Source organism: Streptopelia decaocto, assembly GCF_964273445.1.
Source record: "Streptopelia decaocto genome assembly, chromosome: 2".
NCBI lineage: Eukaryota > Metazoa > Chordata > Aves > Columbiformes > Columbidae > Streptopelia > Streptopelia decaocto.
Genome location: NC_138655.1, coordinates 93,439,376 through 93,579,189, shown reverse-complemented (window position 1 = coordinate 93,579,189; position 139,814 = coordinate 93,439,376). Strand labels below are relative to the sequence as shown.

At 42.3% G+C, this 139,814-nt stretch overlaps 2 protein-coding genes across 3 annotated transcripts; both read left to right on the top strand.

Annotated features, from left to right (window-relative positions):
- Nucleotides 1-30,550: 30,550 nt before the first annotated feature.
- Nucleotides 30,551-106,455, top strand: GFOD1 (Gfo/Idh/MocA-like oxidoreductase domain containing 1). Its single transcript, XM_082044568.1, has 2 exons — nucleotides 30,551-31,176; nucleotides 98,839-106,455. The coding sequence occupies exons 1-2, from the start codon at nucleotides 30,924-30,926 to the stop codon at nucleotides 99,756-99,758; spliced, it is 1,173 nt and encodes a 390-aa protein (XP_081900694.1). The 5' UTR covers nucleotides 30,551-30,923; the 3' UTR covers nucleotides 99,759-106,455.
- A 10,935-nt stretch (nucleotides 106,456-117,390) lies between these two features.
- On the top strand, nucleotides 117,391-137,987 carry TBC1D7 (TBC1 domain family member 7). Of its 2 annotated transcripts, none has more exons than XM_082044978.1 (9): nucleotides 117,391-117,461; nucleotides 119,179-119,353; nucleotides 119,791-119,911; nucleotides 121,259-121,339; nucleotides 124,558-124,745; nucleotides 127,037-127,174; nucleotides 128,859-129,004; nucleotides 136,745-136,874; nucleotides 137,705-137,987. In XM_082044978.1, exons 3-9 carry the CDS (start codon nucleotides 119,800-119,802, stop codon nucleotides 137,789-137,791), a joined length of 882 nt encoding a protein of 293 aa, XP_081901104.1. In that variant the 5' UTR covers nucleotides 117,391-117,461; nucleotides 119,179-119,353; nucleotides 119,791-119,799; the 3' UTR covers nucleotides 137,792-137,987. The 2 variants fall into 2 exon arrangements, with proteins under 2 accessions (XP_081901104.1, XP_081901103.1); XM_082044977.1 differs by having other exon boundaries at nucleotides 119,788-119,911.
- Nucleotides 137,988-139,814: the final 1,827 nt, after the last annotated feature.

Sequence of the window (139,814 nt, the reverse complement as noted above, 5' to 3'; positions counted from 1 at the left end):
GTGGTACCTGAGGACTGAAGTGTGGAAGAGGCATAAGTGACATCTGGTGTCTTTGACACGCCAATCTTGATCGCTTCTCCTGTAATAGACTCTCCCAGCTCTGTTAGTGCAGGCACAGCTAACCTGGGCTTAGCACCATGATGGAAGGAAAAGGCAAGAAATGTGTGAAAGAAAATCCTTTCTCAACTTATTCTTAATTCTATATGTTTATTGGTATACTAGTGTTCTTACAGTGTGTAACTTGTATTTTAAAGTGATATTTTATGTATGACTATTTAAGACTTTACTCTGGGACCTCTCTACCATTGATTATATCAAAACTTTGTCAACTGCATAACGTAATGACAGCAAAGCAGGTTTAAATTAACTTACATATTAGGCACACTACTTCCCATTTTGTAGTGCTTAAAGAAATTTGTAACAATTTTCTGAAACTGCCTAAAGCAAATACTAAACTACGTAATTGCTCCATTTTATTGGTCACTTCAAAGCTTGTATTTCCTGTTCTGAAGATGGCATTTAACAAGATTGAGCCAGAGTGACATTTCCATTGTCATGAACCAATGGAAACCCATATCGTAGTAGATTGAAAGTTGTTATGGTAGAAAGTAATAATTACAAGCATATCTATAGATGTTGGGCCAGTTGTGCTGTGTGTTACTAGTTCTCTTAGCAAAAGTTATAAAATTCCAGGTTTTTGAACATAATTCTTATTGTAACCTCTATTATTTCCAGGAACTAAATCCGTAAGTAACCTGATCTGTACAGGATGGATCTGTAGGGAGCAACACTGAAAATATGTAAAAGCATTTTTGAAATTCTAGTATTGGTTAGATCATAGTCTCTTTTGACCATGCTGTAGGCAAAATCCAACAGAAGTTTTGTATTTACCTTTACATATTTTAAATCACCCTATGTAATTTAATAGAATATTTCATCCCTGCTATAAAATTTTCTAGAGCCATTCAAGAATTAAAGACATTAATGTCCTTTCTGCAGACTGGCTGTGCTTGTAGGCTGCTTTTTAGATAATCCTGAAAGTTTTCTTTCCTATTTTTATTATGTAGGTTTTGGTGATTTGTTTTGTGTTTTCGCTGAGGGTGGTCTCTATGTAAGTTGAGATTATTGCTTTTGCATTGAACTCACTGTGGCCATGCTGTGGCTTCAGTGAAGCTTCATGCTGTGAGTCAGCTTTTGTATGGATGAAATGTTTGGAAAGAGTGATTTAGTTATTTTTAGGAAATGAACTATTAAAGTAATTCTTAAATTAAGGCTGTTCAAAGCACACTTTGAAAATAAAAATGTTAGTTTAATATTACTTATAGTATCAGCTGTCAGCATGAGCTGAAATGAGTACTGATTTTTTTTTTTTAATGAGGCACAGAAAACTAGTTTTACAATATGCAGACTGGGTCGCCGAAATTCAACAACCTGGAGTTCAATCTTGCCTCCAGAACTCAAATACGATATAGTAATGACAGAAGAAGAGAGTTTGGGTTATCAAAGCCCCATTTCCCAGAGTGAAGACCCAGGGCCTGTATTCTGTGTGTTGCTGTCACATCTGCAGTGCCTGGTGGGTGGCAATAGGAAATGTCCAGTATTTCAGCCTTCTCTTGAGAGGCTCACTCAAGACTAGAGGAAGGAATTTCCTATTTACTTAGGGAGATAAATGATCTCTTGAAAGTAGAAGCTTCCAAGTAGACTTTCTAAGGGGGATCTATGAGCATACCTGTCTTTGTAAGAGTGGTTGGTTACCCTAAGTCCTGAAAGTGAGAGATGTTGGGCTCCCTTCAGGTCCCACTCTGGTCTGGTTCAAGCTCTCTTCCCAGGAGATGGCTCTGTGCCTCAGGCCGTGGGATATCTCACAGCTGGGGGGTATTGCCTGTGGAAGCCACACTGCAGCAAAGAGAGTGCAAAGTTCCTGTGACCTGTGGGAACTGGAACAACTGGTTTGTTTTGGTCACCTTTTAAAGCTAAATAGTAACTGGCAAAAATACAGCAATGGTCCTGAAGCTGAGAAATAAAACTCGGGTTGTCTTCTGCCCAGGTGGAAAACCCATGGGACAACCTAAATTTCCCCTATGCTATATGTTTACTTCAGGCTAACCCTAGATTCTTTCCCATTCAGGATCTTGTGGCCTCCCAGTTGCTCGCACTGGGGCACCACCAGGCACATACAGGCTGGGAATGTTACAAACCACCCAGTAAGTGGAGGTGTGAGTGAAGATCTGCGGGGCTCAAAATCTTGTACAGTTGAGTGCCTGGTTGTGTGTTACGTCTTTACAGGTGCAACACTGAGACCTCTAATACAGCAATAATGGGCTGCAATTCAATTGCAGCGCTGAGTTGAGGGGAGGAAGAGCAGTCTTTTCCCTCACTCATGACAGATGTCACACCCGAAGCTGTTCTTTCAATCAACGTGATATTGGCAGGTAGCAAAGTCTCTTTAATTGAGTACAAATCTGTAGTACAGTGTAAAAATAGAAGTAACGCTACACTAGTTGTACAGACAACTGTCTTTTACAGACTAGAAAAGGAGAATAAGAAGAGGATGGAAAACGTTTCAAGTGAAATGGTTTAGAAGGTAACTTAGTCGTGTGCTGTCCTACTTTATCCCTTGTTCTAAGAATATAGTATGTGACTGGTTTTAATGCAAAGTTTTAACCCAAGCTCTTTTTCTGCAGCAGGCTTCAAAAGTGCAATTTGCCATGTCCCAGTTCTGTCAGTCATTGTGCTTGGAGCTGTTGGCGCTTTGTCATCCCTGGGTGAGGGTCAGTCTGTGCTGAAACTAATATGGCCTGAACTCTTACACAATTATCCTTCCGTGCTGTTAAATTGCTGGCTTCTTGGCGTTATAGTCATGCTTTCTGGCTGCACAGTTTAATCACCTGGAAAAAGGGGAGGGAAGAAAAGGGTCAGAAGCACCTCCAGGCAGTTATGACAGAAGGAGGCAAGTCTTTGTTCCTCCAGAATCCCTACAAGTGTCAAAATGTTGCATCAATAGTGGCACAGGGACATCTGGACACATCTCCTCTCTTGTGTCCTTGAAATACTGTGCTGGGGCAGGTCAAAATTCGTGTGGTTTTGTGCCATGTCCCCAGCTCAGTCCAATACACAAGGGATTTCAGATGTTTTTTTAGTCTTCTTGTGCCTCTCTTCTGAACCTGTGAAACTGAAATAATGTTTTCTGTATCTTTTCCTTGTCTGTCTTCTACGTTGCTGTCTTGTATAGTGCGTGGCATAACATGTTCCTCACCCCAGAAGCAAGAATTTTTAGGTCTGACACTGTTTTATTGCTGGTAGTCAATACAGTCTGACCTTGTTTTAATTTAATACTCTTTTAAAAAAATACCCAATGAGAAAAATTATGGTAGGACAAACATCTATTTCCCTCCTTTCATTTCATTAGATGTTAGCATTTGCATAGTATTTTGAGATCCTGTCCTGCAAGTACTACAACCAAGTTGAATTGAGTTTTAGTAGTAATACTTGGGATCAATATCCTGAGTTGGAAGGGACCCATGACGATCACCAAGTCCGATGCCTAACTCCACACAGGGCAACCTAAAAGTGAAACCATGTATCTAAGAGCATTGTATTATACAAATGCTTATTGAACGCTGACAAGCTTAGGGCCATGACCACATCCCTGGGAGCTTGTTCCAGTGCTTGACCACCCCCTCAATGAAGAACACTCTCTCTCTTTTCCTTTTTTTTTTTTTTTAATTTTTCTTTTCTTTATTATCTTTTTTCATTTTTCCTTCTTTTTTTCCCTCTTTTTTCTTCTCATTTTCCTCCTTTCTTTCCCTTTTCCTCCTTTCTTTCCCTTTTCCCCTTTCCTTTTTTCCTTTCTTTCCCTTTTTTCCTTTTTTCCTTTTTTTCATTTTTTCCTTTTTTCTTTTTGCCTTCTTTTGGCCTTTTTTCCTCTTTTCCCTTTTCCTTTTTTTTTTCTTTCCTCCCCCCCCTCCCTTTTTTTTAATTTTCTTTTTTTTTTTAATATTGTCCTTTTTTGTTTCGAGGTGTGAAAAATGCAGTTGTGATTCGTGCTAAGATGTTTAATGTTTACAGGTATAACCAAATGAGGCACGGACTCTGAACTTGGAAAAGGGAAAGGTGGTTAAGTTCTATGTAAAAAGTTATGAAACTTGTTTAGGAAGTTATATTGATAGAGGGAACTAACATTTTAAGGGTTAAGCAACTATATAATAAGGGCCTACTAACAAGCTAACATTTTAAACCACATAATTAATATCTAGTTTAGAGCTGTATGTAACTAATTGTGCTAAAAAAAGCAGGACTTCATTAAATGCCGAGATAAGAAGTTTTACAGCACCAGCTGCAACCTTGAGGAGACAAGATAGCCAAGATTTACAGCAAAAAGGGGGGCGCCAGTCTGGTTTCAGTCGGTTTGGTAGCTTGGGTTCCAGCCAGTTCCTCCTAATGAGCCAAAGGTAAAAAGTCCACTGTGACAAAGCTGAAGGAGCCGTCATCCAAAGACCCCTGAAAACCCTTCCTCAAATTCACCAAGTGACATTGCGCAGGCGCAACAGGGGAGGGTCAAGGGAGAGAATATGTAAATAGTTATCTGAGACTCATTTTAATAAAAAGCGGGAAAGGTCATGAATATGTATAGGCGTTTCTGGGGTCATTATGAATATGTAATACCATACTGTATTTAAGCACACTTCTTATTGTTAAAAGTGTGCGTGTTGGGCGGAGTGAATCCCCCACGCACCCAGCGCTGTTTTGCTTATGCTCTAATGAACACGTGTTTAAGGAACACAAGGAATTGGATTAAATGTTATTTATCCATAGAAAAAACGTAAGTTATTTATTTCAGAGGGTTGGTTTGTTTTCCTCCCTTCCTTCCTCCCTTCCGTCCTTGTTTGTTTGTTAGTTAGTTCGTGGCCGCATGCGCTGGGGACGGGCAGGGTTGGTCGGGGCTCGGCAGCGCGCAGAGCCGGGAGGGGGCGGCAGCGCTGCTCGGATGCAGCTGCCGCTCCGCCCGGCAACCTGCCAGCTGGGGGAGAGACACCCCACCCCGAGAGATGGAGACAAGGATAAAGAACAATTCAACAGGACTTACCTGCTTCTAATTTGGGGTTACCCACTAGTAGCTGTCTGACCTGGAACACCAAACACGTTCCTTTGCTCACTCAGCCGAATATGAGTGCCTGCTTCTTTATTACCTTTACACTGACCTGAGGAATGAGAAATGATAGCGAGGCAAAAGGCTTCTCTCACCAAGCATGCTATATAATCCCAAACTAGTGCTGCTAAGAAGCTGATTATAATCGCCCGAAGAATGAAAATAAAAACCTCCTGCCACTCTTCCTGCACCCCCTGAAGGAAATCGCTTCCTATCTGTACTGGAAGATCAGCCCAGCCTTTCTCATGTGCATGTTAACAGCAAGAAACAAAATCTGCAGGTTCAGTCATGAGCAGAGAAGATTTAGCAGGACAGGCCTCCTTCTCTAAGCACTTCTAAGAAACAACAAACATTACAATTTTGTAAACTGTTGCAGTATATATAGTCAGGGAGAAGATGTTGGATACATTTGCTTGGAAGTTGTGCTCTTCAAGCAGTGGTATAACAGTAGGAAATGGCCGAAATCAAATAACTGCTGTTACCTGTAGGCATCCAATTATTAGGAGAGTTATTTGATACACTGAAATTCCTTCTCACTTCTCTGTTCCCCAATAAACCTGCACTCAACTTCCTCTGGGGATGGGCCAAGTATTGCTCGATTAGTATGCAGCACCACAGCCAGCAGGGTGGAAAAATACACACCAGGAGGAGAGAAAATAGATGACAAGCAGCAGGAACAAAGTAAACGCTTTTTAATTCTGGACTGAAATTTCTTTCCACTGAGATTTGTGCTGGTCTATGGGATCATGACAAGACCTGAAATATTCTGAGGTAAGAATGAGATGGGTCCACTTACCCAAGTCCTGTTTTCAAAACAAAATTGAAGCCTAAACTGAGAGGCAGGAGAATTTTTTTTGTGATGTGGGTAAGGACCCACAAACCATGACAATGGTCACAGAGCGACAAACCTAAAATCTTATTGCACGCATCCCAATCTGTAAAATTGTTGTGAAAATTATCTTTCTGGTTCTCTGGGTAGTTCCATATCCCTGGTGTTCAGCGGTGTGATAGATGCTCCACTTTGCATTGCTTTTTTTCTATACTCAGCAACACCTTCAGTTCCCAGATGCTACCTCACCTGGCATCCATGCAGCATTTACATCAGCTGAGGGACTGCTACCAGATTTTCTATTCTGTATGCAACTACTGGCTTGTCCCTGCCAAATATTAATGACTCTCTGTTCAACTTCTATAAGTATCATCTATAATAATTTATTTTTATATAATTCATTTATTTAGGTGAAGCCCAGATAGTTTAGCAGCTGGCTTCTCAGGCAGCACAGAGACTCCCCAACCAACTCAAACTCAGCTTTAACTACATCCTTCCCGCAGCCAGGTGTGCACAGCAACAGACAGTACCACAAATGCACAGGTGTTTTATTTACAGGCTTTTTAAGCATTTTGTTTGTTTATGTATGTTTTTGGTATTTATCAGTCAATACAACGTTTATTTATCTATATCACATTCCCACACTGTCAAGCAAGCAAATATTTGTGATAGTCAATGGTAAAAGGCTACAGACTTTCTGAGACAGAGGTGGCAGCAGCCTGCAATTATTCCTGTTCCTCTTAGCTGTCAACTGTCAGAGTACCAGCTTCTCTAGGGAATGGTGTGTTGCATGGAGACAGAAAATAGTTGTATATTTTGTTAGACATATTTGGTTTACAGAATATATCCCACAGGATGCCCTTTAGGATCAGGACTTTTCCTCAAGAGTATTCCTTACATGTGGGCATTATATCGGATCGTGTCACCTATGGCTTGCTTTAGACAGCTTCTCTGCAAGGGCAGAGCAAAAGATGTGCTAAAAGAGGATGTTAAAAGCATTCAAATCCCTCCCTATCAACCATAAATAGGGTGTGGTGTGTATGTTAAAAATGCAGTAGGAAAGAGAGGAGCTAACTATTTAAACCACCCTGTTAAGTAACACCCAATTAGTGCTAATCTCCATTTTTCTTTTTTGACCCAGGAGCAGTAAGTGTACACAGAAGAGGAGGTTGGAGGAAGAAGGGTAAGAGAGGTCAGCCTTCTATTAATTGCATCTTGTTTAGCTGGGTCACTGCAGTTGACCTCATTCAAATCTTTAATTGACATCTTGGTTTGAAATCCAAGATGGCAACACCTGGCAAGATTTGTGCTTGCTCAGAGTCGTGCTGTCCTAATTAGTCTCCCATTCTTTATCAAACATGTGTTTCTTATGCATCTGACAATTTTAATTCAGCTGTGGCATTGCCCAGAGGTAGAGTGACTCTTGTATTGCCATGCCCTGCTTAGTGCTGGGTGCTGTGCTTCCCCTTCATCCAGAAACTGTGAAGATGGGGTATGCCCCTGTTTCTGCTGAATCTAAGCAGAAATAGGATTGTGCGGCATCCTTGGGAGCAAGGGAAAAATTAAAATACAGGTTGTTAACTAACAAAAGGAAGAGTGAAACAGCTGTGAAGATGTTGCCCTGGACAAGGGTTTCGTAGAAGATTATCCTGACGTGTCGCAGAGCTAAGCATTGCTGACTCGAGGTCTGCTGTGCCAGCTGACCCGTCTGAGTTTCTGTCCTTCCTTCTTCAGTTTTTCATTTTCCAACAGAAAGATCTGACTGTGATCAGTGGTAAATCTATTGGCAGACCTTGCCAAAAAAACCCTCTCAGAAATTGAAGTATTTCCCTACAGAGGAGAATGTAAGGAGAAGGCATTTCTTGTGTTAATTTCTCCTGAGGTTGCTCTGAAATTTATGGAAGAGGAGAAAACTGAAGCAATAAGCTTTTCTTTAGGTGCCTCTGGAGGCAATACTGTTCAGGCTTAGTTTAATCACCATGCCTGGGAAAACTAATACTCACTGATCCACTCAAAATTGTCTTTTAAAGGAGATGCACTTACAGGATCTTCTCCCTGCAGGCAAGGCTGTCTGAGGCACCCTCCACCCAGCCACCCTGAGTGCAGCCGTGCAAACTGGAGCAGGCTGGCATCTCGAGATCTTACAGACCAAGTTCCTTTTCCTTTCCATCAGGAAAGCTTCCTAATCCCCCAGAGTCCCCTTTGCATGGGAAATGAGGCTCTGCATGGCTTTGGCTTATGAGCAAGGCTGACGGGATAAACCGTTGGTAATTTTAGGCTGAAGTTCCCAACTGCACTCAGTTATTTGCAGCCACGGCAGAGCCCTCTGTGTGACGCCCAGCCAGGCGAAGGGCAGTGCGGCTGTTTGCCCCCACATAGTTAAAGACATTGCAGAGCTTTAAGGCACGTTGGGTACTCACAGCTTGCTGGCCTTGGGGTGGCAGATGGGAATGACACAAGTGCCATCACACCTTGGTTACACCTCTTCCAGACCCTCATACCTTTTAGGTACCAGCTGTGGTCTTCACTATGCTAGAGGACCTTTCCTTTCCCTTTGTACAGCCTATCTCCTATAGAGGGATTGGACCAAATTTTTTAAAATGTCTTTTTCTTGGAGGAGTATTCTCTTAGGCTCTTTTGGAAAGTCAGTATTTTTTATTATCTGTTTTTCCCAAAGAACAGAGGTTCATTTAGACATGCCATGTCCATTCCCCTTTCTACCAAAAGTTTTGGACTTTCTGCCACCTTCATCTGAATTACTCAGAGGGGTAAAGGTTTCAGCAGCTTCATTTCTTTAAGATTTTTGAAAATCATTAGCTGAATAGAGGACTAGAAGGAAAATTGATCAGAGTTTGTTTGCCATTTGCCAGCCTCTCCAAGCACCATTCACATGGCCCTTGACCAGTCACACCATGGTCAGAGGGTGGAGATAAAGAGCAGAACATTTTGGTGGGAACTGGCTGGGGACATGAGGGCACAGGAAGGTATTGCACAAGAGGGCATGTGTAATGCAAGGAACCAGGTTTTGTTAGTCTTCCTGCTGATGGAAGAGTTATAAAAAAGACTGTACATAGGCTTGGAGGATTATCAACACATTTATATCAAGAAGAGTGATTTTACAGTGCTAGGTTATAATCTTCTGTTGCTCTAGTGTTACTATTATCAAACCATAGCTGGGCCTACAGCTCCTAGCAGAGATGGAAGTGCTTGGTGATATATGGATCCTTGCCCAGAGGTCTGTCACCCTGCAGACTTTATTGCTACAGGCTGCATTAGACAATGAAAACTTCATCACTGTAGCCCAAAGAGCTCTTCCCTGTTTTATTGGTGTCACCTCCAGAGTATATTATCCCTTTCCCTCTCCCCTATTTTTTATCCTTTGGTCTCTCTGCCCTGTTAGGTTAAATGATAAAAGGCTCATCACCACACACAAAGGTGGGGGAACCCAAAAAACTCCCTGCCCTGGCTGCTCCCTGGACTGTCTTCAAGACGCCTCTCAGACTGAGGGGTCCCTGCCCCAGGGTAGGGGGCTCATCGTGGGATGCAGGGGATAAGCATTTCGGGAACACACAAGTCTTTTATGGGAGGTTCTGAGGAGGAACCAAAAGTGAGAACAGGGAGAGATTGAGGTAGTCTGGGGAGGATCGATTATTGAAAAATAGAAGGATAATGGGATAAAAGGGACAGGTCACAGTTAAGCAGAGGCTGGCAAGAATGCTCCTGACCAGCGCAGTCTGTCATGTCTCCTTGTTAAACTCCTGTTTTCCTGGGTGAGGGGCTCCCTGTCAGTGTGTGCCTGTGTGTAGGGGTGCGAGTGCCAGCTGCTGGCGTGAGTCCAGGGGTCATAGGTACCTGAGCATCCATGGTGTCAGCAACTGGAGCCAGTCTGGGTGCATATCTTGCTGTGTGATGAGAATGAAATATTGAGCTGGACTAGCTGTTTGGAAGGCTAAGTGGTCAGGCAACAGGGCCATAAGTCTGGGCTGGACATGCTTGTGTCCTGCACATTGGGAAGCTGGAGGTGCTGGGATCCTGGCCAGCTGGGGTCTACTGGGAGACCTCTGTGTGTATCTGCACAGGAGGCAACTGGAGGTGAGAGCATCCAGTGCCAGCTGCTGGTCAGGCTGAGTGTCTATGGGCAGCTACTGGAGGGATCCACATTGTGTTAATACGTACATATACTTTTTTTTTCCCCTAATAGGTGTTCAACCTGATCAGGCTGCGAAGGGAAGAGGACAAGGCTGTTGGTGCTGCATGTGTTTGCATGAATGCTGAGTGTTGCTACACTGTGTGGTCTGTGTGGCTGGCCGTGTGCATCTATATATGTATGTGATGTATACGTACTTATGTTTGTATGTGTACCTACTGGGAACATATTCTCAGCTACGCTACGGTTGGGACCTGGGGAAGTGGAGCTGTGGTGGCCTCTCCTCCCTCAGGCTGCCGAATCTGAGACCCCCTAACCAAACCCCATTGACCCTGCTGGAGGGAATCTGTGGCCCCTTGCCTTTGGACTTGGGCCAAAATAGCTGTGTCTTGGTTATGTGGCAGGCAGACTCCAAAAAAAAGCCCATGTCCCTTGCTCACTCAGAGAAGTGGGCACAGAGAAAATATTCCCTTTGTTGTTCCATTTGACCGAATCCTTCATCTGTTTCCCTACGCACTGATCTGTGTTCTCAGAATGCATGTGAGCAGAATAGATATCTATGATGAGTGTTTTCCTTTACATTTCTGAAATACAAGAATTACAAATTGTATCAATAAACAAAAACAATCTACTTTTTGGGTGGAGTGACTTTTTATAAATTATAACATACTCTAGAAATGTCGCTCCGGGTAGAAATCTTGACCCCTCGTTGTTCCTCTTCTCAAAAGCCTTTCTCATACAAACCTACAACAAAACGTAGAAGCACCAACAACCTGTCTCTGGCAATAAATGAAATTCAGGAGACAAAATCAAATACAATTTCTTTCTTCAGAATTGTAAGATGATATGATGGGTGCAGCATGGTGGAGTCCCTGTAATGTGCTATAAACTTAAACAAAATGTGATGTGAGGAAAAAAGTAAAGGTGGCTTTGTTCAGGTCATGCACTTAACGAAAAATAAATACCAATAAGCTTGCTTTCACCAGGTCTGATCATATTTTTTATTTCCAGCTGAATTGCTATATATACATTGTTACCACGGCTGACCCCAAACATCAACCCAAGGTAGATGAAGTGGAATCTGGCTGTGGGACAAAATGGGCTGAATTTGGAAATGGAAATTGTTACTCACCTCTCCCCTTTTGTGCCCCCTCACACCCACTTTAATTATTACCTTTATTTATGTAGACAAACCTCTTTCCTGGAGAAGCAGCAAAGTGATAGCTTGCAGAAAAATCAGTCTTGTGCTCTTTGAACATTTATGCTTTTCTGGTGACTTTGACTGGCCAGATGTGTAAAGCAAGACTACAGGTGCATGTAAGGTTCTGCATAGCTGGAGCCCTGCCAAGTAAATAGCCAGGCAAAGTGCCCCCTCTTACCGAAATGAAGCCCCTTGGAATGGTGCAAGGCACTGAGTGATGGGGAGGAGGGGTTGTAGAGGCAGAGCTCTCTCCCCAAATGCAAGTCTCATGGGCCATGGATTGGCTCCTGCGTGCTGTGGCTCCAAACCCTCAGGTAGGGGCAATTGCTTCCCTAGACGAAGTGTCAGCCTTAAAACCTTCCCAGGGCAGTGATATGTGGGGTCTGGGTGGCTTGGTACCCCCAGATGGCTGTGCTGTGCTGCTGCCTGGGGTGCACCAGTGTCCTGGGCATCACCCTGGTCACCTCGGCCACCTCTGCTCAGGACAATCGATTTTTATGGGTCCTATTCAGAACAAACCCAGTGATTCAGCCCCTCACAGGGAGGAGGTACAGCTGGCAGCAGGCTGCTCTCACCAGAGCAATTAACTGAAATAATTACATTAATACAGAACAATTAGTGTTCCCACCTTCCTGAAGCCTGATATTGCATGACCTGTCTGTGGCTGGTATGTCCCCCACTTCCTTTGGGAAAAAAGTGCCTGAGACTGACCCTGCCAAAGAGACCTGAAATGATGTCCTTGTTAAGGGAGCTGTGGGGAAAGGTAGCTATCTAGAGCAGGCTCTGGTAGGATGTGTAAAGATCCTACAACATCCAGTCATGAAGCAACGTGAATTTTTTGCTGTGCTTCTGGCAGTGAACAGGTTGCTAAATGCTCCCAGCCATTATTCTTTGCTCTTTTTGCTGTCATTGTGAATACCTGTTTAATTCAAGGTAGCCACGCTTTCCTCCTCCAAAGTGCTCTGTTACTGAAGATGGATTGAGAGCAGACCTGTGGAGAAGGACTTCGGGATATTATTGGATGAAAAATTTGACATGATTTGGCAATGTGCACTTGCAGCCCAGAAAGTCAACCACACTCTGGGCTGCATCAAAAGGAGCATGGCCAGCAGGTCAAAGGAGGCGATTCTGCCCCTCTGCTCTGGTGAGACCCCACCTGGAGCACTGTGTCCAGCTCTGGTGTCCTCGTCACAAGAAAGACATGGACCTGTTGGAGAGGGTACAGAGGAGGGACATTAAAATGGTCAGAAGGCTGGAGCACCTGTCCTATGAGGAAGAGCTGAGAGATTTTGGGCTGTTCAGCCTGGAAAAGAAAGTCTTCAGGGAGACCTTATTGTGGCCTTTCAATGTATTAAAGGGGGCTTATAGGAAAGATGGAGAAAGACTTTACAAGGGACTGTACTGACAAGACAAGGGACAATGGTTTTAAACTGAAAGAGGGTAGATTTAGGTTGGACATGAAGAAGTTTTTTACAGTGAGGGTGATGAGACACTGGTATGGGTTGCCTGTAGAAGTTGTGGATGTTCCGTCATTGGAAGTGTTCAAGATCAGGTTGCACTGGGGCTTTGAGCAGCTTGACGTAGTGAAAGATGTCCCTGCCCACGGCAAGAGGGTTGGATTCGATGACCCTTAAAGGTCCCTTCCAACCCAACCATTCCATGATTCTGTGATTGTAAGATGGTAGATAAAAAACACGACTATGCAAAATGTATCCCCTCAGCAGCCCCGTGAGGTGGGAGGTGTGAGGGGGGTGTTGCAGAGGTAGGAAGGGGCTGATGTTTTGCTCAAGTCTTGGGCCAGCTGTGTCACACCCTCCAGGCTGGTGGGTTTGACTGCAGAGCAAGACTCTCCCTGTGATGAAATGGCAAGTGGACCTCAGTGACCACAAGTACATGGCACCTGTTTGTGGTGCAGCTGGGCTTCCTGCCCTGCTTGTGCACCGGTCGCTGTCGTCACTTCTTGTTATTTTGAAGTGTTTCTCCAGTGTTCCCCATGGGGAGTAAAAATGCAAATGATTTAATAAAAAAGGGAGGAAGGGTGGTAAAGGAGCAAGGGATAAAATTCACCCTTGGCTGGCCGGTTCAGCCCTGCAGTGGAGACCTGCCCCATAAAAGGAACGAGGTAACATAACCAGCTAAACACAACCAGCTGTGGTCATGAAGTTATATGTTCAGGCTGAAACTTCGCTTTTAAAATGTTTTCCAGGGTGCTTAGGGGGAAGGGGAACGAAGAAAGATATTGGAGCCACAGCTACCTGGCTCTCAGAGGAAGACACTGATCTAAGCGTTTTCTGTCTTCAAGGCAGTTTGTTTGTATTTTCCTTACCATGACAGTATTATATATATAAGGATATACACTGTATTTTAAGAAAATGTATCTCTGAGGAGAATGAAAAAAGTATTTTCTTAACAAATCATGTCTGTTTCTCAAGTAAATCTCTGATGTAAGGCAAGGAACCATATATATTTAAACTTGGAAGTTGTTTTTCTATGTATGATTAACACAGATTTCTTATGTGTATGGTGTTGCTTCTCCTGCTAGATGCAACCTGCATCATAACTTATAAGGGAAATTTCAGTACTGTCTATTGAATTGTGACAGAGACAAAAGAAATTTTAGAGGACAAATGAAGGATGCTCTTGAAAACCCAGGATGTTAATTGGTACTCTGCTCTGTATTGATCTCAATCTTCTGCTTCTGAATCTGACTGAGGTTCTGCAACCCCAACCCAGACAGACTGCTATTAAAGAGGTTTTTGTCTGCATTAACCCAGCAGTATTAAACTCCCTGTGGTTCTGATATCCACCTTCTGAAAGGCCTTTCCTTTTCCTTTTTCCACCAGAGATGCCAATCTAGCAGACTTTCTGTTTTCCCATAGCTAGCCCTAAAATAATGGGAATTTGCCCATCCAACTGGTCTATTAAAGACTGTCCAGCAGTCCCTGAAAAAAAACACCCATATGGCTTGCAAAGCATCGCTTAGTCTTTTTGCGCTTTTATGTCTCATTCTGTGGAGCTGCTGATAGTGTTGTAGCTTCAAGTTTCTCCACATTAATTGCAATGATATTTTTCAGTCTTTTCCTGCCAACCAAGCTGCTGGCTTTCGATCAGAAATCACATGTGTGCTAGAAAGAAGAAGCGGATTGCTGTTAGCTGGTTCCCATCTGTTTTGCCGTGGAGGGAAGAGTGAGGTGCATAATATGAGGCTTCTGCAACTGGGAAAAGGTGTAACATACACAAGGTATATGAAAGTGAGGGGTAAACAGAGGCTTACAAGCTCAATAACCAAACCCGGGGATCCCTGTTTATACAATATTGGACTTGAAACGAGTAGACATTGTTTCTGTCCCTGGACCCACTGCTGAGCTGACATTGGCTGTAGATTGCCCATCTACTTGCACCTCAATGTCCCTGTATGCGAATTGGAGATAAAGATGCCAGACCTTTATAAAGTGCTTTGGGACCTGCTGATAAAAAGCAGTCAGCATTATGTGAACATGAAATGCCTTGTTTTTTGTGATGTGGCATCTTACACCATCAGCCCTATGGGCACATTTAAAGTTATTTCTGCAGGATGAGAAGGCACTAATATGTATGTAATGAATAGGTGAAGAAGCAGTCAGTGATAAGTAAAGATCAACACAGCTCCCACTAGCTTGGCTGAAAAGAGGCATCACAAGCAGCCTGTTGGAGCACAGCCTGCACACCGGATGAATTATGGATACAGGGACGTGCAGAGAGGCCATTCAACAGGGCCAGCCAAGCCTTTCTGTAGATGGAAGAAGACGCACGCTAAGGGCTGTCATGTTTCTCCCTAGAAGATTTTGGGTACAAAGATGTCCATGTGTGTGATGTAGTGTCTCCTCAGCAGCACCCAGGTTTCTGGAAAGCCGTGAGCATGTTGTACATGTGTTGTACAGATGAGGTTTGTGTGCTGAGTACTCACAGTGCTGCCAGCAAGAGTTGGACCTATGGTATGGCCACGCAGTGATGCTGTGCCCACCTACAGGGAAGACTGTGCCTATTGAGCATCCAACAGGCATCTGGTCAGCTTCTGTTCCCCAAAATATCAGAAAGAAAAGCTCGAAATTTCCAGACATAACTCTCTTGCAGAAACACCAACTGCTCTGCTGGGTAACCTGGCAAGACAATCCTGGATAAAAGTAAAAACCGCCCTCAAATGCTGATTTGGCACAGTGTCCACTCAAAGGCAGCAGGAGACATCCAGGCACCTTATCTGTGCCCTAGCCATGACTCTTCTTGTCCTCCTGCACTTATTTGGTTGTTGGTATGCTCTGGGCTCACTTCTCTCCAGGAGAGGGTTGGTTATGTGTTTGTGAGCTGCCCACCTGGAAGACGCACTTTTTTTTTCTTCATGGCCAAGGGAAGGGCTGACAGGGTTTTGCTGCAGGGCTAATACATCTGCTAGGGGGTTGGAAGACCTCTGGTCTTCATGAGCTTTTCCTCAGTCAGGAGGGCTAAAAGGCTGCCACAATGGGTCAGGGCCACGGCTGCAGGGGCTCATGGTTACCCGCAGGGAGACGATGGAGAAGAGAAGGCTGAGAGGGGATTTTATTTATGCTTATAAATATCTCAAGGGTGCGTGTCAAGAGCTTGACAGAGGACTGTAACAGGTTGCCCAGAGAGGTTGTGGAGTTCCCTTCTCTGAAGACGTTCAAAAGCCACCTGGACATGTTCCTGTGCGATCTGCTCTAGGTGAACCTGCTTCAGCAGGTGGGTTGGACTAGATTATCTCCAGAGGTCCCTTCCATTCCATTCTGTGTGATTCTGTGACGCAGGCCTTGCTGCCAGCAGGCTGTCGCCACTGCACAACCTGTTAATGAAGGACTATGAACCTTGGTCACCTCTTTGCCTCTCAGGAGCCTCTGCTGTTGCCAAGAGCTGGGTTTTGATTTCGGTGGGAAGGGAGGAGAGTGGCTACCAGGTGCCAGGTTATCTCCAGCTCCTGTGCTCTTCCTCACACGCTCGTGTTGAGGCGAGCTGGTTGCAGATCAAATGAAGAGGAATACTTCAGGGAGTGGAGGTCACCAAAATGCTCCAAGGGAACAAACATTGAACTTGTCTCTTTCCTAAGGGAACTGCAAGGAACCCAGCTTTGTTTGGAAGGGAGGTTTGACAGGACTTGTGTGATGGATAGTGTGAAAAGTTTCCAGTGAGCAATTAAAAAGAGTCAGAGGGCAAGGGGGAAAGGACTCTTTTAGCATTTTTCCATGACTGTTTGGGTTACTGGAAGAGCTACTTGTGAAACTCTGAATCAACAGCAAATTCCCGGAGAGAGGCAAGATGCCCCAAACACTGTGTTTCTGACAAAAAACGTTCTGAGTTTTGCTCCTTGCAAACATTAAGTGAGCAAATGCTAGACCAGTCACCCAAGTAACTCTACACTTCAGTGCTTGTTTTATGTTGTCTCTTTTGGGGATCTCTTGTAAACAGAGGTGGGTTTTTTTTGTTTTGTTTTGTTTTCAAGTTCCCTACTTTTCTTGTCCTACTTAGCATTTCTTTTGAACATCTTCATTGTCCTTTTCTAAAGCAACAAAATCTGCTTCTCTCATCTCTCTTCTCTCTCCCCTTCCCTTGCATCTTCTGTGAAAGCACAGGAATTTCCTCCACATATTGATCAGGTGTTCCTGCCTGGGTAATTTCTGTTTTGTTTCAGGCAATCCAGTGGACTTGGGTGGTTAAAAGGTAATGATTGTACGTGGTATATATCTCTTCTCCTACTAAGAAGATTGTTCTGTACCACTGTATTGGGCATGGCAAAGCTCTACCAACCTTGAAGATGAACTGAATGTAAAAAGATTTACTCATTTGAACTGGGCTCTCAGAATTCAGTTGAAGAAGCACTGAACAGTTACAGACACAGAAACTGGCCAGATCACATTTTGCCATGCAAGCTGCCATTTGATTAATGTGGCAGTTTTTTGATGGGAAATTAGGAGAGAGTTCTGAGAATCATGAGAGGAAATAAGGCCATCTTATGCTTTGAAAACTCTTTAAAACTCAGTGGTTCTCCTCCTTCCCTGGAGGTTTATGAGCATGCAGACAACTTCTGTATTTAATCAAGAAAGTAACCACGGCACAAAGGCTGAAAATGTTTTCCAGGGGCAGCAGGACAGACCAGAAATCTTGGTTTCTGGAAATCTTGACCTCAGCATCTTGGTTTGCATAGTCCAGATCCTCGGTTGTGTATCTTCCTTTATCCAGTGCTGAGGTCTAATTTAGAAGCACTCCACAGCATCAAACACTGAACTGGCCTGACTGACACCTCTGGAAGTCTCCTTGACCTCAGAGGGATCTCTCAGTAGGTTGGACCGTCTGTCCAGAAGGAATCTTGGTTCTCTCCAGCAGAGGGAAGTAGCCAATGTGTCTGAACTATGTGGAAAAAAAGGTCCCATGTTATGAATCATCTACTTCCCCTCAGGGAAACAGGGTGGTTCTAATCAATGTGTTACAAAAAAAAAGAGAAACCACCTTCCTGCAAATGATCAACTTAAGCTGGCTGTGCAACAAGTCTAATTCAAGAGGAGTAAACTTGGAATCAGTCAGCAGTGTTGAGGATGCCTTGGAAGCTTCTTGGTGTTAATGAAGGTTTCACTGGGATTTTTAAGACTTTAAAACTGTGCTTTTCTACCAGATATGGGAAGGCAAAATAAATGCAGATGCAACAACCGTAGCCCAGTGGAGAGGTTTTGGGCTGGAACTCAGAAGATCTGGTTTCTGTTCTGGGATGTGCTGATTGTGACATGGGAAAATACTCTGTGCTAGATTTAGGAGAGTGAGATGGCTGCTCGAGTTTAATATTTTTGGCACTCACAGAATCGAATTTTAACCTTCTGTGCTCCCTACCTTTCCATGCACTAAACTTTCCAATGGTTGAGTCCCCAGTGCCAAAGCTTTTTAACCTCCAGTCTGGAAGCTACTAATAGTCTGTAAGATATCAGAAGGTGATCTGTGAAAGCACCACAATTTAAAAACAAAATGAAATTGTCACACATAACAACATGAACAGACAGAACAGGGAAAATACCAAACATCCATAATTGTATTAGATGGCAAATAAAAGCTACTGTGGTGACAGCACAAATTAACCTTTTGATTTGTTTCCCTAAAGAATTTTCTCTGGATTTGAGAAACATCCCTCTTATTGCATGGCTTTTTGCTGCTGTTCATGCGGCCAAACACACCCATCTCTGATGAGGCTGCGCTGCATGTCTTGTGCCTAAGTGTCAGCAGGATGCCCAGACTGGTGCTTCCCAACCTGTTCTGCATCTGGAGGCTTCATAAAGTTAATCTCACCGCCCCTCCCAGAAATTCTGGAGGTGGTTGGTATTTTCCCCTCTTATGCACAAAGTTAAGGCAACTGCAGTTGCAGAAGAATCAAATTAAACCCCTCCATCTTCCCTGAGAGAATGTGAAATCTCATCTCTTACCTTTTGAGAGCTTGTTCCTGCATTCGGGCTCCCAGCAGCTCTCAGCTTCTCCCTCCCAGTGGAGCAGTCCCGCTCCCTATGGAATATTTACATCCTGAGCCAACTACGGCCTTACAGCTCACGAGAGACAGCGATTGCTTGTGAAGAGAAGGGGAGCCTGAGGTCTGGTCCTTCCTCAAATTAAAAGATTGGTGGTTTAGTAATACATTTGCTAGCAAGATTTTAAAGAAAGGCAGAGCACTGAAATGGGGAGCCAAGGCAGTAAGTAAACTCCTGGAACAAGTGCTTATTGAAGCGAAGAACAAACTTTTTTTTCACTTGGAACCTTTACTGCAAGTGAGGAAAGTGTATTTCCTTTATTTCAGTTTCTTCATTTTAGCTTGGTCAATGACTTTTTCATTAGAAATGGGAAATTAATTACAGGTTAAAAAAGCTGGAAATTTGTTCTTCCTATCCTCCAGTCTGTGAATATACTGAGACACAAGGGCTGAGATCTAGTGATTCTAGGCTGTTTAAGCACCGGTTAACAGCTATTTCATTAACATCAGTTTTCTTTGCTTAATAATTCAGTTACCTTTTAATGCAAAATGTGTTTTGACACCTTCACCACCTTCTTCTTTCACATCCAAATAGTTTAATGTGACTTTATTTGATAATGAAAACCAATGCCACCTTTTTGCGTGTTATTATAGCTTAATTTCTATCCAAAGGCAATTTAACATCTCCTAAGAAAAAAAATTAATTACCTAGTAAATACAAAATATAAGCTGCCATTTTGTAATATAATAAAAGGTAAACATTAAGCATTTGAACAAAAATTTCAGCTGTTTAAGTATTTGAACTTGTACATATCATATTGTAAGTTAGCAAAACATGAAAGTATGAAATTTAGCAGAAGGATTTGGATACCGTGGAAGAAATCCCAGTGGTTACCAGCCACTAGCCATCAACTGTTCTTTGGAAAAATTATTAAATACAGGAATAAAACCTGATAACTTTAACCAAGGTCACTTGCTTTCTCCTTTAAGTGTCAATTCAAATAGATTGTTTAAATCCCATTCATATGATTGCTCCACCCAGCTAATTTTCCACAACAGGAGGTAGCAAGTTTTTGTGCCTCTGTAATCAAGAAAGAGAGGAGGAAGGAGACACGTCGCTAACCCTGTTGCTGCTGGCTGATGTTTCGGTTCACCTCCCAGCCCTTCCTTGCAAAGGGCTTCCAGCAAATATGCTTTTCGCCTCTATGTTTCTCTGTGATGCCTTTCTGAGAAGCATGGCGCCTGCTTTTTCAGCCTGGCGTTTCCCCTTTCCAAATCTTTGTCTTGGCCCATTTATGTTCCCCACAGATCTCTCGTGATGGAAAGCTACCTCTGAAACCCTCAGATAGGTCTGACCAGAAATGCTTGGAAGAACCTGAGATTTCTGTGGAGCGGCAAGTTGGGACCTGTGAGGTTTCTAGGACATGCAGGGAACTGTAACCTGCTGCACCTGAAAGGAGAAAACTAGAGAGCTGGAGTTTGGCATCCTGGGGAGTCAGGAGATGAAAAGTGAAGCAGCCTTGATGCATTGGTTCAGCCCAGGGAGAAAGATGTTATATACTATGGTGCTTGTTTACCTGGGACGCGTCTGCTCCTTCCCTTCTTTCTGTCCAGCTCTCAGTCAGTTCAGCATTACACGTCCAGCCCATGTTTTGTACTAAACCAGCCCAGCCCAAATGCAGCATAACTCCCCTGGATGCCTGCGGGAGAGTTTCAAAATCCCACCACACCACTCACTGCAATTAAACCTTCTTCCAGGAACAGGAAGGACTCAGGCTCTGCGGCATTTCCAAGGACAGCCCAGTCCTTCTGCTGGGATGCTGCTGTGTGTGCTGCTGTGCGTGCAGATACCAAACTCCCTGATCCCAGCTGTTTGTTGCCTCTAAATTATTCCGAGACTGGTTAGAATTGCTTTTTGGTTGTGTTTCGTGCCATTGTTAGTTTGGTTTTGGTTTTTGTTTTTTCAAAATAAACATGCTGAGTGCAGCATGCTGGCAGCCCTCAATATTCAGATCAAATGCCACTGCATGATGCATTGTCTGAGGGAGAAGGAGAAACGGGAGATGACATTGGGGGCTGCTAAAACTTGTTAGCTACTGCTTAGTTCTGCAGCTCTGATGTGAGGGAACCAACTCAAGGCAGGTTTGTCCGCCTCGAGTGAAAGGCATAACTGTGGGATTGTAAAGCCTTGTGACTGTGCTTATTTGCAGAGTTTAATGCAGAGAAGAGCAGGATTTGCATCCACATGAGACTGCTTTGAATCTAGGCTTAGGGCATTTGCTGTGGGAAAAGAGTTAATAATTCCTTCTCCTTAGTTTTCATGAAAATGAGTCACAATTTAATTTGGGGCCATTTTCTATGCCAGATGAATGGTACAGTGATTCTTTGCTCAGATATCTGAAATGATAAAAGCAACACAAAGATGAGAAGGTCACATTCCAACACTCAAATCACAGATATTCTCTTTCCGTTGACAGGGATCTGAAATGCCTGCATTTTTTAAAGTGTGAAGTGAATGAAAGAAAATGCAAGTATCTCTCCTTTCAAGACGTGCATGATTTCATGGCAAGTGCTTCATGCTTATTTTTGACTTGCTTATGAGCCTTGTCCAATCACAATGTTTACTACATTGAAAACTATTTTTCTGTGGAAACAAATCTGGTTAAGTCTAAAGTCTGAGGGTAAATGCTCTAACCTGGATTTGTAAAATGGTTTTCATATGTGATTAAAGCCAGCCTAGCTTTCCATGGTAAATAATAAAAATTATGCATCTGACAAAGATATTCAACTGAACGCTGCCAGTGATCACGTTGCTGTATTCAGCACCCTCCTTTGTCTTGTCTCTTGTCAGAACAATAGGAGCACAGTCATACATTTTAGAGTGTCCCACATAGAGCACATGTGGGACACAGCCCAATGTGTACTGCATTAGATTTGTGATTCCCTAATGTCCTTAATAAAGCTGCCCTACTTTCTTTGTTGCTATGCTTTTCTAATATTAGAAGTGCTGAGTGCTATAGCATAGCCTCATTAACATTAAAAAAAAAATCTCCTATTACTAAGCGATCCTCAATCATCCACTTTCGATCATTTTGTCCTACATTGAAAGGTGATGTGTCCTTAAACATTGGAAAGGTGCATATGCAGCTGGACCACTAACTATCCTGTGCATTACAGTATTATAACTGGAAGCTCCCTGCTGCAGCCCTCACTCTGATGAGAAATCATCAAGTCCTTTCATGAGGGTTTATTTAATAAACTGCAGTTGCTGCACCAGTTCCTAAAATGCTAAGTATCTGTGTTATTCCTGATGATGATATATACAGTTGGTTGAGCTGTTAAAATGCTTTTGAAGAAACATTATCTGCTTAAATAAAGTTCATTTGAAAGAGTGTATTTTCATTTCAAGAGAAAGATTAAGCCTTGCTTAAATATTAACAGGAATTTCTGTTGTGGAAATTATCTGTTTATCTTGACTTGGGAGTCAGTCTCTAGCTGTTGTGATTTCAAAGAACATCTCAAAAATGTAACCTCATTAAAACCAGTGCCTGGTTGCCTGCCTCAGTTCGCATATTCCATGGGAGAGCTACTCTCTCTATTTCAGTGGCAATGTTTCGGGTCTGGATACCAGAAATCATGGACTTTTACAGTGTTCTTTTGGGCACACCAGGGGAGGACCTGTTCTGAATGATGGCGGGCACGAGGCAAGACAGAAAAGGAAGGGGAGGCAACTACGCCTGATTTCAAGAAGGAAGTCCTAAAGGAAACACCTTTGGTTCTTAGGAGGGAGAGAATTAAAAGAAAAAAAAAAACTGATTGTTTCTTTGTTATAAGGAAACCAGTGCTGCAATTTTCCAATCACCTGAAGCACTTGACAGCGTACTCTGCTTGCCTCATGTGGCTGAGGACCTGAGGGGCCCCAGGGGCAGACTGGCCTCCCTGGTCTGGTCAAGAGACCTTACTGCCTTCCTGAGGATGACAGCACTCACTTTCTTCACTACAGACATTATACAGGTTCAATACTCACCTGGATTGAAGAAAGAGCCTCCAGAAAGACCCCAAAATAATGGTTTTACTATTGCAGATAAAGGAGGATTTGCAAAGAACCAGTAGCCTAGAAGCTGGAGCTGAATTTACCCTTTGTGCAAATAAAGGACACATGGTTGACCATTATTGATTCAATGAAGCAAGGTCACAGAGCAGGTAATGCAGGCCAGACTTCAACGTGATCGCATCAGTACAGATGGCAAACCTAAAGCCTGAGATTTAACAGTGTTACAGTCCCAAAGAGCATGATTCTAAGGGAGCAATAGCTGTAAAGGGGTATGCAAATGTCTGAAAGCAAACTGCTCTAACCTTGCTTGTGCTACTGGCCTAGACCTAACTAATGTTTTTCCTCCTTTTTTTTTTCTTCAATGCATAAAAGAAAAGACTTGCTGACTTGTATTTATGTGATCAGATTAGAAATAATCAGTACCAATCCAGAGCTCCAAATACATGTGTCATAAATTCAAAATCAAAGTAGAAACAAATGAGGAAGGCTGTCTAGATACATAGGATTATAATACTTCAGGCTGAAGGGACTCAGCAAGTAATGCAGTAAATACCACTGCCTCTGTACCTTTTCCTTCAATAGCCTAGCAGAGGAAAGAGGAGTGTGGCATTTCAGTGTGTCCAGAGAGCTAACAAATCTGGTTTCAGGCAGATTATAGGAAAAGTGCAAGTCTCTGTACTATAATAAAAAACTATGTGTAAAGACCAGCAGTGGGACACAAGCCTGCAATAGAAAGAAGCACTCTCCAGAAGCAGCTAGCTGGGTTCATCTATTCCCAGGATTCGGTACCTTCTTGCTGCACACACGACATGGGCTTGTTGCAACAGGTAGACAGAAATGCCCGCCTACCCTGCCTGAATCACCGAGTCTTTGTCAAACAACAGCAAGTTTTCTGTTGCGAAATGTGACTGATTTGCGGTATCCCGGAAGGCTGTCCAAATCCGCAGTATTTAACATATGCGACATTTAAAAATTATTCATGCAACAGATATATTTTCCTTTAAAACCTATTCCACAACTGGTTTTGTTAAGGATTCTTGCAAGTTGCGTTGAAGTCCTAGCTGCTTTCAGAGGGAGGACACCAGAGGAAGGGAGTGACTGACTCCAGCATGGAGCAATCTTGCACTACATTCCCATAGAAAAGGGAGTTTTTGCAAAACCGAACCCTTTCAAAACCCATCTCCATGGGCAGGCTTAGAAGTCTGGAAATCACATGTGCTTGCTTTCACGAACTCCTGCGTGACTAATAAAGTGATGATTCCCTGTTATTTTCACCCTTAAGTAACAACTCAGCTGCCCTGCAAGCAACATGCAATGTTCTACTGCTAAAGTAATAATCACTTCGGCAGCATATTACAGCTATTTGCACAGCACTTAACAAGTGGGATATGACACAAACTACTGCTTAGGCTCAAAACCATTTTTCAGAATTAAGAATTTCTATGCAAGTCATTCATCCTGTTATTTTTTTTCCCCCAGCAAAGTACCAATATGAGAATCCCCTTCTCCATGGGTGTCCTTACATATTTCAGCAACCGCAGATTTGCTAAGGTGGCTTAGTAAGCTTTAGCTACTTCTCCCTAGTCCAGGGTCTTTGGATGCCCCGGCAGAGCAGCAAACAGCCAAAGAACAGCTACTGAAAGTTAAATTTATTTTGGGCAGGAATCCTGCCTCTTGTACAGATCCAATATCTGGTGTTGTGCTATAGCTATGTCTCAGGTATGTCTGATTTGCTGAAGGCACATCAGGGACTTCAGCTGCAGGTACGTAGCATGCAACACATTTGATGATTCAGTGCCTGCATGTGTGCTGTATGGTGCTTACACCCACGTTTCTGTTGGGAGGTAATAACTGATGTGGGCTTTAAGCTCGTACTACACTTTCACGGGGCACAGTTGTACCCATGCAGCTATGTGCCCATTCCTTCCTTTCACAAAGGGATACCATGACCATCTTTGCTAACAGGTTCTCTACCTGCTTTCTCACCTTATTCAGCTGCAACTGATAGGAGCTTAGGAAAGCCAGCTAGTCCAAAACTGTAAGTGTCTACCAGCTGAGTGCCCCATTTCAGTTGCCTAGTTGCTCTCAAGCACTCCAAAAATGCAGACCCAACAGAGACCATTGCACTTGTTTTCTCTGAGCCTCATTTCTCCACCTGTGATGTAGGAATACTAATACATACACTTGTCTTCCTTTGTAGGATGTCCATATTGTCAAAGAATGGAAATTGCACTTATTTAGGTCCTTCTCCATGCCTGTTAACAAAGCACCAATGCCTTCAGAAGCATCTTGTTAGTGATGTAGTTTTTTGAAGCTTCACTGGCTTCCTTACATCTCACCCACACTTGGCATACACATTGTCTAAAGAGGGCTCTGGAAACTGGGAGAGTGTAAAGTCAGAAAATGTACCAAATAGGCTCAGAGAGTCCAGGTACAGATACTATTTCCACTGACCAGAACAAAGACCGGCTGAATGCATTATGAACCCTTTGCTAGTACACATGGGCCACTTTTCTCTAGTTGTCTGTCGCACTTTGTATCATTTAATACTACAAATATTAAAGCAGTTCCTGCCTTTAGAACCCAGAGCAAGAACTTCATGAGTTGTCTTGGTGGAAACGCATTCAAAGAGACACTAAAATGAAGCATATGGTTCTTTGCAAGGACAAATTCCTGTTGGCGTGAGAAACTGCAAGTCGTGTGGCATTAGATGTAGAAAACGACTTGAGCAACTCAGCTCACACATCCTTTCTTGTGCTGCATACTGAAGCTGTGGATGAGTCAGTTTGGCTGAGTGGGAGAACCAGACAAGTCTGAATCACCACTTTTTCCTTGTCTCTGAAGCACTATTATTTCCATGCAAATAGTTTCAAGTCTCAAAGCCATGGAAGCAGCCCAGTACTGGTGATAACAAACCTCACACCCAGAAGGATCCAAGTGGTTAATGAAAATGCACAGCTGCATCATGTTTGAAGACACTGATTTATGTAAAAGGAAATTAGCTAATTAATCTTAAAATGCTGGAACTTGGGAAGCGTTTGGAGAGGCAGTAAGCTCTGTTTCAGGATTTTACTGAAGCTACGTATTATTTAGCTCTTTCCATTGTTGTTCAGACCGATATATGAGAGGTTTGAGAAATCCAGCTGTGGAGTCTGACAGGATAAATGTTAAAAAAGTCTGAAAAAGACCAGATATTTCCTTTAAGCACAGAGAAGTAAGAAAGAAACAGTGTGGGATCCTGGTACTCTATCAGATGGATAGTCATCTTTCTGTTGAGTTCAGGAGGCTCTAGATAGAAACCTCTGCAATACATGGGAAGACACCTTCACATATTCAGAAAGTAAATTGAAGACTTTTATCTGCTGTTATATATATCTGGAAGACCACCAACTTTCTGTGCTTTACTTATGTCAACAGATAACAAATATTTGCATGTCATGTATGCTTGGTTCATCCTTTTATACCTTTTAGATATCCTTTTATACCTTTTATGTATCCTTTTATATCTAGTACTCTCGAATCACTAGGTACTTGTCCTGGTTTTGTTAAAAAACAAGTTTCTCTTTTAGTGAATTTTGCCTGTCAGCTAAAGCCTTCATATTAGCTGCATTTTCCTGGAGAACCAGATACATGTTTTCGTAAACATAGCAATGGAATGTGAAGTTATTGATAAGGATGGATGGACATCTTGCGAGAGGGGCAACGAGAAACAGGTGACCAAGGAACTGACCAACTTCATATAAAAGTGGGAGATCACGAGGATCTTGTCCCTTTTTTTTTCCCTTTTGCTTATGGTCGACATTAGGAGAGGACCTTGCTAGTTGTTCCTGCGAACTGAGGCCTAGTGAGAGACTGAATCCAGCTCCAGTTGGCTGCAGAGGCTAATCCAGGACTTTGGGTGCCAGCTCTGCAGTTGCTGGGACTTTCAAGATTGGTTTTGTATATTTTGCATTATTTTCTCTATTCTTATTAGTAGCATTAGTAAAACATTGTTAATTTTTCCAACTCTCTTCTCTCTGTCCTTCTTTCCCTCTGGATCGCCTGTCCTTAGTGGGAAGTGGGGAGAGGGAGGGGTGAAAGGGGGAAGTGGGGGAGAAGAGGAGGTTAACAATACATCTGCCAGGGTTTTATTGTCACCCCACAATCAAAACCCTCAACAGTACTTTAATAATAACAAAACTAAATACAAAGCTAAATAAAAGTTAAACGAAAATAATAAGTTAAAAAAATCATGGATTTCTGACTTTTATAATCTCAAAATTTAATTAAGAATGAACTAATACAGTTCTACAGAAAGAATTTAATACAATATATGGAATTCAACTGCAAATACAGTTTCAAATATTTGCAAAAAAAAGGTATCAGAATTCTGTAGAAGAGCTATTAACCTGGGATTTCTCACATAATGTTGGTGATGTTGGTGATAGGTACATTGTACAGTAAAACAACCCAGACCTGCAAAACTCAACTAAATGTGTAAGAGGAACAAAATTGTGACTGCAACACTTTTATTAGTTTCCTGCTGGTTGCTTTTTTTTACAGAATTTAGAAATAGAAGAGGGACATGGGAAACTTTTATATTTCTTTCTACGTGCAACTTTATGCTAATAACTTATTTCAGGCTAAGAAAAATCTCAAGTAAGAACAAAATTATTGTCCCTCTGAGAGAAATCTGTGCATGTGTGTCTTCTCTGACGAAGCTTTATCAACTTTAAGAACAAAATACTGGCTATCTTGACAAGGCTGGCAGGCTTAAAAGTGAAAAGATCTAATATACAGAACACTGGAGGCTTCATAGTTCAATACACACATCCCATGGAACCTTGGTCCTAGTTATACACGTCTTCAAAGCAAAGCACTTTGCTGACACCTTAACTGTTTTTGCTTTGTACACAAAATCTTGCTCAGGTATTATAGCATTTCAAGTCAGGAGTAACTGGCAGCGCTAGTATTGTGGATTTCAGCACAGATTCTGGTTTGGCTCATGTTTGCAGTCACAGTGAAGACATGGTCTGCATTACTGAAATGTCAGTTGTCCTTCATTGCCTTCCCTCAGTCCTTCTGGGTGCTGACGAGGACAGGCAAGTGTAGCATGGCGGCCTTATTTCACACTATTAATTGAGAAAGAACTGCATCCTTCTCAAGTACAAATGGTATGGAGTATGTGTCCAAAAGTCCCTGCAACAAAGGAGGGGGAATGCAGTGTCACTGCAGATGCAGTAGTTCAGATTTGACGTTGTCATATGTTCAGTGGTTGACTTGACTACTGGAGTGCTGAGACCTAGGTGCCATTTGCTCAGCTGAAGCCTGCAAAGCTATGTTACAGTAACTGTGAAAAAGAAAATGTTTTAAAAAGGCAAGGAAAAATTTCTCTATAGGAAAACAATGGATTTAGCACAGTGTAATCATTTCATTCCTTAGCACTTAATTCCCATTTTCTATGCCTTACTGAAAATTTCTCAAAACAATGACCTTACATAGATCTTCATAAAGTGGCTTGTGTCTACTAAAATAATAAAAGCTATGTAATGACTAATTCGGCATACAACCTCTATTTCTTTTCAACCTTCTCACATTCACCCCATGCTTGTAACCTGGCTGATTTCTTGGGGTTTATTGTTATGTGCAGACAAGCAAATATGACAAAACAAATAAGATATTCCAAAATGCTCATCTTGGAAACACTCTGTATAAACAGGTTTAAATGTCTGATGTAGAGCCCCAATGCAATCTTTGTATTTTAAAGCAAGATAATGCCGCTGTGGTTATTTGACAAATGGATCTGGATTGTGTTTCAATTGTCAGAAGCCAAAGAGTATCCATCTCCTTCGCTTCAGCGCTAATAACGCATGGAAAGCAAAACATGTTTAACTTGCAGCAATCCTTTCAGCGTCTGTGCTTTTTGTAATAAAGAAGTGTTTGCTGTGAGATGATGGCAGGGAAAAACAAAACAAACAAAACCAAAACAATAAAAACCAAACACCTCTTTATAAAGTACGGGAAAGAGTGCTGGCTCCCAAGGCTGATTTTTTGAACACCAATGAATTACGTTTGCAACATTGTTCCTGGCACGTTTCCATGAGACTAATATAGGAAAGGTTTTCAATTTCTTTTGTCTTTTCTTTCCCTTTCCTTTCACCTTTTCTCTCTTCTCATTCCTTCCTCCCTTTCCTTCCTTACCCTTTTCTTCCTTTCCCTTAGGAAGTGGTGAAAAAGACAATATGTAGCGAAACAACATCTTTATCCTTACCCTTTAATTGGAGTCAAGAAGTTTCACAATTTATTTTTTAAGAGGGACATAGACAGCAGTGTAATTGCATGGCACGCAGTGGAGCCACCCTGCTTCCAGACCACCTGATCTGTGTGTAGAGCCAGGGTGGAGGTTCATCCCCATGAGAACGAGCTCTGCATGGGGATCTGCACGGGGCCAAAGGGTTCTGCAGTCCTTGGCCACTCCTGGGCTCACATGGCAGCCCCTGGTTCGGTAGGAGCACGGCTCTGGATGGAGGTCCATCGTTCCCCTTGGACAGGGACAAAGGTGGGAAGAGCAGGAGCTGGTATGGGGCACTGCAGCAGCACTGGAGGGTTTCTCTTCCATAGTGCTGGGTTTGACTGGTCAGTCCTTCCAACATGAATCAGCGTCCCAGTAAAGCCGCAGAGATATGATATTTGTAAAGGGAGCAAGTGAGCAACTGCCTGGTGCAGAATGGGTGGTGGGGGCCTTGGCCAGGCATCCTGGCCAGGCAGGTGTGGTGGGAGGTATGGGTGGGGGAGCTGGTGTCCGACATCACACAGGGGGGTTCAGGGCCACCCCACTCATGCTTTAGGACACCACACTTCAGGACTACTGTCACAGGAGAATCTCAGGATCACAGAATGTTCGGGATTGGAAGGGACCTCAAAAGATCATCTAGTCCAATCCCCCTGCCGGAGCAGGAACAGCTAGATGAGGTTACACAGGAAGGCGTCCAGGCGGGTTTTGAATGTCTTCTGAGGAGACTCCACGACCCCCCTGGGCAGCCTGTTCCAGTGCCCCATCACCCTCACCGTGAAATTTCTTCTCAAATTTAAATGGAAATTCCTGTGTTCCAGTTTGAACCCATTGCCCCTTGTCTTACCATTGGTTGTCACCCAGAAGAGCCTGGCTCCATCCTCGTGGCACTCATCCTTTACATATTTATAAACATTAAAGACAAGACAGAATGAAGGCCAATGGACACGACAGTTTGCCGCTGTGGCTCTCCCAGCTCTCCTGTGCCTTCGCCGGCCGCCCCACCGTGTCCCATCACCACGGCCCCTCCGCGGTCCTCCCGTGGGGAAGAGGTGGGGGGGGTCTCCCGTGCCCCGCGGCACGGGGCTGGGAAATACCTCGAAACCCAGGCGCCAGGCGGACAGGAAACCACCGCGAGCCCTCGGGCACCACCTGCGGGGAGAAAGGGGGCAAGGGCGGCCCCGGGAGCCGCCCTCCAGCCGCCCCCCTCCAAAACCATGGGTGCCCCGGGCGGGGGGCGGGCGAGCCGGCGCCCTTCGCCTCCCAGGGGGCGCCCCGCAGCGCCGCACCTCCCGCCGGGGCGGGGCCAGGGCGGGCGGCGGCCAATGGTGAAGCGGGGGCGGGGCGGGCGGTGCAGGAACACCCGGGAGGTGACAGCCCGGCCCCGCCCTCCTCGCGCGAGCGGGCGCCCGCGGCGAACATGGCAGAGGAACGGCGCTGAGCTCCGCGCCGCCGCCCCCCGCACTTGTTGGCTGCGTCCGCCGGGGGAGGGCGGTTGTCCCTGCCCGCCCCTCACCCCGCTCTGTCCGCGAAGGGAGCGCAGCGCCGGCGCCTCCGCGGAGGCGTGTGTGATGGTGCGGGCATGGCGGGGCAGCCGGCGGCCGCGGCGCTGCTGAGGCGGGGGGCGGCTGGTCCCGGTCCCGGTGGCGGCAGCGGCGGCCAGCGGGGGCTGCCTCCCTCTCCTGCCCGCCCGGTGCTCGACTTCCCCCGCCCCGGCCGGCGTTGAGGGAAGGAGGGAGCGCCTCGCCGTGCCGTGCCGCCCGCCTCGCCCCTTGCCGCCGCCATGCTGCCCGGGGTGGGGGTGTTCGGCACCGGCCTGACGGCGCGGGTGATCGTGCCGCTGCTGAAGGCGGAGGGCTTCGCCGTGAAGGCGCTGTGGGGCCGCACGCCCGAGGAGGCGGAGGAGCTGGCCAAGGAGATGAGCGTCCCCTTCTACACCAGCCGCATCGACGAGGTGCTGCTGCACCAGGACGTCGACTTGGTCTGCGTCAACTTGCCGCCGCCGCTCACCCGGCAGGTTGCCGTCAAGACCCTGGGTGAGTGGGGGCAGCCCGAGGGCGCGGAGGGTGGGGTGGCGGGGCGACTCGGCTTCGCGCTCGGCTCGGGCTGAACGAGATGGAACCCCATCTCAGCAAGGAGTTTTTCCTCTGCTTTGCCTCCCCCCTCGCCCCCCACCTTGCTTCTCCGTTCGTTTGGAGAGCGGCTTGGCCGAGCCGCGGGTGCGGTGGGGAGGCCGAGGGGCGGTGGGGAACGGCGCTGCGGCAGCCCGGGGTGTGACATCCCGCATCCCCGGTCTCCGCCGGTGTGGTCCTTGCCAGCAGACACCCGCCCCTCCGGGATGCTCGGGCAAGCCTAGGCAGAGCCGGGCCTGACACCCTGCCCGCGCAGCGGGGGAGGGAGCAGGTGTCATCCGTGTCGCGTTAAAAAGGAGGAAAGAATCACCCTGCCTGCGTTTGGCCGGCGTTTTTCATACGCGCCTGGCAGGGAAGCGGGGAGCTGAGCATCGCTCCCGCGGTGGGGTCACCCGCGCTGCTTGGGGGGGCTGAGGGATGCCGGCTCAGCCCCGGGTTCCCAGCTGCAAACCAGAGAGTGAGTCAGGAAACGGTGACAGCAGAGGAAGCGTTTTTTACACCCGAGGTTTAATTAAGATCACGTACAAAGGGAAGGAGGGACTGCGAAAGCAGGCACGCACTGTTGTAAGCTTCTCTGGTTTCAGGCGTGCAAAAATGTGCCGCATCTCGCTTTCTCTTAGGTGAACCTAAGCCTGGTCTTTCAGCTTCCTGATCCTTAAACACTTGTTTTCTGATGGGTTTTAGTGAGAGCACCCTGCGGAGTAAGGAAGTCTTAATTTATCCCTACAAATGTAGGTATGAAAAAGGTAAAAGTGAGGGGAAAATGCCGTGAGTCATCTTTGTAGCAGAGCGCGTTGAGGTGAACAAGTCAGGGTGGCTGGTTTGGCTCCGGGGCTGCAGCTATGTAGGCTGATTGCTATCGCTTTCAGCCTCATAAATGTGTGTGGCGTGTCGTAGTGTTACATTGCTACTGGCATTCTCATTAGAATTCGTTACCATTCAAACGCTGCTGATATCACAGGCAGCTACTGTTTTCAACCTTTAAAATTAAGCAATTAAGGGAATTAAGGCAGTATCTAAAAAACCTTAAGTACAGTGTAGGCATTTGTCTGGAAGACTTGCTTAGTGTACTTTGTGTACTTGGAAATGCTTGTCTTTGAGTCAGAGTATTTGCTTGTCTTTATAATATACTTTTGACTTTTTCCTAAAGATAGCAACACTTGCACCAGAAGCCTGACTTGCTAGCTGGAATGCTGTGTGAATGGATTTGTAACGTAGAAATACATATCCCACAAAGCAAAAATAAAAGGCAGAGTCAAGGTAACAAGGTTTCACATTTGACGCACATCAATTTGGTGACTATTATGTCAGTTTTCCTGTGACACTTTCCTGCAGGTGTTGCTCATGCAAGTTCCCTGGCTTGCCTTTACTCTTGGAGGTAGAGTCCCACGAGGTTTCAGGCAGACATGAGGCATCTGGTACAAAACCAAAATTTCTGAAATAACAAAGAAACACAATTGGTGTATTTTTTTTTCCAGAGGGTGTAAGGTGGTATTATGTTTTGACCCTCTCTGAATATTTGCAGCTAAAGTAGAAAAAAAAAAAGTCTGTTCCCAAACTTGTGCTGAATTTATGAATGATACTGACAATTGATGTAGCTGATGATACTGATAACTTGCTGATGCAATCTGCTAGCAACAGGCTGGAGGAAAAAAAAAAAATGTTTTCTCCCTATTAATCAGTCCTGTACCATTCTTAGTTCCCTTTCATCTCTAGTTAATTTGGTTTCTTCCTGTTTCCCTGTTGTTGGTGTGTGTGTCTTGCAGGGGTAATAAAATGTGTGTGAAAACGCATTGAATGGTCATTAAGTAGGGGTTAAAAATGTTACAAGGTGATAATGTGCAACATGTGGGTTTTTTTTTTTTTAGTATATTACTTAAAGGATTATTATTTACAGAAATAGCTATAAATAATGCTTCCCTCAGTTATTTCAGAGTTAAATTTTTACTTTTTTAAAAATTCAGATATTGGATTTATAACAATGGAAGTTCTTTCATGTTCATACAGGTGCAAACAAGGGGCTAGAGCAGCATTTCCAAACTGCTGAGAAGAACACTTCCCTGCTGGGAGCTCCCATCTCCTGGTCTCCCTTGTGCTTTGTAGCTTGGAACTGCTGTGCCAGGGAGTGATTATTTTGCCTTTATCACTGAATTTTCTGTTTTGAGGGGAGGAGTACAATTGCATTAATCAAGCGGGGCTTTCAAAAGCCCCTGGTAAGCAGGAGCAATATTGCATAGATTGAGGAAAGCAGAAGTTGGAAATACATTCCTTACAATTATAAGGAAAGGATGTGGGTCTTTTTTTCTGTGTTTTTAAAATTGATTATTTTGGGGGGAGTATGTGTTTTTGTTTGGTGGGGTTTTTTTGTTTTTTAATTTTTGCTCTTGAGATTTCGCACAAGAAACATTATGCGGCAGCTAGTGATAGGACATGGACAGGGATACCAAAGGCTTTACTCATACATGGAGGCTTCAGGAGGACTGAACATGATGCCCTGCATTGCAGCAGAAAAGGCTGAGAAAGACATGGGTTATTTGTTAATATGCCCAGGTCTGGCTTCCATATGAGAGGCATATCTGGCCTGTGAGGAGACAGGGAACAGCCTTTTGTTTGTACCTGTGTTTTATTTTAAATTGGCTTGTTGCCCAAAGCTGTGTTTTCATTTGAGGAAGCTTCATTATTAAGAAAAGGCTAGGGAAGCAGTTGAAAGTGTTTCTGTTGTCAGTCTAGAACTGTGTTTACACTGTATATTTGCAGTGTGTTCAAATCCACTCTGGCCTATTTCTGATGCGGACTCTGGAGATGAAGGTGGGGTGACACAGGTGTCCCTGCAGCTGTGTTTAACTCAGACCACACAATGGGAGAAATTGGGTTGCTTTGTTTTCACTGGTACCTCTGACATGTAGATCTGTTACTGCTTTAAACATATTTTTGGCATGGTGGCTTGCAAGCTGCTATTAAAACACAAATGTGTGAAAACACACCCCAGCTCAGGAAGTCCCCAAACTGTGGCTTCCTAGAAGCTGAGGGGAGGGGAGGAGAAAATGAGAGAAATAGGGCTTTAAATTTGCCCTCTGACCTTTTCCTCTAAGCCTCTGCTGCTCATCTCTGTTAGAAATGGGATGCTGAGCTGGGCCTGACTCTGTATGGCCGTTTTCTTAGGAGCTAGACCAACATTGGATGAGTCTCTGAAACAGACCAAGTCCAAGAGAGAGGTGGGAACTAGGCTGGTTTGGATGATGACTGAAGGCATGAATAAAACCTGTGGCATTTTATGTCAAATATGCTGATGGCCTGTGTCACAGAGGAATCAAATTCCCTGTTCACTTCTACAAAATGGGGCTGATCAACTCTTTCTCTTTCCTGCCTCTGGTCTATTCTACTTGCTTATGAGCTTTTATTTATTGCTGTTTGTACCTGCTCCCTGTAGTTGTGGCTGCTGGGTGCTTGCATAATACAAAACTAGTGTCCTGACAGACTTGCTGCTTGGTAGTCAAGAAAGATCAATGGCTGAATATTTGGGTAAGCGTAGAAAACAGTCCTAGTGTTGAATAAGGGTGTTGTCCCTTCTCACTGAGCTGAGAAGTTTGGCACATTTGCTAGAAGTGGTCTGCTTTACCCCTGCCCATCTACATCAGCAATACAATTGTATACAATCTAAACACAGAGATGTGTGTGCATACAGGCACAAAATATGCCACCGGGGTTCCTATTTGTGCTCAGCATCAGAAGAGTTGCTGGTACAGACAATGTGAGCCTCCACCTAATTCAAAATTGTCAGTGCATGACTTTTGACAGTATAATCCCTCCCCCTTGTTCCATACAATGTGACATTCTTCAGATCCTGACTTAAAGGGGTGCTTCATGTGACTAAACAGCTGCTACATCAGGTGAAGTGATTTACTGCAGGTGGTGCTGAGAGGGACCTGAGGACATTTCATCTCTAAGTTGAAGGGGAAGTCACAGCTGCTTCTGAGTTTCTGGTCCTCTTGGTGCTTGACTCAAGTCAACTTGGCTAAAGAGAACTTACTCCTGAGGTTAGCATAAGTGTTTCTGGGGAGCTACATGTTTCGTTTCTGGGGAGGGTCAAGTGCCAGATGTTTTTTAAGGCATGTCTCTGGAGATGTTACCCTTAGTTATATTTACAGTGGTTTTGCATACTCCTTAATTTCAAGTTAAGAATGGGAACACTGTGCCATGTGCTGAATATTCACTGCATGTGTTCACAACCATGTCTACATAGCACTACTTTTTAAAATGTTTATACTGCAGTAGTGCATGGTAGGAGTCCATTCTGCCTGGGGACTATACAGAATATGACTTCCCAGCCCTCTAGAGGTTGTTTCTCTTAAAGAGCACTTAAATTTATCTGCTGACTGATACTTCTTCTATATTTGGTTATGGTCCTTAGGGAGCATCGTTATTTAGAGAGAAATGTAAATAGTACTGCCCAGATCCTCACCTTCCTGCCCCTGCCCAGGAATCATGGGCGCTGCTCAGGTTTGCAGTGCGGGGCTGCTCTCCAGGAGATATTTGTGAGAACCCTGTGTTAATTTATCTCTGGATTGACCTCTGAAGTGGGAGGAACATCAGCTACAGTGAAGTAATTCACAGATCTGAGGCAATCTCTAGTTAATTTCTACATTCCTCTGCACCCATTCAAATCAGGCAGAGGTTGTAGCAGTGGATAGAACTTGGTCCAGACTTTGTAAAGTGGTTAGGATCCTTTGGGGTGAGATGCTCCATGAAGGGAAAACATTATCATTATTATTTATTATTAATAGCAGTGTAATATCTGTCCCACAATGCTGAGTTTAAATTTGACTTAACAGCAGTGACTTTCAGCAGAACATGCTCTTGTACTTGGAAGGCAGATGATTTTGCAGCATACTAAATGTGAATTATGGTCATCTTATTGAAAAGAAAAAGTCAGACGAAGTGCTCTCTATCTTTAATCAGCTGAGCTAGCAAAAGCTATGATGGCTCTTTTGTGCGTTAGAAAGTCAGTCTGAAGAGCCTGCTTGCAATTGGCTCCAAGTCGTCTTTCTACTTGAGTGATGACAGTACACCACAGCAAATGGCACCTAGCTCTTCCATTGACCTTCTTCTCTCAGGACAGTAGACCTTTAATTCCATTGTTATTCCTGTAAAACTCCTACAGAGATACTGTGAGATTTGGCCTCTGAGACAGTTAAGGTAAAGAACACTGTTCAGGTACTGTTTAAAAAACAAACAAACGAAAACCACAAAAGACCTCCTTGTTTGCTTTCTGGCCTTCAAATCAAAGGTGTTTTTTAATTTTTTCCCACTTGTCCTCTTCTACTTGAAAGTAACCACCAGATCTGTTGTTGCAGTGCGAAGGTAGGTTGGGAGCCCAGTATGGACCTGATTTGGGGTACTGGGGCACTGAGCTCATGCCATGGTGATGCACCCAGATTTGCCTAGACTAAGAAACAGCCAGTTGTGATTGAAGTGGTTGTATTAAACTCTGTTAGGTGTGAAGACTACTATTATGATCCCATACCTGGTTGTGTTGCTGGACTTTCTTCCATACTGTTTTAAAATGGAGTGCCTGGCCCTGGGGATCCCAAAAGGCTGCAAAGATGAGTTGCTATGTTGCTGTCTCTGGACCAGTGTGGCCAGCTGAAGCAGGATGGACTGGACCTGTTGATGGTTGCTGCAGGTCTAGTCTTGTGCCCACTCAACCAAGAGGCCATGGGGATGTCGAAAGCAGCATCTCTCAGGTTTAGGAAATTACCATCCTTTGCCAGAGGTGGCTGTGCCCTGTAGGTGAGTTGTCTGGAACAAAAGTGTGCCCAAGTCCTCAGCTGTTCTGCTTCTCCCTGTGATTTAAATGGCAAAATGTGACGCTGGAGCACGGATGTGCACCTTCCATCCACTTGAATGCTGCAGGCTTGGACCTTGGGCGCAGGAGCCTGGAAAGAAGCCAGAGGGGTGTTGGCCTATGTTGCTGCTGATGTTGGATCTGTCACACTTTGTTAGGCAGAGCTCATAGTCAGGGTGGTGATACTTTGAGAAATCTGACTTTTAAATACATAAGTCAGAGATGCCTTTTTTTTTTAATATGTGTATGTGGTGGTTTGTTTTTTTTTTTTTTTTTTTTTTTTTTTAAATCTTTATGTAGGCAACTCTTTATGGCCTTTTTGTGTTTCACTGTGCTTTGAACACTAATCTTCTTGTGCCATTCTGGTCTGTCATTGTTGTCAGGAATGGTGGCAAATACAGCTATTTTTCCTACCATCTGTGGTACTGGAAAACCTCAGCTGTTCCAAGACTAGTGCACACTAGTGCTATTTCCAGCACAGGTCCTCCCAGGGCACCCTTGTCAGTGTTAACAGGAACGCACTGGCATTAGCAAAGCCATCATGTCTTGATTTGGTATTGAAAATGGCTGAAAGAGCTAAGTAACTCTCTTAGGTGTGGCTGGCGAAGAGGTGACTAATGTTAACTAGGAAAGGGCTGGAAAAAGTAAAATCGTCTCCCATGAACAAAGCAGGCATTGCTGCTAAAGGTGTAAGAATGTGCGTGTTCATACTGTTACAGCTGCGCCCAGGCTAAGTATTGTAATTATTTGACTTCTGGAGTAAATTATTGCATCCCTAACTGGTAGGACCATATAGCATGGAAAGCAGAGGAAAACATGTTTTATTCTTCTTCTTTCTCGCATAACTTTGTCCCTTTGTTCTGATGTGTTGTGGCTGCTCTGCCACTTGCTGTGGTACTGAGCTGTCTGATTGCTCTTTGACAGGCCTTCCGTCTGTGACTTTACTTCTTGTTTCCGGGTGTTTGGACTTATGCTGCTGGGTGCTTGGTGGTGTACGTCAAGGGCAGTGGACTTTGAGTGGCAGCTGTGCAGATGAAGGACTTGACATGCTGCTTCTGTTGTTCCAGCGTTTGGAAGAATATTAAATAATACGGGAATTAAGGAAGAATGTGTAGATAAATGTGGAGAAAGGAAAATATGTTGGACTAAATTTTCAAACTTCCTACTGTTGTGTTTTTTCTTTCTCTGTTTTGTTTGTTTGTTTTCCTTGAAGCCCTTTCATGCCAAAGATTGACACTACATGACAGATTAACTGTTATACTCCAGACATGGAGCACAGCCCCTGATGGAGGCAGGGTAAAAACTCTGCAAGATGCTAAATACATTGTTCTGACCAATTTTGTTTGAGAACTAGGTAAACTGTGTTGAAGTGTATTACAATTTACTGTCCTTTTCTTTGTATGCACAGTAGATTTTGCCTATTTAGCAACAGTGTCGGCAAAGCACCAAGGATGAAAATGGAGTTAAATTTCTACTGGTGTTTCTCACAGGCCACTGCAATGCAACAACAGTGTTAGTATCAGTTTGCCACAGTGTTATCCGGAGCTGCTACGAATTGTTCTGGTTTCCTCAAACTACCAAAGCAGAAGTGTTTACCCTACTGCTTTTTGTTTATTATTCATATAAAAACCTCTTAGCTCATAAAAGTGAGCTGTTGAAGTCAGGGACTGAATTTACAAGGTCAGCGTGCATGCAGGTAACAAAACCACACTCCTTTCAAAAAATGATTTCAGGTCTTAAGTCTTGATTTAAACAAATCGATTTAAATGGCTGTGTAATTAAACAGGAACAATCCCTTGTGTAGGTTCCATAAATTGATTTAAGGCCTGGTCTGCACATAGATTTTTGTACCAGTATAATTATGACTGCAAGGGGTACGATTTCTTTAATGTAATAATTGCTGCATGGCCATTAGAAGTCCAGCTGGTGTGACTCCTGACATGAGTGCTGTTCTGCCAGCATAATGGCATCTCTATTTGGTACAGGTTATTCCTGCTCCTGTGCAGGGATAAACGGTTGGTTGCATATACATTTGAAGCGTTCAGCTGGTATAAATGTGTCAGTGTTACTGGTATAGTCCAGCTGTAGATGTATTGTTACAGCTATACCCTGCATATAAAGGTGGTTGATGTATTAATTTAGGTGGTTTATTGCCACCACAGTGGAAGGAATCCAGTTTGGTGTTTGGGTCACTGAGTTTGGAGACCTTTGAGCAGAAGTCCCTAAAAGCTCTAAAGAGGTTTTTCTGTGCTTGTTCAGGAGCTGGCTATTCTAAAAATGTAAAGAGCAGAGGAGGCCAGGCCTGGCTGCACTGAACACCAATGTTAGACAAGAGTCCTGTACCTGGCAAGTGGAAGCGTAATTATCCTGGAGTGCTGTGGATACCTCTGGTAGCTGCACTTCCATGCGGTGGAACTGGCACCCTGGGTAGCATAGACACCAGATCTTATTGACAAACAGGACTGCGATCAGACCCACAGGGTAACAAGAATTTTAGGGAATTGTGGGGGATGAGAGTTTACCGACCCCCCTGCCCCCTCTCCTTTGGAGACAGATAATAGCATCCTTTGTTTTAGCACAGCCAGGGCTAATGATGAGAGTTATTATCTATCAGGCCTAACTCCTGAGTATGAACATGGTGCAGAGCACAGAAAATGAGAACATGGTGAGAGGAACTTGATTGGTGGTATTGTAAGAATAAACATAATGATTTAACACATGGAGTAAAATTACTTTCGTCATTAGCTACTGTGCCGGAGTTTAACCTCAGGGTGAAAACTGGTGCCTTCAATTCCATCACAGCAGCAGTTACAGCTTTAGTGAAGCAGATGGGGGTGAAAAAAAGGTAGCAACTTTGTTTTGCATTCTGATGTTTCCATGGCTTTTATCAGCAATAAAGACCCTTGTTTTGGCATTTCCTTGCAATGAATGTTTGGCAGTCTTTAGCTCTTCCATCTGGCCAATTTTGCAAGGAAATGCCCAGAAGGGAGGTCGTGGTTGAATTAAATACTGTCTCTAGGGTACTGGGCTTCACATGACTAATGAGAAGCCTTAATATAGAGAGCTTTTAAAAATCTAGATAGAGTCAAGCAAGGAGAGAGAACTTTAAAATAGTATCTGTCCTTTCTGGTGTGAAGTGACATTGCTTGAAAATGTAAAACCAAGTGCTAGACTGAACACTCAGAATTCTCTCTTGGTGTCTATACATGTGTTATATAATTCTATATGTGTGCATAGATATACAAAAAAAAAAAGTGAAAAAATACATAAATTAAAAATTCCTGGAAGTCCCTCCCATTCCCTCATTTCCTCAGCCCATAAAAGACAATGCAACTGTTACTGTTTTGTGTGGGGATAGGAAAGGGGAGAGAGAATAGCTCTGAGAACATCTGGAATGGTTGTAGCCAAGCACGTGCATGTTAAAACAAATTCCAGAAATGTGCCTGAAAATTGCCTGTAAAAGCTTGGATTCTGATTCTGCTTGCTCTACTGTAAATGCAAATAAAGCTCTACTGGATCAAAAGAAATAGCTGAAATCTAGGGTGACATTACTGAGAACATGTTGTGGCCTGAAAGAAAAACTCCCCTTGGCCTTACCAGATCTGTGTCCTCTCTGCAAAGGCATCTCTGTCAGTTTAGGAAATGATTGATGAGAGTCTTGGGATGTGGTTCTGCAAACCTTTGCTTACTTCAGTAGTGCTCTTGAAGACAAAATCCTTGATTCCTTACAGGGAATATGAGTCAGGTGCAATAATTCATGTAAGCAGGAATTTGCTTGCAAACTACTTTTGTGCCAGTTCAACAAAAAAAATCCTGAAGATATAGCTGCTTCTATGTAATTCCACAGCTCAATATGGTTATGCTTCTGTAACATGTTACGGCAGCATGTCTGCAGGAATAAAAAATAAGATGTAAAATATTTGGAGCAGAGGTGCTTAGAAACATTAGCCACAGCCTGTGAAAGTCTATCACTAAAGAAGCGTGACAGAGCTTGCAGAATTCTTGTGTGACTTGCTGCTTACTTTGAAGGAACTTGACAATTTAGTGTTGTGAAAGATGCTTGGTGGTTAAACAGTGTGAGATGCTCTGATAAAGACTCACTTCTCAGGCAGAGCGCTAAGCAGCATGCCCTGAGACTAGTTTGTGGATACAGCATTATCCAAATGCATAAAATGGTGTCCTGATTTTTGTATCCTTGGTTAAGAGGCGGGACTCATTATTCATGTTGCAGAAGAGCTATGCTTAAAAATCTGTCATGAGATACTCAGTTTGCAGGGATTTGTGTCTTTGCTAAACTAGTCAAAGTATATTTGGACATGGTCTGTGACAATTGGTGTAGCTTGAGAGAATCATGGAGCTGAAATGTAATTCTGGCAATAATTTTTACTGGACCCCACCATCTAACCATTAGGAAAAAATACTTTGCATTGTATGCCTAAAAAGAGGGAAGCCTGTGTTTGCAAGGCATCTCACTTCTATCTCATAAATGCTGATCTGTTTGCTTGTGAGATTCAGTGCTAGTTAGCAGATTTATTTTTGCCTTTGATTATAGTGCTGTCTCGCAGCTCTTCATATAAATTTAATTGTGTTGGCACTGTGGTTGTCATTGTTTGAAATTACAGATTTGTTCACAGAGATGAAGGTGATCCTTCAAGGTCTGATGTACACAGATGTTTTGGCGGCTGCTGAGACCACACCTGCTGCTATCTGTGTGCAGAGACCTGACCCCTTTTGTGAGGACAAAATTGTTGCATTGTACCCTTGGTGTGTGTTTGATGAGACTCCTATCTGCCGTAAGCAAGAGTGGCATGATGAGAATAAGCTTGAGGATTTCTGTCCTGAGCTTTCCTCCTCTGTAATGTAGGTTTTGCGTTTTAATTATCTTGCACCTACCTGCTTCCCTGAAGCTGGTTTCATCTTTCAGGACTTACAAAGCTACAGATTGGGGATGGGGGAGCACAGGGGGATTAAGAGACTCGCTGAAGCTCGTGTGGGAAACTGGTGACAGGGACAGAAGTTGAGTCCTCTGTCTGCTCTTGTCTTTCCCCACAAGACCCGCTGGGGCTGAATGCTGTTGGGTGGATGGTGATTGTGACAAACGTGTCTAAGCTGCTGGAAGAGGACCCATCTTGGTCACTCTGGCCAGGGCTTTTCCCTGGATGGTTGTGCTGGTGGTCTACAAGGAGGGTGGGATGAGAGGAGTGGTGGGCAGTGCAGAGAAACCCAATTCCCAGTTGAAAATAAGCTCTACGCTCCTTTTGTGGCTGTCCTTTTTTAATGTGTGTGTGGCAGTTTCTGAAGGAATTGCAAGAGCTGTTGGAGCGGACTCCGTTCTCCAGGGAAGATGCATGGCTGGCATCAAGTGATCCGTGTCTTTGTTGAGTTTGAGGATTCTATCTGTTACTGAATATTCTTTGGGTTATTAGTGCAAGTAATCATCTTTTCAGTGTTGGAGCTTTATTTAACAGGTGCTGTGAAAATCTTATTAAGCCAGCTTGCTATGAGCAGTGACGGCTCAGCAGCTAAGAGACTTGTGTATTTATATTTAATGAAGTATGGAGTTTGTCTTTAGAGTATGTTATGGCCCTCTGCATGCTGGGAAACTCTTTTCTTTAGCAAACGGGCAGTGTCTTTCCATGCTGACTGGTGAAACCACTTTTTTGGAAGACATAAAATAGCATACACATAAGTAATGTTGGTTGCAAATACAATGCTGAACATAGGCTTAAGACAATGGGACCAAGTTCAGATTTGCAGCTGCTGTTAGGAGGTGCTAAGATACTTAATATCAGGCCTGAACTTTTTTTTAGTCCTGGTGACTGCTTGGCTAGGGCCTCCTGCATTGTGCAGAATAATCTGAAAGCACTGAGTGGAACCAAGTAGGGTGCTGGTAGCTGCTGGAGCTGTCATGTACTATCTCAGTGTGACTGTGCTTATAACAAATTTGTGCTAGATGGAACTGCATTGTATGGGGCTGCAGGCAATGTCTTTCCCTTTCTTGCTACATCTGGCTACATATGGAAGTGTCCTCAAGTTGTGCCAGGGGAGGTTCAGATTGGATATTAGGAAAAAATTCTTTACAGAAAGGGTTGTCAGGCATTGGAACAGGTTGCCTAGGGAAGAGGTGGAGTCACTATCCCTGGAGGTGTTTAAAAGGCATTTAGATGAGGTTATTAGGGACATGGTTTAGTGTTAGAGTTAGGTTATGGTTGGACTCCATGATCCTGAGGGTCTCTTCCAACTGAAATGGTTCTATGATTCCCTGTATTTTAGTTTGTTTCACCAAGTCAATAGATAGGTGGAGTATTTGAAAACATTTCATTCTCTCGGTGCTCAAAATAAATTTGTGGGGTGATGTTCTAACTGCTGAATTGGATTTTGGCAAATCATTAAAGATTCTTTTGAAGAGCCTTAGAAGTAATCCAACAAGTGTGATATTAACTGGCCTTGTGAGCTCTTCAGCATCATGAATGAGGAATGGATTTTGAGGCTTTTGCTTACTTTGGGGAGGAATGAGTCTCATATCTCCTTTCGCTGAAAAGGATGCATCAAAGAGTTAACAGTACAGGAGATACCTGCACCATAAGGTTGGTAGCGTAGAAGTATATAAAACTCTTTTTTTGTGTGGAGTTTTTTTTTTTTTGTTGTTGTTGTTGGTTGTGTTAGTGGTTTGTTTGTTTGTTTTTTTCCTACTGAATATGTTTCACCAAGGCACTGAGGACATGGTTTTGGCACTCTGAGAGGACTGTGTTTTCAGAGTTCTCCTAACAGTTAACATCCATGCTGATCATTTCCTGCTTGGAACTGTCAGGTGTTTGTACCGCAGCTCTGGACCAGGGCAAGGAAGGTGGATATTTGTAGGTTTTCATAACTGTCTGTCTGATCGAAGTACGCTAGCCTAAATTCCGTGTGGATTTTGTGGTGCTTACAGCTGGGAATTCAGTGTAGGAGCCTAGCAGATCATATGGATTCTAATGAGTGTAAATATATGTATATATTCTTTGTGTATCAAAAAAATCTCTAGAACAAACTTCAGGTGGGCTAGTGCTGCGGCAATAGGGTTGCGAAGTTGCTACAACTGTTAATGCACAAAAAACTGAGAGTATCGTATTCTTCAAGTCTTGCCAGCAAATGAAAAGATATGAATTTACAGTTGAGTATTGTTTACAGAATACATATCCCTAGTAATAAGATTACCTTTTCAATCTCTCCTTTCTGTCTTTTTCTGTCTCCCTATTCTTTTATTCCTGGGATTGCCTGGCACTGTAAAGCCTGTTAGGGCCTGAAACTAATATTAGGGAAATTAAAGGTGTGAATAATGATGCTTACTTCAATTTGCTTGCAGCAAACAGTGAGTGTAGTTTCTTGGAAAAAAAGAAATGGCCACAGAGAAAGAGAAGTCAGAAAATTAGCTTCAGACTAAGATGGACTCCATAGCTGTGATTGGAAACCTGTGTACCATGAGCCTCTGTTTCGATTTAATGTAGCTGTGCTGTCCCAGTCTCTAAACCTGTAATTACAAGACTGAGAGAGGGATTGAAGTGGACAGTAGTTAGGATATTAATTAAAACACCATGGATAATGTGGGGAACAGTATGCCTTATTTAAAGGAACTGGAGAATAATTCATTCAACATGCCATAAGTTGTCAGACCTGGGGCTTGTTTCTTCTTCTGAATGTTCAAGCAACTGTCAGTTGCTTCACAGGGTGTGAGACAGTGGGAATTCGGGGCACTAAGTCAAAACAAGGTATTTTTAATCAAATATTCATTTTGTTAGGATTAAGCTACGTTCAACTGGCCCATTGCTTTTCAGGCAATCCAGACAGAAAAAAAACACCTGTGTGGAGTAATCTAAGATCTACCTCTACATTTCCTGGAATTAAATCTTCTGTGTTCATGCTGGTATCTCCCTGTGCACTCATGCGACTCAAACTCTTTCCCACAAAAATATGGATGCAGTTGGTCTTCTTCATTCCTCCTTGGGATTAAATTAACCCAGAGGTGGGGCAGGCAAAGAACACTTTGGACAGCTGTGGACAGGGGTCCATGTGCCTCTGGTTCCCAGTTTCACAGATCTTATAGCTCTTAACACAGCTGTGAAAATCCTTTTCTCAAGTGCTCTTTTCACAGCTCTGAGAAGTTTTACAGTGATGGGAAAACTCTCAGCACTGTCAATAGCCGCAGGTGGCCAAGTCTGTTGATTTGAAGCACATCAATAGCAGTGAATGACCGGAGGCAGTGTTAGGTTGCAGGGCTCTTCCAGAAAGTGAGATGTCATTTGGATGGGGAGGTGGATGTATTGTAAAGTCTTGCTTTCAAGGTCAAGTGCTAAAAGATCCACAGCCCCGAAGAACACATTGTCTCTGAAATTTTCAGTCATTCAAAGTCTTTCAAATGTGGCCCACAAGAGTTGGATCCTTATTAGGAGTGTGTCACAGCTCCTGCATGTGGTGCTAAATCAACTTTTTATGTGCCTAAAGTATAAAGATGTGGAAACCTTCTGATTTGCTACTGGCAGAAAGTCATCTATTGGAAGCTGCTCTCTGTCCAGCAACAATTGTTTTGTCTAAAACTCCCAAAGAAACTGGTTTCTACTGAACAAAGCATTATAAGAAATGGAGACCCAGACCCATTCAGTTGCATCGTCTTGGCATTTCTGTGAGATTGTAAAAGGTGGCCAGACCAAGGTTTTTAAACAAATACTATTTTTTTTTTTTTTTTTTTTTTGTAGTGTAGTGTAGTGTTTGCTTTATGGCTGATGCCTTGTTGCCAAGTTTCATCTTGGAACAGTTTTTATAGTTAAGCTGTAAATACTGGGAGTGGTATAAAGAGTGGAGCTGATGATGGAAATGTGCAGTGGACCATAGCTGTGCCATGCTGCCACTGCTATTGATACCTAAAATAAAAAAAGCTTTGGGCAAATCAGATAATATTGGTTTGTTCTCTGTGTGGCTGGTATTTCTTACATGCAGTGGCTTGTGTTTGGCTTGGTACCTTCGTTTGGGAGCAGTGTCAAAACCCAAAACTTATGGGGAGGGGGAGTAGTGTCGGCTGTTGTGTTTGAAGTCCTGGATTAGGGGTAGAAACCACCTAATTCTTCCCTCTGCCCGCTTTTTCAGGAGCCAGACACTTGCTGCAGGTTCCTTGAATGTGACCGCAGCAAGGCAAGCCATGCCCAGCTTTGTGCAATGCCTAATGTTGAAAAGGCCATAGCGTTCTTTGGCATTTCTTGTCTTCAAAAATGCATGCTTGGAAATGCCAGATAACACTTGCCTGGAAGAGGAGGATGTGTTTCAGTGAAATGATAAGAGGGGAGGGGCTGCCTGAGCATGTGACGCCTCCCTCCTTAGAAATAGGGAAAATAGATGAATGCAGAAAATGGAAAAGCATCCATCATGCTGACAAATTTGGGCTGAGGAAACCAGCCAAATAAAGGGTGGTAGGGGAGGGGATGGGAGAGAGCCAGAGCAGGAGGGAGCGAGTGTTTAAGGCAGCAGGCTGTGCTGCTGTCACTGGGCTAGCAAAGAAAAATGGAAGGGGAAAGAGTGTGGCTGGGTGGTTGTGGCTGTGACTCTTGATCTCCCTGCTCGCTTTCCCTCTCACCAGCTGTGGGATGTGTTCCCTATCTCGGTCCCACTACCGGGCTATGGGTGGCTTCCCTGGAAGGGACCAGGCAGCAGGTACCCCCAGACATGCTGTGGGAGCTGCTGTGGTGTGGGGGGACCCTGGCAACAAGATGTGGGTGGGAGGAGAGGGGCTGAGGCAGGACCTGGAGTGGTTTGCTTTGCACTGGGAAAGGGTGAACCAGGAGGGATGTTGAGGGGAGGAAGACATAACTGACTTCAGTGGGAGCTATAACATCTCCAGCACTGAGATACAGTGAATTAATGAACCCTCCTTGGAAGAGAAAATGATAGCCATACACCTTGGAGATGGAAAAGGTTGAACAAAGAAGTGTCTTCCCTTGCTGTCTTTTCTTCGAGCTAGCTTGATCTTTCCAGAGAGAGACTCTTTAAAGGTTCTCTCCCTGTGGAGTTTGACTTCATAGATCAAGACTCTTGAGTGGAGAAATAAAGCAACCTGTCTGGCACTGCTGACTTCATGCTGAGTTACCGAGCACTGTTCTGGTCAGGCAGAAAATGCTTTGGGCACCAAATGCAGCAGCTTACTGAGAACATCACTGTGGTGGTAAAGGATGGTGAGTTAGCCTTTCTCTAGAAGAATGAGAGGAAGGCAAAGGGGATTTAAGCATAGTTACAGGTTTTTGGTTTATTAAACAGAGGTGATGAATAGCTGTTTCAGCATCAATAAGCCAGGAGACATTTGATAAGAACTTGTTGAATAACTTCAGAAGTTTTTGCCCAACACAGTAAGGTCTGTTTGTGACCCGTGATGTGTGGGCCTGTGGCACAGCCTCACAAATTTTCAGGTATGTGAGCTGTCTTCTTACTAAGTTGGTTGCTGAAACACACTGTAGGCAGCAAGCCAGTGTTACCTAGCCTGAATTCATCCTTTGTGTAGAAAATGGATGCTAGTCTGTTTAAAAATTTTATTTTTGGGAGGAGGGCTTCCCAGAGATAGCTTTCCTCCTGTGCTCTGGGAAGGGAGGGAACAGCACTGGTCAGAGCTCTGTCAAGGCTTGCTCTTGGTTGCTACACTCAGTTCTGGGTCACAGCCCTGCCATCTGCCTTGTTTTGCTGATGCCACCCAGCTTCTCTTAGCGAAGACCTGTAAAGATACTTATGTATTAGCCTGACCTGCACTATCTTGTTGTCTGTTGTGGCAGCAAGCATTATGGTTAGGTGGGCTCAAACTTACTTGCTGTCATGTTTGAATGGAGTTAAATGCCGCAGTGGTAAAAAAGATGCTGTTACCAGCATCCCTGCAGCCTCCTTCATTGCTGAGACACAGGCTGAACTTCCCTGGTGTGTGCAGTACTCAAGTATACTCCTGGAAGCCCCAGGAGTCCCCAGCCAGTGGCTTGTAGACAACAAATTGCTTGTGAGTGTCTTCACAGTGATCTGTGGCTCTGCCAGGCCCAGGTGGAGAGGGAGAGCAAACCAAGCGGTGCTTTTATCTGTTCAAGTGTTCTTTCTTCTGGGTCAGACAAGGCTTAAGATTATTCCTTGATTGCATGAACGGGGCTTGTGTCTGGAGGGGGTGGAGAGGGGAGGAAGAAGGATGTTTAGGTCCTGATGAATCCTTCTTGAAGCTCTTGTTTATTATAATTCTCCAGAGTGGGAATGCATTACAGAAATATTCTTTCTCTTTTCCTGGGGGACTATTTCTGCCTTGTGAATTAAAGGGTACATCTTCAATCAAAAAACAGCAACAGAAACGCAATTGTGAGGATGCGAGTGATGCTTTGTATTAAGAAGGGTTAAAGGTACAGTACAGCAGTGTTACTCAACATGAAGTCTGTGAGATAACAGAGTCTGCAGATACATACCTTCCTCTAAGTGTGGGCAATCAATCTGCAAATGGAAAAAATGCAATAAATTAGTATTTCAAACTTAATTTAGTGTTTATATGGTAGCAAATGACACAAATGCAGGACCAAGATACAAGATAGCTCTTCTTCCCTCTTGCTCCCTGGAAAAGCTGGGTGATCCTTGGATTAAAAGTTGTTGAGAATGCTTTGCTTCTAAGTTACTGCTAATTGTTATCCATCTATCACCTGATTCACAGCCCACACTGGCACATTTCTGAACACTGGGCTTGAAATGGAGAGCTAAGAGACCTGTGACTTGCCTGACTTGGCTCAATGAAGGGCTTAGCCTTTTCTTAACACGGCTATTTCTAGAGTTTGCATGACTTTGTACAGTTGAGCTATGTTTTTCTTCTCCTGGCTTCTTTTTATGCAAGTTTTTCTCATGTGAATTATTTTTGGTTAGATGAGATTTACAAGGAGGGGTTGACGTTGCATTTCAAGGTTTGCTTCTGCTATTGCATTGGCTTTACTGACATCATATCCCCTGGGGTCAAATCTCTGGGCTGAGAGCCAGTATTTAAAAAAGATTTTCTGTTTTTTTCAGGGTGGAGGAATACTTTGTAATTTCACCCCCTATGAGTTTACCCTCTCCCTCTTGCACTGCTCTACAATATGGAAAAAAAAGGCTAGTTTAACCCTTATTGTGATACTTCATGCTTAACCATCTGTGTAGAAGGCATTGATGGTACTACATGCAGCTTGATCTCATCCTGACTCATTTCTGAATTGTTGGTACATCCCTGTATGGTGTTAAGCAATCTTTGAACCTCACTGTGTCACAGTATACATGAGGAGTAAATCTACTGAAGTCAGTCAAGTAATACCAGCATGAAACTGGAGTGACCAGAAAATCGTGTCTCCTTTCTTCTGGATTATGTACAGCAGAGAGGAGTAAAAGCCTCAAGTAAGCAGAGAGAATTTGGAAAGCAGCTTTTTTTATTTGCCTACCGAAGAGACTGGCCAAGTGTACTGAAAATAATTTCAGAGACCACAAGCTGATTTGAAATGGGTCCCTGAAGCTCCATAAACAGATGGTGCATTATTCATGAGCTAGCTAAGCGTTTGCCCTCCTCCAGCAGACTGGGATGTGCAAAAATGTGTCTGCTTGCTTCACCTGGTTGACTGGCCCTCTGGGAAGGAATCTACTCTTTGCAGAAGGCTGCTGATATAATTAGGCTGATTTTCACTGTGACTTAGGGGCTCTTACAGGAAGCCCATATGAATTTCACTTGTGAAGGTTACATTTGCCAGACAGTAGTCAATGGGGATCAAAAGTTTGAGGTGCACAAAAGCAATGCAAAAGGGAAAGACTGCCTATGAACAGGTGTACCTGTGCACTGACCATGTGGGCTCAGACACACCCCATGCTTGTACCTCCTGGATCTCACTCGCCGAAAACTAAAACAGTAATTTTCATTATAAGCTGTAGATTGTGGCCTCATTAACTGTATTTCTGAATCATAACCTTGTAGAAAGCATACCTCACCCAGCAGGAATTTAGCAAATCCAATAACAGGCTTATGACGTTGGATCTGGTGTGAGATGTTTCAGCTCAGCTGACCACGGCCTGGCCCGAGAGCAGAGGGCTGGCCCTGTTCATACCAATACCTATGATGATCATGTAGGAAGTGTTTGTGGAAGAACTTGGTGTTATGTGTGGCGGCTTCTTCTTGTCACAAGCCACTTGTAACAGAGTGAAGTAGACACAGAAATATGGACTTGAAGCAGTTGGGGTGGCCACAAAGAAGATACCGGTCAGTGGCCATTGCCTCTTCCCTCGTGCTGTGTTTTTTGTTCCTGCAAACTCCACTGCTGACTCTTTCCTTGGTAGCTATCCTCTCTTCTGATATTTAATCCAGCAGCAATGTGAAAATGACATTTTCTTCCTTTCCCATCCTCCACTCCTTACTTTACCATCTAAGCACTGAGGCTACAACAGCTGTAATGTTAATGTACCATGAGCAAAACCTACTAAAAATGCTATGATCAGACAGACAGCAGATTAATGCTGTCACTTGAATGTGTTCTACCAAGTTTTATTTAGTATTATGTGTGTAGCCGTGGATATTTCAGCTGGCACAGATGTGCAATAATGTTCTTAGTCCCAAGACTGCCCTTTCTTGTAATAGTCACAGTTCATTACAAAGAAATAAGAGTGTTCAGAGAGAGCTGGCATAATTATGGCATACTGGAAGAACTGGTCATATTACATGTTCGGAATAAGCTGCTGTGAATTCATCATAAAAACAACTATTCAGGTGGGAGTTTGGCTCTGACAGACAAATTCTCTTACTGCATCATATGTTCACAGCCATTTGAGAAAGACAAAGTTGTTTAGGTCATCTAGGCAATGTCCTGCACAGAGCAGGGTGTTCCCTAGAGTGTATTTTTGTGATATATCTAATATTAAATATTTTCTCTGGTGGGGATTCCACCACCCTCCTCAGAATTCTGTAGCTCAGATTGCTTTCTCTGCTGGAAGAGGTACATTTGTTGTCAGGCTATATTGTCTTTTCTTTATTAAATCACATTATTTCCATGTAACTCAAACTTTTAACACCTTACTGAGTTCCCTTAAATCCTTTTTGTCCTATTCTGCTGTTAGAGACTTCTGCATTAGTGTGTCATACCTACCTATCAGCAATTGCTGAGATTATTTCAGTTTACTAATGACTCACATAATCTGTTGAACTGCATTTGGATGTCATTAAAATGCACCAGAGGGTTAGACCACTGGGATAGAAAAGCTTGGAGTTGGATAATCTCCCAAATCATATCCAAATGGTTTAGTAAAAACAGAAAAGCTGCTTTCATGGTGCTGTGGTCACTGTCCATCTTCTGGTATGTGGTCAGAGATGGCCCATTGGAGGATCTAAAATGTTCAAAGCCTGCGAAGACATTGTTGAACGTATCAGTGGTCACTATTGTAGAGCTGGATGGATCAGGGAGAAGAAGGACAAGAAAATTGTAAAGTGTTTTCTCAGACCTTTTGAAAAACCTCATTGCAAAGAGGTTGTGTTTTCACTCTGTACCACCGCAAGCTGTCTGCAGTGTGATGTGCTTTCATGCTGCGCTACATGAAGGCAGTGTGCATGATGATGCTGGATCTGGCATGTCTATTGATGACAACCGTGTCAAATAGGTAGACAGAAGCTGTGGTTGGTTTGGTTTGGTTGTTTTTAGCTCTTTAGTGAGCAGCTCAGTCTATTTGTTGCAAGCCTGCCAGCAGCTCTTGCCATTCAAGTGGTTGATGTTCTAGCGGTATCTGAGAGCTGGTGGAGAAGGGTGATACTCAGATGCAGTCAGTTAAAAACCAGCATATACTTTACAGGAATGTTCTATATCCTGAGATGAAGTGAAATTTTACAGCGTCAAGGTAGAACAGTCTCATGGGGGGATAGTGGCCTTTTGGGAAGCTTACTTAAATATTGGACACACTGAGAGGGCCTGTACTAAGAAACACGTGGATTTTTGCTATGCAGGAACCCCGGGGTGGACACAACCTTTCGAATGTAGTGATCTTGTTAGTGAATGTTTTGAGAGTGGTAACAGCTAGAGTGGTTGGGGTTATGTTAAACATTAGTATGGCAGAATGAGACCCTGGGGATATATAGGTGTACTCCACAGGTTGTGTCAACAAATTAAAAAAAAAAAAAATGTAAAATTATGCTTGAGGAGCTACCCGTTGTGGGGAGAGGTTCCCTCAGAAGAGCCTTCCTTGGATGGTCTGCTGAGCTTTGTGGGAGTTTCTCCTGTCCCTGTAAGATGCTGTAGGAGATGAATCTCATAACTTAACAAAATTAGGTTACCCATCCTGTGTCAGTGACCTTAGCTGACAACTGCCTTCCTCTCAGAAGAGTGGCTGAGGGCTGAATGAGCATGGAAATCGAAATCCCTATGCTTTCAGGTATCCCTTCAGGATTGGCGCACTGATGTGAATGCTGTGGAAAAAATTGTAGCTGCTATTCAGGAGCAGGATATGAGTCTCTGGGGATGTCAGTCTCATGCTTCCTCCAGCTTTAAATTCACAGAACAGTAAAATGCAATTGTTGTATTATGAGACCCAATGTAATACATGAAGTATGCGTGGCGCATTAAAGCCATCTGGTTCATACAGAAACTCATGTATAATTCACAGTCTTTGTAAATATGTCAGCTTAATGCCTCTCTGTCACCTATTGGCAAGGCTCTGGTCTCCCTTGAGTTAGTCAAACCTGACAGCTTCTGAAACCGGACCCTGAATTATGTGACAAATTGTGCCAAACTCTGAACATTGCTGAATAACAACTAGTTTTGAATTCAGGAAGAAAAAATAATCCTACAATCAAAGCCATTTTTTGAACTTCATTGTCTCCTTAGTACAATTTTAAATCTTCATCCTTGTTATGATGGAGTAACTCTTTACTTTTTCAGTAGAGCAGGGTTACATGTAGGCATGCACACCAACACCAAGCTTGGGTTATCCTTCCCACACTACATATTGCTTCTTGATGTTGGTGGATTGCAGTTGTTAGCCATCTGATAGTTCTTCCAGACACTTATTTGTAGTTTATGATATTTTCCTTCAGATTGTAGCTTGCATGCAGCCTTCTGAATAGGAGTTACTTGCTAATATGTGACAGTGCACAGGGCACAGAAATGTGCCATGCCATAAGGCTCGGGGTGACTTGTATGATGAGTGTCTACTTTTCAATAGCTGAACTGCCTGTATTTTCTGGACATATTGAGCTGCACTTGTTGTAAAGCCCGTGAGAGTGCATGATCTGGTATGTTTGGTGCTTGCAAGCACTCCTTTAAGTGAGAGCATTGGTCTTTTAAGTAGTCCATAGAAAGCAGCAGCTTGGTTCAGTCACTGCTACTTGGAGGAAGAAAAAAATCAAGTCCCAAATGTACCATAGGGAGTATGAAAATAATATTAAATAACAAGACATTTTCCTCTGGCTCAGTCAGAGATGCTGTTGGGCAGTAAATTACTAAAACACGCTGTTCTGTGGGATGCTGATGTAGTCTGGGCTGGAGCCAAAAGTCTGTAGAAGTCTAAAGGAGTTGTCCAGTGAATTTAGCCTGCTTTGGACTGGGTCCTTGGATGAGATTTTCAGCAGCAGTCAGCACTGCTCTACTCCATTGACCCTAACTCCAGCGGGAGTGGAGAACGCAGGGCTGAGCTTTCCTGGCCTGCTGAATTTAACAGAGTCTTCAAGTGACTTAAAAGCACTGAGCGGAGGAAAAAAAATCTGTATTTTCAAGTCAGATACAGTATATATTCTCTCCAGAGCTGGTTTTACAAGTGACTTAATTTCAGTTATTGAACTCTCTTTACCACATGGCCGATGTGAATTATTTTCCTCCATGCAGATGTGCCAAACCAGAGGCAGTGAAAGGTGAGGCTGCATTGCTGAGTACAGCTTTTTGTCTGGAGCTGGGAGCCCTCTTGGGGAAATTTAATGGTTGCCTATGAGAAGGAGCTAAAGCAAGAGATTTTTAACATCTGGAAGCCTTCCCAGGGCACATCTTAAACTCTGCTCCTTTTCCTGAGCCCTGGTTTCTTCTGCTGTCTCCAGGCTGCCATTCATCACATTTTGACAAGCAGTGAAAGTTGTGTGACAGCTGTAGGGTTTCATAGTAGTTCTTTATTCTGTCTTGAATTCCTATAATTCCTCTCATTGGGAAACAAAATAAAACGTATCTATAATGAAAACAAGAGCAAGTCTTCCTACAAATAAAACAGCACAAAAGCTGGCTACTCTTTCCCACTGAGGCTATCTGAACCAAGCAGCCTTTCCCCTATCGCCTTCAAAGCCCTTGATGTAAGGAAGGGGAGTGATTACTCAATCATTAAGGATAATGGCTATTTACTTTTGGAAACAATGGACTTGATGAACCACAAAAAATAACCTAATTTTCAGAAGTGCGCCTTGGAGCAAACTAGCTGGGTTGGGGATGGAAGTGCACACATTATCATCATGAGGTGATAAAAAGTGACCCTTTGTTCTGAGATAAATTGCTGATAATTTTTTTTTTTCTTGAGGACTGATGTGGCTCCAAGCATGGAAATGTCAAGCTAGAAAACAATAGTAGCATTTAAAGTAATGAGCACATAATTTAAAAAATATTAAAAACCTTATGTTTAAAGGTTTACAGGCTTACATGACAGCTTGCTAGGTTTTTCTGTGGTCACCTTGCATATGCTGAATGTATAGCTTTGCTCTGTCTGCAGTAGGATTTTACCATGCATTCATCAATATATTGAAGATGGCTCCTCCTGTTTCATAAAATCACAGAATGGTTTGAAGATCACCTACTCCAGTCCTCCTGCCATGGGCAGGGATGTCTTTCACTAGATCAGGTTGTTCAAAGGCCCATCCAGCCTGGCCATGAACACTTCCAATGGTGGCACATCCACATATAGAAGTTAGACCTTTCCACATGGGTTAGTTACAGTGTAGTGACAATGTACTGCGACTTGTGTTGGCAAGGATAATAGAGCATTAGTGTGCTTATTGAGGTATTCTTAAAAAATCGAGAATACTGCTGGGCTTGCTGCATGAGCTGGGTTAAATTATAAACTGGAGGTGGTGGTGGCATGGCAGAACCGTTCCCCTTCCTGTCTCAGTTCTCTGGACAGCCTTTCCGACCTGTGTGTCCCTAGAGCTTGGAAGATGTGTATAGTATCTGCAGCCTAGGCTGAAAGGGTGATTGCTGGTCGGTTGTGAGCAGCTTTGGTGTTTATATGGATGTATTTCTCAGGCTGTAATCTGAGATTCACTCCTCACTTCAGAACTGGGAGTAAATGGCACCACCAGCTTATATGGAGGAAGTGTTTGGCCTCTCAGAAGAGGCCCTTGCAGGGAGTGCTTATTGGAGGTGCAGTTGTGCATGGCAGAGACTTTGGGTGACAGGACCCTGCTGCTGTTTAAATGATTGCTGTGAAATAATCACAAACAGCTGCATGTGAACATAATGAAGAAATACTAAGAACAAACAATGCAATGACAAGCAGAAAAATCCCATAGAAATATCGGAACTGGAGGGGAAAAAAAAAAATACTTGTTTTGAGCCTGGGTAGATGACTCTGTAGGCAAGTGATTTGTCAAAAGCTTTATGTGAAAGTACCACAAAACCAAATGGTATCAGAGTAATACAGGTTTTATGTGTGTTCAATAAAAGAATGTGGCAATTTAGGCTTTAAGTTTAGGCCTACTGCATTTTATGAAACCCTAAACTTGCCTTTTGATGGCCAGTTTCTGCCTCTTGCCTGTGCATGCATTCTTCCCATGGAGATCTCCAGATGCTTTTCTTGTCCGACACACAAGCATGCTATCATTGCCTTTTGTTGGGCCTCTAATGGAGTACACAGATCCTAGCAGTGTTATAATGTGATATTTGTGATTGTTGTTTGAAGCTGAAGTCTCTGTTAGTGCCAATACTGGGCTCTGAGCTTGTGATCAGGTATTTTGGTCTTGAACTCTTTGCTTGTTAACAGTTTTTCCATAAATGCTCAGTGGTTTTATGGATGTTTATGTGCTTGAAACTGAGGTAGAATATGAGGATATGAATCTCATTTACACTACTGTGCCTCTTCCTACTGTAAAAATGCTTTAAAATGATCATGTAGTAAGTATATTAGCACTTAAGGCTGATTTAGACTTGGGAGAATGTAGTGAAGGGGCCTTGGGATAGGTGAAAGTTAGGCTTATAATACTTAATGTCTCTGAAGGGGGTTGTTCTGTTGGCATCCGATAATATGTTCTAATTTATAGGGAATCTGTTATTCAGCCAGCATTGCAAGCTTAACTCTTTCAGCTGTGTAAGCTTTTGGTAGAGGGACAGGGTCATTATTCAGCACTTGTAGCCTGAATGAGTGAAGCTTCCCCACTTCTGCTGCTGTTTTTGCCCTCTAAGAGACACACGAGAAACTTCGGTAGAGCCCAGATAGGTGTGGGTTTGGTTTGTTGTTTTGTTTTTTTTTTTTTTCAGTTCAATTTTGGATCACTTCAGCTTATCTTTCTTCAGTGTATGGAATTCTGCTACACACATGCTCTCCCATGTGCTAATGAACTTCAGCAAATAAATGCTTAGTCTTTCATGGTTGAACATAAGAATTAGATGATTAATAAAAGTATGAATATTGGCAGTTTCATTTCACACATAGGTTCCTAATGGCCTCATGCTGAAGCAAAGAAGTGATTCTAAACTACAATATGGCTGATTTGTTTGACAAACAAAGGATTTTATAAAAGCATTAACTTTGATCTCTCTAGAAAATACAAATATGCGTGTGTATGTGTATACAGAAAGGGAGAGCATCATCCTTTAAGAATTGCATGCACTTTTGGCGTACAATTTAAACTGTTTTACTGGCAGTGTGCAGTTATAGTGGTTGAAGGTGATCCAAGGCCTGTAGAACACAAAATATCTTCTATTTGATTAACTGATGAAGTTGGGGGAAAAAAAACTCCAAGCTTTCAAGCACATTTTCTTGTGTGTTGTTTTTTTTTTTTGTTAATTTTTAAAATTAAGTTTTTGAGTGTTACGGGAGCCTTAAGGGGTGAGAGCTATATCCTGGAACTTCATCAAACTTTCTGTTCTTTAGTTTTATTTTGCATTCTGGGCAGTGAACCATGCTAAAGCTCTTACCACTTCACTGGTGCATGCCGGAAAAGTGTAACTGAGAGCTTGTGTAGTTCTGAGCAAACAGTGCAGCAAAATTGCTTTCTGACCCTTTTTGCTATTCAAGCTTTTGCCAATGCTGCTAAGTCACCTAAAAGCCTGGATTAAAAATATCTTGCACAGTCAGAGCTGGTTAATCTGTGCTTGGTTTATATGTCTGGACAAGCAAAAAGTTCTCATTGATGATTGGTTGGGCTTTTGACGTGTACCATCGCCATGTTTTAGGACCTTCTTGTACCACAGGTTTGACTACATTTGAATGTGGTGCCATCCTTTCAACATGTGCAGAGACAAAGATGATTTCCTCTGTACTTCAGGCAGGAGAAATGGCTCTTGTATCTCAGGCATTCTGGAACACAGCAGCGGAAGGCCCAGGCATTCCAGTATAGAATGCAGAAGCACAACAGGAACAGAAGTTGGTTGAGAGTCACAGTTTTCTGCCCTGACATATCCAAATACAACAATGTCTAGTTGTTGCCCTGCATGCCCTAACCTAGCCAGGTTGCCTTCAGCAACAGTGAAGTTGGAGTAGCACAGGCACCAGTACATTCCGTGTAAAGTCACCAGGCATCCTTTGGTCTGTGCCGGTCTGTGCCGCTGTAATTTCATTGCTATTGCTGCTAGAGTAAAACTCACTTAAGTGTGTCAGTACATGCAGAAGTCAACACCTGCTTTGTGGTGTAGATGTGACCTCGGAGAATGGAGTTATGGTGCTGTCACTAGAGGTGTGAGGGGCACATCAAGCATGGCTCCAGAATGTGTTACAACTGCTCATCTTTAAAATGGAGACAAAAAATAAGGTAGATTAGAGGTGGGAACCCCCATGCAGGCTTTCTTGATTATTCTCATTCAGGGTGGTGATTCCATATGGTGATATTGTGTATGAGTTTATGACTCAATGGGCTCAACTCCAGCTTGACTTTTATTTCTTAAGCTATTATGAAACCTGAAGTAGTTATACTAACAGAAACAATACTGGTGCAGCCGGTTAGTTCTGAAGGTGGTTTATGCCAGTGTAGTTTCTCTCTGTAAGAAGAGTGGAATAAAGCATAATACAGTTATATCTGTTTTCACAACAGATGGACTGGGGAATCTGTGAGTGCTTGGGAAAGGTTTTAAGAATGACTCCAGAGTCCAGACTAAAATTGTTTCCTATTTTTGTGGGTGGCTACTAATAAACTAAATTAGGATGCTTGTATTCTAAAATATTTATCTAACTTTAAAATTTCAGTTTGACATTCAAACAGGAAAAGCAGTGGTGTATTTTGTTCACTTACTTCTACCTCTTGGCTCTTTTGGTACACAAGCTAATTGTATCCACAAAAAGTGAAGATGTGTGTGGCCATATGTTAAATCTGCACTGTGTTACCATGCATTATGTGGTACATATATACAAAAAATTATCGTGTTACACATTACCATACCATAGCCCATATCTGGCACACGAGCAGGACTCCACTGTGCTAAGGTACTGACTGCATCAGCGCAGAGCAGAAAGCTGATTGTGTCTGAGCTTTTCATCTTGATAGAATTTAATGTATAACAGATGGGTATAGATGGTACATGGGGGAGTGCAGGGAAGACAAGGGCATAATATTTTCAAGAGCCAGACGTCAGTTCTGATGTAGGTGGCACTGGGAAGTTGACACAGAGAAAACTGGAGGAGACGAGCAGTAGCGGTAGGAAAGGCGGATGAAAAACGCTTGTTGGAAAATCTGATAGTTGGGTGACAGCAGATGGCTTTGTGGCATGATCAGAAGCAGGAATCGATGCCACAATAGTGAAGAATGATAGATAGGGTGAATGTAAGTGATGGAAAGCCTTGAAACCAGAGATAAGTTTGCAAGAATGTGTGGAGTGAGTGAGGTGATAGTGACAGGCTTGGGCTGTGATCTTTGCGGAAACCACCTGTGTGGGAGAGAACAAGCTTCTCTTTATCTCTGGACTGGGGAAAGCAATGTTGGAGTCACTGAGATGTCTGGTGCCAGATGCGTGAGAAAGGAAGAACTGTACAGATGTTAGGGGGGAGCTGGGGGGAAATGCGCAGGATGTCCTGTCTGCCCCTCTGGTTTAACACAGGCTAAAATAAATTGCAAGTTTAAATTGCATTTTCTGTTACTAACTACTCCATGTGCAGGTAGTTCTTGGAACAACAGACTAATTTTTCTATTTAGCTTAACTCTTTTCAAATGAAACTCCAAAGAGGCATGTTTCTGGTCTGGAAGAATAGTGTTCTCCTGCAGAGTTGAGGAAATCAGGAGAAGATAGGATGGTAAGCTTTGTCTCAGCAAGACCTTCAGCATAGTCAAAGTTTGTAGACCCAAAAGAAGTGCATATCCGAGATGACAGCTAGTGATACAGGACTGAGCTGTGTTGCCCCTAATATGAAAAGCAAGAGGAGGCAAAATTTGATGGGAAGTGAAGCATTCTCTTTTACCATGTTGTACATGAGCTGATGGCTGCATGATGTGGATGTTCTGGTCAAAAGACAGGCCAAGAATTTACTGAGTGCTGAAAGTAAGAAGCCTATAAATAGTTGTCCATATGTGTGTCATTAGTTTGCATACAGTTGAAACCGCTGATAAAATTAGCCAGAGATAAAATGCAGAGGGGAATTAAAATTGCTAGGGTATTGTATGTAACAGGACTGCAGAACATGGGAGAGAGTATTAAGGAGGGCATGAATAAAGCAGGAGAGACCAAGTTTGGACAGGATCATACAAAATTATGGCTTTTACATGTCCTGAGAGACAACCTGAACAATTGTATTAATACTATTGTAATATTGTAAGGTCACATTAGTGATGCTGGATGCTATTAATACTGTTACAATGTTTGTGTAATAGGGAATATAAGCAATCAATGGTTATATTCTAATCTTGGCAAACAATTGAATTAACATCATGTGTGACAGTAATGAGACAAGAACTTTATATGATGATTAATTGCTCAGTGCCAGCACTGCTGCTCATTTATGGAAGAGTGCAATGTTGTGTGTGTTTTGTTTTTGTTTTGTGTTTTGTTTTTTTTTTTTTAATTCTGTGAAAGATTCAACAACAACAAAAATAGGTTTGTTGTAAATTTTTTTTCTGGCATCCTAAACTAAATATTTTGGAGAGGGGACTCAGCAACCAAACAGTGGCTAATGGGGCACTTCTGGTTCTGATTATGTTACAGATATCTTGCAGCTAGCTGAAGTTTTTGATTGTCAAAACTTGACAAGAAAGGGGAATAGGAGCAAGGAAAGCTATTTTCTGAAGGCTGAAACATATGTACGTTTGCACAATGTAAAACCTTGAACATTTTTACTGACTTAGGCTGAGGAAATGCAATTTTAGTGTAAAAGTCATATTTTGTACTGAAGAAGTAAATAAGCAGATGTTTTGAAAAGTGATTTTCAATAAGCCTGCACCCAGTGAAAGTACAAGCTTGGCTCTATTTCTCTTTTCAAGCTCAGTAGTATGGTGCTGGTGGTGTCAGTGATACTGGATCTTCATAGGGATGCTGAACAGGGTGCAGCAGTTAAGACCTGCCCTGGGTTTTTCTTGCAGGCTGGGGACTATGAGGGAAGAATTGGGGGGCTGGTGTGGGGACTGTTGTGTGACAGCAGAAACGTGAGACCTTTCTGGGCTGTGACGATGAACCCTTGATGTTAATGGTGTCCATGGAGAATCCAGGGCCATATGGCTCATTTAGCTGTATGTGTTCACCGAGAGCTCCTCACTGGTGTGGCAATATGAGGATTTTCTTGGTAGCTGGTCTCTATTTCCCATTTGTCCTGAAGTTTAAACAATTTTCAGGGTGGTCTGTGGTGTTTTTACCCCAGCTCTTTTTGTCCTTGTTGGAAGCAAATATACCTCCTGCTGGAATGACTGAAGGGAAGAAAACAACAACAACAAACTCAAAACAAACCCACAAACAAACGATCCCAAACCAAACACCGCAAAATAAAAACCCACTGTCAAGGCAATATTCACTGTACTTTCTGCTATCTTGTGTTCAGGCATCTCACCTGCTCCTGTAATCAATGGGAGTTTCTGCCTTTAAGAAGTGAGCGATGTAGCACTGTTTCATTACCCTGTGATTTCATTAAATATTAAACTTTCTAAGAAGTGAAGAATCTGTTAGTCAAATATAAACTATGAACATGGCTTGATTCACTGTTCTGCTGTGTGCAAAGCAGGCATGAAGCTGCTGCCATTTTGACGGGATAGTCTGTGCTCTGCTTTGTCCCTGTGCTGGTAGCCAGAGTGTTATGGTACATAGTATAATCCAGTTGTTAAAGACAGATATGGGTGACTTCCAGAAACAAGGCTGGAGTAGAAACAGAGGATCATATTTAGAGATCCACATAGCACCTCAAAGTTATTGGAGGATGATCTGCACAAGGAATCTTTTCCTCTTAAAAGATCCTGTATTTGCTGCTGGATTTTGCCTTGGTTTTGCAAGAGTGATCAAGATCTGTTAGGTGTATTAATAGCAAATTAGGAATGCTGATGCCAGATTACCTTACTGCTGTTCCTAATGGGCTTGGTGTAGTTCAGTGTGAGCACTGACACTTTGTGTGACATTTTGATTCTTATTTTCCTTCCTCTCTTGAACCTTTGCCATGTTCTTCCTCAGCCTGCTATGTCAAACAGACTGTTCATAGTCTTAGGACTTCTGGCTATTTTCTCTCAGAGTACAGAGTTGTGTTCTAGTTGAATTTTTGTTTTATTTTTTTTTCCTTTTAGAGGTAAAAAGAAAGGGAAGTGGTTGAATGCCATTCCCTCTACTGGAGGTGTGTTCTTGTCTGAGTGAAAAGGTTTGCAGTCCTTTCAGGAAATGTTCAGGCTGAGTTCAGATGATTTGCTTCTGGGAGCTTGTTCAGCAGCTGGATCTCATCTGCCTTTGTAAACCTTACAGAAAGTACTTCTAAACAACTGATTATCATGGAAATTCCAGGCTGGTCAAGAAGCAGCAGCAATTTGCTTTGGGAAAGCAGTTATTGATCCATAAAAGCAGAATAATTGCAATGAGCAGTAATTAGTGTAATCAGATTTCACTCTGCACTAACTGCACTTGCATATTTATTATACTGCAGTTGTTGGCAGTTTCCCATAGAGTTATGTCACTGGTCTACCATTAATAATACAGTTTTAAATCCATTGATAACAAACTGGTTAAGTCTTTAAATTTCACTATCCATGCTCAGCCTTGCTTCACGGTGCTGTCGTAAGTTGGTGTAGTTAAGCTTTTGCGAAACTCTGGCAGCAATTCCCACAGATGACGGTGGTGGCACCACGTTACATCCCAAGATTCTCTGAGTCATATTAAGATTCAGGAAACAACCATATAAATAGAGGTCTCCAAATAGTACCTTTACATCATCATCATGTGTTTCCAGTCAGGGGAGAAATACTTCCTCATTCCAGTGGTGATATAACTTTTCCAGACCCTCTCTAGAACTAAATATAGTCATAGAAAGTGTCTCTGTGCATATAAACTAAAGTGGTTGAGTCATTTAAGACCTTGGAGAATCAAAGGGGATATGCTCTATTATGTTAATACATCACTGACAGTAACACAGGACTGCTTCATTGTAATTAGTAAAAAAAAAGGGGGGGGCAGGAGGTAAGCACTTGAAGTTAGTATAAGTTTGGAGGTTGGTAGCTCAGTTACACATGGACTGGACTTGAACAGATGATTCTGTCTAATCCCTAGATTTAGAAAAAGCTGCCCATCAATGGGACATCTGGGTAGCTTCCACCCGGAGGAAGCTGCAGAGTCCTCAGACAGCTTTGTGGCTTTTCTGGTAACTTCCACTTTTACAAGTGGAGCTCCATGGGCAGTAGCATTCCTTTTTCAGGGGAATAGTAAGGAAGAAGAGGGATCCTCTGGGCCTGATTTCAATGATTGCTGAAACATGTGCACTCATTTTATCACTCAAAACTCCCAAAGCAACTGTGCTGGAGGCTTCCATGATAGGCTCTCAAATTCAGAATCATCCAAAATCAGTGGTTACTCCTGAAAGTGTTGACTTCTAATGTTACACTTTCCCATTAATTTAAAAGAAGGCATCGGGTAGGAGTAAGTGGTGTTATAGATAGAATAAAATAAGATACAATCAAGTGTTTGGGCTCTGTACAAAAGTCAATAGCATTAATTAGATAAAAAGAACTAATGAAGGGTCATGTCAATGAGCAATTCTCCTAACACATTAGAGGAGTTCATAACACCTAACCCTTCCATTGTTATAACTGTTCATTCCTGTACCTTAATTCTTCTATTGTTACTGATGATGGTGGAGTCTTGCCAGCTGTTCTTATAGTGCAGTTCAATTTCAAAAGGCAAACAATAACCACTGTATGTAGACATCGCTTCAAACTGAAGGGATGGTTCCCTTCCAATCTATATATGTAGATGTAAGGACAAATATTTGTGGGAAAAACAACTGGCAGGTGATGCTTAAATTTTTTCAGCAAGAGCCAAATGCATTCTGCTGTCACAATTCACACTATGGTGAATTGCATTCAGTATGAATCCTTCTAAGAATTCATTTGGATCTGGAAAATACTTTTTTTTAGAGCATATTTTGATTTATGAGGGTATTTCTGATTTTTTTTTTTTTTTTTCCATTGACAGTGGGAGCTCTTTCACCAATTTCTGAAATGCTGGCTTTTCAGTACTGAAAGGTGCTGCTTGTTGAGCAGCGCAAAGAAGTGCTGCCCATGCTCGCTGAGCCAAGGAAGGGAGTTGTACGCTTGCTGTCATTATGGGGAAGTTCATGGGTAGGTAAATGGTAATTTTCCAAACCAGAATTTGGCACAGTAAAACGAATTTATTCTTCCCCTTGAACAAAAATACTGTAGAGTTGTTATCGGGCATAGTGATTTGTCCTCTCTGAGATCCAGCAGGAAACAAATTGGGGGAAAAGCAAACGCAGCAGTGTCTTTGCCTGCCGTTCCTGCTTTTTGCTTGTGGAAGCCTTACCAGTGTTTGGTTGTTATTTAGGTGTGGAAGTGAAAATGTCCTCCTCAGCCTTCAGGTTACCCTGTCCCCAGCAATAACTGGTTTTTGCTCTGCCTGAAAAGATCTACTGTGTGTGAGGCATCAGCTTAACAGTTCAGATGCAGAGCGACTGGAAAACAAACAACAAAAGCTGCTTGGGAATTGCCAAGAAACACTCTGCTCTAGTAACTAAACGGGGGAATTAACATTAATGTTAGTGTAAATTCAGCATTGATGTGTTCAACTCTGTCTCACAGGGAAGAAATGTTTATTGTTTCCTTGCTGGTGCGCTGCCCTATTATGCTGATGTCTGATCCACGTCCAGAAGGGTTTTGGGGAGGTTGCTGTTCATTTATTCTATCTTGTTGAGCTAAATCAGGCTGTGCTTACAGCTTTTGTGTTTTAGTGTGTGGCATTCCCCCAGTACGTACCTTCTCTGTTTCCAAGACATCACTTGTAAAAGCAGACAGCATCTGGCATGAGCTCAGGGAACACGAGTATTTAGTACTCTCATAGTTAGCCCTATTTCTTTTGGTGTGTGTTCATTCTTTGGAAGCTTTTGTAGGATGCAGGGACTGGCAGGATGTAGAAGCATATGATGTGGTCAGTCCTGGATTATGCTGTCTCTTGTAAAAGGTTTTAGCCTTGAATAGCAGTCATTCTCTTGCCTCCCCTGGCTGTAAGGAGCAGGGAGATTTGCCACAGACCAAGTTCAGGTCAGTAATCTAAAGAAGTTTGTTATTTATTTTCGCATAGCATCCCTAGACTCCTTTCAAGGCCAAAACAACTGTATTTGAAGTGTGTGTGTGTGTGTGTATATATTTTCCTTGCTCTGAGAGCTTATGACATTATTGAGCACAAAGCAAAGCCAGGAGGAAATTGTAAGTTAAACAAAATCAGTTAAATTTTAGCACAGAAACACATATCTTGATGCTGGAAGAAAGAGCAGGAAACTTTCCAGCCATTCTTGTGGTGTAGTTTTATCGTTAGAACATTTTTTGGGGCAGTGCATTTGCAAGAGTTTGTGAAGCAATGTAGAACTAAATTACTTATCACCTCATATACATGCAGACAATATGTGCTAAATCATCAGGAGCTATGTTGTGTCTGTATTTCCGAGGAGAGCAGCCTCAGCATGAGCCCTGCATGCTTCCAGCAAGAGACTTCTGTGAGCAAACCACAGAGAAAACACAGCTTAAAGAGCCCCTTTCTCCATGCAGCTTTTGGGGAATATCTTTTGTTTAAACACAAGGAAGGGAGTCAGTAGTGCCTGGAAGGACGCAGGCTCTCTGCTGAGATGTAAATCACTTTTGATTTTGTCTGGAAGATACATTCTGGGAACAGAAATTAGTGACTTGAGGAGCTGTGAGATGGGAAGAGTGGCAGGTGACAACTTTTACATGGTGTGAGAGGGTGCTGGCTCTCTTTACACCCTGATAGTGCTCTGAAGGGAAGGAGAAGGGTCTTATCCTGTTACTGAAGGGGCATGATCTCTTTGGAAGTGAGTCAAGTTGTTAAATACAAGTTAAAAAGCTCGCCCTTGACTGGTGTTTTTGGGTTACCAACTATTATACTTGCACTCTGTTAGCATATGGGAGCCCACTGTGAACTCAGTGTATCCTGTAAACACAGTGCAAGAAAGCAGCTCCTTTCTCAGATGGCTAACACTCTTATTTGTCACATTCCTGTGTTGTTTTTAAGATGCCTTTCTTGCTGATGTTGCTACATGAAAACCCTGCACAAGCTTTTGGGAGCCATGCTGCTAATGAATAGAGTAGCCTCAGATGCAGAAACAGCAAATGGGAGGAACAAAAAAAATTGTTTAATCTCTTTTTTTTTCTCTTTCCCTTTCATGTATACTACAGAAGGTTTCAGCTATTGATGATGATGACAGCAGTGGGTCACTGCTTCTTCAGGCAGAAGCGGTAATTTGCCACGTGCTGGAATTTCTAAAAGCCCAACCTTTTGCAGCAGTCCTGCCCAGGGATGACAGCCCTCTAGTGTGGTGTGCTAGTTTGACTGAAATTTAGTTAATTTTCTTCATGCAGTTAGAGAAACCTTTCTTTTTCATAGCTGGCATGGCCATTATTTGGACTTAGTTTGAGAACAAGAGATAACACCCCAGCACAGAGTTAATGTTTATAATTGCTCTGGTCCAAGAGCCAAGGATGCTCTGAGTGCTCTGCCCACAGGTGTGAGATATGGAGGAAGGGGGGCGTGGATGGGCCAGAGCTTGACTGACATCCAGACTGATCAATAAGAGTATTCCATCCCATTAGCGTCATGCTTCATGTGTAAGGAGAGTTGGGATCCTTTGGTCTCTCTCTTATTTTGATTCTTAGCTTTTTTTGTTGGAGCTAGGGAAGTTCTGTTTGGGATGTTTAGTTGGGCCTTTTGCCATTTTGCAGAGGCCTCTGGGTCTTTCTGCCCTTTTTCCTTTTTTTCTCTCATTGGGATCAGCTGTTTTGGACCAGGTGCTGCTGCCTGGGACTGGCTGCTTGGTGTGGATGGAGTTTGTGAGGAATTGCATTTGAGTATCTCTTATATTTCTATTTTATATATATAGAGAGAGATATATATGCTAGTAGTGTATTAGTATTTTGTTATTTTACTAAGATGTGTTAATCTCAATACAAGTCTCTCCCTTCCCTTTTGATTCCCACATAGTAGTGTGGGCTTCACTGAGCCCCGGGTATCGGGGGGGGCTATGTGCCTGGGCACCTAAGTGGGCTTGTAAGCCTTGCAATGAAGCCTGCTATGGCATCTTCATCTGGCAAGTTCAAAGCCTGTGTGAAGTCCAGTTATGATGTTACGTGCTGTTTAGGCAGACCAAGAAGACTATGCCTGCACGGAAGAGTGCAGCTGTGGTGATAGTGGAGAGGGGCTACAACAGTAGTAACTGGAGAGGTAGCAGAAAGTAGGATAAAACTGACTTCAGAACAACTCTGCTTGCTGCAAAGAAACCTCCTGTGAGTATAGTTTGGAAACGCTGATGTTTCTCTGCCTAGAGCAAAGTTAAAAAGCTTTTAAATGTAAATGTATGCCAAGTCTCCTCTTTTCATTTTATTCTCTTGTAATAGTTGGCTAATTTTTTTAGGGACAATACAAAGCTACAGTAGGCCTTCACTCTTCAGTGAAGGTGCAATCCAAAGGAAGTTGTTGCTATTTCCCTGGTGTCCAAGGAGCTTAGGGAGCCTAAGGCACCAATTACAGGAGATGTTATGTATTTTAACTTGCTCTTCAAGGGAGTGGCCTCATTCTTGTCATCTTTGGCAGTGTGGCACCAGGGAAGGTGCAGTGGTGTGACCAAGGAGAGAGTAAATGAAAGGGACTTGCCCTTGGTTTGGGTACTGCAAGTGCCAAACTTATTGAGACATCAGTTGCTTTATTAAAAACAAAACAAAAAAAACACACCCAAACAAAAACAAACAAACAAAAAACAAAACAAACACACACAAAAAAACAAAACCGAAAAATCTTACTGGCTTTGCAGGTGGATTTAAGCTGGCTAAGGAGTTTTCTAGTTATGTAGCAGGTTACAAACTTTTATAACTTCTGAGTAGGACTCTGTCCTGGTTTGGGGAATGTTCCCATGCAACAGCGTAAGGCTGTCAATTCCATTTTAAATAACTTTCTCTATTCTCAAAGCCAAAGAGGTGTTTCTTTATTCATTCTTACCGCAAGGCATGAAAACAAGTACAAGCCAGTGATCTGTGGAGATTTAAGATGCTCAAAATTAAGAAGAATCAGAGTTTTCAAGTTTAGTAGGTCACACTCTTCTCACTGATGACTCAGAAGTCAGTCTCATCCTTTGCTGATGCTTGGGATCTCACTGGATTTCACAGTAAAGTTTGTCAGCGTGAACAAATCAGCTTCACATGAGTGTTCATATGATCAAATGACACGTGGAACTCTAGTTTTAAGATCTATTTAGTAGATAGATAGAAAACAAGAAGACTCAAAGGAGATTTTTTTTTTTTCCTAATATTTGAGTTGAAGTTCACTTGACTTGGTCTTTTGCAGGCAGTTAGATTCCTGCTGGCCTGTTTCTGTGCCCCTAACAGTGTAGCAAAAGATTAGATGCAGGTGAAAGATAGCTAAAAAGAAAGAGTGAGAAGAGCCAAATTAAATTATTCTTGTCACTGATGTCAGTCATCACTAGATGGCCACTAAACATAAAGCAGTTCCTTTACAGGCTAGAAAATGTTAGTGCATATACAAAAGCTTTGCAAGCCAGGTAATTGTTACAACAGAAAAACATCAGTGATGATCAGTCAGCAAGGGAAATGTTCTTCCATGTCCTATGGCATCTGTTGAGGTCCCTTCTCAATGTCCTTCTGTTCTTATTGTTCAGAGCATGTGAGCTCTATGCCTGGCAGGCATGTTTGTAATTAATGTTTCCAGCATCATCCTGATGCTGGTTGCTGTGCCACGAAGAACATGTGTTCCCATGAAGTCGGGCTGTCATGAGGACCGCTCAAGGGTAGCGCTGAACTTTCAGGCTACTGCATTATAAGCCGGTCTCTGTGCAGAATAATAAAAGCAAGCCTTGGTGGAGAAGTGGGTGAGCTGAGATTCTTAAGATTAAAAACAGGCTTGAAGAGGGAAGGGCATCAGCCTGTCAGGAGTACTCATAAAGGGAGTTCACCAGGATTCTTAGTGCTGTGAAAGTGAAATAACTACAAATATATGCTTGTATAAAAGAGTGCTCATCTGCCAGGGAATATTCTTGAGTAGGTTTCATTAATATTGGCTGCAGCCTTTTTTTTTGGATGCCTATTACTGAAGACTTATAGAACACCCACTGCTGCAAGTGAGCAGTCAGCAATCGGGCATAAAAAGATAAATGCCCAACTGAGACATGACAACGCTTGTGTCTGGCCCTGGATTCTTCTCCAACATTGCCCAGAGGATGTGCTGATCAGGGAGGGTGGCCCCTGTCTGCAGCCCACTCCCCTGCGCTCTCCTGCATCTACCTCTCTTGTACTGGGGATGTTAGGAGGAGCATCCTTGTCTGTTCCTTGTACTGTTTGTTTATTGACCTGTTGTCCTTGGATTTGTTTAATCCCTTTTCGAACCTGCTGATACTGTCTGCTTGTGGCAGACGTTACAGGTCATCACTGTGGCAACAAATTCTAGAAATTCACTGCTGTCTCAGCAGAAATGTACCATCTTTTATTAATTTTAAATTATTTCCTGCTAGTTTTGGTGAATACCTCCCACATCTAATAATACTGAACTGGGTGAAAAAAACAGTTCTATGAGTACCTTATCCACTATCTTCATAATTTTGTAAATCTTGATCATACCTCTGACTTTTGCTTTTTAAGCTGGAGACCCCCAGCCTTTTCAGTCCGTCTTGGTAAAGGATCTCCTCTGTCCCCTTAATCATTGCAGTTGCCTCTCTGTGTACATGTTCCACCTTATCTTTCTTTAAATGCAGAAACTAGAGATGGCCTGAGTACTTGGAAGGCCTGTAGGCTTGTGGAGATTGAACTTGAAGATGGAACCAAAGCCCTGAAGAATTTCCTGCACCAGAGGACCATCACGGTTGCCAGTTAGAATATTCACTGGGCACAGAGATGGAAATATGTTTGTAAAACACTGAAATAATAACAGCAGTTTGTAATGTACTTGATATTTTGTACTGTAAATAGTAATGTCACATTACGGAAAAACAGAGATAGGGCGGGTCGAAATAACATAGCACTACCTCACACTTTGTGAATAAAATGGTTTAACACATGGTCCCAACCCTGCCAGCACTTCCAGCTGTAGTGCTGCCAAGAGCAATCACATGAATTTGCAGCGACTGTTCACGGAAGCAAGCAGCATCCTTGCCTTGGAAACCCATGATGCTTAGGTGTGTGCATACATGTGTGCATAGAGAGGTACTTTGTTGTTTTTTTTTTTAAGCCTTGTATTTTGCTGATATAAATATCAGTGCCTTAAAATGGTAGAGTGAAGGCTGGGTGTAATTGTGTGAAAAGACTGAATTTCCTTTTTGTGTACAAAATTTACAGATAGACTGAGATATTGTTTTATGTAGGTGAAGATTAGGAATGGATCTGAAGGGTCCCTGAACTTTGACCACAGGGGTAAGGATTTTTAAATCTCATGATCCGTTTTTTAGCGAGAATTATTTTTTGCCAAGCTTTGTTGTGCCATTGTTCCCTGCAGATGAAGAGTTAACCCTGAAGGGGTGACTTTGTCTATTAAGGACTATCACTTTTTGGCATTGCCCACTGGAACAGTGAGGGAATATCCCAAGTTCTTGCTGTGTGATCAGCTTTCTGTGAATTTTAACTCCTACATCCTCTGTTTGCATGCTTTGAAACTGGATAGTTGGGTCTTGGTTTTGGTAGATGTTTGTTGTTTTTTTTTTTTTTTTTTTAAAGCCTTAGAGACCACTATTCTTGCCAGAGATCAGCAGTGAGGTTTTACCCTACTGACCTGTGCTCCAAGGATATCCATGTTTTTTCCTGGAAGCTATAAATGAGTGTATCAAGTTTGATTTACTGATTGGCAAGGAGAAAATTGAAAGAAGTGTTACATGTGAAAGGCATCACAGTACTTGTTGGCATCTTCAGTCCTTTATGTGTACAGAGAAGTGACAGTATACATCAATATTTAGTTTGAATTTCAACATTTTCTATCAAGGTAACAGGATAAGTAATTTACAGTCAACATTTTGTCCATTAAACTTTGTCTTATGAATCTGATTTCCCATGTTTTATGAAGAGCAACACATTTTCTAGGATAAATATAGTCTACTTTGGCACCTCTTTCATTCATTTTTCTGCCTTTTCCCTCTTCATTATGAATGATAATCCATCCAAGAAGCCGCAGTGGCTTTACTGTGCAGCTGCACTCCACATATAAGCAGTTTGGCTGCCTTCCCAAAATGGCACATTTCAACTATGACTGTCATAAAAGCTGCTACCAAGGATTCTAACCATACTGATAGACTTGTGTTTGGACCAGCTTCATTATATTTTTAAGTCAGGGCATAGTCAAGAATATTCCTGGCCCCTAGCTACACAGTACAGTAACACTCTTAAATTTCATCTCATGGGACATCAGCTGTCACTTTTGAGTCATTGAGAAATGAGTTTGATATCTACCCAGTCCTTGGTGAAACATTTGCTCATAGGACCATCTGCCCCTTTAATAGAGTTGTCGTTTCAGTATCGCTTCCATTTCTGCAGCAGCTGCCCATTGATAATAAGTCATACATGGGGATGTCACAGGGGAGAACAGCAGAGCCTGACTGCAGTCCTGTCCTTTCCCTCAGCTTGCTCTGCCAGCACATCATCTCCCCAATTAATGAAATCCTCGTTGTTCTCTCTGCCTGATCCACCCTTCAGATTTCTTATTGGACCGTCCCCAGCCAGAGAGGCAAGTCATGCGGTAGCTCAGACCAGTGCCTTTTTCATGGCCTCCACTTATAGGGAGCATCTTTCTGTGCCTGCTGAGATGTGGTTTTTAGCTTGGCTTGGCTAACTCAGATTAAAACATTGGCAAAGATACAAGAATTTAATGTTTCACATGGATTAGCATTTCTAAGTTCTCTTTTTAGGCTTGAGCTTGAACTGATAATCTCTGTTTATTATTAGACTTGCCAGACATCTGCCTTTCAGCTGTCAAAGTGAGCATCCTACAGAACCACTGCAAATCTGAGCTGTCCTGTTTGTGGCACCCCAAAAATACTGAGCCACCCAATGACTCCCACAGGGTGCGAGGGATTGGCGCGAATGCTGTGTGCTTTGGGATGTAGGCATCTTGTAGGCTGGTTAGCCTGACTGAAAAACTTGCTTTTATGAAAACAGCATCAGTGTGGGTGACTTTCAACCATGCTTCTCTTACAGGTGTCTTCTGGTACCAGGCACAAATGTGCTAGATAGGTGTTATGAAATAATGTGGTGTCTTTCTAATAGTTTTGCCCATTAGCTTGAGATTTGGGAGACGCAAATTAACTTTTCTGTCCTGCTATTGATTTTCTGTGTCCTTTGTAGTGTCTTGATTAACCTTAGACAATATATGTTTAGGCATCTGTTCTAAAAGTTATGTATCTAGTCTTGACTGGTTACTAAGGCTTTTTGTATATGGTGGAAAGATGGGCACCATCCTAAAATGTGTGCCTAAATTAGATAAGGTAAATAGCTTCCTGGTGGTGTGTGTTTCTGTTGAGTCCAGAGGAATTCTGGATTGTAAGTTTAGACTAGACGCTTAACTTTGTGATGGCAGAAAAGAGAAGTGAACCCAGGTCTTGTAGTCTCTCTGTGCCTCTTTTCATGAGCTGTACAAATCGTTAATGATTATCTACTATTCCACAGGATGTTGTGGTTGGTATTGATGGAAGTGCACAGAGATTTTTATAAGTAACTAAGTTATGCAGAAGGAAACCTGCCCCTGTGTAGGCAGCAGTGACCCAGATGAAATGACAGTGGCTTCTTTTGAGTGGGAAATAAAAAGAGAACCATTATTCTCTTCCCAAACAGCTAGCTTTATGATTTATAAAGTCAAGAGCATAAGCAGCTTTTGTGGCTATCTTGACTCCATTTTCTGCTTCTCTACAGTTAGTCTTTCACAGATTTCTGTATGTGTGCCATTTGATCACAAACGCTGTGCCTCCACCCAAGTTTGGTGAGTAAATGAATGTGCCCTTCCACCCCCCCCCCTTTCTGTAGTTCTTCTCCTTCTCTGATTTGTGTGCTGTCTTTCAGGACCAAGAGGATAAATTAAAACAGGATGGTCTCTTCTTTGAGTGATTTAAGTGCAGATGGACTGTAGCTACCATTTCCTTTGATTTCTCATTTTTTTTTCTGTTCTGCCCTGCAGTTGCATGGAAGGCTCTGAGGAGCTCTGTGCACATTGTTGAGTTGCTTTGCCCAGGACTTCTGGCTGCTTTTTTGGTCTTTGGGTCATCTTCCAGGTAGAAGGAAGGCAGCAACTTCTTTTATGGTTGGAGCACATGCTGTCTGTAAATAGAATAGATTGTTAGGCATAGGTGCTGCATGGAATCATGGAATTATTTCAGTTGGAAAAGATCTTTAAGACCATCAAGTCTATTAACCTAGCATTGTCAAGTTCACCTCTAAACCATGTCCTTAAGAAACTCATCTATATGTCATTGAAACGCCTCCAGGGATGGTGACTCCACCACTTTCCTGGGCAGCCTGTTCCAATGCCTGACAACTCTTCCTGTGAAAAAATTTTTCCTGATATCCAATCTAAACCTCCCCTGGTGCAACTTGATGCCATTTCTTCTCATCCTGTCACTTACTTGGGAGAAGAGACCAACGCCCTCCATGCTACAACCTCTTTTCAGGTAGTTGTAGACAGCGATCAGGTCTCCCCTCAGCCTCCTTTTCTCCAGGCTAAACAGCTCTAGGTCCCTCAGCTGCTCCTCATCAGACTTGTGCTCCAGACTCCTCACCAGCTTCGTTGCCCTTCTCTGAACTCTCTCCATCACCTCAATGTCTTTCTTGTAGTGAGAGGCCCAAAACTGAACACAGGATTTGAGGTGTGGCCTCACCAGCGCAAGTACAGGCATGCATCCTGCCCTTTTGGGATTGTAATAACCCTTCTTGTGAGGGGATATCTCACCCACATCTTCTGGTGTTTTGTGAAAAAGACATAGGTGTCTTTCTGTCTTTGGGAAGTATGTTGAAGTTCATTGGGCCCAACTGACAGGGAGCTGGTTATCTCCTTGTCATATCTGGCTATGTGAGCAGAGAGCAAGTTGCTGTGCAGGACCCTGTGTGCTTGGTGCATCCTGCACAGTGGTGAGAGTTGTGGAGCTCTCGAGCTTTGCCTTTGGTGTTATTCAGCCCAGAGAGGTAGTGATGAAGACATACCACCGGGTGGTTTTGCTCAGTGCCCACCACTGAAAGGAATGTGAAGGCATTACAGCATCACCTGATGGGTTTTGGCTGTGTGTTTCATGCCACTTGACAACCTGGAAAGGCTTAAAGGAAGTTGCAGTGGGTGATGCCTCATGTGCCAGATAAGACCAGCTTAGTCACAACGTGCTGTTTTTTTTCCTTCTCGATAAGATTCGTGTTGGTTTAGCAGAAACTGACCTACCAGAGCTGGATGCTATATTCACTTGCACCTCTGAGGCTCCGTTTGAAAACAGTTTCACTGGTCTGGAGAAAGAGTCTGTTTCTTTTAGTGTGAGATGCAGTGTAGAATTATGAGTGTGCTTTTGCTTGCCCCGTCCTGTTCTACTTTCCTCACAAAAAATGTTTTGTTAACAATTTCCTGGTTGATTGTAAAAGCCTTAGACTTGTGTATTTGCACAGCTCTACCCCAGCACGACATGACTTGTGGGTAATAGGGACTGCTGGAAACATTTTCCCACTCCTTTGTGTCTGTGCTTATCGAGGAAACTGGGAAATGAAGGCTTCTAGTGCTTTTCCAAGAAACCTGCTAGGTTGGCTTTCAGTTGTGATACAAATATGTCACTTCCCAGCAGGCAGTTTGCACGTTGTGCTGTCCTTGATCCCTGTAGCAGTACTGCCTTCCTCACTAGGAACAGGAGATGTGACACTTCTTGTTTACTCTGAAGTGCGTTCCTGGTGGCACATCTCTACTGCGTCCTACGTGATGAGAAGGGAAAGTGTGTTCTCTTATAGGTGTGCGCTGTACTTGCACCGTAAGAGCTCCCTTTGAACATGCTGACAGATGTTATGGCACTGGCACAGCCAGGGTTGCTTTGAAGCTGGCTGTAGTGCTTATGAGACCTTCCCCAGGTGTCTTATCATTGCATGTTTTGCACTTCATCTTCCTCTGCACAACTTGCAAAACAAAACCCCATGGCACACAAGGTTAGTTGGCAATCTGCTGTGTGCTGAAGAAAGCCTTGTGTTTTTTAACTCATTCCCCTTTGTATCTCATGTGCAGACATAGACTAATGTTTGCTATTAAGGGACACATTTAAACTCTTTTATTCATTAAAGCTGTAGATTATGACCTGGGCTGGTCTTAAACAGTGTACTTGTACCAGTTATGCTTATCTGTTTCACTCTATTTTGTTATAATAGTGCTGGGTCTTTCTTTATCTGGGGCAGGGAACTGGTGAATGTGGACTCTGAGCCCTGAGATTTCATCCCGTTTCTCTCACTGAATGCTCACAGGATCTCGTGTCTTGGCATCTGACCACAGATTGAAATCCTGTGTGGCCCACCATGACCTGGTGACTGCATAAATCAGCTCTAGAGTTTGGCTCCCGATTGTCATATTTTTGTTTTATTGTTTATTGTATTCATAAAGCAGTGATGTATAAGGAGACAAGACTTTCTGAAAGAGGATGTAGGTCAAGCTGAAAAAATTTGCTATTAAATGTCATTGATTTTTGTTTTATATAACTGAGACTTTTTTGAAGCCCTTCTTTAAATATTTAGTGACATTTTTTCCTCTTTAACTCAAGGGTCAGTGTCTTGTATTGGCTGATTCTGTGGGTTCTCTTGCCCAGCATATAGAGGTCACCAATTGTTTCTTTCCATCCTACCAGGCTTGGCTTTTTACCATGTCTGTAAAGTGTTTTGAGTATCATATCCAGATGATGGTCCAGCCTCCGCAGCTAGATGCTGCTTACTGACTTCCTCTAACAAGCTCTTCTTTGCTGTCTGGGATGCTCTTAGGCCATTCTTGTGTTTCTCAGGGTGGGTCAGGGAAAGGCCGTGTGCTAGTATAGTTTTCTGTTTCTCACTTACATAGGTTGTCTCTTCTCGGCACCTTGTGTATGGACCAGCACCTTTGCAGTCTGAATCTAAATCCCTACACCCCTCGGAACAACTGCATTTTGTAGATGAGAGCGTAACATCAGTTCCCACCTCCTTCTTTCTTTTTGTGCTGAGATGTCCATGTTATCCTCATGGCACTTTGTTTTTAATACATTTTACCTGCAAAGGTAAAGGCATGCATGACAGAACAGTCTTAGCTTTTAAGTCATGGGCAGTTTTGATATATCCTTGAGCTGGATTCAGACGGTTCTGTGAAAAGCAGAACTAATGAAACCTCATTTTCACTTTTTTTTTTCCAATGTGGAATTATTGAACCTGTAAAAAAAAAAAAAAGTCATCAGGAGTCAGATGGTCAAACATATTGGCCTACAAACATGTGCAAAGTGTGATCCCGTGAGCTTTGTTTCCTTATGAAATTGGCCTAAGATGATTCTGTTGCCAGTCCCACCATACTCTGTCTTAAGAAAAAAAAAAATACAGATAATTGAACCTCTGAAGTTTTCTCATGGTCAAGCTAATTTGCAGGTTGTTAGCAAGCTGTTAGGAAAATGGAAGATTTATCTTCTCTCCTGTGCTATTCTGTTAGTTTCTTTAGTATCTGATTCATAACTTCACTTGCTAAACTTTAAGGATTTGAATGACTAAAACTTCACTATAAAATCTGGCATAAAACTGAATAGTAAAAACAAATATTTTATCCCACATGTTTTCAATAGGATTGGTAAATCAGAACCAAAACTTAGAACAAAAAAACCCCACAACTCAAACAACCGCCCCTAACAAAACAAACAACAAAGTAAATGCCAACCAAAACAAACAAAAAAAAAACCCAACACAACCAAAACAAACAAACAAAACAAAACCATAAAGTTCACTTCAAGTTGAAATAATTTCTAGGATGGAGTGTTGCAGTTGTGGACGCGTGCAGGCACAGGTTCAAGATCCTGTCCCCAGTTGCAACTATAGAAGGGGAATACAGATGCTGTGATGGAGCTGGCCAACTTCACTGATCCTGATGCTCCGATGTGAAAAGTGGCCCAGTGTAATGACTTAAGAGATCTGGTTTTCATATGGCTAAAATGTGTCAAGAAGCCCAGCATTATATCAGTGATATTTAATTGTATGCCATGATAGGATCTTGCTCCTGAGACAAGCTGGTGTTTGATGAAGCATTTTCTCATGGTGGGCAGAGCACACCTAGTTGTTCCTCAGGGGTCCCTGCCCATGTACTTCTCATCTGGGCCTTCCAGAAGAACTGAGGTGGTAGATACTGCAGTCTTTCTGTGCTCTGCTCATGAATGTGGTAGAAAAGCTTTGTCCCCTTTCCACACCCACCTATGTTTGTACGCATTGAAGTGGTGAATGAAGGCTTTAGCCCATCTTGACTGGTTGCACAGAAGCCATGCACAGCCAAAGTTCATGTTTGTATGCATCATTTATCCTTGTCTCTATGTTTTGACGCCACTGTGAAGTGACAGTGGAGAGGGGCAAATGGGGACAGGCAGTTCTTGCAAAGGGAAACAAAGAGAAGAAGCTGTGGGTGATTTTGTGTGGAAAATTAAATTAAGCCCTAGTGAGGCACTTGGAGCAGTGTCTTGGCCAAGGAGGGGAGAACTGGCCCCTCCTGCTCCCTGCGATGCTGGGACTCTCTTCTTCCTCAAGGACATTTTGAGTGTTATACAGAGGTGCCCTTCCTTGTGAGCTGCAGTCGAAATGTCAAATAAGTTGCAGTGGTTTGTGATAAATGAGCAGCTGCAGACAAGATAAGGGCTGCCCAGTCTCACTTTCCTAAAACTGCCCTGTCCTATTGAAATGTTTTATAGGGAGACAGAGCCCAGTGCTGAAGACAGGACTTAATTGCATAATTCCTTTGGGGGAAATAAAAAATGCTTTCAGTGCAGATCCAGTCCCCTAAAGGGACTGCAGATTAATGGCTGAGAAGCCTTAACTGAACTCAATGCGTGGGAAGTTGTCTCAGGTCATTCATGGAGACAGTCAAAGTCATTTCAGTTTTAAATGGACAGGGTATTCCTCTTCATAACCAGCACTGAGGGTTCCTACGCTTGCAGACTGGCTGTGGAGTTGTGTTGGTGTTTTGCAGCTAACACAGATGTCTGGCACTTGGACTCAAGCTGCAGTATTAGTCTGTCTGGAAACATTCCTGCAGCAAAGCCATGCAGGGCTGCTTGTGTCTCACACACTGACCTGACCACCCTTTTGTGACAAGGCTGTATCCCACGCTTCTTGTGCTGGTATCCGTCAAGGTCTTTTTCAGCCAGTTCTGGCAACTGAGGGAGAAGCTGTGCGTCCTGTGGAGGTGCCTCAGGGACCAGTGGTGAAGGGCCATCCGATGCCTTTGCTATTCTGGCTCAGGGTAATGTGGAGTTGAGCCTCTAACCGCTGTCACCAGCTGTGTGTCCCACCACACATTTCCACACTTAAGTGAAAAGGTTTTCTTGATGGAAGGTGGGGAGGGCTGGGATTAAAACTCCTTACAGTATGCAACAGAAGTACCTATAGCTGTCCCCTTGGTTAATCCAGAGGGATGCTCTGCTCTGTCAAGTTTTGACATTTTCCTAGGAGTTTAGTGGAGCGCGCTCAATTCCCACCCGTTAGGTACCTGGGCAAGAGGCTTTTCATGTTGTACTTCTGGGAAGCACAAATGCAGTGCTGCCATCTGTGCACAAGGGCATCTCCGTGTAAAGCTCATCAGGGCAAGCAGGACACAGTCCTTGCGGAGATCTCGTAACTCTAGTCAATTAAAAAATGATTTTTTTGGTAAGTGCATTTGGGATGTTTTGAAGCAGGACCCACCAGTGCTGTGTGGTATATTCACTGTGGAGAAGGCAGTGACTTTTTTCTTAGGTATTATTTGGGCCGTAGGGAAAGTAGAAAAGAAACTTGAAAGCAACTGCATTTTCATACAATTAGATGGGGAGAACTGAACAGCAGAGCTCTGCACTCTTGGTTTCTGCAGTCATCCTTAGTTGTCTAAGTGGGGTGGGTCTCCTCCGTAACCCCAGTGCTTGGCAGAGTGGCATAAAACGAGTAAAAATCATATAACTTTGAAATTTTGCTAAGCTAAAGTAGCAACAATGTGACTCTTCACATATGTGCATAGGAGTAGTCATTAATCAGACTGTCCATGAGGCTCATTTGTTTCCTCCTAGGAAAAGCTGCTTTTGCACTAATTATTGTGTCTATAGGAGAGCTGCAGATGCGCTGCTCTGTCCTTGTCACCGGGAAAGGATGTGCTGGAAAGCCAAGCCTGTAGTGGATACTTGCTGTGAATGACCGATCTTGCTTGCTTTCTGTTAGCTTTTTTCAGTGATTAGTGAAATTGCTAGAGGATTTTTGGAAGCAAAAAATCCTGCCTAAATTACAGATTATATTATATTAAACTTTTCCTTTCCTCCAGTAGATCCTTTCTTCATTTTCTACATTCTATGTAATATTGTCACCTTTTTCCTGGCTTTGTACAATAATGCCAGAAGTCAGAGCACCAACTTGTTTCTTGCCTTCTTCCCTTCTCTGAAACTCATATTTCATTGCCTACCTTCACATTTTCCTGGGCAACTGACTCAAGTAGGGACCAGATGTAGATGAATGAAGATATGTTGCAGCCTGATATTTTCATCTGGATGTGTTCATTGTTTGTTGTGTCTCGAAGGGTTATTTGCCTGGCAATGAAAACTCTTCAGTAATGCAGCGAATGTGCACGCTGGCAATGTTTGCTTTCTGTAAATGAAGGGATGCATTAGAGTCTTTTTCTGAAACAGCTTATCTCTTGCTCTTCTACTTCTGGAATTGGCATCACTTCCCCTCAGCAGAATATTGTGATCAGGTTTCCGTGTTTTATCGATTCTTGCTGTGGAAGGGACAATTTTTAGATGAGCCAAACCAATGATGACAACAACAGAAGCCCTGGACCATAGAGTTGGAGAACAAAGTATTCTCTGTGGACTTAGGAGGGCCCGTTTTGTTGAGAACAAACACAATTTTTTTTCCAGAGGATAGCCCAACTGGATGTGACTCAGAGGGGAACCATCCAAATTTCTGAGAAGCCCAGCTTCTTTTTGGTGTCAGAGAGCCAACTGAAACCTGCTGTATTGTAAAAAATCCTGGCATCAGCACAGGCGTGTGCTTTGTTCTACCTCAAGTATTGCAGTGTTAAAAATAATTTTATTAAAGGGAAGCCACACCTATAATGTAACACTAAAGGTTCGTCCAAGCTAAATAAATTTGCATTGCTGTGATGACATCCTACAGAAATGGAAAACTCCTCTCTTAAATGTGCTGCTGTAGTGCAAAACAGAGCTCACAGTAGAGATTCTGTTCCAGCATGTTGCCACATTTTATGTTTTGTCAGGTTTCAAGGACAAATACTAGCTGCATGGTTTGGAAAAAGCATTTTTGAAACTGAATACACTTGCAGTGAACAAAAACTCACTCAAGGCATCTAAATATCCAGGCAGCATACAAAACACATGCAGTATTTTTGCAGCACATGTAAGAAATCCCTAAAGATCAAACAGCCTCTTGTCTCCTGGTACTTTGAGCTTCTGGACATGTGAGCAGCTTGCTACAGCCTCTGCTGTGGCACCCCCCGAAACCTGAATGCAGGGTAGTTCTCTTTTCAGATCCATCAAGTCACGTCATGTCAAGGTAGCAGCACGGACAACACAAGCAGCGCTCAATACATAGATAGTGCTGTGCAAAGATAGTGCTGTGTATTTTCCTGTGGCAAAGGATCATCTGTCTACTGTATCTGGCCTTGCCCATATGTTCTCTGATCATGTTTAAGAAAATGGAGACCTATGTGCAGATACTTACACAAAGAAGGGGAGGGAAGAAACACGTATACATACATACTGTTTTGGGTTGAGGTACCCTTGGCAGGTCAGGATGTATTCAGTAAAATAGCTCAGGTGGTCCTCATAATGGAAAATTAACTTTGACTTGTTTGGGTGCTTCCCTTGACTTATACCTCAGGGGCAAATCCAGCTATTGTAATGTCCCAGATAGAAAGGCATAGGTTTGTGTGGCAATGCAGTGTTTGGTACAATGTACTTACTGCTGCAACAGGAACATCTCTTCAGTGCATGCTACTGCTTTTAAAAAGCTTGCTCGTAAGCTGATAAGCCCGGGAAACCAAAAGGCTCATGGTCAGGACACTGATGTGGTGCAGGGCACAGCAGCGTGAGCATTCAGCAGGCGCCTGGAGCCGGCTGCTGGGCTCTGCTTTTGTGCCAGCTGCCCTGCTGGGAGGGCCCTGACAGGTGTCCCTGGTCTTGTTAAGTGCAGTTTTGATGGTGATGCTGTGTGGGTAGCACCTGGAGGCAGGGTGAGCCTCTTGGTGGGCATAATGGTGTGCAGTTGGCCATTACTGAACCAGATTTGGGCTTGGAGAGTAACACATTATTGCAGCGGTTTCCCTGAGCAGCTGAGTGCCCTTCAATGCTGCGTTTGGGCTAGGCTTAACCAGTTGTTTTGGCATCTTCCTCTTGGTGCACTGAGGCACAGGGGTGAGCTGCTGCTGGCCCACAGAGAAATCGGCCTCTACTGTGTTCGGCCCACTGTTTGTGTCTAGCTAGGTGGGGTAAATATTAATACTTAGCTGGAAACAGAAGAATAAAAGGTGCATTGCAAATTATCTCTTGCACCCAGTGCTTAGCCCTCTGGAGGGCTTGCACAACTGACTGGCATTTCTCCACACAGGCCTGCTGCTGCTGCTGGGTGTAAACACAGCCAGGTGCTGTTTCTGCTGCGTTTTTAGGCAGTTTTCATCTTGGGACCTCATCCACTTCTCTCTACATGCTGGTGTACAGGACAATAGCCAGGGATGGATCTAGCATAAAGCTGGTATTATATTTACCTCTGACTGCGTGGAGTTTTGCCATACACAAAGTCTCTGGGAAATCTCTGCCATTAGGCAGTGAGACCAGCACTCCTACCACTGAGGCCTTGTCTTTCACTTCCAGCTACGTGGCCATTGCTCTTAACACAGAAAGCTGAGATATTCCAACAATCTGCTAAGTGCAGATAGGGCTTTTTTTAAAGAAACGTGGAAATGATGGCAGAATTGGATGGAAAAGCTGAAAGGATGGCGTCATTCCTGCAGGTGCAGAAAGTTTACTAGGGGAAGAAGACATTAGATACAATTGCTGCTTTTACCACTTTCACGGTATCTGTACCAGGAAAAGTCACCTAACTTCTTGACTCCTCTTTCATCTGGCTTTGCAATGAGAGGATAGTACCTGCTCGGCTCTGAGATCTGTGGGTGAACAGTCGTCTGCAGCCAACCCATTGGCTGCTTTCAATAATACTGCCACTACTTGTTGGTCTCCTAATTCCTGCAGAGGCGTAATCCAGCTCCCAGTTTCTTCTATGGCAGGTGCAGGTACAAACTTGGAGCTAAGTTGGAAGTAGGTGATGACACTGAAGGGTCAAAAATTCCAGCTCTGACACACCCTAGGGAGCCTTCTGTTTGACATAGGGGGATTCCCAGTTAAAGTTTAAATAGGCTGGAGTTGTAAATGGAAGGGGGAAGTAGTAAGAGAGTGGTTTTAATAAAATGACTCCATTCCTAAGCAGAAACATATATATGAATTTTAAATCAGCCCCTTGACACACATGACCCAAATGGCACTCTTGTGTCACTGGCCAAGAGGGCTCCACTCTGATGGCTCACAAGCTTGTGCTCCTTGGCTGGAGTGTAGAGCAAAGTTCTCCTCTAAATCCACCCTCACACAGTAAACTACATCCAGACTGAAGCCACATCCCAGATAATACAGACCTCCCAAGGAACTGTCTGTCTGACCTGCATGTAGATTAGTCCTGGTGTAAGATGTGGGACGTGATGTTTTACATACAGAGTTGCAGTGGTGTGGCTTCTAGTGTGGCTGCTTATGCTGGAATAAAGATGACCTACAGAAATGAACCAAATCACTATAAAGTACTTTATTATCAGTAAAACCATATGTGTGCTTGGAGTGGTGAGGGGGATGATATGTTTTTTAATGCATCATTATAAAATAATAATGAATCGGGCATAGACGTGGCCTGAAAAAACAAAGAATCCCAGGCTAGCTTTCCATTTGTACTTACTGAAGTGTCTTTTGAGTTATTAAAACCCTGGGCTATATTAAATTATTTTAAAGATACAAGCTTGTTGTTATGAAGCCACTTGAGATATTGTACAATGTGACTGCAGTTTTACGGCTGCTGCAGTTAATTCACAATCTCCTTTTAACATTGGCAATCATAATTATTTGCCCAGAGCAAATCCTTGCTAACAAAAATCCCGTTTTCTTTAGCCTGCAGCTTTTCTTTTGATTTCATGATGCTAATCAGAGGAACCAGCCCTGGCCTCTGAGTATCCAACAGGGTAGAAAAACACTGCAGTCAGAAAAAGAAATGCAATTAATTAGCCTAAGCTTTTTTTCTACCATCTCAACCCTGGGTCTCCTGAGTTGCTGTGTTTGAGTGGAGAGGTGCTCTGTGAGATAAATCAGAGTTAGCATCTCAATAGGACTTACAGTGAAAACTGCCTGTGCCCACTGTGAGATTTCTCCTCTTGAGTTCTTGCTCATTCTTTTGTTGGGGCTGTAGGTAGAAAGGAACATGTATTTGGGGAAAACAGTGTTATTAGGTTGAAAAAATATCTCTATAGCTGTTTTGCATAGGAATCTGAGCCAAATCTGTGACTGAAAAATGCAGTACTTGAAGGGCTTTAAGCTTCTAGCTGCATATTATCATTCAGAAATAAAGCCATTCTTATTCACTTGAAAATGCCTCATCCTTTTTGTCCTCCTTTTCCTTGGAGATCAGTGTGTTACACAGCTTCTGAAAGCAAATGTAAGCGCAAGTGCTTTCTAAGAATTACTGACCTACTTTAAAGGTATTTTGTTCTTCGTTGAATATGTACCTGCAAGAGCGTAGGTGGATAAAAATCACATTTCTTTGACCCACCGCAGTACAGGTCAAGTGCAGAAGAGCTCTCCCTTTCAAGTTTTTGCTCCTGGAATATTACTTCAAGCTCTCCTGGAGCTTCAGAGGGATGAGGTCCAAACATAGCCTTGCAGTGAGCTCAGGGCAGTGTAAGGTACTGCAACCTGGGCTGCACTTTTCCCATAGCAGAAGATCTGTCTGAAGCTGGCACAGTGAGAGGAGCTATCTACATTGACCCATCTTTCTGATCCAGGTTGTGTGGTTGGTGGAGCATCTGCCTACCATAAGAGGGTCCTGGGATTACAATACAAATGTATCAAAACCAGGCATTGAGGTTAATTAAGATCATGTCAAGTTAGGCTACCATAATTTACTAGATCCAGCCCACTGAACATAATGGCAAAATGCTCCAGTGTTAACATGTTTTCCAGCACCTTTTCAGTGGTGGGGAAGACTTCTCAGGCTACATTAAGGCAAGCTGTGGAAAAGCGTAAGTGAAATATGGCTTCAGCTGCTACTGTAGCATAGCAGTGTCTTGTCCAGTGCACACTTAGCCAGTGTGAGCACGAGTGGCATTTTCCAATAAACACTTTTGGAAGGATTAGTGTGTGGATTGACTGCAGACCAGGCAATCTGGCATCCAGGCAGATTGCACCCGATGAGTTATTGCTATCTGAGTCAGCTGGCTGGGCTGCTGCGGAGTCCTTGGCTCTTGTGTGAGCTCTGCAGTTTGGGGAGTCATTAATCAAGCATCCATCTTTCCTCATGGACCTCGGGTTGGAGCCAGGGAAGCACCATGTCAGCGTCTCACATAGTTAGAATTGCTGATTCACTGTGATCTGTCCTCGCTGCTGCTTTTTCAGAATGGGTTTATGGCTCTCTTTTAGCAGCACTTAGATCTCTCTGATGGGAATAAAATATTAACTGGGAAGGTATACCAATTTGAAGGGTACTACCTTTTTGAGGCGGATTTATATTTGTTTAGATGTTTCTCAGAGAACCTAAGGATTAGGAAGTAGTGTTGGCTGAAAAATTAATGAAAATGCAGTTAGATGAGAAGCAAGCTGTGGTTTAAACTATTTGGTGGTGTTCCATTTGACCTTGTTGCTTGAAGAGCCAAACTGATGGCCAGTGTGACTAGTTTCATTAATGGTATTAGAGCTGAGGTAGATTTGACCTGATGTTTGCTAAGGCATGATGCCAACTCCACTGAAAACTCCATTATCAAAATTTTCATTAAAATGGGGGTGGGCCTGGACTGAAGGAACCACAACCAGTAATGGCTGGGTGACGCAGAGAGGAAGGAGTCTCCTATGAGCATGTATTTTGGCTTGATAGTGTCCCAAGAAAGGGGTTTTGTTATGATTAGCATTTTAATTAGACTGGCTTGATTTTCTTACTTGAGCTAAGCTAACTTTTTTTCTTCACCTGTGTATTCTGTGGTCCTGGTCCTTGCTGTTCTTGGCAAGACATAAAAATCACCACTGGTCTGAGCAGAAGACTTAGGCTGTGAGGCAGAAATGAGAAGTCATGTTCTCTCTTCTCTGCTGTGGCCTTTACTGAGCGTGCAGCAGTCATGGCAGCTTCTCCTGTCCTGCTGCAGATGCGAGTCAGCAAGCAGAAAGGGGATCTGCTGACATAACGACCCTAAAACCACTGAGAAAACGTTCTCCCCAACACACTTTGTGCAACCTGGCATTCATCCATCCCTGTATAACTTCACATCACTTCAGGACATCCAGTTCTATTGCTAGACGCAGTCTCATGAGTTCTAGTAGGGTTTGCCTAACAAATCTAAACTGACATTTCCAGTTTCTGAAGTTTTATATTTGAAAGAGAAGACCTGATTTATGGTGTGAATCTGTATCTTCAGATGCAAATGGGAACACACAGTGTGCATGCACTCACTATTGAATGAAAGAAATGTCACTGCTCACATCCACCTACCACGTACTTGTATTTAGGTACATGAAAGGGACTGTCTCACGTTCCTTTCTGTGCATGTCTATATGTATTTATATACTGAAGCCAAAAGCGCGTGTGTGAGGTGCAGTTTTCAAATGCATCTGGCTGTTAGAACAGGGGTGTCACACTCATTTTTACCGTGGGCCACATCAGCTTTGCAGTTGCCTTCAAAGGGCTGAATGTAATTCTAGGGCTGTATGAATGTAACTACTCCTACATTTAACAGTCCCAAAATTACATCCGGCTCTTTGAAGGCAACTGTGAAGCTGATGTGGCCCCTGGTGAAAATGAGGTTAACACCCCCTGCATTAGTGCATCCCAGTTTGTAGTTGGGTGCTTTGGTGTCTGTAGTCAGTACATTATTTGGGAAGGTGAGTAATTATTTTAGAATTCATTTTAACCACTCAAATCAGAAAATTAGGTCAAATGCATGCTCTATTCATCCAGCACCGCAGGGTTGACACACATTTTCTTCAGCACAGAGATCCTTCAAACTTCACTGGGCAGGAAAAGAAGTAGAAATACTCCAGCTCAAAATATTGCAAAGAAATAAGGTTAGAAAAAATGTTTGAAGCAGAGTCTAGGTTAAGTAGTTAGCAAAACTGATGCTTTGTATAATCATCACATAGAAAGGATCATACTAGAGACTGCAGTGCATCTCGCACAAACAGATATTATTGCTGGATGTTTACTGAAGAAAAACAATCCTGAAATATAAAGCACAGGGAGAGTACAGGGTTTGCTGCTCTGCACGGTGATGCCATATGAGATACAGATAGGGATCTGACACTGCAACTTATAGGGTTGTTTTTTTTTAAAGACTGGGATTTCCTGTCACTTTCCCTGTCACTCAGCTGGTGAGATGCAATTTTTCAATGTTCATGAATCCTGTGTGAATCCGCCAAAATAATGGCTGCATTAATTAGTCACTGGCATTATTCTGATGTTTATCTTTTGTCAGTATTTTATTTAGTACCTGATTACAACTTGCTAGTTTTAATGGGTAGGCAAGAGAAACAAAGAAAATTAACTCTAATTATTAGCCATAAATCTGTCTGACTCAGTAAGCATAAACAATTCTGTGGTGGAAAGGCAAGCTGAAAGAAAATTGAACTGCCTGATTTCCTAATCCTCCCAAAGCCTTTACAACAGCTGGGCATTTAGTTGTTGTCAGCTAACACAAAAAGAAACATATTTAAATACAGATAATAATGCCTCAGGAGAATAGAGATTGACCATAAGCTGTGATTGCCCTGTGATTTCATTACTGTGGAAAATAAAGGTATTATAATATACTGGACTGCTGGCGTGCATTTTGCTCTACGAGTTGAATAGAGGGACTGAGAGTAATTGGAACAAATAAAGGACCAAATACACAGATTTTCACTGAGTATTTTATTTAGTCCTAAAACAATTAAAATCCCATTGTAATTAATAATTGCTTGCATAAGGTCTAAACAGAATTGTTTTCTCAAGTTATCTGAGTACGTAGTTGGGAGTCTTTTTATTTTATTTCATTTCATTTATCTTTTTTCTTGCACAAGGAAGTGCTCAGCAGGGATGTGACCCTACAGTTTCGATGGGGATTTGAAGATATGAAAATTGAACAGAATTTTGGGAAAGCCAGCGTGGCTTGTCTCATGTACTTTTTCCCAAGCACATATAGAGCATGGAAAGCATCCAAGTAGGGCTCAGGGAATGTAAGTCTGAGCACGTTTCAGATGCCTGAACAGCTAATCTCAGGCTGGGACCCCTGAAGCATTTCCTTGTGGTGTGCAAGTAGCTGGTTTGTCAGGGTATACTTGTACCTTCTCTCAATTTCCCAGCAGTTAAAGGTTTTTAAATAGTTAAAACACTAAAAGTGCTTTATTTATTTCAGTCTCCAGTGTTGCTATTTGCATAAGTGCCTACAGAGTAGAGATCAGAATGATATGCCAGGTAGGCTATAAACCAAGCATCAAACTCTAGCCCATGTTAGGGAAGGGCTAGAGAATTTTGCTTTGCCTCACAAAGCATGCTGGCATATATAGTAATGCATGATTTGGCTGCTTTCCTTGCTCTCAAGTACATTGCCTATGGATTCAGTGATGCAGGTGCTTTCTTCTCCCAAATTGAAGGCTGCAACTAGCCAAACTAACAGTATAGGCAATGAAAAATTCATACAGACTTACCAAAGTTACCTTCAAATCAGCACATTGTCAAAATCATACAAATACGTATGGCCTTTGCAGAAGAGGTCATATATCATAGAATATCTCAATTTGGAAGGGACCCTTAAGGATCATCAAGTCCAACTCCCTGCTCCTTGCAGGACTACCTAAAACTTTATGAAACAACCCTAGGTCCAATGTCAAGCACAAAATGACAGCATCTATTTCCAAGCACCTTGAAGGCTGCTACAGCAGCATTTATACCTGCAGCAACACTAAGACATGCACAGAGATGGCCCCAGTCCATAACCCTAATGACTACTTCCATGCAAATAAAAGTGCCAATATTAATACATAATGAAAACTGATATCATTACAGTCTTCTGATGAACCATCCTGATACTGCTTAGATGAGACTGACTTACCCACAGGCATTGTTACAATCTCTTGGAGTCAGCAGGGGTATTTTCTCAGCCTAGGTACCACACCTCAGCAGCTGTCTACAAAGAACCCAGCATCTCTTTTTTTGTTTTATTTATTTCAACACCAACCACTTTCCTTTTTTTTCTCCCTCTGTTTGATTGGTTTTACGGACCGGTTACCCAGCTAAAATCACCTCTCTAAGCTCACAGCTCCTATTAACCTTCTCGCTCATTGAGCCTGCTTGCAGTTCTTGTGCTGTTTGTGTGAGCTGCATATGTTTCATGGTTGTTTCTGGGTGACACCTGAGCTGTGGACAGAGGTTCTGTTCATGTGTCATTCACCATCAGTGGCAACCGTTCTGTCTTTGCAAGGCATTTCTTTTTATCATGCAGGTAGTCATTTGAGTGAACTTTGGTTTAGCCCATGGTTACAGGGCAGCCAAGGCAGAATCACAGAATAGTTGGGGTTGGAAGGGACCTCTGGAGATCACCTAGTCCAACCCACCTGCTGAAGCAGGTTCACCCAGAGCAGATCACACAGGAATGTGTCCAGGTGGGTCTTGAATATCTTCGGAGAAGGAGACTCCACAACCTCTCTGGGCAGCCAAGGCAGACGCAGTCACAAACAGCTTTTTTTTTGTGTGTGTATTTGGAAGTTTACAGTTTTGTTTTCAAAGGATTTTTGTGGAAAAGAGGTGAGGATAAACCAGCCTGAAAACTGGGTGTGATGCACCAGAGCCAAAAGTAGGTTTGTGAACTGAGCCACTCACATTGGTGGTGGTGTGTATACTTTGGGTATGTGCGTGCTCACTGTATAGAATTTTTCATGTAATATTTGTGAAGTGCATCTCATCCCGGTTGACTACAGAATGTAATAGGGCATGTGTTCCTTTACTTTGTAACATTTTGATGCAGAGGAAGAGATGCAGGGTTTGTAAAATCTGTATAAGCCATTGATTTGCTGTGGCCAAATGAGCTGTTACTTGTCAGCAGGGTGGTGTGTTACTCCCTGTGTGCATTTGCCGTCTGGTTCAGCTGCAAAGGAAAATATGTTCCTTCAATCACTATTATTTTCCTTCACACTTACAGCAGACTAGGGATACACATATGCCCTGTTAATATGAATCAGTTCATGAGCTGTGACTCATTATGTTATAGTAACTTGATTTTTTTTTTTTTGCAACAGCTATGCATATCTGTGATTAACAAAGATTGCCTTGGCCAATGTTAGAACCATAACTAATGCCAATCTTGTTAGGCATTCATCATCCAGATTTATTTCCTTGTCAAAAGTTTTCCTAAATAAGGTTTCCTCAAAGAAACATTGTCTTGCCCTCAGTTTTCCCTGGCACGTGTATTGATTGAAATAAACGCATTTTTCATGCCACTCAAGGAACTGCACATCGGGCACTGAATACAATAAATACAACCATTATTCTTCTTGTTACTGTAATTATTACTGTATTGCAGTATCGACAGCCACAGCATCTAATAATAGCAGAGAGACCTCTGTATACTACTAATAAATCCTTGTCCTTTGTGGAAAGGTTTTTGAATCACCTGAAAGATTGTTTATATGAGATAGCCCAGAAATTGCTCCTCATTCCCCAGAGCAGAACAGCCTTCTATCAGCTTTTCCAGTCTTCCTGCTAGAAATATAAATCTTCATATTTACACCATTTTCTGAGGGTTTCAAAAGCTTTTCATTGCCATGCAGTATGTGGTGCATGCATCTCCACATTTAACACATCAGAAAAGACAATCAGCCCCATAGAATAGCCTGTCCCAGTATTACATATTTCTAGCCTGATGTACATACTGGGCAACAGCTTAACTCACACGCATATCACCATTGGGATGTAGATGCTTTTTCTTCATCCTCCTTTCCTGCCATCTGGTCTCTGGATACAGAGCGCTGCTGTTTTTCCCTGAAATCTATTTGATTCTCCTCCATTGTTATTTTTTCGTGCAGAAAAGATGTTAGCAGGGCTCACACAAATACTGGACTGAAGGAAAGCCCTTTAAGACGGGCCTCTGGGGCCTGGGGATGTTGCTTGCTGTACATTTCCTGGAGTGTCAGGAGCTCCACTGGGCTGTTTGCACAACCCCTTCCAGCACCTTCCTTTCCGCCTTGTAGCATTCTTCCTTCCTGTTTCCTCTTCTCTCCCCTTCTTCATTCCCTCAGCCACCTTCTCGCTTTCCCCTGCTGCTGCTTGCTCATCTGGAGTGACTCCAGAAAGCCCTCATGCCTGCATTGGGTTCCCCTTGGAGCCCCAGGAGTGAAGCAGACTATGGGCCTCACGTTGGTCTTCCCAATGCCCAGGTTGCCAGTCCCTGCTCCCACACCCAGGTGACCTTCATGTTGATGAGCGCCATGTCCCTCTAGGCCTTACAACGGTGTCGAGGCGAGATGGTTAAAGGCAAGAAGCACTTTCTGTTGAGATGACACTTTGGAAATGGTGCCTGGGGGCTGGGGCATTGCCTGCTGCTAAAAGCCAGGGGCCAAGGTATCCTTACAGTCATCATTTGCAACTGAGTGGGGAAGAAGCTGTTTGCGGAGTTGTTACTGAGAGGGGGCACTGCTCACCGAGTAATGTTACACTGATTGAAGAGCAGATCAGAAAATCATGATTTATGGGGCCAAAGATTTATGGCTTATTATGCATGTAGCAGGCTGAACTGACTATCCAATTGCTGGATCTCTGAGAGACTGAAGAGCCACCCCAGCTATTGAAACTTAAAATAAATTAACAGTGGCTGTGTGAGCTGCTTCTGCCTTCAAATTCTGTATTTGCATACAATTTCCAAGAGGCATTCTCAATACTGTCTGTCATACTACTTACGAATAATAGAATAGCAGAATAGTTTGGGTTGGAAGGGACCTTAAAAAGGTCATCTAGTCCAACCCCCTGCCATGAGCAGGGACATCTTCAACCAGATCAGGTTGCTCAGGGCCCCGTCCAGCCTGGCCTGGAATGTCTGCAGGGATGGGGCATCTACCACCTCTCTGGGCAACCTCGGCCAGTGTTTCACCACCCTCATTGTAAAACATTTCTTCCTCATGTCCAGCCTGGATCTCCCCTCCTTTCGATTAAACCATTACCTCTTGTCCTGTTTTAACAGGCCCTCCTAAAAAGTCTGTCCCCGTATGTGCTGGAAAATGGAATAGTACTGAGCTGGTTTGTTCCAGCTTCACACAAATGCACCGTGACTGTGAGGCTTTCAACAAAGACAGTTCTGAAACAGCAAAAATAGTGTCATCTGCTTTTAGCTCTGTGGTCTCACCTGAAGTTAACAGTTCAGCACAGTTACAGCTCAGGTCACTTACATTTTCTTCTGGGCTTCTTAGGGAGTGATGAATTTGGAAGGGAAAGTTTTTTATTACCAACCCCTGTTTTTGTTTAGAGTCTTCAAGTGTTGCTATGAGTCACTGTTGAGAACGGAGAAGTTTTTTTGAGGTCCTGGCTAAATTACAACCTCCAAATGTTGTATCTTTTGCCAATTTGAAAGAAAGGGATATAAGGAAATGGTTCAAATAGCCGTAAGGATTTCTGAAGTCATTGCTGAGGGAAAAAATTATTCTGTATGTTTTTTGTGTATAGGTATACCCCAAAATTACAGACATGGAAAGACATTTTCTGAATATCCAGTGGGGTTGCAGTAGTACCGTCTGCTAAGAAGATTAGTATTGCAAACAGATCACTGCCTAGTATGGGAATGTGCAAAATACACAGTTCTGCTGATACTCGGAATCACAGGATGGTTGGGGTTGGCAGAGACTTCTGGAGATCCTGTAGTCCAACTCAAAATACTCAGCTTCTATCAAACATCAATTTAGCTGTAGGGAACCACATGGTGGCTCCTGGTGATTTACGTAGTTTTTGAGATGGTTTCTATGCAAACCTACAGGGTTGACAATGTGTGTACATATTTGCAGAAGAGCAAATTGCTGTAAATTAACTATTTAAATGAGAGGTAGTGACTTTTGATTTAAGCTATTTGTTTTGACCATGGTTTTTTTTTTCTTATATATTCCTAAGGAAAGATCTTTTGTCAGTATGGCCAAAGTGACTGATGTGCAGCAAAGTAGAGCCATTTAACTAAACTTGCTACTTTTTGTTTGTTGACTTGCACACATTTATAAAGGTAGCTTTATATCTTATTTATAAAAGCAGCTAAATAGCTTAATTTTTCAGAGTTACAGTGCTGGAAAAATGTGAATTAGATAGCCCTCTTTCATGTGTTAGATGATACTATTTTGTATTTGCAAACCATGTCAAACTGCATTAGGACAGAAACTGTGATCTGATTATAGCTAATAATGTGTGTACTAATAATACAGCACATACTGCAACATGTCTTACAAGCTGTGAACAGAACTGAGTTCAAAGATGATTTGCTCTCTGATTCTGCATAGGATCCAAAAGCAACAATAGTTGCAATGGTCAAAATCTGAGAAGAAAAATTTGCCCATATTTATTTATTGTAACCGTTAATATGATAATGTGAATTGCCACCATTGGAATGTAATTTTTTATTAGCTAGTTTTCAAACAAAAATGGATTCGAAGAAGATACTATAGTCTGATATAAATCTTTAAATGTTTAAAAGAATCCATTTGAACTAACCTGGTAAGGATGCTCTTCCACCACTCCTGTATTTGCTGAAACTCTCTGACTGTTCCTTGAATGCTGATAGTTCCTCTTTAACTTTAGAAATGTATTTTTCTGCTGACTAATTTAGCTTAGCCCACCAAAAACCTTATTTTTCCCTTTCTTTCACCCCTTGCTGACCAAGAGCAATAGGTAGCAAACGCTAACTAATGAATCTGTCTGATGCCAGTAGAGGTTTTGATTATATGCCCAGACTCCAAATAGAGCCCTTTTCTATTTTCTTGTGAATAGGAGGAGGAGAAAATATTGTATTGAGTTCTCCTGTCCTGAGGCAAATAGAGGACTAGTCTTGTTCCAGTTCAGTGATGGACACCCTTTATTTTTTTTTTTTTTCAAATGAAAATGTTTCTGTCCCTACTTGAAGCAATCAGAGCAGAGGGGTAAAAAGCTGACATTACAGGTTTCAGAATTGATGAGCCCTATGCCGGTTACAGCTGCTGTACCCTCCCTGTGCTGTGGGCCTGGGAGCTCTGCTTGTTTTATGCTGTGTGGGAGAGGGACGTGACAGGGACGAAGTAACCTGGGCTGCTGGTAGCCAAGGAGCTAGAACCTTCTGTAAAATGAATAGCTGCACACACCAAGCATTTCAAAATGGGAAGTTAAGTTCTTACTCTAGTTCCTTACTCTTCCTCTGCATTTGCATGGAAAAAAAAAAAAAAAAAAGAGATGCTACTAACCTGAGGTGTACTGCTCTCTACCCACTTCTGGGCTGTTTGATTCAAAATTATCTCAACATCAGAAGGGCTTCCTTTTTCCAAAAATTAAGGCTGAGGTTTGGAAATAAATCACATGACTTCCTCACAAAAATAATTACTGTGTCAAGCCATTAGGTCATGGTTACAAGTTGACTGTCCAGTAAAAAGTGCTAGAGAAATCTTCACTCGAACAAATAGTAGCACTAATGATAGTACAGACAATTATTTTCTGTTTCCACAGCAGCTTCTAGAGAGTCGATTAGACAGGTACTTCTTCAGAGATCAGTGTTCTTAAATAACCTTCTTAAAATAAATGCAGATTGGTATCCAAGTTGTTGATGTTTGCCTTGGGGGATATATACACCCTGGGAGATTAAGAATAGTCAGGATGGACCATTCAGCCCCCAACTTTCCTTGTGAGACACTGAGAAGCAAGAAGACACTAGTGTTAGTAGTGGTTTCGTGATGCGGACCTGCTCTGGAAACTTTGGTTCCTTTTAAAGAGGAACCAAGCAGTTGTCAGATGTTGCCATCTTTCAGTCTTTAGCAATCAAATGCAGAAGTCAAATTCTCTTGTGTCATTTTGCTTAAACACATGTCCTTTCAAATTTTTAAGGACTGCTAGAGCAAGTTATACCTACGCCATTGGCCTTGGGATGGGGTCTGTCTTATGGATGGGCATCGTCCAGCTCCACCATTATTTGTGTTTTCCTGCTGGAGGGAGAAGATAGAGGGTTCAGGGAAGCAGACCTGTTGGGTCTAATCTGGTTGCCACCTTGTGTCCGTCATGCCTGTGAGCCAGGTGGCTCATTGGCACTACAGCCTGGTGCCAGTTAATGCAGGTTCTTTGTGTTTCTGGCTGTCAGTGCCTGGACCATTGGGTCAGGGAACTGGTCTGAGGCTGAAGCCCTGCACGGCAGCTGTGGGTGGACTTCAGAGAGTCAGCCTGCTCTCATGGGAGCTTTGCTGGGAGACACGTTGCCCAACTTCAGCTTTGGACTTGGGCTGGCCAGAAGCGAGACCTTTCCTATTCTGTGTCACATCATGTCACTCACCATCTGGCTGGCATTGCTCTGTCTCTCATTGTGAAGCACAGCCAAGCAGAGAGCCTGGGGTGAAGGCTGTGCAGAGCCCTCAAAAAGAATGACCCTAGAATCATTTCAGCTGGAAGAGACCCTCACGATCATCGAGTCCAACCATAACGTACTAGAGAGAGTTCAGAGAAGGGCAAGGAAGCTGGTGAGGGGCCTGGAGCCCAAGTCTGATGAGGAGCGGCTGAGGGGACTGGGGCTGTTCAGCCTGGAGAAAAGGAGGCTGAGGGGAGACCTGATCACTGTCTACAACTACCTGAAAGGAGGTTGTAGCATGGAGGGCATTGGTCTCTTCTCCCAGGTGGCAAGTGACAGGACAATAGGAAATGGCCTCAAGTTGCACCAGTGGAGGTTCAGGTTGGATATTAGGAAAAAATTCTTCACAAAAGGGTTGTCAGGCATTGGAACAGGCTGCCCAGGGAAGTGGTGGAGTCACCATCTCTGGAGGTGTTTAAAAGGTATAGTTAAATTATTTTTCTTCTTCATTTTACCTAAGAACTCAAGAAACTGTAATACTCAGAAGTTGCCTGATTGAGAACTGTAGGATTGTAGACTAGATTTCTTGATGCACGTAGAAGGGGTGTATATCTTTTCATATAATGAGACGTATTTGACTCTGTTGCTTATCGCTACAGACAAATACCTTGCACTTTCTTGCTGAAACAAGTCCACGGTGCTTCCCTGCTTTTATGTAATTAATAAGTTCTTGCTGTTTGCTGTGGTGTGATTTTCAAAGGTGTGTGAAGCGGCAAAACACGCTGACAGAACAACAAGCACTTAACAGTTGATCCTTTCTTAGAGAGTCTTGTCCAAATGTTGACAGGATTAGGCCCTCACCCCAGGCCAGGAGAAGGGGGTCAGTTGCCAGAGAAGCACCTGCAGCCAGAACCCACCTTTGCATAAGACCGGCAGTGTTGGGAAGGGAGGTTTTTCCTTGCGTGCTGCCCTCTGCTCTGCCTGTCGCTGCTTTAGAGAACGGCTCAAAGGGAAGGTGCCTTTTTTCCTTCTCCTTTTGCGAAGAGAGCAGAGGGAGGAGAGCAGAAAGCGATGGCGTTTTGATCTGCCTGTTTCTTATTCTTGTTGCATGAACACACCAGAGGATTTTTCTAAATTAAATTAAGCAAACCTTTCATGCTTTCTCCCTGCTTCAAGAAAGCTAATGTGGCTGCTTGCAGATTTGCAGCTATAGGGAAGACAAAGATCTGTAGTGTGCTCAGACTCAAGTGCCGAGCAGCGTCATGCTGAAAGAACCTGCACAAGCTTTAATAGAGTATAAAAGCTTTCCGGGCACCGAGCAAAAATCTGGTTAAATCCCTGACAGGGATAAAAGCACAGCATGTATTATCAGCATATGCACAGAGACAGGAAGGCTCTCAAAACATTTGCATTTTGGATTTGCTGTAATTAAAAGATTTCAACCTTTCCAAAAAGGTTGAAATCATAGAAGAAGGAAATATAGGACTCCACTTTTTTCTCATCTCTATACAAATACTTAGGGCTCTTCCCTTTTCTCTGCACGTGTGCCTGACTTACACTGATCTTAATGGCATTTTTTTCTTGAATATAGGGCACGTAAAATCCCACAGGCTTCTCTTTCATATCTATAATCGTCATTTTGGACTCAGATTGTGGCAGTCCCAAGTGTTCCCTGCACCATACAGTGAAGGACTGACTGACCCCCACTGTGCACAGCACTGAATATACAGGAAAAGATCGTCCCCAGGCTTCAGTTCCTCGCGAAAGCAGACCCTTTTACTGACAGGCTTATGTGTAGAGCTGCGTATCTGGAGAGATTCGTGTCTGCAAAGACCCCCAGATAATATGTGACAGGTGACTGGGAGGCAGAATGATGGAAGCTGAGCTGGAGCAGAAAGTGATGCTTATGGATCAGTGGTGAACGGGTTAGTTGATGACACAGTACGTATGGGTTCTTTGGGGGCAAAATGACTACTTCAGCAAGATTTGACTGTAGGCAAGTTTTGTCTGACAGAGATTTCCCTTATTTTGATAAATAATTTACCAGACTAAAATCTGTCTCCAAAGAGTCTGCGTAACTCAAGGAGTATTATATTAGTCATCTGTAGCAAATGGCATTGCTGGAGCTACCAGTTAGAGGAATATTGGGCAGGTGGATTAATGCTTTCTCTAGTATCAAACAGATGCAGAAAAAAAATATTCAGGAGCAGGAAAGGAAGTCCTGTAAGATTGAAAATGTCAATTCAGTTACCAGTAGCCGTCTGTAAAGATGAAAGAAAAGTGAGAAAGGAAGACCATGGCCATGGAATAGAGGATTCCTGCCCAATGCAAGAGGAAAATGAGTACATCTCTACTTATCCAATTAAGTAGAAGGTAAATAGGAACAAGTCGAAGGTAGATCTTTCCCTTCCTGGCTGTTACTTAGATGTGACTGTCTCTTCAATGTTGACAGCCCTCCCTCTGCTTTTAGCTACTCAAATAGCAGCAGACAAAGACTGTGAACAGGCACTGTGGATAAGCTGGTTATTAAATGTTTGGACTGTGACCCCCTTCTTTTTCCAGTCAGGCTGTTAAATATTCATGTAAGTGGGCTCAGACAGATCCCTGCCATCTGTCTGTATTTATACGACTTCATCCAAACAGGTCCAAAACAAGTAAAATTTTATCCTCTCACCAGCATTTTAAAGAAAAAGGGATTTCTCACCTATCTGAAGGGAAAAGGGATCTAAACACAAAGAGATTTAGCAAGTAACCAGGTTTATTCATCTGGACTCCATCAAACAGGAACCAAATCCTGCTCTTTTAAGTGCCAGGCCCAGCTATACCCCCCTTCTCAAGGCAAAGATCATATTTAGTGCTATAAGGTGTTGTGTAGCTCACCTAATGTTGTTCATTAAGCATAAAAAAAAAAATCTTTGTATGCAACTATAAAGGAAACTAGAGACTGCCACTGTATGTGTGGATGGGCACAGAATGAAAGTAATTGACAAGGAGAAATCAATAATAAAACCATTATCAGGCATGTCAGCATGCACTGCATTCAGTTGCACACCTTGATGGCCAGATGAAACAGGACCATTGTAAACCAAGCTTCAGTAAACAGTGTGGCACATATGGGCAATTCTGTGAGGGAACAGATTGTCACAGCTACGTTTGACCTGTTTTAGAGCAATCGTGGCTCTCCCTTGGCACTGTGGATGCGCGGTTGACATTTCAACAGAGCTGCTTCAAGAAAAGTAATGCCACTGTTAGAATAGCATGGCATTTTATGAGTGAGAAGCAATTCCTAGGTTTTGAATCAAGCAACAAGCCCAGTACTTCTGTCTCCAGTCAGAGCCTCTTAAACAGTCTGAATGGGAAGGATGAAGGAACAAGACGATTGAGAAGACAAGCCCAGACATTTCAGTGTACATACATCAAGTTACTGTGGGTGTGAGGTGGTGTTACTCATATGCTTCAGGGGTTTGGATCTGAAGCTCAGGTTCAGCTCTTGAAAGCCCATGCGCAGGCAGGTAATCACAGAAGAGACGTCTGTGAGATAGGTGAGGTGACATTTTGTACCTGCTCCCAGAAGGTGGCAAATGTGAGGTAGCAGGCCACCTTACCTTAGCTTGCTTTCTTATCTCTCCAGGTGCTCACCTTCTTGCTATTTTTAGGCATGAGTGCATTTTGAAAATAAAAAGGGATGCACTTTCACTGTGTTGCTTGAGGAACTGTTACATGCATTTTGGAAATATGCCAGAGCGTAATCTTTCTGCCTTTAACAGCATATTGAAATGTTTTCTTCTTTCAAGGATCTTTCTCCTTGGCTTAATCTTCAAGAAGAGCCTCAAGGCTTTGAGCTTACTCAATCGATATATTTTTGTTGATGATTTTTTTTAAAAAATTGTTTTTCAGGCATTGGAAAAAATGTCATCTGCGACCGAACGGCGACTCCCCTGGACGCCTTTAGGATGATGACCGCGGCTCATTATTACCCAAAGCTCATGAGTATCATGGGGAACGTTTTGCGCTTCCTGCCTGCTTTTGTGAAGATGAAGCAGCTGATCCAGGAGGGCTACGTCGGGGAGCTGCTGGTGTGTGAGGTGCAGGTTCACAGCGGCAGCCTGCTGGGCAAGAAGTACAACTGGAGCTGTGATGACCTGATGGGAGGCGGGGGCTTGCACTCGGTTGGCACCTACATCATCGACCTCCTCACCTTCCTCACCAGCCAGAAGGCCGTGAAAGTGCATGGGTTGCTCAAGACCTTTGTAAAGCAGACGGACCACATCAAAGGCATACGGCAGATCACCAGTGACGACTTCTGTACGTTTCAGATGGTCCTGGAAGGCGGTGTGTGCTGCACGGTGACGCTCAACTTCAATGTCCCGGGGGAGTTCAAACAAGACATTATTGTGGTGGGTTCGTCAGGACGGCTGATTGTAATAGGCACTGATCTCTACGGACAGAGCAACAGCTCTCCTCAGCGAGAGCTCCTGCTAAAGGACTCCACGCCCGTCAGCAACTCCTTACTCCCAGAGAAGGCCTTCAGTGACATCCCATCCCCCTACCTCCGAGGCACCATTAAGATGGTTCAAGCTGTCCGACAGGCATTTGAGGACCAGGACGACAGGAGAACCTGGGACGGGAGGCCCCTCACGATGGCTGCCACTTTTGATGACTGTCTGTATGCCCTGTGTGTGGTGGACACCATTAAAAAGTCCAACCAGCTGGGGGAGTGGCAGAACATTTCAATCATGACTGAGGAGCCAGAACTGAGCCCGGCGTACTTAATCAGCGAAGCCATGCGGAAGAGCAGGATGTCTCTGTACTGCTAGCTCCTCTCAGGTCCTGGGAAAGAATAGGAACCAGACAGTTCTTGAGGGAGATGATAATTCAGCCCCTGTGAAGGGCTTGGACATCTTAGAAACAGCTGAGGATATAGGAGAAGGAAATAGGGTGTTTGGATCAGCTAAATCTGTTGATGGCTAAATGCCAAAGTGATAAGGTCCTTAGAAATGCCCAAAACAGATAGGAGACATAAGAGCTGACACAACTTAACTGTTTTAATAACAGTATTAGCTGGCTGGTCAGAAAGATATATCATGGACTCATCTCCTGCTTGCAGGTGCTTTAGATTATCCAATTGTGTTTACTGTGAAAGGTTGGGAAGATCCTCTAGGATTTTCCCTACCTACCAGAGGGCTGTGAAGGTACTGTCATGTCATTAAATTTTCTGTAATGTCTGACATGAATGGTTCCTACCATGACAGCTGACACCGCCATGCTGTAGTACTACACCTCTAACCAACACACAGAATAACAGGACTTGGTGTGAAAGTGTCACATGATATGGAAAATCTTGGCAGCTCACTTTTCATACAGCTTGTTAGGAGCTTCTCTGTGTTGGTTTAGCTAGTTGTTTTTTTATTTGTTTGTTTGTTTGTTTTAAAGCACAATTAAGTAGGAAAATGTGTGGCTTTTAAAACAAAGCAGTCCTCAACCACAGTGTATATGCCTCAATATTGGGGAGGGGAGGGTCGTCTGTGAGCTCCTGGTAAGCGTCAGTATTAATTGCACAGATTTGCTGGTTAAAATGGGTTGTGCAAAACCTTCATGAATGACAAGTGGCATGACACAGTAGTGATAGTGGATTTTATTATACAGCTGAACTCAGGCTAGTCTTATGAAGGTTTACACACAATTTCTTGTGTCTGGGACTGACTTTTGAGTGAATTCATCACGTATTTTGGTTTTAGGTGCACACTCAACGAGTGGTGAGTGTGAGTGAGAAACAAAAGAGATGAGAAAATTTCCCGTCCATTTCCAGGGGAAAAAAATTACACAAGACCCCCACCTTTTCACCTCCTTAAAGTGACCGGCTCCTGGTACTGTAGTCATCATTCCCTGTCGTCAGTGCAGGGATGGGCAAACTCTTCTGATGTGTTTGTCCTGTTCTTCTTTTTAATGTTTTAGATTGCAGTCTTGAAATAATATATTATTTCATGAATATATTCTTGAAAGAATATAGTGAAAGGCACATTAATTATCCAAGTAAACAGGGATACTGATTTTCTGCATAAAGCTGCTCCAGTGCTCATGTGTTTACAGTGCTAGGTTCTCAGACAGGAAAAAAAGTAGAACACAAGCATAAAGCACTAAATTATATTAAACTTGAGAAAAACCTTTTCAGGTTTTTTTTTGTTAATTTTGACTAGGGGAAAGAAGAGAACATTTGGATGAGCAGTAAATTAAAAAAGAAATTATGACCCTCTTTCTCAACACCATCAGATTAGTGTTGCCATTTTAGGATAGAAAGAGAACTGTCAGAATAATTTAGATTTTTTTAAAAACACAGTTTTGCTAATTTTAGGAGCACTAAGGGCTTCTGTAGAGGCTTCTCCTACAAATTACTCTGTCTGATTGCTGTATGCTCCTCTCTGTCGTGTTCCCAGTTTTAAAGCTTCATGGTTTGGAACAGGAGGGCATCAGTAGTGTGGTTCAGCTCAACTGACTTTAGTCAGCTGAAAGCTGAGTGTCTTGTCCTGATCAGCTGTGCAAGAACACGGTAATCAATACAGAGAGAGAGCTCTCCAAAGGGTGACTCAGTTCATCCCAAGATTGATATAGAAGAAGGTGCCCATTGGAAATTCCTATCCTTCTCCTTTGCAGAGAATCTTGGCTTCTAAATCCTTAGGTGGCTGAAGTTAGGAAACTTGACTCCCACCGCAAAATTATTAATGTGTACTTAATTTTTGGAGAGCACGTGCCTGACTCTTCATGAAATATTCCCCAAAGCGTAATAGTGTGACTGATGAAGGAATAATGTAATACTGCAAGACCACACCCAAATAGAGAACTGTTTCTATCCATGTTGTTCTGCCAGTTCTAGCAACTGTCTCTGGGGCTGAGCGCTTCTGCTAAGACCTTGGGAAAGCTTTCATCATTTCTTCTTGGAAGCAGCCTTTGACAAGTTTGGATGTTTTTCCTAAAAACCTCTGAGAATTCCTGTGGTGGTAACTGTGCCAACAGGAATTTGCCATTATAATTGTCATGTTGTACCATGCTATCCAGTTCCTGCCCTGAAAAATACATAGAGAAATGCCAGAAGAGAGAATTTGATCAAGAAATCATCTCTCTCCTGAAAAATGAAATTAGCCCCAAAAGGATCAAGAGTGTTTTCATATAGTAAAGCAAAAAGCATTTATTGAAAATAGTGTCTATTTCAAGTCATGAGTGCAAGCCCAGTGGATAATTAACCATGTCTAGTTAAACATCACCCAAAACTGGAACAAAACATGGACCAAAATGTTTGTGAGTCTTGCTTTTTAGTGGTTTGGCCATTGTGCTGGAATGACTGTGCACCTCATTTTGGTTCAGAAATGTTGACAGTTTTTCCTGTCTTTATTTACTTTTTTCCTGTGTCTTCCTGGGTTTTGTGATGCCAGCTGAAAAATGATATGCTGGAGTCCTGTTGCCCACCCCTGCAGAGACCAGTCCCCAGGCAAGACACAGTGTGTAGGGATAGTACTACTGAGCTCAACCTTTCTGTCCCGGATCCAAAGGTTTAGGTGACAGACATCATCCCTCCTCTGTGCAGACTTACTGATGCAGATAGCGCTGCTTAGCAGAAAGAAAATCTGATGCTTTGGTTTCACAGCCATCTGATGCTAGGATTAGTGCTGGCTTGCAAATCCTGTCTACCTCGTTGTGCTGGTCCCTGAGAGGCAGGCAGAAAGAGCAGGGCCAGGGTGGGACCTCCTCTTCTGACAGCAGAGATCTGCTCGATTTAGGTGAACTTGTTACCTAAGTGGGATGGCAGCAGTTACTGCATACGTTCAGGATTGTGTGACAGTTTTTCCATCCTGTAGGAGGTAAAGGTGCTGTAGTGTCAAGTGTAAAGATACTAAACTTCCACCTGGCTTAGCAGAGGAAGGAATTGGTTTATTTATAGAATGTGTATTACTATTCTGAGATATTATTACTTTACAGTCCAGGATCTTTCTTGGCAGCATCAAGCCCTCTGCTCTTTTGGTACAGTTGAAAGTACATTACATTGCCCTAAGCAGCCTCTGGAGTTCATATGGGGTTTAAGAATTTGGGCAGCATATAGCAGAGATGGACCTGATTGAGCTCAAAGGCGGTACCACACCAGGAAACGTATATTTGGAATTGCACTTTTAATGCTGTTCTTTAATGCTGTGCCACAAGATTTGAGATTAATGCTGCTAGAATTGGTGCAGGCCTAATAGCCAAACTGTGGCTACTGCTGGAATTTTCAGTAGCCTCCAAATGAGCTTGTTCATGCCCTAGGTAAGGAATGTTCATTCCTCTTCCCCGGGGCTGCTGTTGGAGAGGTTTTCCTTTGCCATCAACCCGTGTATGCAGGATACTGAACATTATGGTCTGTTGCCAAAGACAAAAGAGCCAAAGGGGAGAGCCCATGAGAAACACTCTGCTGCTCTGCCGGGGTCTGTTCCAATGCTGGGACTGTCAGCTGAGAGATGATGTCTTATTTTCCATGGGAATTGCATTGGGGTCCACACCAGGGGTAGGGCAACCCTATGCTGTGAGACAGCAGCCCACAAGTCCAGTCCTTCCATATGCTCAAAGGGAGAGGTGGTTGCAGCAGGCAGTGACAGGGAGGTGTTCATGCAGTCTGGTACCTATATGACCTATATGCCTGCACCAACAGGGAGAATATATGCTGGTCACACGAAAGGTGAGGGCTGCACCTCCTGAGGTGACAGCAGCAGCCTTGCCCCACCTCTGCGTTTGGGAGCCCAAGAAGGGACCCGGCCCTCAGGGAAGCAGCATCCGTCCTATATTCCTGCCAGATTCGCGCATGTCCTCAGTGCTGAACTCACTGAGGTCCTACATAGAGGCATAACAACTCTGCAAGAGCTTGGGGGTCCTCTATCTAATATCATGCATGTGTTCAATTAGGAGTACTTTAGCTGTGTAGTTAGAAAATACCAAGTAGAGATGATACGTCCTTACCCGTGCAGCCAACACGGCAGAGAATCAGGGCGTGCGCAGATGAGTTTAGGCTCAGGATGGGCTGCTGTGGAGTTCATCCTTTGCTTTGGCTGAAAGCATGAGAAATTCCTGCCCAGCCAGATGAGGGCAATCAGAGGCACTCTCCACTTTGTACTTAGTGTTTCCTTCTTTTGTATGGCTTTTGAATCACTGACCGTACAAGGGAGCAGCTGTCCTGAAAGTTCAGCCATTCAGAAAAGGAGGCTTTGCTGCTGCATGTGGACACAGTGCAAGGACAACTCACTTTCTCTGTTATTTATTTCTGTGTCCATACAAATGTGGGAAAGACTCCATTTAAAAGTACTAATTTCTCTACCAAAAAAAAAGAAAACAAAAAAAAATTTGGTGGGTAAAGATAAACATAGTATCTTGATGGTGTCTTTGCAGAGATTCAGAAATCACTGATGGAAGAATTTCTTGTTGCTGATAATTTTTATAGTTGGCTTTTATCTATGGCCTTCAATATAAAATACCACCATTCATGAAGTCTAGTAACTGTTGAGTTCTGTTTTTACAAGGGTTTAAAAGTACCCAGCAGACTTTTTGCTTTGTGCAGATACTCAACACTGGTGTAATGTTCCAGTGGCCCAGTGATGTACCTTTAAGTATATATGAAACTCCACACTGGACTGTTTGAGGTCTGCAGTGCTCTCTGGGTATCCAGGACTAGTTGTCAAATGGCAGGATATTCAGGACAGCAGTTTCTTGTTGTTGAAGTTGTTACTTGTGGGGAGCAAAGTTTGTAAATTTTAGAGATGAAGTATGGCTGAATAATAATTGGCAGTCTTATCTGCTTTCAGTTTTCTCTCTTCTGAGCTGCTGGATGAAGTCTGTCCAATAAAAAGTTTCCCCTTAACAATAACTGCCCACTTCCATTTGCTTATGAAAACAAGAAATTTTAAGTAAACGGGAGTATACATAATGCTGCATTCATGAACCGATGTCATAACCTCATGACTTACTGGAGCCAGAGCCCAGGCAAGTAATGACTTTTTTTAAACTGCCAAGTCAAAGCCTTGGGGTTGGGGAATGAAGGGTATCAGCTTAGGTCAAACTGAAATAGCTTTTATTCAGCATTTTCAGTTAAATGAATAAACAGAATGGCTATGGTCAGTCCAAAACTGAACACAAAACATGTTTGTAGAAGGTCATTTGCATTTTTTCTTTCAGGATTAAGTTACATTTTTAAAGAATGCTGTTTTGAAATGAAAAGTTTTAAAAAAAAATCCATCTTGTATTATGTTTTGGTATGTGTGAAATTAACTGTTTGGGGACGAGTGTGTTTTGTGGTTTGCTTATTTGTTTAAAGTTCATACTTTAAAAAATCCCATCCGTAAGGTTCAGTGAACATCCATTAAGGACGTTCAGTGAATTCAGCTGCCCTTGGGGCAGGTTTGGCTCTGAACCTGCAGCCTCACAGTGTCATGCAGTGACCCCGTTTCTAGCATCTGAATTTGACCATCTGGGTTTCATTTGTGTCTTCTTGTGGCAGTGGGAAAGCTGGTTCATTACATGGAGTTGGCTACAGATAATCAAGATACTTTCTGCAGCAGTGCCAGCCATCGTCTTTAAAAGCACTTAACTCTGTTAACTTGTTTACCATAGTTATTTGTGACTTTCCAGCCATGTGCTGTCCATTACTTTTCTTTTTACACCAGCTGTCAGACTCGCTTCCCTCCCCTTTCCGTTTCTCATTCCACTGCAAGCCATGAGGCGGGTCTTCTTTGTTCCTCAGTCTGTGTTACACATGGCATACAGGGTGGCTAACCTACAACTCGAAGTAACTTCAGACAACAGATTCATTAAAGAATATGCTAACACCACAACCGCTCAAGTAGGTGGCACACAGAATGCCCGGCCAGGGCAGGAATCAAAGCCTCCCTGCTATGCTGTGCTTCGCAAGCGGCACTCACTGTTTCTCTCTGTACTGGTTTTCTTTTATTTGGTTTTGAAAATGAGAATATGTTCAGTTTGTTGCTGTGTCATTATTAAGTATATATTTATTGTTTTTCAGACATACATACATATATATAAATGCTATATATATATATATAATGTCAACGCATGGACATATGTACAGTAGATATTTTAAAGAGCTATTTATCAAGAAAAGTAAGTGTTATAAGTAAACAGAGTTTATATTTTATATATTATGTAGATAGCAAAAAAAAAAAAAAGGTGGTTAAATTATAGTAGGACTTTTGGGGGTGGGGGGTGGGGTTGGAGAAACAGGCAAGGACTGGTTCTAGCATTTTAAATAGCCAAACTACTTTGTACGGAAGCTGCCTGCTGTGCCTCTCGGCTGCAATATCTGTTTGTGTCTTCTTCTGGAAGATGATGTGCATTGTTACTTTTACATTGCTTGGGGAATGTAGTTAGTTTATTCTCAGCCAACTGGTATGTGCTGCTTAAAACATGGTTTCCTGCTGTTCTGCATATTTGCATTGATGGAATAAAAGGATCTTAACTGGCAAATAAAAATGTAAAAGGATGTGATCTCAGCTGTCTGTTGTTCTTCCCCACAGTTGTACTGGGGGGCAGGGAGGGTAATAACTATCGCCTTTGCCTGGTTTCTGGCCAGCTTGTTAAGTTCAACACGTAGGAGTAAAACACACGGGCTTTTGCTTGGGAGTGGGGATTGCAATGGAGGGAGAGAAAGAAGGTTTAACACTGAGCTATTTGAAGGTTTAATGTTATGACAAGGCCTGAGTTAACTCCTGCTGGAGTCATGTGTCCTGAGGAGGCATCTGGTTTTATTGCCGGTGGATGTCAATATGTTCAGGGAGGTTTAGGCTGGACATGAGGAAAAGGTTCTTCCCCCAGAGGGTGGTGGAGCACTGGAACAGGCTCCCCAGGGAGGTTTCATGGCCCCAAGCCTGACAGTGTTCAAGAAGAGACTGGACAAGCCCTCAGACACATGGTGTGAACTGTGGGGTTGTCCTGTGCAGGGACAGGAGCTGGACTTGATGATCCTTGTGGGTCCCTTCCACCTCAGGACATTCTACGATTCCATGTCCAGTGGCACAGCAAAACTGGGGCACTGGGCACCCCTGCTGAGCACAACCTGGAGATCGTTTCAGGGCCGTCCTCCCTGCCTCCCTACTGCTGTCCTGGGATACCTTTGCTTTCCCTGTCCTCAGCTTCCCCAGAGACATCCACTTGCCTCCCCGATCCTCACTTTCACCCGCCAGCAGCTGTCATGTCTTTCTGCCTACCCAAGTGCTCCTTTTTTCCCTTGGGTCTGGGTATCTCATCACCCTAGAGAGGAGCTCGTTACTCCACAGCCGCTCTGATGCTGGCGAAAAACCTCACTTGAGTACGAAGCAGAAGATAATGCAAAGCAGTGGGAAGTTCTAGGCTCTGAGGAAAGATCTATTGCCTCTGTGATTGATTTGTAAAAAGGATAGAGCATTTCCTATGTAATTTTTTCTATTCTACAGCAGAGCACACAGGAAGATGTTGGGTTCTATTCATGTCAGTGCTCACTGATTTCCCAGGCACTGTGAAAGTACAGCAAATCTGAGACACAAATCTGTGAAAGGATGGGAAATCGTCATCACTTACAATGCACATTCCCCTCAGATCACATGATCTTGTGAAGTGAACTGTATATTTTTCATATATATAAAAATGTAAGGAGCAGGTACAGCATTCACTTCATCCCAGAAATGAAGCATGTTAGCTACTTCTACTGCTACCATCAAAGCTATCACATTTTTAAGAGGTACTGTTGCTTATATACACATAAAATACATTTTAATCAGTTTTAATACACATTATTTTCTTAAGCTGAAGAGGAGAAAAGCACAAGGCAAAGAAGAATCAGTGCCCATGTCTTCAGGAATTATATTTTAATGCTTGCCTTGCCCTCATGGACAAATGTAGTATAACCTTGCCCAGGTTTCCAGATTACTGTCTCCAACTAATCAATTAGCCACTGAAACAAAATAGGGCCAAATTTTATGGTATATCTTTTTACTTCATAGTAAAACAAGACCTACTTCCATTTCAAAGGTAAAACATAGAAATCTTTGGAAAATGGCACCTAGGGGAGCAATTCCTCTGAAAGAGTGTCAGAGAGACAGTGGGATTATTAGTACACAGTTACAGCACACAATATATAACTGTATAGGTAAGTGCAAATGCAAGAGTGAGTAAAAACATTCCACACTAATGAGCCTACATAAATGCTAAGGTAAACATTTTCAAACGCGGGTCACCATAGTGAGACTTAAGTGTAGATTTACGACCCCAAGTAAGAGTTCTGCTTTCAAAACAAACTGCAAAAACGGGGGCGAGGGGGAAAACCTCTTGCCATTTTCCATAGTTTTCAAAGAACCAAGGCTTCCACAGCTCCTCTGGCTTGTTCTGCCATTTTCTGGAGCCACTTGATTAGCAGCTATGTAGTAAAAACAATGGGTGGCTTGTAGCCATAAAAATTAATCAGAAGAATGTTAAATGCATTGCATTGTTCTCTTTGGGAATCAAGAGTTTGCTGGGGCAGGGCTTATTAAAAAGTGTTGCTGTGCCAAAGAGAAGTCACACTTAATGCCTTTGTTACTGATTCCTGTTGGGCAGTGGAAAGCCGTGGAGCTCTTAGTGTCTCTGCGTTGCCAGGGGAAAACCTCCATTTCAGAGTGGACATCTGTGATTGCACAGAAAAAACGGGGGTTTTGCCCCATGTGATAACCCAGAGCAGCTCAAATGGGGGTTAGAAAGCTTCCTAGAGCAGCGTTTCCCAGGGCTGGAGGCTGGGGGAATGGCTGCTGCAGCCCAAGAGCACCCAGGTCCTTCTTGCTTGGCCTGCTCAGGCCCATGTGCCCGTGCTGGTCACTGCTGCAGCCATCACCCTCAGCATGGAAGGAGGAAACTTCCATCAGGTGTCCCCGGCAGGCAACCCTCAAGCCACCAGACCTGCCACTTGTCCCACAGCACTAGTTTAGTACCAGCTAATACTTGCCTCCTGCATATGTTGCCTTTTGCAATATATTTTCCACCTGGGAGTGCACCAACTAGTGAATTTAGCACTGCAGACCTTGGTGTGGCACTGCATCTACACTTCAAAATGAGCAATTGCAGCTCCAGGAGCAGTTCCTGAGGGCTGAGGAAGGGCTGCTGACAGGCGTGGGGCACCAGTCCTTACTCTTGTCCCCAGCTGCTTGTTCCTGCCTTCTCCGAATACTGGCACTGGGGAGCATGTGTGCAGCCACCTGGTTAACGTGATCGTGGATTTAGCTGAAAACTAACAACGTGGGTTTTTCTTACCAGGTTAGTTTTCAGGCGGATCAGTTCCCTGATCTGAATCATTGTTGACAGCAATTTATGCCAGATCACTTTAATAGCAGAATGTAAATAGAAACCAGGTCTGCTGACTGCCAGAAATGTGCTTTTTTCATCAGATCAAAGAGCTGGTAGAGTAACTGCAGAATAATAAACAAGCCCAAAATAAAAGGGAACGGATAGATGAAAACAATTTTAAGTTCTGTATTTCCATACAAAAGGATATACATGTAAGCAAGTGTTTCCTAAGAAACTGGAGGCCCTTTCTTCCAGCATGAAAGTGATGTATATACCAATTTTTAGAGAAGATTTTCAGAGTCTGCCCCAATCTGTAGTAATCACTCTGCCTTCTGCATTTAATCACATCTTGCAGACTAAAGACTTTCACATAAATTATCATATTGCATCCAGGCAATGACAACAGCCTCCAAATGCAACCAGCTTTGTTGTTTGTGAAAGTAAGCTTTACACAGGGTTTCAGCCAAACCTGAAAAAGCTCAGCCCTGCATTTCAGACTTTGAGAATGCAGAAATAGTTCGAAATTGAGCTTGACTTGTAGCATAATACATTTTCTTTGGTGGCCTTTTTCCCCACCGCTGTCCCAAAAATGCTACTTTTTTAACATTTCAGTGCTGCAGGTCATTATAGCTTCTGAAAGTATCTGTGATGAAAAGAAGCCTTACACTGTGACAAGCTCTCCAACTCAAGAAGGAAGGTGATCAGAAAGACAGTGAAAAGTCAGAACTGGGATAAAAAGCAGATTCACAGGAAACAAGAACATTCCTGTGCTCTGACAATTGACTCTTCATCCTGTTAAATTGTTACAAATGTCCCAAGCATGGGTTTTGGCTTAGATCAACTTATATTCTTCTATATCCTTTCCATGGCACAGTTAGGAAGTTAGCATGCAGCAGAGTCTGTTCCCACTGTTCCCATTGTTCCCACTCAGCAAGCTGCTTGTAACCACCCGGTTTTGGAGATTATGAAATTAAAAAATAGGGCCATGGCCATTCTGTGCCAACTGGCCCTACTGCTGCCGGGTTGTCCTGGGTGCTTTATCTGCTGCTATGGACATAGCTGAGAGTTGAGAACCGGTTGGTAAAATGGAAGGATGTTGGTATTACAAAACTAGCGTGTTCAAAAATGAGTCTATCCCTTCCTCAGTGAGAGGAAATTCAGGTATAAGCTGTGCCAACCTGTTTCAGCATGCCATTTTTGGCTAAAATTGACTATTTTCCCATTCATTTTTCTACGCCTTTTGCTTGCGATTCCATGGCAGCAGAAACTACTTCCTGAGGGACGCCCCGCCCTTTTGGCCACAGACCTCGCTAGCTGGGAGTAATTCCTGTTGTTTAGGCTGAGAGCAGGAACAAGGCCTCTATGGAAAAGAAAGGACTGAGTCACTTGCTGAAATAACAAAGCTCACAGCTACCCACCCACATTTGGCAAACTTCGTCTGTGCCGCCTCACATGTATGAAGTGCCTTGTGAAGATTAACAAATCCCCACAAATCGAGCTGTTGTGCTTATTTCCATTTCACACCCGGTAAGGTGGAGGCAGAGGTGAAGTTGCTGAGATCACTCTCTAATGAATTTCTCTTTGTTTCTGAATTTCCTTCTTGGATTATTAGGTTAGCCCTCTCCCAGTGGCTGAACCCATCACTGCAAATGCCACTGTCAGAGTACCCTCCAAATGTCTAAGGTGATAGAAATGTCTCATTCCAGACCAGTTACAAGGTCAGCCCTTTACAGAATTTCAGCTTACTTGGAAATACTCTTACAAGTAGTAATATTTTCACATAATGTTAATTTACTTGCAGCTTCTGTTTGTTTGTTTGTTTGTTTTAAAGGCAATTTTTGACAGGATTTTTCTCCTTTTATGGACTGAGTGGGCTGAACTATTTGGCATTAAAAAAAGGATTTTAAAACTGTAGTGCTGAAAGATATGAAATCACATGCTGTTATTTATATATATAGATATAGATATAGTTATATTTGTGTTTAAAACAGGATCTCATCAGCTTTGCAAAGGAGGTACATACCATTACCTCCGCCTTGTCATTTGGAAAGCTAGAGACAGAATGGCAAACCATGCTGCCCAAGGCCATGCAGATCAAGTCTCTGACAGCCAGATACTAAATCCTGCTGCTTTAATTTCTAGTTCCCTTTAAATAGTTCTTAAACCTAATATAATTCTCGTTCATTATAATTAATGTAGTCATATATAATTAATGCTTAATATGCTGCTGCAGTTTGTGGATGCCAAATAAGCTAGAGTTGTCTGCACAGTCTACGTTCGACTTCATTGGTTTAGAAAAGTGCTAGCAACGCCAAAGCCAGTATCAACAGCTTTATCTAAGTGAATATATGTTGCATAATTCCAAGGTGAAAGACACTGCACTCTCCATGCATCGATTTTAAAACCCAGCTGATAGAATTAGCACCAGATCTATGTGCTGACTAGAAAAATCACTAAAATAATCAATCAGCCTGAAAAAGCCAGAGTCAGCGCAAAACTGCACCTCTGTTTTGTGTTTCAAGAAAGGATGTTAGATGAGTGTATTTGCTGGCACCCTACAGATCACACTGCTCAGTTATCAAGGATTTCTGGTCCAAAACCCTTCAGAGAACACTCAGTTCACACTGTCAGGTTATCAGAGGTAATGGCTACAAATCATTACCTGGAGAGGCAGATGATAATAATCGTAGTGTAATTTGGAAATTTAAGGGGAAATTGTTCTGGGATTTTTATGGCTTTCCATTATTCTGTGCAACAACAACCAGAAAGCAGGACATTGGCAGTACCTTTAACAAGTATGGGAATGCAGATCTAGAAGGCTGACAGAAAATCACAGTCAGGAGAGAGGTGGAGACTACTTTGTCCTATCACAAAATAAACATCAGTTTGCCATTCCAGCCTAACAGCTTGTCCTCATGTATTAAAACAAGACTCCAAACCATGACCAACACAGAGTCATTAATTAGTTGCTGCTCAGTCCTTTAAATGAATGTTCTAGCAAAGCCCTCTGAGCTCCACCGAGATCAAAGCCTGCTTGTGTACCAGGCTCCTCTCCCCCTTGGTAGGCTGCCTTTCTGAAATAAGGTGATTAAGTGACAAATTATTCTTCAGAGGTACAAGTGCTGTGTTGCTTTGGTTGTATCTGATCCTTCCACCCTTACACTGGTGGCCCCAGTGAAGCGGCTGGGTTAGGCTCTTGCCTTTGAGCCTTGGCAGCAGGTTGGAGCCATGAACTTGTTTCCAAGGACAAATGTGTGAGCAGGTAGCCGGGTGCCATTCTCTGCACAGGTCCTGGCTGAGGAGGGTGGCAATGGTGAGCAACACCTGACTGGCTTCTGTAATCCTGGCTGTTGATTTGACGCCTTGAAACTGTTGCTCAGTTAAGCTCACTTTAGAGACTGTCCCATTCAAATATACCCAGGGACTGGAAGGAACTGTCTCCATCTCCACCCTGGATCACAGGACTCAAGGGAGTAAAATCCTTTGCAACTCCTCCAGATACTTGGTGAGAAATGCAGAATCTAACAACCAAATCCAGCTCGTGACCTTGAATTAGCTTCTGGGCTCTGACACAAGGAGAAATTGTGCAAAGACTGAAACCTGCTCTTCATTCCTGTGTGCTTTCTCATTTTGTGGCAGGTACCTGCATATTGCCACATTTTTCTCTGTCTCTAACCATATATAGGGATGATAATAACTATACCTCATCCATATCTTAAGATTCTGAAGGTGTATATTAATAATTTAATTTTCCCACTGTCCCTAACCTGACCAAACTTTCTCTCATTGTCACCTCACATCTCAAGTAAAGAGTAACAAAACTCAGAAAAGATTATTAGGGATTATTTGTAGTGCCTCGAATGTGCCATGCTCCCTGGCAGTACAAAGCATGTTTCTGGTACTATTTAAAAACTCACAACCCTTTTTCGGTCAAAAACATCCATTGTGTCCTTAACACACCTACTGATCAGGTTGGCAGAAGAATATTTAGGACAGGCACAGCTGATATCTGCGGTTAAGTAACAAACTGAAGTTATGACTAGGAGCCAGAAGACATCATCCTAAAAAACCACTAACGTAATCTTAAAACAAATCCTACTTCCTTTATGTTTGGAGCAAGCAACTGCAGTTTGTTATTGTCTTCATAGCTGTTTTGCAGTTCCCTTACCTTTCTGCACAGAAAAGCATGTCACCTCCGAAGCACTCTCATTCTCTAGCAGGGTGAGAAAACAGAGAAGGAGGACAGATTTGAACTCAGCTTTCCAAGTTCAGCAGCTTCTTATGCTGTTTTCAGCCCCATAAGCCTTTTCCTTGCTGTCATCTGGGGATCCGTATTCAGGATTACAGTGTTTGGTCTGCTTGGAGGCAGACTTGCCTGTTGTGCTGCCACGCTAAAATGAAGAGCTGAATTCCCTTTTGCTGCCGAACAGTTTTATGATATTTTTATTACCCTAGAGTGTTATTTTTTTCCATTTGACTTCACCAAGGGATTAAGTTGTGAACATTTATAGCTCCAACATTTGCATTCTTTTCTCACGTAGAATGTAAACAGCAGAGTGATGCTGTTTTGGCCAGGAAATGAGGCCAAGCTTTTTTAGATCCGCTGATGTTCATAATGAAAAGATTACGTGAATGTATAACTAAATTGTCCTTTCCATTAACACAGCCCTACTGACCATCTGGAACTATTCATGCTTCTGAAGAAACAGATGATATCTTAGAAAAACTGATATGACCCAACTTGTAACTCCTTGCCTGAACAGCAGTCATTTCCTATTGTGATAGGAACAAGGGAGGGTACATTGGCAGGCTGAAAGTGTACACTGGTTTTGATACACTGTGAAGATATTATGAGACAAGTGTTTTTTTAAAAAAAGGAAGTGCATGTTAAGTTGGTTCAGAGTAAATGAAACCCACCTGAAAACTGCACATATTTTCTGTACATTACAATATATGTTGTAATGCCATGCAAATATGGACCACCATGCTGCATAAAATCAACATTCTACTGCTTGGTGTTTTCATCTTCTTTATAAATTCATCTATAAATTCATATAACAAGGTGTGCTTCCAATAATCATCTGTGATTCCACTGACAGATCAGTCATACAAGAGAGACCAAAACCCAAAACACTTTCCAAGAGCTGTAATATTCAGCAGGACGTCGCTTCCACAAAATTATTCCAGCTTTAATAGCAAAAGCATTGCTTTTTGTGAAGAGCCATGGACACAATGCAGTTTGTATTTTGCAATAATAAACATTAGTAATGCCTGTTTGGCTTTCTTCTCATGTATCTTTGTATGTCAGTGAGCAATTTACTTGTGCAATATAAACATATCACTACAAAATGCAAACACAGTAATACTCAAAGTCACTGAAAAAATGAGAGATGCAGTATGCTAGCAGGGTAATAATTAGTTTGGCTCTGCTATCTCAGATAATCCCAAGCCAATTCCAAACCTGTTTCCCTTTTATCTTTATCGTGTGCTACCTTTTCTGATGTTATTGCAGCTTAAAAATTCTGTGTTTAGGTTATCATGGTTTGGGCAGATGCCTAGGAGGCTATTATTGATTAATGATGTATTAATCAATCAGTTTTATTATAAACACAGTTGTCCACTTTGCTTATTGATATCTGCAGCTATTTATGATGAAATTCTCCTTTCACTTACAACGACAATAAAGAGATTCCATCAATAGGAATAAAGATACTTTATGTCCCCAGGCAAAGGAAAATAAAGTCATAATTTGATTTATGATGTAAAATTTCTGAAATGAAATATTTAAGTGATGTGTAATATTTAAGTAAACCTGTGTGCTTTGCAACATTGATTTACGGCATGTAGCGTCATTTAGCCATTTTTTGGTGCAGGTGGATGTAAAAGGGCAGTTATAAAGAAATAAGGCTGCTAAAGTAAAAAAGTCTAACTCTGTGTACTATTTTCTTTCTAGAAAAATAGGTTAGCCATCTTTTTTTCACTGTGTGTCACCACATAATAATCACTGTAGTCATTAGCTGTTCATGCTAAGCCTATGCTTATGTTCTGAAAAGTCTTGAATTATATTATTGAATTCATTTCCCAATGACCTAAATATAATGCTGGTAGTTGTACTGACAACTGAATTTGGTTGGGATGCCACAATAACCTATTATCTATACGTTACAAACTGTTTACAGACACCATTAAGAAAATCTGTGTGTACAAGTAACATGATTAAGAAGCTTTCTATATGTGGGGTTTAGAAACTTTACTAGAGGGAGTGCATTAATTTTATTGTTTTTCAGGGCAGGTATAGTTTTTATGCTATTTTTCTATGCAGCTACATCTTTCAGACCCTAATTTTGATTAGGAACTTTTAGCAATGCCATAGTTGCTAACATTAATGTAATGCGAATCCATAGCACAGTGTCTGGTAGCTCAGCTGCTTAAAATATTTCTGTACCTGCTGTACAATGAATTACTGCTAAAATAAATAGTACTACCTTCAGCCTTTTCTAAAGCACCACTATAGCTACATAATGTATCTTGATAAGGCAAAAAATGAATAACTAAAAGTCATAAGAGATTTAATTGACTTTCACTTGCTGTTTTCTGAATCTAATGATACTGATTAGCTCCCAACAGCACCAAAAAGATCTCATCCAGAGACAAGTGCCATCTATCGAGAAAAGATGTATTTGAGGTGAAGCAGCCAAGAATGACAAGAAATGGCACCAGCCTGCCACCTGCTGCTGTACAGAATTACTTCAAGAAGCGTATTTGCTAGGTCTTGCACTGACTCAACAGAAACATTCCTGTGTCAATTCGGTTCAGCAAAAGCGTGACCATTCTGCAGCAGTGTTCTTTCCCCTTAGCATTTTAAAAGCGTTGGGCAAGGCTAAAATAATGGCATGTTCTGTGCATTTGAAAATAGGCCACTTAACCTACACAGTTGTCTTGGAGGGTGCTTTGAAATCTTGCTGGTGCTAACTCAGGTGTTTGATGGTCTTGTTCAAGCTTCTGCTCCTGAAAAGAGACCATGAGCTGAAAACTCAGCTATTAAAAGCAGCTGCCTAGTCCTTGCAAACCTGTAGTTACTGGCTGGCAAGATCTCAAAGATCTGAAAAAAAAAACCCCACCACCATCTAAAAAAAACAACCAAACAAATAATACGACACATTTGATGTCCCATGATTTTGGCAGCATGGGTTGATTTTTGAGTGTTAGCTTCCAACAGTGAGATCTAGGTCCTCATATTATCTCTTTTGAGGGGTGGGAGTTTTAGCATCAAGTATTTTGCTCACATGTGTCAGAATAAATCTTGGTTTTGGAAAAAGCATTTAGCTTCCTAGAGATCATTATAAGTAAAATATCCCTAAGTGCCACAGTGGGTGAGCCAAAATGCCAAGCATACCAATTGTAGTAAATAATACGGTACAGGCAATATCATTCTTTGCTATTTTTCAGGGCCTTGGCATTAAAGGAGTTATTCCTTTATTGACAAGCATTATCAGTGGGTCTTGCACAGAACTGTACTTTTTGGATGACTGCTCCATATAATTCCATACTGGGCACAGCTGGTTCTGCTGTAACACCCAGACCTCTGGTTGTCACCTTGAGACAGGGGTATGAGAGATGCTGTCATTTTCCTCTGGCAGGCCTCAGTACAGAATCATAGAATGTCCTGAGTTGGAAGGGACCCACAAGGATCATGGAGTCCAGCTCCTGTCCCTGCACAGGACAACCCCACAGTTCACACCATGTGTCTGAGGGCGTTGTCCAGTCTCTTCTTGCACACTGTCAGGCTTGGGGCCGTGACACCTCCCTGGGGAGCCTGTTCCAGTGCTCCACCACCCTCTGGGAGAAGAGCCTTTTCCTCATGTCCAGCCTAAACCTCCCCTGGCACATCTTCCTGACATTCCCTCGGGTTCTGTCAATGGTCGCTAAAGAAACCAGCGCCTGTCCCTCCTCCTCCCCTTGTGAGGAAGCTGTAGCCCCATGAGGTCTCCCCTCAGTCTCCTCCAGGCTGAACAAACCCAGTGAGTTTAGCCGCTCCCAAAACTGCCTCATGAAACGCGGAGGAAGAACGAGCGACAGCGCGCTCTGAGAGATGCGGGACAGCCCTCCCCAACACTCCGCCTCCACAGCCGCCGGGGCGGGACGCAGCCCGCGCATGCGCCCCCGCCGCTCTCATGTCCTCGCCATGGCCGGGCCAGCCTGCTGTAGGTGCTGGGGGGCGGTGGTGGGGTGGTGTCTGTCACCGGCTCCGCTCGCATCCCTTTCCCAAGCCCCTGCCCATTCCCAGGGCCCCGCGGTCGCCTTCGCTCCCGGGATGGCGGTGGCGCGGCCTCCTGGCTCTCCGCTGCTGTCTCTCCGCTACCCGCCACCCCGTCTCGCCGCCCTGACCACCCCCCCGCGGGGGCTCCAGCGGGACCCTCAGCCCCGCAGGGTGTGTGTGGGGCCCTGTCTGCCCCGCCTTGCCCACAGGAGCGGGATTCCCCTGTGTGTGTGTGTGTGTGTGGGGAGAAGGGCAGCCGCCAGCTGGCGGTGTGATTCCCGGGGCGGGGAGCGATCCGGTGCCCGGGTGTATCCGGGTTTATCCGGGTGTGGCCGCTGTGCAGGCCGAGGGGGTGGGGGCGTTAGGCCAGGGCGGTGCTGCGCGGCCTGCGGAGGCCGGGCCTAGAGCTGAGCTTAGTCTGTGCGCGGGAGGGGCCTGCTGTAAATTGGCGGAAGCGTATTTGCATCGTGTCTGCCTCTCTACTAAGTATTGTACATATCATTGCTGATATTAAAATCACCTGGCATGAGAGTTAATAATATGATGAAAAGTGCCGTTAAGACCAAAAATGCATTAATTTTTCAAATCATGATGAGTTAATTGTACTTTTCCATACAGAATGCTTGAAGTGAGCTGGCTGGGGATTTATTTTACCCCTTCCTTTTTCCAGTGTGTTGACAGTATGTGTGAATATTGCAGCAGTGGTTGCCTAACGTGAAAATATATATCCTAAATTTGGAGGGAGAGAGGAAACAGTGTTCCTTCTCTTTTCCACTGAGAAAATATACTGCTGGTATACTGATAGTTTAAAATTATTAATATAGCATTCATTTCTTACAGATTGTACTGTTATTTTTCAAATGGTATTTATTGTTTCTCTTCTGTGACTTTACTGTCAGCTTTCCACAAGTGGTACGGGCTGTTTTCTATGCAGTATGTATTCATATTTATAAAATTTCAAGTATTTTAAGTGTAGTTGAGTGCCTATAGCATCATAAATCTGCTTTTAGATGTGGCTGCAACGTGAGTAGTAAACCCTAAAATACACAATACATGAACATCACAGTCATTTTCATAAGGATATTGCACACCTGGAATGTCTTGCAAGTAATACAAATGTTTTTTCTGTGTTTTTGAGATAGTTTTTGACCTATCTCAGAAAGCATTAATTCAGTCCTTTGCTGGTTTACATTTTTCTGTCTGGTCTTGGCCCTGCTCCTACAAAGCACTATAAATTGACTTAATTTGAAAGGCAAATAAGCCTAGTGGATATACAAATTTAAATTGTGCATTTTTTTGCAAAATGGCCTTTGTTTATAGCTGCAAATGCTTTGCTCCTTTGGTTCAGCAAGGAACAGAAGAATTTAACTAGAAAAGCTTTTCAATGCATCATTCACCTGTTGTTTCTCACTCAAATTACTTTTCTCCAAATTTTGCTGCTTTCGCTGGGCATGAAAGTTAAGATTATATTTAGTCCTTTGAGTTACAAACCAGAACTTTCTCATATTTGCAGACCTGCAGAGTAGACAGAATTGATATTTAGAAGGTTGAACTGAATTGAAATGTCAGTTACATTTGTTCTGAAACATAGAGTACTCACCGCAGTGTACCATTGTTTCCAGTATAGGGATGAGGTATTCATTTTTTTTTTTTTTTTTTAGTACTGGACTAAAAAGCTTAAGACTGTGGCTGTTATAGCACCTGATAAAAATGTGAACTTCTAATTCAAATCTACAACTTAAGAACAAGCCTACATACCTAGCCATATTCTTTCTCGTAACCTCTGTGCTACTGAGGCCAACATTGGCTTGTCCTTGCTTCTGGTTGCCTTGACTGGTGAGTATGAAACCTCGTGAATTTACTTATCTGTGTAACAGATAGGGTAGGGTTTCTGTACCCAAAATTTTGTCAGACTCTTAACTGTATTTTTTGTATTGGTTTTGAAATCACATAAAAGACTAAGTGTCTCTCCAGCATTTTTGGGAAACTTTTTAAAAAATAGTATAATTTATTTCAGGATTAACTTTTTTTTTTTTCTTTTAATCCCTGTTTTTCATTTGGAACTTGGATAACTTTAGACCTTGTTTAGACTCAGTTATTTTTATGATGGCCTGTGTTAGCATATGATAAAATCTTGGAAGATTTTAATATTTTGTAGGGTTTATTAATACTATAGAGACATATGCAATTGACTGGTGTGCAAAAGTACTTGACCTTAACACAGTAGAATGTATTCTTGTAAGTCTTAAGGAGAATTACTGTTTCTCCAGAAGGAATCAATCATGGCTGACGACTCTCAGAGAAACTTCCGCTCAGTGTATTATGAAAAAGTGGGGTTTCGTGGAGTTGAAGAAAAGAAGTCACTGGAAATTCTGTTAAAAGATGACCGATTGGGCAAGTTGATTTCACTGTTTCTTCTATTACTTTGGTCATTTGAGGCTGGGAAGGGAATAATAGAAGGTGTTTAGCTGCTGTGCTTAGTATTCATTTAAGTTATGCATCTTTTACCACTGATCTCTGAGTTATTACTAGCAGTCCTTTGAGTTTCAAAGATCTGAAAAACTGAAAACTATTAAAAGATTTGTCTGCTTGCTTCTTTTTTTTTCTTCTGTCATTCTTTGTGCCCAAGAACCTTAAAGTTTTTTAATGAAAGCTGTTATAATCTGAAAATATATAATCTCATGCTGTTAATTCCATCTAACCTCAGAACAATTTTGTTAATGCTGTTGGTCCCTGAGGAGTGCCACATGTCTAACAACAGAAAGAGGAATCTTGTCCCTTTAACAAAGCCCTTAATTGTTTTGACATAGCAGCACGATTTACAAAATGTGTATAGAAATGATACAGTTTATACCTGGTGAATTCTAGTGTAGTTTTATTTTAAATCAAGCCAATGTATATATTTTTCAAAGTTGTTGCAGTTTACAGGGCACGTTCTATTCTCAGTTGAAGTATTGGAAGTGTTGGTTGAGAATATATGGTGAAAGTGGGGATTTTGATCTGTGGCTAAGGATTTGTCATACTCAGGTAGATCAGAGACTCAAACCTATTGTTGAGGGTTTTGATTGCGGGGTGACAATAAAACTGTGGCAGATGTATTGCTAACCCCGTCTCCCCCCTCTACCCCCATCAGACCCTCCCTCTCCCCACTTCCCACTAAGGACAGGTGATCTAGAGGGAAAGAAGGACAGAGAGAAGAGAGTTGGAAAAATTAAAGATGTTTTACTAATGCTACTAATAAGAGTAGGGAAAATAATACAAAATATACAAAACCAATCTTGAAAGTCTCAGCAACTGCAGAGCCGGCAACCAAAGTCCTGGATTGGACTCTGCAGCCAACCGGAGCTGGATTCATTCTGTCACTAGGCCTCAGTTTGCAGGGACAACTCTCAAGGTCCTCTCCTAATGTTGGCCATAAGCAAAAGGGACAAGATCCTCGTGATCTCCCACTTTTATATGAAGTATTCACGTGAATGGGATGTTATACTCCATTGTTCAGTTCCTTGGTCACCTGTTTCTCGTTGCCCCTCTTGCGAGATGTCCATCCATCCTTATGAATAACCTTGCTGTGTTTACCAAAACGTGTATCTGGTTCTCCAGGAAAATGCAGCTAATATGAAGGTTTTAGCTGACAGGCAAAATTCACTAAAAGAGAAACTTGGTTTTTAACAAAACCAGGACACCTATTTATAATTATATTTAAATTTACCTTATTTTTTTTTTTCTCTTATTTCCCTACAGATATTGAGAAGCTTTGCACATTTAGTCAAAGGTTTCCTCTCCCATCCATGTATCGTATACTGGTGTGGAAAGTGCTTTTAGGTATGAAATATAACATCTGTGATCCTCTGTAGAAATTGGTATGTAGGAAGGTGGATATTTTCTGGTGTTTGGTGTGTGGGTGTGGTTTTGTTGTTGTTGTTTAGAGAGTTAATGACATGGATTATTCTGTGCTACCTTGCCTACTGGTACATATTTAGCCTATTTTTGTATCCACCTAGGATGCACAATGGCAATTATAAAACAATATTCCATGCACAGTTTTTGAGAATTTTTGCTGAAGTGTACCTGGAAGAGTGCATTTCTATATTTAACTTTGTAACGCTATGCAAGTATATTTATAAAATGGATTCGAAAGGTGGATTCTAGTAAGTCACTGATAACCTGAAAATATGCTTAGTTTTTTTCTTAAAATAACAGGCAATTAACTTGAAGTAAAGCTGTGCTTAAACTCAAAAAGCTAGGCAAGGTATGGAATGGATGTCTATTCTAAAGGGAAACTTTGTGTTCTCTAAAATCTTGTTTTCTTCTGGTTTTACTTCTGGTCAAGTGTGTTGGGTGTGCTGGATGTGAGGTCATGTCAGTTAGAGACAGGAGGGGCTGTGGAAGGTCCAGGAGTTCTGACCCTTAAGAGGTATCTGGAGCTTCCGTTAGAGTTGCAGCCTAGAAACGCTGCCAGATTGAGTGTCAGAATATGTGGTACAGATCCTGTATATATCTCTTATATGCAGATTTTGGCATGTGATTCAGAGTCAGGAAGATTTGACTCCAGCCTCAGAATGAGTATTTTACAAAACAGTCTTTCTCTGGTTTAGGATGTTTATTTATGCTAGGCGGTGCCATGATCTTGAACACCGTTCAAGTAACTGTCTTCTGTTTCCCTTCTTGGTCTCCGCTGTGTGGAGTTTGAAATAATGTATTGGAAAGGTTTCACTGAGTTTTAAACAATCCGTGTTGGTTTTTTTTTTTCCTTCTTTTTTTCCCCCCCTCCAATTTTCTACAATTTAAAGATTGTGGCTTCGTATTCCTGATTATTTGGATTTGTAAGCCATTTTTGGGGAGAGGTAGTAAATGAACAGTGTGCAAGATCTAGTTCTAAAACTTGAAGTTCTTGGCACTGATCATTGAACAAACAGAATAATCCTACTTGATAAAAGCCTCTGCTGTTTGAGTACTAATTTTAGCATTAAAAAGATCTTTGTACCCTGGGCCCTAGTGAAGTAGTCAGCATCCTTTAAAATATTAGTAGTAGGAAATGTAGTGTAGGAGGTTTAGGCAAGTGACTCAGTACAAGACTTTTAAGCTAAAATTATAATAGCAAAATACAGTCTCTTGGCAAACTTGTAGCTCACTGCAGAGACAGTGGTCTGTCTTTGATTGTTTTAGATATGATGATTTGTGAATCATATGATAACAGAAAACACCTTCTGAGTTAACTGCGTGGAAAACTATATTGATTTTTTTAATGGAGTTTGTATTTTAAACCTAGAGTGATGTATTTCAAATATGCATACTATTTTTCTGTATACTCCTTGGGTAAACAGAGGTACAAGGAGTTTTGTTGTGCTGCATCTCAGCGTTAGAAAAGCTGGTATTCAGAAGGGCAGTGCAAAATATCTCTCCCTAAATGACTGGACTAACAGCCCAGTCCATTTCTGGTGAGAGGTGTTACATCTTTTCTAAATAATGTTAATAGTTTAACAAAAGGGATTCCGTCTTATTAGCAAAGTTGTCTCAGACACATACCAAGGCTCGATGCTGTTCCAGGTTACACGGTATGTCAGTGATGTCTCTGTTAACTTCCTGTGCAAGTATGATGGTTTCTAGACATCCCTGTGTTGTTTAAGCTTCTTTTCTGTCTGCCTAAGGTAGTCTTCTGTATTTGAGGAAAGCAGTTGGCAGTATGTACATACAAAGACATGATGCTGACTCTGTTTTTGCATAACGTGAAAGATATCTTGCTCTGTCACACCTTTTGAAATGCAGACAGGTTTGCAGTTGGAAAATAAAAGATAATTTTCTGTCTGATGTGCTTGTTACTAAAACTGAGCCATTTCATGGTTTAACACTTGGCAGGAATATTTTTTTCTTTAAATGAGAGAGAAAAGCAGCAGGTAGCCTGTTTCAGAACTGATTTTTGAAGAATACTTTGTTCTCATGGGTTTCTACAACAAGAAAAATTCTGCTCTGCTAGTGATATGGAAGTGGCTTTTTTTGCTTTGGTTTATATAAGATCTTATTTCTGTTGAATCCTGTTTTGTTGTTAACATCAGTGCACAGCAAGATTGCGTCTAGAGTGAGGGAATGATTGAGTAAAATGTTGAGTGTCTCTTACGGAGATTGTAAACAGTTTAATTTTCTCTGCCTATCTACTTAGGTACTTTTTTTTTTCTTTTTAATTTTTTATCCTAGGAAGCTAGAAAAAATACTTGCGTTGTGCTGAGAAAGTAAAAAACATTGCCTTGCAAAGTGTATGGGTGGTATTCTTAAGTTTTAATCTGTAACTTATTCAGCCTCTGATTGATTTTGTTTCTGAATGTTGTTTTAGAGAAGATTAATCTGTGATACAGTGAGTAAAAATTTTCTAGCAGGTATCTAAGAGTTCATTAAATAATACTGGAATGTATGGTATCTTTGCTTTAATTAATTGCATGTATATACTCTCTGGTCATCTCAGAGCAAGTATAGAATTTCAGAATGTGAACAGCTAATGTGTATAAAAATCATTCTCCATCCACTTTGTTTTCAAAATAAATGGAAGCTGGGCGCAAATATACAACTAGTACTGTATTAATAGGTAGCTATAAACAAGTAAGATTCACAATTTAAAAATGAGGAAGATTTGTTGGAAAGGGAGAATCAACCAGTTAAATTATACTTCATCTATCCCAACAGTGACATTTCTTACTGGCACACTGGTGTGGTATACAATAGAGTCAGCTTTCATTTGCTGAAAACCTTGTAGAAGAGCTTGAGAAACAGTAGTCTTAAGGATAGATTTTGCCCATGATCAGCTAACATATTACATCTGTTTTTATACACATAATGCTAAAGTGCTTTGCTGGTCCATTGACTTCCAATTTTGTAGAATTTTGTGCATTACTTGAGCATGTTTATAAACTAACTGGAGTGCCGGGTCCTACACTTCTGAAGACTGAAGTTGTAGTAGAAACTAAATTTAGGCAGATCTATTGGAAAGGAAATTTGAGTGCTTTGTTTTTTCTCTTTACAGTTGCTTATTTTTTTTTCTTTATTTTTAGGAATTATTCCTCCCCACCATGAATCTCATGCTTTGGTGATGAAGTACCGGAAGGAGCAATACTGGGATATACATCATGCTCTTCGTGTAATTCGTTTTATTAATGATTCTACCCCACAGGTAGATGTTTTCCTCCGCATACATCAGCTGGAATCAGGAAAATTGCCTCGAAACTTGGCTTTTCCATTGGTCAGTTGTCATTTTAAGTCTTTTAAATGCAGTATTTTGTTTAACTTCAAACTATAAGTCTGTGAGGAACTGACCTGCAAGTAGCCCCACAAATGCATGTAGGTAGACAAAGTGAGATGAATGGAAAACGGAGAAGTACTAGTATAAAATAAGGTATTGTAGTCGAAGTGCTTTTCTCTTTTTCTTCCCTTGAGTACTTACGTAATATTTTATGCCATAAAATCTCTTCTGTGTATTTTGCCTGCTAGGCTTCAAGCCTGTTGTACTCTAGTACATTTCAGTTTTCTTTATAGCACTGAAATGAAAATGACGTAATCAGAGCTCGTAGATTCTTAAATGTCTTGGAACAGGGATAATTTAGAGCCAGTACAAGCAGTGATTTATTGCAAATTATGTCATCTATTTACAGTATTTGCTTTTAAATCTAGACTTTAATGTACTGACATCCTTTTTCTGTTAGTCTGAACTGATCCAGGCTTTTATCAGGTAGTGCGTCTACTCTGTAGTTTACAGTGTACTCATGTATGGGTATCACGATGAAAACAATGTGTGGATCTTACCTATAAGCCTCTACGAAAGAGGAGGTGATGAAAGTAGCCATGGGACTTTCTGAAGTGGATTTTATCCTGTATTTAATGTTAATTTATCCTTGTTCACTGTAGCCCAACTTATTTTGTTATTTTTTCTTCTGTAATAACAAAATTTGACATTAGAACTTAAAAAGTTTAAAAAATAAATCAAGGTTAAAATTAACAAGGAAAATCCAGTACTACTTTGGACTGGATGATTATGTACAGCATTCTTTTGTCGGAGGAGGGGGAGAGTGTTTTTGTGCCCTCATCTTTGCCTAGGAATGTGGCCATCCTTACCCTGGACATTTCCTATAGAGAAACTTCCTTGATCTTGGCATGTGATGCAGTGGGCTGAAAATTTATCCCTTTTAGAGTGGTATTGCTTTCCGAGCAAGTGTTTTGTCAGTGCATCCCAGAGCACTAGCTGCTCTCAGTACTGTGATGGGGTTTCATAGAGGTGGTATTTAGCAGATGGACAGTATATTAGTCCTGTGACTTACATTTGTTTTGCTGCAGAAAGCATTTGTTGTCTTTACACCAGCCTGTTTTCAGTTCAGTAACTGTCCCCTGAAACTTGTAAGAGGTTACTGCTTGACAGTAATGCAGATTTTTTTTTTTTTTTTTTTTTTTATTGTGGAGGTAGAGGGAATGTAAAGTTGATGTTGGATTGGTCTCAACATTTTAAAATGTTTGAGTCACAAATGACAGAAGTCTGCTAAGTATGTTGTATGCATCTGAAAGCAGAGTTTGAGCAGGCATCTGCGTGTATTGCCACAGTCCATGTAGTAGAGGCATATCCCGGTAGTATGTAGACTGTCCACACATTTTGCATGAGTTGTAATCTGTGCAAGAGCCTGTGATACTATAGTGTACTGCTGCTGATGGTTACAGTAGATCAGACTGTGGATACATACCTGGCTTGTTCCCCTGCCTCTTAATGTAGCCAGTACTGCCTGTGTAAGGAAGACTGTAAGAAACGGGGCAAATGTAGAGGCTTTCCTTGTGCATGCTCCCAGTTTAGACGCTTCCTGAGCTAGCTGTTGGCATGAGGTTGAGCTGGTTTAGAGTTTGCCTCCATCTACCCTATGTGCAGTCATACCTTTCACTGTGGTTCAGGCATGCTCATACTTCTGTTAGGGAAGTATATCCTCAGGAGAAGAGATGATGGCATGCCCATCGCATGTTTCTGGTGGGTAATAAGATACTCACTACCTGGAAAAAAATATTTATTTGGAGGATGTTTATCTCAAATGAGATGATTTTCTGTATGTTGAAGGTAGGCATACAGCTCACGACCACATTATTTTTTTTTTCGGTAATTGTAACATCCTTGATGAAGGTGTGTGAGGGGCCTGTTTGGCCTTTATCAAGGAACAGGATGACAATTTCTGCTCCTAGGCAGTATAAAAATGTGGGGCATAGAAGTAGGATTATCACTGCCTTGTTAGGGTGTAATATCTCATTTGAGAACATTTGACAACTTTAAACCATATATATGTTTCAGCTCTAAAAGCAAGACAAGTCTTATTTGTTCTGATTTAATAGGTATCTGTCACCATAATGCAGCTGGTGCCCGATGTTCTATTTATGATGTCAGAACAGCTCTTTGTGTACGCTGATTCCAGTTTGTTTTCCCACATAGCAGGGAAAAGGAATATAAGATGTAAATTAAATCAGGTAGTCAAATACTACTTCACTGTTTTTGGCTTTGTTTTCTAGGAACCTGAAGATGAAGTGTTTCTTGCTATTGCTAAAGCAATGGAAGAAATGGTGGAGGACCCTATAGAATGCTATTGGCTTGTCAGTTGCTTTGTGAATCAGCTGAACAGCAAGCACAAAGATTCATTACAACAACTGGTAAGGAAAAACCCCTTCTTTGTTGTTGTTGTGAGGAGAGCCAGTCATGGAAAGCACTAATATACGGAGACAACTGGAGCATCGGAGGTGACACCCTTGGATTCTGTTCCACCAACTATTTTGAGGAAAAAGGGAGGAGTGCTTTTTGTCTTGTGATTGTGCTGTCCTGTAGGACACTTTATCTAACAAAACTTTAGAAATTGTTTTTGTTTGCTACATGAGAGTTTTAAATTACATCTTATTTTCTTTTTAGGTTAGCTAAAGCTTGCAATGTATCTATTTGAATTATATTTCTCACAAGTTGGTCACTTAAGTATTTTCTTTATTTTAAACAATTAGAAATGTCACAAAGTTAAGAACATCTTGATGTATGTCTCCTACTTTTTAGGCTGCATCTCTGGCATCCATATGCTGCTCGTTGAACGACAGACAAAGCACAATTGTTTTGCTTTATAAATGGAACAGGGTACTGCATCTTCAGAAAAACAGTGTGTTGCAAATTAAGTTACAGTAAAAAGTAGAATAGAGTTCTTTTGGCACTGATAATTTAAATAGTCTCATAGAATATTAATTTTTAATTTCTGTCTTACTAGTTTATAAAATTAAAACTTGATTGTGAGGAAAATGCATACTTAGAAAAATTACAAAAGCTTTTTTAATCCTTCAAAGTGTTAACAGATAAGAAACTTTTAGTTAAAAATAAAAGTATCAGAAGCACTAGCATTCACTGAATGAAAATTTGTTGCAGACAATTATGCATGTCCTTTGTTTTTTATTCTTTTGGAACTAAGAAGTACTTTTAAGCCCACCTGCTGTTGCTGGAGGTGATACATCCAACTATGCTGATTTATATAATTCCTTTCGAAGGACAGGAGCTCTTCTAAAGAAAGTATGTGCTCTCACTACACAGAGAGTGCCAAGCATCTCCCTCAGAGGTTTTTGTTTCAGTATGAACGTTGTACCAAGGCTCTGGATGTTAGAATATGGACAAAGGAAGTATTTTCCCTCTTTGACAGCTGGAATCATTTGCTGTTTGCCTAATTATGACAAATAGCATGAAGGTACTCCTGAATTTATGAACATGTGTATGGTGTTACATTAGAATTTAAATGAAAGGAGAATTACCCACATTTTTATGTGGATAATTGCACACACATTTATGCTTCTAAATATTTTTGATTTTTAAACAAGAAATCAATGTCCAGCTTTTTATATGTTGAACAAGAATTGATTTTCTGGGTTTTGCTGCATTGTGTGTAGATTTTTTTTTTTTTTTTTTTTTTTGATGTATGGTAAGGCGATTAGTTTTGAGGTGAATGAAACTCAATTTTACTCCTGGAGGTAACAGTAATTAGTGCACATTGAATCTCTGCATTGCTTTAAGCTCTTAAACACCTCCTTGCATTAGGGAATACTGCGTATTTTGGAAATTCTGCTAGTGGTCAGCAGTTTAAGGAACCGGAGATTATTTGTTTACTTAAGTACTTAGGTAGGTAATTGCAAAAATCAGCAACACTTGTATTTTGGAACATGGTGTTTTTAATTAAATCAGTGCAATTTCATTATTTTAACATGTTACTTTATGCTGATCAAATTTTTGAGACATTTCTTGTCTTCCAGTGTGCATTAACTATGGAGGGTACTATGATGTGAGTGATCTAAAATTTTCCAATTCCTTTCTCAGCCGAAAATGCTGGAGCAGTATTTGAACATAGAAGATAACAGACTCCTGATGCATCTGAAAGCATGTGCTGCAATGAGCAAACTCCCTTATGATCTTTGGTTTAAAAAGTGCTTTGCAGGCTGTTTACCCGAGTCCAGTTTACAGAGGCAAGTTCTCTTATTTAATTTTAGCCTTATGTCATCACTAGGAGGCAAAGAACTTCTGTTTATCTGTAAGATGCTAGAGTTAACTTCATTGTTGACTCGGAAATGATAAAATTGGATTCGATTCTACTTGTTACTGTTGCAAGGTAATCTCTGTGTGGTTATTTCTCACATTGCAATTAAAAAAGAATGGAGTTAAATATAGCGGCTGATTGTGTTAGACGCTTAATGCCTCTTAGGATTTAAAACTCTAAATCCCCACTTAGTGATAGATAGCTGAATGGTAGTCAGTTTTCAGGCTTTTTAACCAAAATCCTTGCTTAGGGATTGTATTGTCACTAGATGAAAAACATTTTGGGAATGTGTACTGGTTTTGGCTGGAATAGAGTTCATTTTCTTCATAGTAGCTAGTGTGGGGCTATGTTTTGGATCTGTGCTGGAAACAGTGTTGATAACACAGGGATGTTTTAGTTACCACAGAACAGGGCTTACACAGAGCCAGGGCCTTTTCTGCTCTTCACCCCAGCCCACTAGTGAGGAGGCTGGGGGTGCACAAGAGGTTGGGAGGGGACACAGCTGGGACAGCTGACCCCAACTGACCAAAGGGATATTCCAGACCATATGATGTCATGCTCAGCAATTAAACAGAGGTGGAGGTTGGGGGCAGAGTAGGGGGGCCTGCTCAGGAACTCACTTGGTTGGTGGTGAGCAATTGTTTTTTATTTGCATCACTTTCCTTTCTTTGGTTTTATTTTCCTCGCTCTTTGTTATTTCTTTCATCTTTTCCTTATTTCTTTTAATTATTAAACTGTTTTTATCTTAGCCCATGAGTTTCTTTCTCGCTTTTATCCTTCCAGTTCTTTCTCTGTCCTATGGGGTGTGGGGATTGAGTGAGTGGCTGTGTGGTGCTCAGTTTTTGGCTGGGGTTAAACCATGACAGAATGTTTATTTTTAAAAGTAGTAGGGCAGTTTGAATGTTACAAAGTTAATGAAATAGTGCATGATATCAGGATTCTACAGCTAGAAATAGCTTTTCCAGCTTTTAAAAGGGGAAAATTCTTGTACGTGGTGCTTCACTGGAGGGTTTTTGAAATGAAGCTTGTGTGATTTCTCTAGTTCTGCTGCCTGAGAACTCTTGGAAAGCAGAAAGTTCAAACTAGATGTAGAGAAGCATATCCTTTTTGCTTTAACAAGTTGCTCATAGCTGGGCAGAACGTGCCACAAAGAAAACAATCTTTTTGTTTTCAGCTCTCTGGTAACTTTGAGAACAAGGTTCAAGGAAAGTTTTACTCCACCATCTCCAGGACTTCAGTGGCTAGTATAACAACCTAGTGTGGAAACAAAGAGCTTCGTAAAATGCTGTTTAGAAAATGCTTTATGATTGTAAGGTTAGTCATAGTCTGATTAATGATGCAGCCTTGCATGTTTATCTAGGACTTCATCTTTCATGAAGGAAAGTGGGAAATAACTGCTTTCAAAAATGTTCGATTTGCCCTTAAGAAAAAATGAGGGTTTTGAGGAACAAGCTGTAAGATTAGAAACCATACTCTCTAGTCTTGTTGTACCACCATGGTACCTCTGAGGTTTTGTATGTTTTAATGTCGACGAGGAATATACCTGAGAGAAAAAAAATTTTCAACCAAAACTAAACGATTTGGTAGTAGACCTTTAGGTGTTACACTTCATGCAGCATGGTAATTATTACATCGCAAGTTTTTCTTATGAAGAGCTTATAAGACTCCAAAATAGTCATTTCTGTGTAGTGGTTGTGCATGATGTGGTGGTTAAAAGCTTTTAATAATTTTATGGCTACAGAAATTATGTAGGCATGTAGAAAATGTTTGTTACATCCTTAATAACAATTGAACACGTATGGTTTGCCTGCTTCTCTGTGTCACATTTGCATTAAGTTACTTTCAGCCGATAATGATTGACCTTATTTCATTGTGCTTTTTTTCCATAAAACTTGATGTCTTAAAACTGATGTCAGTAGAAGTGACTGCTCTAGCTGGGACTTGCTAGTCTCCTCTTTGCATGTCTTCTAGGAGATATTTTTATTTAGAGCTTATGTGATTCAGTTTTGCTACAAGGTCCTACAGCTGAGAACTAGAGCTGAAAGAGGAATTTGCATCAGACCAGTTTTACTCTTGGAAGATTCACTCAGGGTTTTTTAAATTTCTGTTGAAAAACCGAACATTTTATGGAACTGTGCCATCTTGATAGAGTAAAAGAAAAAAATGTAGATGAAGAATTTTTATTTAATATTTAAGCTTGTCAGAATTTTAGTTTCGAACTTTTACAGTTTTGGATCAGTTCATTTATATAAAATATTTTGTCCAGTTACTATACTGTTTAGCATTATACTGTTTCACCTTACTGGAATACAATATTTTGATGGCCTGATTTTTTAAATTTTTTTCTCCCTGGAGAAGGTCAAAACACTGACTTTTTGTATCACTCTGGAGTAAAAACAAATTTCACGTGTTCGTACTTCTAGTGGCACAGCAATCCCTTTTCCCAACGATTCTTGTGGGAACATGATAAAAGTGCACTTTTTCTTGCCAGTTTAGGTTTCTGAATTATTCAGTTGTAATCATAATGGCCTCATTTGCTAAGGAAATAGCATACTTCATGGGTAGCATGTGACAGATGAACTTAATTAATGCTTGGAGATTCAGTTTGGATTAGAATCTAGAATCACGAATGCTTATCTGAAATGTGTCCAGATGGCAGTGTTGGAACTTGTGAGAAATGAAAACAGGTCTTCTCCAATTCTCCTGTGAGTTCTACTTACTTTTTTTTTGGCAAGTGAGAGATTATCTGAGCTCAGTCTTTTATGATTTAATTTAACTTATGATTTAGCACGGTATTTCTTAGAGATCTTAGGTATTTCTATAAATTGTAGTCTTCTCTGCCAGGCAGCTAAATCTAAATTTCATGGTTTTCTTTTTTTCTCTGAGGTGTACAAGATTTGTATATGCTCTTCAGAAATTTTATCCAGTAATGGTGACATGAGGTTACATACCAGCTTTAGTCCTGACATGCATTGTCATTCAGTATAAATACTGTTTTATAGCACACTTCTCCTAGTTATACCATAGGTAGGATTTATGCATCAGTTTATTCATTTTCCAAGTCCATTTGAATTATAGGCAGGTTTCACGTAGAAGCTTTTCCTTTGAGCTTATGCAGCATCTTTGCTTGCCCTAATACACTTGACGTACTATGCGACAAACTTCTTAACAAACTTCTTAAGGTGGCACATTGATAAAGGAGAGGAGCAGACTGGCCATTTCGAAGGTGCTGTGTCCTCAGGGCTCTGTATCCCACCTGGACAGGATGAGAGGAAATGACCTCAGGTTGTACCAGGGAAGGTTCAGATTGGTTATTAGGAAAAAGTTTCTGCACACAAAGGGTTGTCAGGCATTGGAACAGGCTGCCCAGGGAAGTGGTGGAGTCACCATCCCTGGAGGTGTTTAAAAGACATGTAGATGAGGCTCTTAGGGACATGGTTTAGTGCTAGAGTTAGGTTATGGTTGGACTCAATGATCCTAAGGGTCCCTTCCAACCAAAATAATTCTCTGAATCTGTGAATATACATGGAGTACTTCCTGGAACACAAACCAGCCTGTAGCATAGGCTTGAGCCGGGCAGAAAGACTTAACTTTTCTCCAAGACGGGGAGTACTGGATCACACCTTTGTTTTTATGCTCACCATTGCCCTATTCGCTCAAATTCTCCAACAGCATATCTGGCTATCTGTTCAGTAAGCCCCATGCATGGGAAACTTTCAAATGGTGCTGTGTGGGCCCGCAGCCAGCCAGCTGCTAAAGGTCTGTGTCCCCTTTGTGGCTTCAGCTCTACAGGCCAAATGGTTCTTTGGCTGCCAGTTTATTCCAGCTCTGTCACCCCAGATGATCCAGCTACAAGAGAAGTAGTGCAGCTTTGCAGATATGATTGTGAATAAGCCAGCCATTTTTTATGGCCTGATGCTGCCAATCATGTATCATGCCCCTGGCTAACATTTTTTGCATTCTGCACTGAAGAACTGGGATTAGCATGGCTGTAATAGCTGATGGGGTGGTGTTAGGTTATTAGCCCCTGGTAGCTTGTTTGTGGCGAAGTGGTTGGTAGTTCTGAAATCTTATGGTTGCCTTTCACAGTGACACTACCTCATGTATTAATATATGGCTTCTGTAGTTTTACATCTGTCGTCTCCATGTCCTGCATAAATTACATCTAGTGATAATAAGTCATTTGTTAGTAGCCACAACAGAAATATGAAAAAGACCTTAAGTTTACTGTGGAGTGGGAAAGCATAATAATGTGCATATGGGCTACTATTATTCTATAGATAAACTTAAAGTCTGTTTGCCTTTGTCTAAATAATTGAGCTGCTTCCAAACTCTGGAGACAGACAGGCACAAGATCATGTCATAACATCAGGATGAGATAGTTGGCAAGCCTCATTGTGTCCCTCTGTGTGCAGTTACCATTGAAAGGACACCCAGAAGTGTGTCAGGCAGAGAAGCCAACATTGATTCTCTTTAAACATCTCTGGCCTGGATGACTGGAGAAGCACACCCAAGGAATAAGGTTGGGTGCGCTTACCCTGCAGCCTAGGGGGAAGAATTGAGATTAATGACAGTATTTCAGAAGAAGAAGGAGCAGCAGTGATGTGATGCTTTTTGTATACTACTGCACTGTAGTGGTTGAAGAACCTCAGGAACTGCCTTGAGAACACCATGCCTGCACACATTATCAATAGACACACAATGTATGAAGGTGTCTATATTAAAATAGAATCATCAAAGGAAGTGTTTCCTTGAAACTGCTGTGGGTTTTTTCTATTCTAAGTAGACACTTTTCTGACACAGTTTGTGTTGCTATTCCTGGCTCTCATGGCATAGACAAGGTGCTGACTGAGGGTCAGTTTATCAGAGTGTCAACACAGTCATTGCCCTGTTGCTGTGGCTGGTGGAGTTGGATTGAGAGTAACAATAGCTGGAAATGTTACGGGCGATAATACTGCAGCAGACACAGCTGGTTAGTGCCGACATCTCATCCACTTCGCTATGCACCCCCTTCCAAAATTTGTTAGGCACTGCTGATTTAGATACTGCATCTGTTTTGCCATTGTTAAAAAACATTTGTTCTGGAATCAGACTAAATAATGCAGGAAAACATTGGAGTGTTTTCTGAGCATGAAATGTAACCCAGTGTAATGTAATTATGGAGACAGAAGTCTGGAGACTTGGAGGCAAACCGATGAAAGATGGCTGGGTGTTTTATGTTTCATTAGTTTGTATTTGAATTAACATGAGCTTTAATATGAACTTTAAAAGTCTATTCCTGTTTCTGAGGTGGGCCACTCTCTGTTATTCATAATTACAGTTCTGATGCCCATGGAACACACTGGGAGTGGTTCTTGGGTTCTAAACAGATGGGTTTGTGAAGGAAAATGTATTAGAAGTAAACAGGCATGACCTGGACAGTGTGGAACAGGGGTATGGTCTCAGTTTTCTCATAGCCTTGTTTAAATCTTCTAGACCTGACTTCAGCGTCAATGTGGTGTTTACCGTGATCACTTGTCCAGGGATGCTTGATCCACAAAAGCAGCATGAAAATTTTCATCTTGGATTGTTTATTGTTCCTGTCCATATGGGAATTATATTCATTTTTAATCATAGCAAGACAGGGAATTAAAATGAAATTGCAAAGGGCAAAGAAATTGGCGGTGCCTTTTTTTCCAATCTGTCCATGTGAGTTTTTTGTTGGATTCCATCTATTTAAGAGTAGTCCTGAGGATATCACATATTCCACATACTCTTTTCCTCATTTCTCCATTATAAGTTAAATTCTAGTCTGATTTTTTTGATGAATGGAGAGGCTCTGAAAATAGTATCAAGAGAGTTATGCGAATAGATGGGTAAGAAACTGATGAAGAATTTATTTGAGTCACAGTGTGAAAAATAAGCGCTGTGTGGGGGCACATTGGGAGTTACAGAAGTTTTTCACAAAGAATCACAGTAACGTTAAGGTTGGCAGGGACCTCTAGAGATCATCTGGTCCCACCAACCTCCCTGCTGAAGCAGGGCCACTTAGAGCTGGTTGCCCAGGACCATGTCCAGGTGGCTTTTGCATTTCTCCAAGGATGGAGACTCCACCACCTCTCTGGGAAACCTGTGCCAGTGCTTCGTCACCCTCACTGTGAAAACATGTGTCCTGATGTTCAGAGGGAACCTTCTGTGTTCCAGTTTGTGCCCATTTCTTCTGGTCCTGCCTCTGGGCACCACTGTAAACAGCCAGGCTCTGTCTCCTTTGCACTCTCCCTTCAGGTATTTATGGACATTGGCAGATCACCCTGAACCTTCTCTTCTCCAGGCTGAACAGTCCCAGCTCTCTCAGCCATTCCTTGTAGGAGAGATGCTCCAGTCCCTTAGTCATCTTCATGGCTCTTTGTTAGACTATCACTGCTTAGCTGCTTCTTGTTGAAAAGTATGAAACCCACTCTTCGCTCAGCTGTTAGAGTTCATGTTATGTCTGTATTGTGTTCTCCTGGTACTCCAGGCTGAAGGACAAGTCCTTCTGAGAAGGTCACATATAAATTGAATTGTCTTTGGAAGAAGAGCACCCAGAGATCCAAGTTTGTAGATGGGCTGTGGAAGATGTTTTCCAGTTGGTGGTGGTGTATTCGGAGATGATGGGGGATAGTAGGTGATCTTTGTCCCCATGTTTTTGTTTGGAGGAGAAACACTTATTATAGAAAAAAGTGCCCAGAAGGAACAAGAACAGCAATCCTCAGAAAGTCTTTCTGACACAGCTCTTAAAATTCAAGAGCTAAAAATAATGCAAACCCATAAAAGCTGCCATCTGACAGATGGTTTCACACTGGTTTTGGATAATCCTTCATCCCCTTGAGTTGGGCCTGAGATAATGCTGCTGGCTGAAGGATGACTTCTTATTGTTCCAGGCTGGTTTAGTAGAACAGATCTCCTAATATTCATTGAAGTTCTGTTGTTGAAGTACTTGCTGCTTGTGGAGAACTGTCCTTCAGGTTTTATTAAAACTGCAAGGTCCAGATACACTTTCATACGAGTGGTAGGGGTGCTTAGGTAATTCTGAGAGTGGGATGGATTGAAAGGCTTAATAGTTGTTCCTTGTATCTAATTTAAACATCATGGATTATATCCTGTGGATAAATTGTATTTGTATCTCATACAGCAATGATCTGGACTATTTAGCTTCTTGACATGTAGTAGTTCAGTATTACATCCTTTGGAATTTTCATCTACTTAACTGTTTGAAGAGTGTTGGAAAGTGTCTTTGTTAAGTGTGCTAATAAAATTTGGTTCCTTTTTTGTACTAGGAAAAATTCTTACTTTTACCATACACTGTAGAATAGTTGTCACAGTTCAGGCTATTGTAACAAGATTTGATTTCTGTATTTGAGCTTGTAAACAGTTCCATTTCTAAGCCAGAGCATACCATATCAATACATTACTGCTTGCCATCACTCTGCTCTGTATATATTTAGGAGCAGATAAAATGTCTTATTTACCCTGACCTGAATAATTCAATACATTGATGTTATTCATATATGTAATCGGGGGAAAAAGGGGATCGTACAAAGGCCATAGGCCATTCTAGCAGATAAATAAGCAGATAAGCACTACAACAATACTTAGGGTTTGTGTGGTTTTTTTTTTTTGTTTGTTTGTTTTTTTTTGTTTTTTTCTTTAGAGTTTGGGACAAAGTTATTAGTGGGTCCTGCAAGATTCTTGTTTTTGTTGCTGTGGAGATATTATTAACCTTTAAAATGAAGATAATAGCACTGAATACGGCAGAAAAGATTGCACAGTTTTTGGAAAATGTAAGTACTCTCTTGTGCTTTGCATTACTTTTTGTGGTGTATAAGCGTGTTACGGCCTATAAAGTCATTTGCCTGTTGCAAACATACCATAAGATATTATTACATGACTTACCGAGAATAGTCTAGTAGTACCAAGGTGAAGAGAGAATGCAGAGGGATGAGAATAAAAATTTTTTTGGTATCAGGAGGTAAGGCTTTTGTAGAAGGAAATTATTTTTTGGCTTTGGGGGAATGTGTCAGCTATGTTTGTACAGATTTGACAATATTCCTTGTGATACTAAAGTGTGTTTGTGTGAAAGTGCAGATGAGGTTAGGTTAGTTTTTCTGGAAGCTCCTTACAGGGTTGGTTGCTGGTACCTTTTTTGCTCCTTGCCTGAGTGTGAATCTATAAACTTAAGGTGTGTTTTTTTGTTGATGCAAGGATGGGATCATAAACCTGACCCTGAACTTTCCTTCTGTGAATAGTAATGAGTAATCAGGGTTGTAGGATCCCAATGTAATGTAGGTTAGTTAGATTGCATACTTTTGTAAGAGTGGATGGCCAGTGTAAGTTCTGCCTGATGTCCGATTAAAGATGTGTGAAGTGTGAGATGCCTGTGTAGGCCTCTTATCATTTTGTAAATAAAAACTTTTTGTCTAAAACCTGGATGCAATATGGCACGTGTAGGATGGAGGCATGGTGGGATGGTAGGGCAGGGGGATGCCATTCTAGATTAGTTGTCTTTTATGTAAAGAGATAAAATCTGAACTGGAAATGTAAAATCTTTATTTTAAACAAAACAGTCCAAATGAAGTACTCTGACAAGGCATCTTGACCTGATCTTTTGTAGATTCCTCAAGATAACACTGACGCTATTGTCAGCAAAGCTGTTGATTTGTGGCGCACACACTGTGGGACTCCAGCACACTCAGTGTGAGAACGTTCTTCGCTTATGACAGCTTGGGAAAAAACAGATGTTTGAAAAGACATTTTGCCAATCTTCCCCCATCCTAGTGTGATGGCCTTCATTTCCTTTTCTATGTAAATATACTATTAAAGCAGTTAATAGCATAGTGATCAATATGTAAATATTTTTCAATAAATACAGATGGAATGAAGATACCTTGTGGTGCTGTGATCATGTCCTGAGTGTTTCTTGGCCAACCAGCCAGTATTCTGATTGTGCAGTGTACTCTCTGGTTTTGGGTAAGTGAAACTTAACTCTTGAAGGAAGGTAAATAGGTTTCCTTGTAATTTAAAAATGGTTTTGTATGCCAGCCTATACTAACTAGTTACTACTCAGATGTGTTTTTAGGATGAGTTTGCTAAATGTTAGTCTGCTGGAACTCTTTGTTGAACAAGCATGCCTTTGCTGGAAATGTAAATGTACTCTATTAATACTGTACATTTTCAGGTAAGTGTTCTGGAAGAGGCCTCACAAGTTTGAGGTAGAGGACATCACAGTGACATGGGGCGATTTGCTTTTCTGAAGTGTCTTAAAATTATTTTTATCTGTCAGCCAGTCCTCTGTGGCTCTACCCCCTTCTTTGTACTTCATGGAAGATCCTCCAGAAAGGTGCATCTGTCCTATCCTACAATGTAACTTTGGACAGGTATGGAGAAAATCAGTGGGATGAGTCAATATAATTCAGAATTACAGGCCAGTAATTAATAATGCCTCTGTTGAATGTTTGACTCAGACACTATACAGAGAAGTTTTGCATCTTTACTACATTTATTTGCTGTGTCTCAAAGTTGTTGTAATTTGATTCTTGGTTAGATTTCAAGATAAACTGAATACAGAAATATAATTTGTGATGTAAGTAAAAGTAGAGTGATTAGCCATAGATAGAGGTTTGCTGGAGAACTAGTCTTTTTCTTGTAAAAGTGTAAAATTCTATTCCTACATCTTGCATAGCCCAGGGAATCACATATGAAAATGTGTTGTGTAGACCTTGCTTGACTTAAATTGATGCTTAGTATGCCAAATGCCAAGTACACTCATTGCTTTTGAAAGAATGTGTTTAGCTTGCACTGCAGCATAGTACAGACTTGAAAGGCTTTAGAAACTTAACTTTTAAACTAGGTGAGCTTTACTTCCCAACACATTAGCTGAGGAAGCATGCAGCTCGATTCTGGGTAGATATTTGTGCTGGATTCTGAGATGCTGCTGTTGGTGTTTCTGAAATGCCTGAGCTTACCCAGTTCAGAAAAAAACTTGTGTCTGCTTTGAAAGCCATTTCTGTGTCTGTGTTGTAGTGTAATCCATTTAGTTCACTTCAGATGGGAGATTGTTTCCCTAGTGCAGGTGTGAGAGCTGGGGGATGTGGGTAGGAAAGAGCACATACGTTCTGTGAATAACAGAACTGTGTTCTGTAACACGCGGTGCACAAGTTTTTCCAATAATGGCCACTGGTGCAGTTAGAGAGATTACCTATGTAAACATTTTTCTCTCAGGTTGTACACTTTATTCACAAAACCCCTGAAGTTAGGTATGCATTATTCAGGCCTTCACACTGTGGTCATTAAAAACCTGAGCGCTGATGGTACTGAAGGTGTTGAGCAGTTTCAGCCCTGAAAGGGAATCAATAACTCATATTCTGTGAAGAGAGATGCACTGAATCAGGATTAGAAGTGCCAGTTAGTGTTATTGCTTCCAGACTTGCCAGTGGGTGTTCCTGCAATTACTGTTTGACTGTTTAGTTTTTAAATTAAAGCCTTTCTCCATCAATAGGCAGGCCCTGGAGCTGCATGGATGAGAGGCAGAGATCTGCTTCCACAGAATCACAGAATGGTCAAGGTCAGCAGGGACCTCTGGAGGTCATCTGGTCCAACCAACGCCCTGCTTGAGCATGGGTCCCCTAGAGCCACTTGTCCAGGACCATGTCCAGGTGGCTGTTGAATGTCTACAAGGTGGATACTCCACCACCTCTCTGGGCAACCTCTGCTAGCGTTCGGTC

Coding starts and splice junctions, on each gene's coding strand:
- TBC1D7 (XM_082044978.1), top strand. CDS start 119,800: ATGGCTGACGACTCTCAGAGAAACTTCCGCTCAGTGTATTATGAAAAA. Junction 119,912..121,258: donor GTTAAAAGATGACCGATTGG/GCAAGTTGATTT, acceptor ATTTCCCTACAG/ATATTGAGAAGCTTTGCACA. Junction 127,175..128,858: donor AAGATTCATTACAACAACTG/GTAAGGAAAAAC, acceptor TTCCTTTCTCAG/CCGAAAATGCTGGAGCAGTA.
- GFOD1 (XM_082044568.1), top strand. CDS start 30,924: ATGCTGCCCGGGGTGGGGGTGTTCGGCACCGGCCTGACGGCGCGGGTG. Junction 31,177..98,838: donor GGTTGCCGTCAAGACCCTGG/GTGAGTGGGGGC, acceptor ATTGTTTTTCAG/GCATTGGAAAAAATGTCATC.